General features: G+C 41.6%; 6 protein-coding genes across 11 annotated transcripts; 3 read left to right on the plus strand and 3 right to left on the minus strand.

Moving 5' to 3' along the window:
- Positions 1–5042: 5042 nt before the first annotated feature.
- glo1 (glyoxalase 1) lies at positions 5043–10276 on the minus strand. Its single transcript, XM_084541711.1, has 6 exons — positions 10134–10276; positions 6834–6916; positions 6517–6657; positions 6239–6306; positions 5915–6004; positions 5043–5446 (listed from the first exon to the last, which is right to left on the minus strand). Exons 1-6 carry the CDS (start codon positions 10200–10202, stop codon positions 5355–5357), a joined length of 543 nt encoding a protein of 180 aa, XP_084397837.1. The 5' UTR covers positions 10203–10276; the 3' UTR covers positions 5043–5354.
- A 1074-nt stretch (positions 10277–11350) lies between these two features.
- eprs1 (glutamyl-prolyl-tRNA synthetase 1) lies at positions 11351–32315 on the minus strand. Of its 2 annotated transcripts, XM_084541137.1 has the most exons (35): positions 32101–32315; positions 30586–30670; positions 30376–30475; positions 30130–30286; positions 29917–30053; positions 29654–29748; positions 29430–29556; positions 29115–29307; positions 28862–29033; positions 28538–28771; positions 28367–28451; positions 28129–28188; positions 23701–23811; positions 22489–22625; positions 22187–22394; positions 21988–22100; positions 21764–21881; positions 21267–21446; positions 21023–21190; positions 20465–20728; positions 19843–20136; positions 19506–19736; positions 19166–19434; positions 16944–16995; positions 16633–16842; positions 16393–16465; positions 16152–16231; positions 15914–16015; positions 14863–15018; positions 14546–14743; positions 14065–14238; positions 13446–13606; positions 12940–13018; positions 12777–12841; positions 11351–12538 (listed from the first exon to the last, which is right to left on the minus strand). In XM_084541137.1, the coding sequence occupies exons 1-35, from the start codon at positions 32141–32143 to the stop codon at positions 12388–12390; spliced, it is 5082 nt and encodes a 1693-aa protein (XP_084397263.1). In that variant the 5' UTR covers positions 32144–32315; the 3' UTR covers positions 11351–12387. The 2 variants fall into 2 exon arrangements, with proteins under 2 accessions (XP_084397263.1, XP_084397262.1); XM_084541136.1 differs by lacking the exon at positions 20465–20728 and having other exon boundaries at positions 11353–12538; positions 32101–32313.
- A 182-nt stretch (positions 32316–32497) lies between these two features.
- On the plus strand, positions 32498–41487 carry tdp1 (tyrosyl-DNA phosphodiesterase 1). 2 transcript variants are annotated; one of them, XM_084540990.1, is made up of 16 exons: positions 32498–33584; positions 34029–34628; positions 34735–34778; positions 35174–35229; positions 35355–35451; positions 35580–35614; positions 35959–36051; positions 36223–36393; positions 36493–36571; positions 37171–37347; positions 37715–37763; positions 37982–38048; positions 38883–38990; positions 39640–39742; positions 39913–40018; positions 41247–41487. In XM_084540990.1, exons 2-16 carry the CDS (start codon positions 34031–34033, stop codon positions 41318–41320), a joined length of 1857 nt encoding a protein of 618 aa, XP_084397116.1. In that variant the 5' UTR covers positions 32498–33584; positions 34029–34030; the 3' UTR covers positions 41321–41487. The 2 variants fall into 2 exon arrangements, with proteins under 2 accessions (XP_084397116.1, XP_084397117.1); XM_084540991.1 differs by lacking the exons at positions 39913–40018; positions 41247–41487 and having other exon boundaries at positions 38004–38048.
- A 1293-nt stretch (positions 41488–42780) lies between these two features.
- On the plus strand, positions 42781–60161 carry LOC311485413 (homeobox-containing protein 1-like). Of its 4 annotated transcripts, none has more exons than XM_084540803.1 (10): positions 42781–43158; positions 48844–49338; positions 50769–50854; positions 50957–51067; positions 51545–51701; positions 51786–51868; positions 53959–54054; positions 54254–54348; positions 54587–54670; positions 54771–60161. In XM_084540803.1, the coding sequence occupies exons 2-10, from the start codon at positions 48845–48847 to the stop codon at positions 55104–55106; spliced, it is 1542 nt and encodes a 513-aa protein (XP_084396929.1). In that variant the 5' UTR covers positions 42781–43158; position 48844; the 3' UTR covers positions 55107–60161. The 4 variants fall into 4 exon arrangements, with proteins under 4 accessions (XP_084396929.1, XP_084396928.1, XP_084396930.1 ...); XM_084540802.1 differs by lacking the exon at positions 42781–43158 and adding an exon at positions 46913–46999; XM_084540804.1 differs by lacking the exon at positions 42781–43158 and adding an exon at positions 46913–46999 and having other exon boundaries at positions 54257–54348.
- A 1960-nt stretch (positions 60162–62121) lies between these two features.
- On the minus strand, positions 62122–101702 carry kif13ba (kinesin family member 13Ba). The gene is made up of 39 exons (XM_084541266.1): positions 101400–101702; positions 100791–101160; positions 95735–95828; positions 86501–86513; positions 85903–85963; positions 85215–85307; positions 84506–84686; positions 83439–83526; positions 82500–82634; positions 78439–78551; positions 77934–78045; positions 77553–77765; positions 77361–77471; positions 77094–77228; positions 76574–76704; positions 76338–76424; positions 75893–76083; positions 75509–75788; positions 75229–75391; positions 74975–75130; positions 74612–74761; positions 74383–74508; positions 74086–74259; positions 73774–73931; positions 73503–73635; positions 73236–73391; positions 73020–73119; positions 72402–72528; positions 72214–72269; positions 71999–72123; positions 71641–71916; positions 71403–71543; positions 71195–71272; positions 71041–71091; positions 70723–70879; positions 69816–69913; positions 69526–69585; positions 68274–68856; positions 62122–68145 (listed from the first exon to the last, which is right to left on the minus strand). Exons 2-39 carry the CDS (start codon positions 100858–100860, stop codon positions 67940–67942), a joined length of 5382 nt encoding a protein of 1793 aa, XP_084397392.1. The 5' UTR covers positions 100861–101160; positions 101400–101702; the 3' UTR covers positions 62122–67939.
- Positions 101703–140107: 38405 nt separating this feature from the next.
- Positions 140108–142677, plus strand: pnoca (prepronociceptin a; the record flags this gene model as incomplete). The annotated part of the gene is made up of 2 exons (XM_084541744.1): positions 140108–140227; positions 141977–142677. 2 exons carry the CDS (start codon positions 140108–140110, stop codon positions 142595–142597), a joined length of 741 nt encoding a protein of 246 aa, XP_084397870.1. The 3' UTR covers positions 142598–142677.
- Positions 142678–144179: the final 1502 nt, after the last annotated feature.

Raw genomic sequence — 144179 nt, forward strand, 5'->3', positions numbered from 1 at the left:
ACTTGCAAAATAATATTATTTTTTTTAAGCTGAGATGCTACCGTATTTTCCTTTCCACCATCAGGGACCCTCCAGGGTCCTCCCCTGGATGATTAAATGAACCAACAACAATCTACTGAAGAAAGCGGTCGCTTACAGAAACACTCACCACCCACTGGCTGCAATTATTTACTGCCACAAACACAGTTAGCAATGTTTGAAGTGAAGAAAGCTGCTGCAGGATGACGTCTACGACTGCTCATTGACTGGGGCAATTGTAAACTGAGGGCAAGGGTGGATTTTAGAATATCACACAGGAGAAAATGATAATTGCAATAATCATTTATAGCAAACATTAGAACATTTCATGTTGGCCATGCAGAGCAAGACTCTGTCGTAGTTTTATCAAGCTCCATTTGAATATTTAAAAGTCTTCTCTAGCATTCACTCATCATCAGCTATTGTTGCCGGTTATCTTTCTCGTGTCTCAAGCCCATTTTTTTACACAATAACTAATTAAATTGTCTGAAATGTTACAGTACCTCTATTAATTGCTGGGCCCCTAAATGCTGACATTTATCACCATAATTCTCATAGAGAGCAGAAATCTAATTTTGAGGCCAAGAGACAGTGTGCTGGTTCAATGGTTTCCGTTAGAGTGATCTGACATGCAGCATGAGAGAAACAAACTGGTTGTCTCTTATCAGCTGGGTAATCAAATGACTGGTTACAGAAACTGTAGTTCTGATGGATGAGAACACGGGACCTAAAGCACAAAGAGAGAAAATATAATCCAACATCAAGCAAAACATACCCAAACCATGGGTCATAGTTCAAGATTGGTCTCTTTTTTTTTGCCATGCAGTGTGGGTCCAGTGCAGATCAGAGAGACAAGGTCAGGTTGCAGTTTGCCCTTAACGCTGTGCAAAAGGTTTTTGAAACTAAGCTAGAGAGATTATTTAAAAGCAAATGGGCGAAGTCTAGAGTCAGATCTGTATAGGAAAGTATAGTGATATTCAGACAGCCATGTTTGCAGATTTAACAGCTCTCAGCATTCCCAGGGAACAAATGTCATGTATTCAGAAGTAGGATATGAATGCAAATAAACAATAAAATCATAAAAATTAATATTAATGAATGTCCTAAAATTAATTATGTTTTGTGGTATGGGCAAATAAACTAATCCTGCACCAGTTTTGCTCTTTTGCAGGTGACAGTTCTCGAAGTGGCTGGGGTTTATGAATAAAAAACAAAAACCTTTCAAAATATTTTTAGTCTTGTCTCACTCCTTCCAGAGTGCCAAAGCTTGTCCATTCCTGTCTTCCCTCTGTGGAAATACGAAGGGATAACTCAGTCAGCGAGAGTCATCCCAGGTTCACAGAGACAGAGGACAAAAAGCTGAGCTGGAGATGAGTCAGTGCACTTGGAGCACCGGTCCTATTCATCATTTAGTCACACAACGCGAAAGTTCGAGACAACCTCGACACGACTGGGGAATGTTGTGGGTTCTCGTCCTGACAAGGTTTGATTTCAATGGACCAGATGAAGCAGGTTATGGAATAATAAAATTGTGGCTGTTTGTGTATCCTCAGTGGGCACGCAACATTTTTTCTTTTTATTGACGTAATGTCAGTTAAATTAGACTCAAGCACGTTTATTTCGAGCTCGTATGCATGGTTGCTTATTTGCCTGTCTGAATCTTACCTGTCTTCAGTTTTCACCTGTCTGAAACCATGAACACATCCCATAGCAAGAGAGATGAGCTGGCAACTGAAGGCAGCCAGAAAGAAATGACTGTCACCTGCTTGATCCAAGTATTTTGGGATCATCTGGGGAGCTTTTTTTTTTTTTTTTTTGATTATGGAGTTAAAAAGAAGTGAAAATGACTGGTACCAGTTTCTCAAATGTTAATATTTTCTGTATTTCTTAGCTTTCTAATATAGAAATTTCACAATTTTTGCAGTGTTGAGTCTGTTACTGTCAGTTTTCTTCCAAAAATGCAGTTAATCAACATATGTTAACAGAAGCAGAAGCAGTCCAAAGCAGTCACCTACTTTGCCCAACTGGCAATCCAGCCTTAAACAAAGCAAGTCTACTGTATAGTCGTGTGACAATGCTAACATTTGCTAAATAGCAGCACGATATAAAGGGCAGCTGAGGCTGATGGGAATGTTGTCAGTTTGTCAAGTAATTGGTCATTAATAATAAAACATAAAGTATTAGACAAGCTGGAAATTTGACCTGACTCTGGCACAAAGAGGGAGTTACGGTATAACCAAAGTTATCTAAAAGGAGACAGGCATGCACGGACCAACGTTAAACTTCATGGTGGCCTATTTCCCTGGATACGTGACAGCTTTGATTTAATGGGGACATGAACATCAAGACACTGGAAACTTTACAAGAAAGTACCTATCTGGGAAACATGACTGATTGTCCCAAACTTCATGGCGATCCATCTAATAGTTATGACCAAGGCAGTGTTTGTTCCTTCACATAGTCCAGACATGTTTCTGTCACGACGCTGCAAATCTACACACATGAAGAACAGCTAGTTAAAACAATATTAAGGTCTAATCCAGTCCAGGTCACCACCCTCACCTCTAAAAAGGTAATCTCATGTTTACATTTAAGCCACCACTGCAGTCAAACAACATTTTTCAACATTGTGAACAGTTTAAATCACTTACGACGGGATGTGTGGATTAGTAGCTGACTTCAGAACTGATGAAGTGTCTCAGATGAGATGATGCTTTGAGTTTAAAGTGTGCCGCGAGGCCCTTGTCTTGTGAAATCTGACTCTCCGCGCCCTTTCATCTCACCCTGTGCCTACAACTTTGACCACAGTCAGCCCAGTTTAGATGAAACAGGGCCTACGTTTTAAGAGCATTTACACTTAAATGCACACTACAGATTTAGGTAAATGACAAAAGAGATTCAACAATACAATGTCAAGCCACCAATCAAAGGTGATGAAGTACTTTAGATGACACAGAGACTGTAGGGCTGAAGGTTTGCACTGTAGTATGTTGGTACTGCATGCGGAAATAAGGATAAATTCACAATAAGTGCTGGTACCTAATCTGAGTCACTGTACTGGAGTACCCTCTAGTGGCAAACAGAATTATGCAAGGACTAGTTGAATGCAAGCTGCTGGCAGTTCTTCAACCACAAGTATCTACATACCGCACAGGACCTCTCTAGGGGTTTCATACCGTAACTGTATTTATTATTAACATGTTATGGTGGGTTCTTTTCTTAAGATACACTGAAGATGTATGACCATGTACACAAAACCTGAACTTCACAACTGTTAAAGTGTGCCTTAAATTGCCTTAAATTGCCCCCCGGACAAATACATTTTTCTGAATCTGAATCTGTACTAAAAAAGGTATATATAGGGCATGTTGGCGTGTGGAGAAATAAGTTCTCCATTAGTTTTGGAAAAAGTACAGACTTTGTGCTTGGACCTCACACGTTTAAAAGATCTCTGCTTCCCCTGCAAATAGATTCAGCTCAGCCCCATTGTTTGCCCTCCTGTCTAGTCTGTTGTTCTGGTGGACGTACAAGTATTTGTAGTGCTCAACATATTGTAGGTTGAGTTCAGTACACACTATTTGTGGTAAATCAGAAATAATATATTCACACTATACATTATAAGAAGCTTGTTGGAAATAAACCACAACAATCATGTAATCTCATTTATAGCTTTGATAAGTAAGATGAGCCATCGGTACAAGTAGTAGCCTATGTCTTCTTCAACACTTTCACTGAGGGTACTTAGTGAACTTTACTTTTAGCTTTTTAGCATCTGTGGGGTCCAGGTATCACCTCATGCTACCAGTAGTGACACTGACCCTAGCGAAATGCAAAACTAGTGAAAAAATGTCAGTTGCCTCCACATGAAAAACCATTACTGCTTTGAGGGTCATCTCATTGTTGCCCCTCTAGTGCACCTGTTGTTAATTAATCCAGAAAAAAAAAAAAAAAAGACTTGATGCTATACTCTGATTAAAAAGTTTTCCTTGAATTTTTTGAGCAGTGTTTGTATGCCCGCATTGTGAATAGAGTATATTATAATATATAATACGCTTCCGATCATCTTTGTCCCAGTCGGGGTTCGAACCCCGACTGGGACACTGACCTCCGGGTCCCCACGAAATACTCTAGAACAGGTAACGTGTTTTTGGAGGCTGAGCGGTCAAGGGTTCTGTATCACGTGACGAGATGTGAGTTTAAAAAAAAACCCCCAAAAAAACAGAAAAACACAATAATGTAAAAATAGTCTGATGGCTCACCTTTCCACTTAACACTGGAACTAAACAGTGCTGCAGTGACATCTGTGGCTACGAGAAATGTGATTTAGCACATTTAACACATTTAATGCATCGGACATAAGAATTCTAAAAACACCTATATGTGCAGCCTTATTGGCAGTTACCCATAATTCAAAGCTCCAGCCGATGCAAATTTCCACCTATTATCTGGTCAAATCTAAAAATTCACCTGGTGAAAACAGTGTCTGGAAAGTTAACCAAGCTGAGTGTGTCAGATATGGAGATGACCAGAGGAAAAAAAAAAATGTGCACCATAAGACAGGCGACGTAAATACTGCACAATTTCAACATTCTGTTAACTTTGTTCTGTCACTGCAATAATTTCCCAGTCTGTCGGTACACCCACCTAGTTGTTGCATGATCTCACAGTGAGTTGGCTCATTGTAATAATTGGATGTCATAGCTTGAGGATGGTGTAGTCAGTGCACAGTCTAGTACCTGGGAGAAGCAACTGAGGTAAGCTGTTAATTTTAATCACGAAGCGTGAGCCATGACATCAAATATTGACCGTCTCCTCCTTGATGACTAAGAGTGTGTCTCTATTCATCTTGTCTAAACAGTTGTGTCAGAGACTGCAACTACAGGGCGACAGGTTGTCAGCCAAGGATATTTGTGAGGACATGAATGTAGAAGCCGTTCTGCAACAAAGAACGGCTGATGTCTACCAAACGCTGTAAATGCTAATCTTCGGTACTTGATTATTTATCAAAAAAAAAAACACATAAATCTGTTTAACTGTGGCTTTCACATTTATTACACAGTAATACGGCTTTGTTTCAGGATGACTTTTTGGAAACAAATACAAACCGATGATGGCAGACAAACTCAAAAGTAGCTGCTACTCATCTAATCTATTTGCTCATCTACTGTTACATTAGTCCAGCCCATAGCAGGGCACATTGATTGCCACTGTGCAAGTGATTCAGCTCCATTTGCCTTCAGCTCTTCAGCACATGCTGTTTAATCCCCAACGTTCTGATCTCCCAATGAAGCCACAGCGGGACAGGCCTTCACCAACTGCAGCAGGTAGCACGTTTTTTAGGAGGTGATGGACACCATATTGTTAGGACTAAGGATCTCAATCCAGTATCCATCGGGGTCCTGAATGAAAGCCAAGCCTTTCATCTTACCTGAGGGGGAAAAAAAAAATAAAAGGGATGGGTTGGAAAATCAGCTGTAAAAACTGAATCAATAAATATTTTTTTGTTTTTAATAAAAAGCATGCAACCTAACCATAGGGGAGTAAAGAAATGAAAAGACATCGAAATCATTTCAAATGTGAGTACAGGTGGTGAGCAGGTTATGGAGTCAGTATGTGAAAACAATCATGTGTAATAATTCTAATCTGCATAGTGGCTTTAACAGCTTCAGCCTATTTTAAGTGCATTAAGGAACCAAAGAACGGTTCCCAAAATATAATCAGTTTGATGTGTTCCCAGAGTCAGTAGGAAAATAATAAAAGGACAATAATTCAATCACTGTCAGGAAGGTACACTTGAGTAGAAGCTGAGAATCTGTAGGTTTGTCTAAAACCTTTGACTGGTACTGTGTAAAAAAATACTCTCACCCATCTGTGAGCTTCCTATTCACAATCTTACCATCATCTGGCTTCTTGACAAACGTGACTCCTTGCTCTTCAAACAATTTGCATGCAGCATTCACGTCAGGGACTGCGATTCCAATGTGACCTGTCACGTGACATTAAAAGTCTTGAGACATTTTAGTTTGAATAAAAAAGCTCAACATGTATGACACAGATCAGGACAATCGAGTGTTTAATAATATTATGGCCTTACTGTATCTTCTACACCTTTTGCAATTATATAATGTATCCCTTTATGCAAGACAACTTTTACATTTGGCACAAGGATGTCATTAACTTATAACTTGTCCACTTTTGTGCAGCATGAAAAGAGTCTTACCGAACCCGCGTGGATCAGAGTTTCCATTGTGATAGGACTGGCTCTCATCAGACTCAGAGCCCCAGTTACTGCAAGGTAGGAGGAGGGAAGAGGGATACACTTAGGAGGTTATTTTCGACATATTCGACTACCCCTGCATGGTACAACAAAGGCAGAATAGGAAAAAACACAGAGGATTATTTAGACCAAACTAGAGCAGGAAAGTATCGTTGTTCCCCATGTGACTGAGCTCATAGCTAAAACTGCAAAATCACTTCAAGCACAACATCCACCCTTACTGTGTCAGCTCCAGGGTGGCTCTTCTGGAAAAGGTCCACGATGTCTTCTCCTTAGCATCGGTGGGGATCTCCTTCTTGTCCTCGTAGCCCAAAAAGAAGAGGGAGAAATGCATGGAGGGGAAGTCAAACTTTTGCAGGAGCCTGCAACATATTGCACACCAGAGAGAAAAAGGTTCACAAAGTCAGCTTTATGTATAGGAAACAGGAACACACACACACACACGGTCAAAACTGTTCAGAATAATATTTAGGATTTGTTATGTCACAGCTGAGATCCCGTTAAATCTGAATGAGCTGAAGCCAACGCTGATACTCACGTCATGCCGAGGATTCTGGTGTAGAAATCCAGGGATTTGACAGGATCTTTGATCCTCAGCATAGTCTGCTGCATCATGAAGTCCTAAGACACAGAAATACAGGAACAGATCTTTATACAGACTTAAGCCACATCCACATATAAAGCATGTCACCCATAGCTCTGTAGCTGCTAGTTGGTCGCTAGTGGACGAACAAAATCAATAACGCTGCTGCTCCATCTGGGTTCTCTGAAAGCTCCAAGTCTGCTCTCACCACGATGAATTCGGCACTTCCTCATGCTTAAACATGCAGGAAACTCTGAGTTTGTGTCATAGTTGAGATTAGTTTGACTTGGTACCCACCCATTTAGCATCAAGGAAAGTTTTTACACCAACCATCACATAAGATTCTACAGTCTCTTGTTGCTACGTTGCTGCTAGTCTCTTTCTGTGTTTGTTTACGCCTTTAAAAGGTCAAGTGTTCCCCAACATAGTTAATCAATCACAAAGGTTATGAGACGGCATTTCCCAAAATCACAGAATGGTGACGATTCAAACTTTTAACAATACAATTTGGTACTGTAAAAAGTCTGAGTTGATTACCAAGAGACGGACAACAGACAGATGGGACCACAGAGAGAGGGAGGGAGAGAAATAAAAAAATCACTGGCGCCAACCGGCGCTCAAATACTGGCCCAGAGTCAAGAAAGGGCCGCGTTACGTCCCAAGCTGTTCCATTTTCTCCATTCTGGTTTGTGCTGATGCCCAAACAACCAGACACAAGATAAAGTTTCCAATTGAGCCAATAACTACAATGAGCAGTTAAGATAGTTTCTATTTCTACAGTTTAAGTGTGCTGCTTTTGCTTTTAACATATACTGTACACGGTGTCATTCACTGTCACTGTTAACATATATCCTGCACACTGTACGTAATCATGTTTGTTATCCTCGTGAGTGCTGACTGAGTGTGCCTGTGAGTCCAAGCACTGGGACAACGAAATCACCTTGCTGCGAGTAAATATCCAATCACTATGCCCTAAAGTTGCGGGAAGCCGACGATACTGGTGTCAGAGTTAACGTTACCTCAGCATGCCAAGTGGTGGAATGTAAGTGGTTAAGTTTCTGAGTAGAAGAGAAAACTGTAAACCAAGAATGGACTGTCTACAAACAAGTCTTGCCCACTCAAACAAAAACACCTCCTACACGGCTGCATATCTGCGTCGCCATCACCCAGCCACATCTCTGTGTGGAAGCAGGACCGCCGAGCTGGTAACAGGTAACAGGCCTCCCTAAGGCCTTCCATCATACGAACCCTACTGGTTCAGAGAGACACTAAAATATAAGCAGGGCAGAGGGGAGGTCTATTGCAAGCGAGGCGCAGCCGTTTCAGTTGTTGGAGACGTGGGCTTCTGTCGCTTTATGAAAACATATGAGCCGTGTATTGGTTAGAAATTGGTTAATGTGCAGAGCCTTCCTCTCACTACAGGTAGCTGAAAGAAGAAAAAACTGATTGGGAGAACCACAGTAGTCCAAAAGGCTTGCAATCTGCAGCCACCTCTGCAAGAAAGTCAAGAAAGCAGTTTTGACAAGGTAATACCAAAAAAAATCTCAGATGGCCAGGCCTCGATGTACGTAATGAACTGTGGACTAACTTGTGTAATAGTATCCTTAATTGACAGCAATAAAAAGAAATAATCAGAGCAAAGTTCCTTACATGTGGGCCAATAAAGCACATTATGATTGCGATAATACTCTCGAGCAAAAATGCCTCGTCATGCAGAAGGAGAAGATCTATTTTTAGCCATTTGAAAATATGTGCCCTGTCACTCAGTTGTGGAAAGTAGATTTCAAATGAAACGCATCTGTGTGTAAGCGAAACGCACGCACGGTCAGCGTTACACTCCTCCACTTTGATAACCTGACAGCAGAGTGCTTATTACTGTGCGGGCCGTGGATCCCTGGTTCGTCTCTGGACCATGCGCTGCCTCACGCCCCTGTGATCTCTCTCCCAGTTTCCTGTCTTTCTTCACGGACACCATCACATAAAAGCTCAAATAAAAAGGCTGAGCACATCAGGTCCGTTTAAATGTACTTCCTCGTTTTCTATGCAAAAACATATAGAGGGGAAATAAATGCATCCCGTTATCAACAGGCTCCTGTTTTTGCACCACTTGAATATTTCCTCGTGTGATATGAAATGTCTTCAAACTCCTACCATGCATGTGCGTTTCACAGCAGAGTGTTATCTCTGCGGCTGCCGACCGTTCCCCCCCTTTCCTGCACCCTTCCTCCTACAGTGTTAAGTTTTCACAGTGGGGGAAAAATATCAACACATCCATAGAAACTCCTCAAATACTGGTGCCGCTAAGCGCGCTTCTCCACACAAAACGTTGTCCGTGGGTGCCAAGCGTCACACGTTTGCCAAGTACATGCATTACTCTTGACGAGAGCTTGAAAGCACCATGAAGCATTGTTGTGGTGGTGGTTGTGGTTAGTTGGTGGGGGTTTCAGGAGGGAAGTTTGTCTGTTGTGCTGCACATACTGAGCAACATAAATATGGCGTTTATCCAGCATTACAGAGTCTCTTTCACTTCCCAGGTCAAAGCTCACTCTTCATACTAGTGTGCTCATAATACTACATACTGGTGTTAACACATTCTTGAAAGTCTTCAGCTCGGGTCAAAGGGAGTGACTGACAGCCAGGGCAAATAGGTGAAGCTTTCTTTATGAATGTAAAAGCAGAGAGAGCCGCCTGTCTTTACGCACATACTTGTCTTGTGTCCATGTGACCATATGCTTGACGCATACAACACCGTGCAACATTGTGTTCTCATGAATGTGTGTCTTAAATACGTAGAGCCATTTGTCATCCTATGCTAGAAGCAACACTTCCCAACATATCAGCCCGTCTCGCCTGCGTTTCTCCGCCAGCGTGAGTCTGGGCTGGCCGCGCCTAAATACCAGCTCTCCCGAGAGCGGCTCTCCGGTTACGCACAGACTTGTTGGACGTACGCAAAGATGAATGACGTCTAAGTTAGTTTGTAGTAAATTTATGTCCACACGACAGCAGCCATGGCAAAAAGTTAGGCTAGCTGCTAGCTAGCAGCAGCCTGCCATGAAAGCAGACGTTTTTTGTCGCCGGAAGAAATGCGACTAGATTAACTGAATTACTCTGCATGGAGGGGAATAAACTTTGTCCCGTGGAGAAGTCTGTCCGATAATGGACGCTACGTGAAAAGCAGGTTTACCTCTCTGGGAGTAGGTGGCTTGTTGGGTTTGAAGGTTTGACAACATCTGGTAAAAGTTTAGTTCAGCTTACCTTAGTTACTGGGTCTCCATCTTTGCAAGCTGCTGCAGCCGCGTCGTCTGTCAGACCTTTGTCGCTCATTTTTGCCGACTGACGATTCAAAGCTGGACACAGCAGCTCACTCACTGGACAGAGATATGGCTTCACCTGAGGGAGTATTCAGAGGAAGCGCTTCCGGTGCACGCTTTCAAAATAAGACGTACTAGTTACTGTCAGGACCTTCGGCTGTTCTTGCACATATGGTAATATATATATATATATATATATATATATATATATATATATATAAAAGAATATATTTTACTATATGTGGAAGAACAGCCAAAGGTCCTGACAGTAACTAGTTTTACTACTATTTGTATAATATATATATATCTTGAAGTCAGGAATATGTAAAACTAAATATAACGTGAATACAGTAGCCTATCACAGTAAACACCAAACATAGAACAAGATGAAAAACAGAGACTAAAGAAAACCATAAGATAACCAAGGTAAAACATGCTGACAATAATAACATAAAAATAATAATTAAATTTAATTAGGCAGCCTCAGACTGAACTAAAATCAAGAGTAAAAATATAATAATGGTGTAAATTTTGCTGTGGTTCTGAGCTGATTAATAGGAGTATGTGCTTATTCTGATTTAACTAGGTTTCTTAGGTAGGAGCAGGTGAATCATGTTAACACTAGATGTCTGCGGACCAACGTCAACTTCCAGGCTGTCGATTAACACACCTGTTAATTCCTGGATTACGATTTCATGGCATTTTTAAAAGGCCGTTTGTAAATAAGATGTGTGTTTAAGTAAATACACAGAGGTGGATCATAATGACCCAGAAAGCCCATCCAGAAGCACCAGAGCAGATGTGTTGAAACACAATTTTCAGCTGCAATGGACCAGAATTCAAATGCACTGCAGGAAGACTTTTTAAATTTCACTAAAATAATTATTAAGACGAGATGCTAACTTGACGACAACGGATCTGTGACCTTATCATAAAGGTCCTCAATTTTCTTTGCAGCCTCGTGCACAATGATTTTATTTTGAAAATAGACAGGAAGTGTCTGGTTATGTAACCAGGAAAGCTTCCTATGGAACACATGATGCACTGTAATCACTTTGTAATAAATCATATCATTGTGAAGCTTTTGCTATTTAAGTGTCAGTGTGTCACTATGTCAGTGTAAAGTCAGATTAAATTATAGTTTGGTGATTGACTATTTATAAGCACATTACAATATGCCATAACTAGATATGCATAATACTCATATTGATGCAACACATTTTTCTTTTTTTTCTGTTTTCCAGTACAGCAACCCAACACAATCAGTAACCAACTGTTCAGGGTGGGGGTTAGTCGTCTCCACTCATCTTAAGCCAGGATCACACAGGAAAGTTTACCGTGGAAATGACTTTATTATAGACAAGTTGCAGAGTTCTTTCATTGAGAGAAGAGACAGAAGGCTACATTACTGGCTATTAACCATATATATAGTTCATCACAGTTATGCATAACTTGGCTCTGGTGGAGCTGAGAGATTTGCATTCAGCTGTGGACCACGAGCTGTGTACTGCAACCGTACAGATGGAGCAGGGCTGAAAAAGCTGCGACAGCGACACCCTGACTACAAGCCTGAGTACGAGCCTGCGAAGTTCCTGAGACAGCGTGGCTGTGAGTAAGATGGGACCGTTGGCAGGCTGAGATTACTTTTCCACAGATAGTAATGGATAGTAAGTTCCTCAGGATTATTTATTTATTTATTTATTTTTTAAACTGCTAGTTTCTTTTTTGTTGAGTTTTGCTGATTTCAAAAGGCCCCAACCCACCAAATCAATAGATCCTCATCAAAACATGTTAAAAGAATACAAAATGTGATTTTTTTTAAGTCAGGATTTATAAAGAAATATAGATAAATAGGTTTCAAATCCACCAACTACTGTCATTAACCATATTTGGGACTCCAGAAGACGACATATTAGATGTTGTAGTTATTTCCATCCTTCCATCCGGGACATAATAACAGATAATAACGGAATTAGAAGAGTAAACAAGTTGTTTTTCCTTCACCTTCTTTCCGATGCTTTATGACAATGTTAATGTATGTTGAAACATAACTTCCTGCACTGAAGACCCACAGTTTATTCACCTACAAGACACCTACAAGAGATCTGAAATGAAAAAACAGTAACAAAAACGGGGAACAGAAGGTGGGGAAGCCCTTTTCTACTGAGTTCTTGGTCTTGCTTCAGAAGAGCAGGTCTTTAGTAGCTGCGTCCAAACAGCGTGTAGTACTGAGCCGGCTCCTTGCCACTGACGCACATCTGGCCAGGTTGCAGGGACTTCAGGGGAGAGAAGGGGATACAGAGACTCTTGGCTCCCATGGATGGGGCACCAGGCTCCAGGTCTTGGTCCCTACACAAGAACAAAGCACAAAAAAAAAAAGATTTTAGTGGCTCAAATAGAAGTACTAGAAGCAAAATGAGGCGCAATCAACCATCAAAAACCTGATGTGAATGGGCCAAATTATACAAGTGCTTTACAAATCACCAAACATCCTCCATATAGTGCAGTGAAAGCTGATTTTCTGTGATTTGTTTGGGGCGACTAGGTTGCCTTCAGCAGAAAATCACGTCAGAAATGTTGGACGTACTTGGCAGTGGTTTTCTTGATCCAGTCCTCGCATTCAATGCCTCCACAGAATGGGATCTGGACAATCTATAAAGCAGGACAAATATATAATGTATTAATCACTGTGATGAAGGCAGACAGTAAAAAGTGCACATGTGTTGTGGGTTGTGGGTTGTGTTACTCACTTTGCCCTGGTCCAGCTCTTTCTGGAACAGTTCCATTGTGTCCACAGCCACCATGTGAGTCTTCAGGTCATTTGAAGCTCTGACACAGCAAACATTTTTATCAACATGTTAATGGTTACCATGTGTTCTGCTGCCAGAAACTGTGTTTGTTTCCCCACTTACAATCCATGCAAATCATTTCTAATGCAACAGTGTCAACAGTTCATGCTTTTATGGGAGCTAGTGCTGACCAGCGGTGGAGCCGTCTTTCATCTTGACCCAGATACACATTTTATTAAATTAAAACAGCTTCTAAAGGTCAGTTGCATGTGTTTATGTAATCCATATATATGTATAATGCAGCGTGACAAATGTTTTTTTATGTGCCGTCCAGAGTTTTAAATATCTGATTGAAAATTATATTTACTAATCTATTTTTTTTTAAAGTTAATTTTATTTTATGTTACGTTTCTGAAAGGTTTTGTGTGCCAAGTATAAATGTGACCCTGGTGTATTATACGGCTTACTTGTTGAACAGGCTGTTCTGGATGTCCTCCAACATGGCGGCTAGCTTCTTCTCCACCTCCGCCTCTGGAATCGTCACCTTTGCGCCCGAGTCCCTCCTCACTGCGACACACTGGTGCTGCTGCATGTCTTTAGGGCCCACTTCCACGCGGATTGGAACTCCCTGGAGAGAACACGCACCACAGTCAGTACGCTAACATGGGCATTTATTGGACATAACGACAGATTTTTGGAGACGTGCGGGAGAATATACAGTAGCAAGGGTTTGCAGGATGAAGCTAGACAAAAATAAATCTACTGCTATAAAAGTCATTTGTTCTGACGTGACCACTGACTTTACAATTATTCACCATTTATCATTTTAAGTTAAAACTAGTACTAGTAAGTCTAAACAGCACATAGGAAAGGGTTAGTGTAATGAACTGTTTCGGATGATAATTATTTAGTGTGTCGTTCATATTTCAGTGAATACACATTTTACAATGATTATTGCTTATTTAAAGAAGCACCATTGTTCTGAGTTATTATATCTAAAGTAAAAATGTTTTTAATGCAGCAAGTATCATTATATACCTTTGAGTACAGTAGAAACATTTGTACTGTTAAAATAGTCTTAATAACCTTGAGCTCCCAGTGGTTGAACTTCCAGCCTGGGGAGTAGTTGTCTCGGAAGTCAGTCCTCACTCTGATGCCAGCATCCTGCAGCCTGGTCAGGTATTTGGAGCACTGGGCTAACAGCGCCTCCTTATCCTGCTCTGGCAGGGATGCAGTGAGACCGCATGGGATGATGACAACCTGGGGAAGGGAAGTGTGATGTTAGCCCGGTTCTTTAAGTCAGCAGTGGTTTGTTTATTTATAATAATTACAAAAAGTTTGAAAAAGATGTGCCTAAAGGAAGAGTCATTCTAATCCAGTATACTTTTAGTCAAATTCACATTGTGTGCATGTACAAAGCTTCGGCTTAGTTTAAGTGGAAAAGGTCAGGCTGATATAAACTAGAGCAAGGCTTTTCTGACAGTGGGGAGCTCAGAGTTGAAAAGCCTGATAATGGAAGCAGAAGTTGCTCAGAAGTTCACGTGTGAGACTGTAATATATTGTCTACCTGCAGACAGGCCACTTTGGGTGGCAGCACGAGTCCCATGTTGTCTCCGTGGACCATGGTGAGAACTCCAATGGTCCTGGTTGTGATTCCCCATGAGTTCTGGAAAGCCAGCTGCTTCTCGCCGGGCCTCTTGGGATCCTCAAACACAATCTCAAACATCCTGGAGAAATTCTGACCCAGATGGTGGGACGTAGCTCCCTGTGGAGGCAGAAGGACATCATCACAGTTTAGTACATTCACTTACTTCTTTATACTTAAATTCTGCTTGCCTCAGAATGACAGGATCAAGTGAATACATGTAAACAAACATGTATTACCTGGATGGCTCGGCCGCTGGCAGAGATGAAGGCCTCCACAGTAGTTGTATAATCTCCTCCGGCAAACTTCTCCTTCTCCGTCTTCCTCCCCTTCACCACAGGGATCGCCATCAGCTCTTCGTACACCCTGGCGTACAGATCCAGGATCTGCAACACCTAAACGCACATAATGCAACAAAAAAAGACTCCTTTTAGCAAATAAAAACTGCTGCAGTTTGGTCCAGTGTTCACACTTAGACGACATTAATAATTTTGGCTAACCGAACACAGCAGCTTTATTTCAAGGAGCTGAGGAAAAATCCCATAAAACGTTTAGGAACTGCAACCATTTCTGTTTAGTCTAATAATTTTTAGAGGCTCAGCTGTAACCTGGGAAATTAAAATAACAATTGACAAATATAATTTTTTCAATATTTTGCAGGCAATGACTGCCTGAGGTCTGGAACCCATGGACATTTACTGCAGCCGTCTACAGCTGATGCTGTCTATGTTTTTTTTTTGTCAGTCTCCATTTAGCTTTGTCTTTAGGGAGTGAAATGCATGAGATCAGGTTACTAACTGAGCCACAGCAGAATATTCCTCTTCTATACCTTTAAAAACTCCTGGGTTGCTTTCCAAATAGGTTTGAGTCTTGTATTGTGTACACTTTATCTCTACATTCATGAGCTGTTCCAAGCCATTTTTCTTCCTATCATGTTGGTACAGGCCGATCTGAGTTTCATATTTATACAGAAAGCTGTTCCACAATGGTGTTTTGGAAAAGCCAAACACTCTACCTACCTCCCGGAGAGTGTTCTTCACTTGTCTGGATGTTGTGATTGGGATTCTGAAGCTGTTAAAACTGCACTTCAAGCTCATATTTACTTTATAACTATAACATGAATTTTGTTTCAGTAAACAGCCTAAATAGAGAAAACTTTTTGGGTCGGTTTCAAAACTCTATATATCTCTATATATCTTTGTCTCAGCACATGTCAGTTACGGATTTACATGTGTTTGAATATCGTAGATGAACATATGAGATGTCAGGCAGCGTTGTCAGATTCATTACCTCCTCGGCTGCCTCCTCTTTTGTGGCGAACGCCGTGTGTCCCTCCTGCCACAGGAACTCTCTTGTCCTCAGGAAGGGCTGGGGGTGTTTGAACTCCCATCTCTGAAGGAAGAGTGAAAGAATTAAATAGTTAATAAAGGACTGAAGGCCTGAGAGAGTTTGAGAGGACACCAGTCCACTGTCAAGAGTTTGATTGTAAAGTGAAAATGATAGAGGAAGCAGTTGTTTTAACACTGACCACAACGTTACACCACTGGTTGAGTTTGATTGGCAGGTCTCTGTGGGACTGAACCCATTTAGCGTAGGCTGGATACATCACTGAGGTAAATGAAGACAGAAGTCAGGAAATTAGCAAAACAAATTATTTAAATTAAAATGTACCTCGGCTCCATTAAAAATAAGGTTAAATGTTTTAAAGGCTACATGTTGAGTGTGTGTCTGCATAGCTGTGGTCCTAAACTCCACTAAAGAGCTCTTACCCGTCTCACTGGTGGGTCTGACAGCAATGGGCTCTGCCAACTCAGTCTTTCCTGACCGTGTTACCCAGGCAACCTGAAGAAGGGACACCGCCACCATTAAAGCAGACTATATGCACATTTTAAGCTCTGTATTTTTATTCTGGAGCTCTAAGCAAGGCGGCTGTTTTAGTGCTTGTAGTTTTTGAGTTCCTTGCAATCCATGATCATATGTTCTACGTTCTTTTAAGTAGTAATATTTACCTCGGGAGCAAAGTCTTCAATGTGGGACTTTTCCTTCTCAAGGGCAGCCTGAGAGACGAACATGGGGAAGTAGCAGTTCTCCACGCCCATTTTCTTAATTTCTCGGTCAAAGAACTCTTTGATGGTCTCCCAGATGGAGAAGGCCCATGGACGCAGCACATAGCAGCCGCTAACGTCATAGTACTCAATCATCTCCGATTTAGTGATGACCTGAAGAGGAATTTTGCGAACACATTTGAGAGAATTTTTATAAAAGGGTGGACATTTGAGTGGATTTGGAGGAAAGTGTCAATGGTGAGAAGAGGCTTCACCTGAGAGTACCAGTCAGACAGGTTCTCTTCTTTCTTAGCCTCCAAGCCCAACCTGAGACATGAGACACAGAAATTAGTTAGTGTGAAACAAACCTCGACATAAAGAGCTACAACATTCAAACCACTGTGAGGTGAATCCAACCCAATGTGCTCCGCAACGCCGCAAAACTGATCACGAATGGCTTCATGAAAGGGTTGAACTGTACTGACAGATTACCCAAGCCTAAGCCTGAGGACCGACCCTGCAACCCACAAGACCCAAAGGATCCACAGTCCAGTGTCAGGTTGCACAGGAGGTTGCACCCCCAGACGTCCCCTATCAAGACCCTAAATAGTCAGACGTTCTTTGGCAGCACAAGTGGATATGAGACACGTGGTTTAAATGCTGCGGTTGATCTAAAAGCATTAGTGCTGTATGCAAAAAACAAATAGATTTAAACAAAGTTGGGATCTTATTTGTAATATCTTATGACTAGTTGTGAGACAAGTGGTGATGATGTACTCCCCCAGATGCGATGACAGAGCAACACAAATACCAATATGTCAGGTCATGCCGGCTTAGTTAGTCCACACAGCGTTAATAAGATCATTATGCTTCAGTGCACCAACACAAAGGAGTAATAACAGCAAAATTCATTCCAATCAATCGTGTAACTCACAGCAACCAGTTTTCAGACAAAACACAAAGGTGCACCATGGTAGGGGGAGGGGGGTGGCATGACAATCCCTTTTACTGGCACAATATGATCATATTTACTACATATCTGAGGAACAAAAGTTATTTGTGTACTTTTTTGCATCTTATATCAAAATGTTTGTCTAAAACACTTGTCAAATGAAAGGTTCAAGAGTGCTAATGTGCCAAAAAAAAGACTCATGGTCAGGGTGTTAGCATGTCAGTATTAGCTAATTAGGACTAAACACAAAGTTCAAAGTTCAGCTGAGCTGATGGGAATGTCAGTTTTGAAGGGATTTAGTCACATATGGAGGTTTTTATTTGCTGATTGCGCTAGGACGACTCAGCAAACCATCAGTCATCAGGAAACAGCCCCTCCACACTATGGGTGTGTCTATACCACACCCTCCCTCCCTACAATTGAGGTGTCCACATTACTAACAAAATAAATTTCAGGCACATTACATTGCCGCTATGTAAGCTCCTGAGTGCTGCACCTATAGTAGCTTTAACGCTAAGGAAGGCCTTTGACGAAGTCAGGGTTTAGCATGTTTGCACCAACCGTGAAAATCTTTCCAACAATTGTAAAGATACTTCACTAAAAGCCAAACTGTCAACCTCATGGTGCATGGTGATTTAAAAAAACAAAAGACTACAGGGTTGATCCTCTGGGGATTATGAATGCCCGTACAAAATTACATCTTCACTCATTCGAGAGCCGTTGAGATATTTCAGTCTGGGCCAACAAGACCGACATTGCCATCCCTTGAGCCATGAAAGCCAAACACTGAGACAATTAATTGTGCTGCACTATCTCAAGGTTGACAGCAGACAACAATCACATATTAAGCAGGTCTAAACGACATAAAACATTCAGACTTACCAAATCTGATTCAAAAACCCTCTCCGTCGTACAGCTGTGCCTCCATCTTCCAAATCAACGCAAGCACCAACGTCTTTGTGTTTCAGCACTGCACTAAAGGCTGGAATCGTGTTCACTCCAGCACTAGCCCTCCGATAACGTACAACTCAGCTGCCAGTGACTTGAACTGACCATTCAACACCTCATACTAAACAATGCAGCTCACTTAATGTATTACAATGTGATCAAAACACAAGTCTGAGATTGCAACTCACTCTTATTTATTGGCTGTAACATGCTAACATTCCCAGTCAGTTTAATCAAACTCATAGTAAAATGTAATTAAACTGATCCACATATCTGTTTATCTGTAGCGCATTTATTTCTCATCAGCTGTAAATATTTCCACCAGTGACTGAAGTCTGAGATTTTAAAATACAAATGTAAACAGGTAATTTTTTAGAAGACAAAGATAAATTTGGATTTGTAGATGCAATTAGTAAAATAACATTTTGTTCCTCAATATCCTTAAACTGATGTTCATGTTATTTATTGTTTGTACATTTTAACCAAATTCAGATAAGAACTTGTCATTTACAGTAAACACCGTGTTAGTTGACTAGCAGATTATTATTTCTGGATACTCCTTTGTTTATTCCCTTTCACCCATTTCCAGTCTCTCACCGTGTCTGTTTCTTGGGTCCTTGACCCTCTCCTGAGCCTCCCGCTCCTCCTGAGGACTCCTTGCCCTGTCCGGCCTTGTCTCCTTTACCCTTCTTCCCGCCTCCTCCTCCTCCCCCTTGTTTCTCAGACTTGTTCTCCCTCTCCTTGCGGTTCTTGTCCTCTCCTCCAGTGGCTCCAGCAGCAGCCACCGGTTTGTAGTCCTCTCCGGTGAGAGTCTTGTACTTATTCTTCATGTCCAGTAGAGTCTTCACAGCTTCGTCCACCTTGTCCTGAAATGGACCGCTTGTTTGGCTATTGCTGCAATAACATATTCAGTTTCACAATGTGAGCGGCTGCTTACCTTAGGGGCCTTCTCAGACTTCAGCTTTCTCACAAGCTCTCCCTGTTGGGCAACCTGTGAGAACAGTTCCTGGGCCTGTGGGGAAGAGCTGGACTGGTTGGATGTAGAGATGGTCTGTGTCTGAGGTTGGCTTGCTGGGGCTTGCACACCTGGTTTGTAATCCTGTCCGGTCTGCTGTTTGTACTCTGCCTTCAGAGCCAAGAGTTGTTTCACTGCAGCATCGACCTGATCCTGGTGAACAGTAAGAATACAAACATCAGTCAAATCCAAGAGTAGAAGGACTGCTGAAAGCTATACAAACTCTGAAAATAAGGGGCGGTGGGAAGTAAAATCTCACTTTAGGTGCTTTTTCAGTCTTCAGTTTCCTGACCACTTCTCCCTGTTCAGAAACTTTCCCATAGAGGCCGGTGTCAGCAGGGGCAGGGCTGGGGCTGCTCTGGACTGGAGCTGGGGCCTTCTGAGCCGGGGCCTTCTGAGCCGGGGCCTTCTGGGCCGGGGCCTTCTGAGCCGGGGCCTTCTGAGCCGGGGCCTTCTGAGCCGGGGCCGCTCCAGGTTTGTACTCCTGGCCTGTCATCTGTTTGTACTCTGCCTTCAGGGCAAGCAGCTGTTTCACTGCTGCATCAACCTGGTCCTGGAGAAACATGGTAGGAAAATGTAACTCGGCTCAAAGGCATTTTTATAATCCACAACGGATACCACATTAGTGTAGTGTTGAAAACAAAGAAATGTGGGGCTAATTTGGAGCCATTTAACGTTCAAGTGGCAACGCAACACCCGTGACAAATTAAGAGATAATCAACTGTCCCACAAGTTGGGACCTGTACCGTGTCTGTTTTGTAACCTAGATTACTGTGTTGATGTGAGAAGCTGTGTGCCATGGCGTTAACTGGACGGTCGATAATAACTTTGCTATTAGTCAGCTCAGAATTTATTTTGTGCACCTTTCCTTTCTCGAATACCTTGGGAGCTTTTTCAGACTTCAGTTTTCTCACGACTTCCCCCTGTTGTGCGACACGTTCATACAGGACCGGGGAAGAAGAAGAAGAAGAAGAAGCAGAAGGCGAGGAAGAAGGGGGAGGGGAAGTGTTGGAGGAGGTCGTAGAAGAAGGTGCAGAAGAGGAGGAGGAGGGCGCGACCACTCTTGGTTTGTAATCCTGACCGGTCAGCTTTTTGAACTCTGCCTTGAGAGCGAGGAGCTGCTTCACTGCAGCGTCAATCTGGTCCTAATATCATTGACAAATAATCTTACAGTTTTTGGCATTGGCAAGAGCAAACTTGGCTGTCATGCAAATGGCATGGGGGTATTAACGGTGACTGGACAAATGAGATGGGACACGTGAAGGGAGCGAACAGACAAATGATTTCTGACGCAAGAAAACGAAGCACAAAGAATGAGAACACGCAAAATTAATTGACAAAACGGTACGATATAAACAACAAACAAATGACTCGGGACTCGAGCGGAGATTAAACAAGCAGACGAGAACATGATTATGGATCAGTAAAATGTTCCATACCTTAGGTGCCTTCTCTGCTTTCAGTTTCCTGACCAGCTCACCCTGCTCAGAAACACGGGTGTAAGGACAGGAGGTAGAGTCTGGTGAAGAGGTAGGTGGGGCCGGGTCAGACGTGGGAGGAGTCATGCCTGGCTTGTAGTCCATACCTGTTTTCTGCTTAAACTGTGCCTGCAGACAAATAATCAAATCAGTGAAATGTTTAACTAAATGTCTTTGACACATGTTTTCACTGATGCTGACATACCTTTAGAGAGAGAAGCTGCTGAACTGCCTTGTCCACGTCATCCTTAGAAGCTTTGGCAGTCTTTAGCTGGCGGACAGCCTCGCCTTGCGCAACAATGCTTGAGAAGAGGTCAGATCCTGAGCCTGAGGTTGGGGCAGGGGCTGGAGCAGAGGGTGAAGGAGCTTTGGTAGCGGTGGCAGGCTAAGACAAACGAGGAGAAGAACAAGAAAATTACTGGTACCAGTTTACCCCAGATGTCTAAAAGGTATTTTTTAACCCATCTAATACTTAGCCCAAGTATAACTTCTGTTTTGCTGGTTAGACAAGTTAGCAATCACCATTTAATGCTCACACTACTTCCCACTGATGTCCCAAAAGATGGTTGTGCTGTGCTTTCTGTTTTGGTTCAGTTTAAATGGCACAGTTCCAGCTCAGATGAACACTGATAATGGTTCGTTCTAAGATCTTATACACTGATAAGGTAGTCAGTGCATAATAACAAAATATAAAGCGCTCACTGTGTTGCTGGAGGCCTGGCTCTTGCTCTTGTCCTTGGACCCAGCAGTTGGCATCTCCTTTGTGTGACCGTCGGGAATGTAGAGCAGGACGCAGGGACTCTCCTTACAGCTGTTAGGACTGAACACACAACACACAGTTAGACACAAACAAAAGGGCAATCAATCATGCCGCTAGAGCAGAAAAAAAAAGCTTGACAGTGCTGAACAAATCCAAATCTTCTCACCTGACTGGCTCGTAGGGTTGGTCACAGATGTAGAAGCCCCGCCTCTGAAGCTGGATGATGTCCCCTTTCTTCAGGTTCTTCAGACAGGGGTCGCCAAGCATCTTCTCCTCTAACTGAGATCAACGAAGTCAACAGATGAGACAGGAGTAACGCTGTAAATGTCACACACATGCTGCACACACAAGAGCATAGAGCCGACCTTGCTGTTTTTGTTGATGTATTCTTTGAAGTCGTCGTCTTTGGTGATGACGGCTTTAGAGATGAGAGGCTGGTAGTTGATGCAGATGGTGGGCAGCAGCGGGGCCCTGGTTGTGTCAGTCAGCCAGGTGATCTTGGTCGTCTTCTTGTAGTCTTTGTTTTCCAAGTTCAGACGAGCTTCCATGGACACAACCTTACCGTCAGGCCCCCTGAGCGACGAGAGAAGGTTGAGAAGGCTCTTTAGTGCCTTAACACGACACTACTCTCAAAAACATAGAATCTCTGAGCAATGATTGCACATACTTGTTGATTTTGGTGATGATGAGGTTTCCCCAGTTGATGAAGGTGACCACTTCGCCCTCTGTGAAGGTCTCGGCGTCGGCTCCCTCAACCATAACTCTAGGTCCATACCAGACGTCCTTCATCCCCACCTCTGCGTTCTGGATGGGCACAGAAATGTCTTCAATTCAATGCGTCTAATTTTTGATAGTTTTGTAAATTGCTCAAGTGGTTTAAGAGATTTATGCAGAAAAAAGCGGAAAAACCTTTAATCAGTTAAGGTTTTATAGCAGTTTTTTTGGAAGTGGATATTTTTAGTCCTTAACCACTCAAGAGGGAAGTAAATTAAACTGATGTTTGAGGGTTAATAACAAATTTCCACTGAACACACTGGATCACGATACACAGCACTATGCTCAACTGCAAGGACTCCACACAGAGTTAAAGACCACAACAATGGTTTTGCAACATCAGCCAATTACATCCTGTGTGATGTCATTTCTTCTGTTCTTTTCCCAAAGAGACAACTTTACCCTTGTCCATGTCACGCCAATGTTTGAAGCTGTGATCGGCAGATATCCTGCTTCTTTCTGTTTAAATAATAAACAGTGATTTCCCTCCAGACATATTGTTCTATCGTCCTTCACATCATCCTGTCCCTTCAGGATACTTTCCCTGTTCGTACAATGTAGCTGACGTAGCTCATTCACGTATCTTATGTGTGAAATCGTCTTCAGCCTGAGGTAGCAGTCTATAGCTCCAGAGAGTAAAAGCACACACCCTGCATTCCTCATCTGGAAAGTCCTAAGGGAAAAGATGCCAGCAACTCTGGGCTTCACACCAGCTCCAACACAAACCAATGGATGACGTCACACCTCAACAATTATTCATCTATACGTCTTCTATATATACAGTCTATGAACCGTAACACATGCCAGACCACAACACAGGTTTGGCTGCCAAGAGTAGAACATGGCATTGCTACAGTTGACGAGGAACACTGTTCAAAACCTTCTAGCCACAATATTCGAGTTAGAAACACAGTGTGCTTCTCACAAAATACATTTCTGCCACACAAATTACTCAGCGAATGAACGACGGTTTTACGAATAAAATCACAACAACTGGTTGTCATGAAACGTTAATGTTTTGACGGTTAAAGCACTTTAATTGTAAAGGTAGATCAATCACCTAAACAATCAGCACAGCTACAGTCAGGCTGCAAAAATTGCTAACCTTAGGATGTTTGGCCACTTCTTTCATCTCTTCAGCAGCCTCTGGGACGGACACCGGAACCACGTAGGAGCTGGACAGAGCTGTGTACCTGGGAGCTACCGGGTCAATGACCTAAAACATCAACACAGGAAAAGACGCATACACACACACACACAAACACAGTCAGATCAGTAAAAGAACCAGTGCAATATATTACTTTATAAAAACCTCCATATATAAAAAATGCTGCGTAATGATAAGACAAAGCAGAAAACAATGCTTGAGTGAAAGGTATGACGTAAGCGACAAATGAAGAAAGTAGGCCACATGAGGAAGATTGTGAACGGAATTTGACCGCATGATTGACTCATGACTGTATGCAGGCTAGGGACACAAGCTTATGCTCAGCTGCTTATTCAGACACCATTGACGTGCACTATTTTACCAGCCAGGTTGAGCCAATGATAGCAAAGTTATGTGAAAAGTAGTACTTAACGTGGGGTAAACATAAACCCAGGAGAGAAGTGGTGGATGTTACTCTTTAAACGTCTTCATGTAACACTGAAAACATGTCAAAGGCAGCAACTACACATGGATCTACTAGAATGATACAGGAACAGTTCTTCTGCTCAAAGATTTCTTACCGCGAAACAAGCTCTCTTTAGACATTAATACATTTACTTTTATGTCACAGTGTCAAGTTTGACCACATTGAGTATATATATATATTAATTTTTATTTTTTTTGAAGATACTACTATATTACACTCGTCTTTCCTTTTCTCCCTGATAAAATCTTTATTTCATTTTTAATTTATATTATTTGACCCAGTTTAGGCTGCAGCGTTCTGCTGTGAATTTCTAAAGTGGAGCCCTTTGACACAGCTCTATTGTTCCTCCTTAGAATTAGTTGCATGTAATGTTGGTGACTTAGAAACTGAAAGCGTTGCTATTACGATGAACGCTAGAGACGTGCCAGTGTATGAAAGGACAACTTCTCTAAAGCCAATAACAAAATCTGTAGCTGAGTGACTGATGAAGGGAGGGAGTAGTAAAGGAGACAAGAGATGCTGAATCTCCTGCAGGTGTGGACATGTTATTTAAATGGTTTAGTTAATATGGTAAAAATTAAGACCAATAATACTAAAGCAGAAAACGATAAACCCACAAACAACCGCTCAACCACAAATGATGCATTTACCTCTGGAGCTAGTCCCCACAATGACTAATTCAGAACATTACAGAATCTACAACACACGCTTTACCTAGAAATTCTGTTTTAATTACAGTTTAGAAACGCTTATCCTCTCTGAGCATCTGTTTGGCTGATAAAATAGCGAAGGTCGTGGATGGGCGCATTGTGAGAGCAGGGAGGGTGAAAATGAGGAAGAGCAGGGGGGAGCAGGAGGTGGAGGAGTACCTTCAGACAGCTAACTGGCAGCTTGGAAACAGAAGAGTGAGATGCCGTTTAATGTCAGATACAAGGAAGGAGGGAGGGAGAGATAGAGAGAGAGAAAGAGAGAGAAAGAGAGAGAGAGGAAAGAGGTAGAGACACATTTACACAGAATGGGTTGTTCACATAATTTCTCCTTGACATCTGCTAAACCTTCCTGAGTTTCATCTCAGCCTCTAACCAAGACACACTTTGGAGTAAAATGCACCACAAATAAATAAAGATTGAAGTAACTAAGATTTCTGAGCAGTATATACAGGGATCAGCCATAACATTATGACTGATATAGGTACAGTATAGGTAGAAAACAGCTCTGAACAAAGACGTTAGCAGCAGATCCTTTAAGTCCTGCAAGTTGCGAGGTGGGGCCACCACAGATCTTATTTATTTGTGTAGCACATCCCACAGATGCTAGACTCCCTCAGCTGCCCCTGCCGACTTTCCTTCCTCCAACAGTAAATAAAATCTCCATGTGATGTAATAGACAATGTTAGATATCAGAACAGCCCCACCACCCCCAACCCTCTTCTTTCACCTTCACCATTATAGGAGCTTTCAGGAGAGGAGAGGGGTCAGCATTAACACCCTGACTGACCTATGGAGCCCCATACGTAACAAAACTCAGATTCACCGTTTGCTCCGACACCTTACTATCAGAACCAGCATCAACATTTTAGGGCAATTTAAGCTACAGCAGCTCATCCGGATCCGGCCACATGGCCCAGGCTTCCCTTGCCTATTACCAGATCACCACTTTTCCTTCCATAGGCCACTTTTGATAGATACTGAGCACTACCGACCAGGAACCACCCACAAGAGTTGCAGTTTTGGAGATGCTGACCATCACATATTGCCCACTTTTCCTGCTTCTAGCAACTTACAAAACAAAATGTTAACTTAATGCCTAATATATCCCACCCACAGACAGGCGCCATGATAACAAGACAATCTGTTTTATTCCCTCTATCTCATCTCAGGTCATAATGTTACGGCTGATCTGCATACATTCAGTTAATGTGAATTATTGCACAATGTGAAAAAAATCAACAGTAGATCCCTGGAGACAACACAGTAATAAAATGTGTACATAAGTGAGCTTTACCAGCCAAACACGCTGAAGAAGGGCGGCTATATTACTTCAGTGATATTGAAGTGTTTGACTCTTGAACTAGTCTGACATCAAACAGACAATGGTGCAGTAAAACATTTGTGAAACCTCTACAGTGGACGCCTGACAAACCTGTTCCCTCTCCTATCCAAAGTCTAAAACGCACCTGCTTTCCAGTATAACAAATATGACAATTTACACTGCAAGCAGAAAAAAAACCAATCCCAAATTTCGACTTTCAGCTGCAAAAATAGTTTTTCCCTCAAAACAGTGTAAATCTGTACAAAGATAATATCCTTTCTGGAAGGGATCTTTGGCTACAATTGACACCTACTTCATTATTGTTTCAGGTGTAGCTTAAAACTAACTCAGTGAATCAAATGCTTTCACTTTCTGCAAATATCCTAAACTGTCAGCAACAACCTGTAAAAGACTCTAGAGAGAAAAGTGTCCACAACAGTAGACATTTTACAGCAGGATACTGACAGTTAACGCAATTAGGAAATATATAAAAATATATAAAACTTTGCAGTTACATAGTGTAGTGACTAAGTGAATGAGGCATGTAGGATTAGAACATTTAAAACAAACACCTGTGAAAAATGCACGTAACCATGTTTAAACATACATAAACTTTAAATAACCCCAACTTAACGTGCAGGAAGTTTAGGGGCATGAAACTGTCCGAAGAAGGCCAGGTGGAGAGGGTTAGTTGAACATGCATATGAAGCCCTTTGGAACAGATATAGTTGTCAAACTGACTTTAACTGTGGTCACGTTTGGTGATTGTTAAATATTTCTGAGTCATCCTTCCTGTCCTGTCCACCACTGTATCCGCCTCCAGCTGTCAGAAACCTCACAAGACTAACCTCTCATTTTTTATTATTTTTTTTTTGAAATGGAAACTGAGTTCACTGTCTGGTAGGGTCACACCATCTACCAGACTCTGAGATGAAGCAGCAAGTGCCAGCAAGGTAAAACACGCAGAAGAAGCCACACTGATGTTCAGACAAATACATGGTGACAACAAATCATAAAATACAAAGAAATGTGGGACATAAAAAACAAAGCGGCTGGTTTGTTTTTTTTGGAAGCTACGGGGGTTAATAAGAAGGGTGAAGTGTGGGGCAATGAGGCAGAGGAGAGGGGAGGTGGTAAATGAAAGCGTGAAAACAGAATGACGACAGCAAAGCAGATAGAAGCCATGCCAGCAGTGAAGGCAATTCTCTGAACCTGTGCCGATTACCGGCTTCAGCCCGGAAGGATTGTGTTTCATTCATTAAACATGTCTCATTCTGGTCTATTTACAGTATGCGATTGTAAGTGAGTGATTTCAACTTGTATACATACACCAGGCTTCATCACGCGTCCTTACTCTACAGTATATACAGATTAATTAAAGCTATCAGTCTTGTACGCTAACAAGCCCTGCAAAGTTGTGCAATATTGATTTCAGTCAAATGCCCATCATGTCAACATCAGCATGCTAATATGCTAACCTTGCTAACAATGGTAACGTTATGATGCTTAGCAGGTCTAATGTTTACTATAGTCATTAACTTAATTTAGTGTGTTAACGTGACAACATTTGCAAAACAGCATTAAATACAAGTAGAGCAAGTGTCTCAGTCTGGGTCAGACCAGTTGTAAAGAGAAAAAGAAAGTATTTTAGAAAATGAAAACAAAAAACTGTGTGATGCTCAATTGTGTCCACCAATGTCTGATGTAAAACTAATAAAACCATTTTTAAAACTGTATTTGTGCTGCTGCAGCAAAGCTTTATGGCCTAACAACGGAGCAAAACTCATGATCAGAATATTATTTGTCGCTAGGTTCAGAAAATCAATCCTAGGTGAGAAATGACAGTATTAAAAAAAATAATAATTTACCTTCTTATTGAAGGCCCAGATCTTGTCCCACTCCATGTTCACCACTGATCTTGATCCACCCTAGAAAGAGGAAGATACAAGAAGCTTTTTATTATTTTTGTAAGTAACTGCAGCGACATTATGACTGAACATTTTAGCACATGTGAAAATATAAACAAACTTGAAAGATTACGTTTTAATATAATATAGGTTTTCACCCCATTTCTCTTTTTAACTAATGACCGGCAAACAGATGTACCTGGGCTGCTATGAACTGCTTCAGACCCTCCACAGTCATTCCTCTCCTCAGGACTCCTCTGACAGTGGGGAAGCGAGGGTCGTCCCTGAAAGACAGGATGAAATAACAGTCAAAAAAAATAATATAGGAAAAGAGAAAAAAACAAAACAAGAGAAACCAAACTAAACTTACCATCCGTCGACGTATCCCTGGTCGACGAACCAGGTGAGCTTCCTCTTGGACAGCACTGTGTTGTTGAGGTTAAGCCTGGCGTACTCCCAGATGTAGGGCTTCCTGAGGCGCAGAGCGTCGATTATCCAGTAGAACTGGTCGTCACGATCGTGGTACTCTGTGGTCCTAAGAGCATGGGTAACACCCTCCAAACTGTCCACGATGGGGCAGGCGAAGTCATACGTTGGGTAGACTCTATAGAAAAAGGGACGGGGTGTTATGTTTTTACACATCAGCTGAAATTACTGCTACCAGGCGATTACGTATTAACTGTGGCAGGCGTACTTGTAGGTGCTTCCGGTGCGAGGGTGGGGAGTGTTCTTGCAGCGGTAGAGGGTGGGGTCTCTCATGCAGCCGTTGTTGGAGCTCATGTCCATCTTGGCCCTCATGCAGCAGGTCTGACCAAACTCCGTCCCTGCTTTCATCTCCGCCCACATTTTCATGTTCTGCTCCACAGCTACCGAAGAAAAAGAGGAGGTCGCATAAATATGTGCATGTTGTAGTGTGTCAGCATTCTCTATGAGTTTCTCAGGCGTACTGTTGCTTCTGCATTTGGACTCGACGCGCTGCTCCCTCTCCTGCTTCATCTGCTCAGGAGGGGTGTCGTCGATGTAGGCCTTGCCCTCAGAAAGGAGCTGCTCCGCAAATTTCATTATGATGGGGAAATGGTCACTGGTGTAGGTGAACTGGTCTGGATGAATCTGGAGCATGGCAACATCTTCCAGGATCACCTGAGGCGGAGAAAAGATGAGGAGAAATAAGAAACTCTTTTTTCCTTTCTTGTGGGTTGGTTTGGTGACACCATGATTAATTCACAATATATTCATGGTCTCTGGGACCATGGATATCTCACCTTCTCAAAGTCCTCCTTCTCCTTCTCAGGGTTGGTGTCATCAAAACGCATGATCAGCTTCCCTTTAAATGAGACCTGGTAGTGCTGGTTGAGGAGGGCAGCTTTGGCGTGACCGATGTGCAGGTATCTGTTCACAGAGACGCAAAGAAATGGTCCAGGTTAAGAAACATATTGATTGAAATTTATAAAAAGGAGCTTCTTCTGAACTCCAGATCGCTCCTTACCCGCTGGCCTCAGGAGGGAATCGAACCACTACCTTGCCCATCTCAGCTCCTGGCAATTCCACAAACTTCCCGACATCCTTCTTCTTGTCGTCCGACTGTCGAAAACAAACGCAGTTGGGTATGCGACCAATACACAGCCTTATTATTATTCAGTTTAATACTTAAAGTAAACCTCACCCAGCTTGACATTCATAGTTAAAGACATTTCACTTCAATTCTCTAAATTGTAAAAATCACTAGTGTACAGCTGGAAAAACACTTACATTGGATTTGTTGAGTGGAGTTCTCTTGCTGGCATACTTGTTACACACAGCAGTGAAGGGAACCTGTGAGCTCAGGAAGAAGAACCAGCGGCTGATGTGGGAGAAGGATTTGCTCTGGCTTGGCCATTCCCCATGACCTGCAGAGAATCAACCTCAACTTGACATGATGTATTTTACATTAAAAAAAAAAGAAAAGAAGATTGTGTTACTGACCTTTGAGGGCAGCCCAGACAGACAGGTCAGCCAGGGTGACGGCATGTCCAACAAGGAAGGTGCGTAGAGACAAGACTTTGTCCAGTTCACCCAGTGCCGCAGTCAGACCAGGCTGATCACACAGCCGCCGGGCACTAAACTCCAGCCAGTGGTCAACCTGAGGAGGACACCAAACGGAATCTCAAATGAGGATCACAAATCCCAAGTGGTTATGACATATTTAAGGTTGCACACAAATGTACACACCTCAGTCTGCTCCATTGTGTTGGCTCCATAGAGGCCAAGAGCGGGAGCCACCCGGGCCAGATAGCGACTGATGGAGTTGGCATCGTTGAACTGGATGGAACTGGACGGAGGAAAGACAACAAAGAAACATCCTGTATTTTCACATACACATTCTATACAGTATGCGTTTTAACGTGACCAGCAGCTTTTTAAGTTCACTGTGTCACCTACTCTGAGATGTGAAGTCGGTTGTCTTTAGCTTCCTCCACCGACACCTGCACAGTGCTCTTCACATGCTCTGCAGCCAGGAGGGCTCCTGCAGGACGGAGGACAAAATACAGCATTTGTGAATGTTAGGTAACTGGAAACCCCACAGATCTGACAACCAGTTGAGCTGGTTCTTAAAAAGAGACTTGAAAACACCTGTTTTGAAGACTGGGTACAAAGCACTCCTGCACTAAATCTAGTGCAGGGGCCTTCAGCATGTCAACAGCGGAAAAGTGCTTGGCTAAAATCTGTGGATATAAATACGTGTAACAGGATTGGGGCTATATTGCTTTTAAATGGGATCCCAGTTCATTCTGCACCAACAATCCCACAGGAGCCTTTAGCTAAACAAGGCGAATTAAGAACTGTATGTATCTGGTTTTACTTTTGGTGGAATCTGCTCTAAAGAGCAAATCCGAGCTAAAGCTCAGCAAACAAACACAGAGCAAGATATTCCACTATCCAGAAACAGTGCTGCATCTGCTGATAAACAAACGAAACAAAAAACAATGCGCAAAAACACATGAACTTGAGTCCACGTTTCACAGTCTTGCATCAGCCTCTGTTCAAAAATATCCCAACAAGGGCGGCGCTGTTCAGCCACAAGGCTATTTGTTTGAATTAGCTCAAACTGAAATATTAAATACAATTAAAACCATGTCGTTGGAATAATTTAATTTAAGGTTTACAGCTTACTGACATATAACATGTAAAAACCTACAGCCACTCGGTTGAGCTAACTCGGGCTAGCTAACACCTGTCACTGATGTGTTTCCCATTGAATGATGAGATTTATCAATGCTTCTTTTCAGAAAGCACACAGTTTTATTTTTCATATAATGACCCGTTAGTTGACCTAACAACGAAAGTGAATGTGTAATGTGTCACATGCTAAGGTCTTTATTTTTTATTAACAACTGTCCACATGTTGTGGTTCTTTGAGTGCCACGAATACAAGGCAGCTAGCTCGCTAGCATTAGCATTAGCATACACACTGTGGCTCTCATGTGCCGGGTGGCTAGTAGAGCTACGGCTACATGAACACACAACCACTTGAACTTATATGGACACACCAGTTCACGTTCATACACAGCTCAGGTTACAGAGTATGCTGCTGTGGAAACGAAATAGTTTTTTTTCTAATTCGGCTGGTTTAAACGATCTTACAGGAAAAGAGGAACTTTAGTTGTTATTAATTGTCTTTGCGTCAGCAGCGTGACCAACATAAGCGCAATAGCTGCTACAATGACTTTAACTTGGGAGGCAACTATCCACTGCTGAATATACGCAATGACATATTTAGCTGGAGAGCAACCCTCTTTCAGTGTGTTAGGGTGACACGTAGAGAGGCTAGCAGCTAAACTAGCCCAGCAGCTGCTGTCATTGGGCGCATGCATGCAAGCTCACGGTTCATTGAAGAAGTCATCTTTTTTGTTTTTGTTTTTTTTTATTCAGGCATTTCCCGCAGCCGCAACTCACCTAGAGGCGGGTTGCTTGAGTTGATGGTGAGGTTTAACGCCATACTGCGAGATCCTTCTTCCACAGAGGTGGTGAAGCTTTAACACTGGTGAAGAGACACACTCCACTAAGCAGACATGCAAATCCACACTGCATTCAGCATGAAGACATAGGAGGGGTAAAAGACAATAAAGAGGCGCAACACTGCCACCAACTGCACAGGAGTACAAACACATGCACACCAGGATAGAGATGGAGATTTATTCATTTTCAAAACATCAAAATCAGGTGATAAATCAGAAGCCTTATCATGTCAGATAATGTGATTTATTTTACTGAAACATGTCCCAAACATAATTATAAGTCACACACACAAAAAAAATAAATTAGATTAGATTAGAGATTAGATTCAACTTTATTGTCATTACACATGTACAGGTACAGAGCAACGAAATGAAGTTTAGCATCTAACCAGAAGTGCAATAAGCAGTAAGTGCACGTGGCATAAATAGTGTGGTAAATAAGAAGTATGGTACAGGTTGTTTTTACAGCATATGCACAATATTTACAGATCAAAATGTACAGGTGAGACCATATATACAGGTTAATGAGCAGGATATACATAATGATTGAATGAGGTACTATGAATATATTATACGGATGGAATTGTTCGTTAAATGTGAGTAGACTATAAACAGGAACTATAACATAACGTAATTTACAATAGAGGAGATGGGCAGATGATAAATTAGGCGTTACAAAAACAGATAAAGTGAGCAATTTACAGTGCAAAAATAAACAATAAGCAGTAGCTACCTAAAGTTACTAAACTAGTGCAATTAACAGTGAGCCCCTGGATTTCGGGGCCCTCACAACTTGTCATCGTCCCCATAAATTTCTCTTGGTCCTGAATGGTTCGTATGAATAAAATAAAATAATTATGCCTTGAAATGCAAAATATACGTTTTGACATGATCCAACACTAAAATTCATAAAGACATCAGTACGATTTCTACATGGGTATCACTCTCTGACAGTAAAATCTTTACTTTTCTAATGTTTCTTTTCCTTCTTCTCTTATATAAGAGACTTTTTGTTTTATCCAACAAACAGTCCAAACCTTAAAATGATTTAATTTTGAATAACGTAATAATGTGTCTATCCAGTAAAGACAAGATACAGCAACACATATTAATTTTCTCTTTCGCCAATAGTTTCTTTCTCACCTTAGAACAAACAGTTTAACATAATCACTCTAGAAAAATAAACTAAAATATATGAAACTCAGTGTGCAGCATCCTGACAGCCTGGTGGATGATAAAGTCGCTGATGGTTTGAGCGGAACTACAAGACGAGGTGAGAGTTTCCACCCGGAATCGTTATCTTTGTGCGTCTCGCATGCGCTGTGTTTTTTTCCCCCATGGATGTGTTGCACTAAGTTTGATAACGGTGGATTGATCAGAGTCTCTCCAATCACTGCAGAATAAACCAGTGCCGCTGACTTGGTAAAACAAATACCACACAATACCTGCACTGCATTTACGCTTCCCTCAGTTCATTTTGTTGTTCTTTAATATATCTTTAATATTTTTGTACTGCTAATTCATCAGTCGTGGTTTACGTCTAAGCATTCGTGCATTTCATGTTTCGACTTTGGACCGAATTCATGTCTTACATACTTGTTCAAATGCAATGCATCTCCACCGCTGTTATTTACGCGCGAGTTTTATTTAGATACGCCCACATTTCTGTCACTCAGTCTGCAGCTTAACACCATCCTCATAGCAATTCAAAAACAGCTGCAAAGACTTTCTTAACAACAACTTTTATATGAGTTTAAATATTAAAATGGCGAAAAGGAAAGAAAGCAGATTAAATCAAGGTACAACTTGTTCCAGTGTTCCCCCTTTTAAGTACTTTACTCTCTGTTACTCTCTGTCTCTGGTCAGCCATGTCTCAGGACAGTAAACATGGAAAGTGGACCATCTCCAGCAGTGATGACGACGATGAATACCCTCCTCCTTCAAGAACCACGACGTCTGAATCCCGTCGACCTCCTGATTCCAATCACAGCTCCCGTAGGTCTGCCTCTCCACTACCACAAACAGTCCCTGTGGAGGTGAAAGCAGAACCAGCTAAACAGCCCGTGTCCTCGCTTGTCGTCGGCTCCGAGGCCAGACAGTCAGCTGCGCAGAACCAGCTAAATCCAGTCAAGTATGAAACTAGTCCTTCACTGGCTGGAAAGCGGAAGAAAGACGCGTCCGATGGGTCAGGCTGGGCTCTCTCAGATAGCGATGAAGATGATGGAGGTGCGAAGAAGAAGAGTTTAAGCAACCCCCCAAAGAAGACGCCTCCCAGCCCTAAAACAAAGAAACTGAAGGTAGAGAATGAGCGTCCCCCGAGCCCTCACGGCAGGCTCTACTACATCGACGAGCCAGAGGACTTCTTTGAATCGTGCATTCCTTGTCTAAACGACATCTACAGGTTTTACCTCAACAAAGTCACAGGCTTGGACAAGAAGTACAACAGAGGAGCTCTGCACATTAAAGGTGAGAAATTTGGTTTGTTTCAAGAAAACAAAACTTGAGGCCTTGCTAAAGGGAGTGAACAACCCTCTTTTTAACTTAACTTTTTTAACTTTTTACTTCCATCCAGACATCCTGTCTCCATTATTTGGGACTCTGAAAGAATCTGTCCAGGTGAGTAACCAGAGTTATATCATACTTTCTATTCATGGCAGTGTTGCGGCTTCTGTTTGACAGTCAGCTAGCTTCTTCAGTCCAGACTCAATAACTACTGGACAGATCGCTGAGGACAATTGTGGTGACATTCCTTGTCCCCGGAGGATGAATCTCAAAGACTTTACTGATTCGCAGTCTTATCATGTAGGGCCATTACCATATGAAAAGTGTGGTGATATAGCTCCACAACTATTGCAGTGACATATGGTAGACACCCCTCAGGATTCACCTAATGATTCACTTTTCATCTAGTACCATCAAGTCAAAAAGTCAACATGCCTGCGTACAAATAGATTAAAGCAGGGTTGCAAGGAAACCCCCCATTAATACTGATCCACTCTCTTTCTTCATAGTTTAATTACTGCTTTGATATCGCCTGGATGGTTAAGCAGTACCCATCAGAATTTAGGTAAGTCCGAGCAACAAACTAAATTATGAAATTATCTACTATAAGCAGTAGTGAAAAATTGTAAAGTATGTGGAGGAAGGTAGTCATACACTGCATATAGTTCAATGCTCAGTTTGTGTTTTCAGGGATCGCCCAGTTCTGATCGTCCATGGAGATAAGCGGGAGGCCAAGGCCCGGCTGCTCCAGCAGGCTCAGCCCTTCCCACATGTCCGTTTCTGCCAGGTACAGATTCACCGTCACAGAGAACGTTTGTTCTAAGAAGGGCCAATGGCTGATAGTATTTGAAATCTGATGGAGGACAGTCATGATGACGGGACTTCCGTGTTACAGAGACTCTTTTATTTTGACAGGCCAAGCTTGACATTGCTTTTGGAACTCACCACACGTAAGCACATTTATTTCTCACTGGTATTACTACTCACTATTATCGGTCTGAATGCTGGTTTAAATTAAAGCGATTTTGTTCCCTTTTGTCAGTAGCTTGCGTAGGTGGTGGACAAATGGTTGTGTAGGGCCTTAAAATGTGGACTGTTAAAGTACATCTCCATTCATCTACTGCAGTATAGGTATTTTTTACAACAGACATTTTGACTCATAGGAGGAGCATGTGTTTTCATGGAGCTTTAAACACTGTAGAAACATTTGTGACTTACACTGCTCACATTACAGCCTTTGACTCTATTATTATATCTCATATGAAGCTGAACACCGTTGTGTGTCTTTGTGCAGGAAGATGATGTTGCTGTGGTATGAAGAAGGCTTCAGAGTCATCATTCTGACCTCCAACCTCATCAGAGCTGACTGGTACCAGAAAACACAAGGGTGGGTCTTCACTGCTTATTTATTCAAAAAAGGTTGAGGGGCTGCGGGTTAGACTGTATGTCCTACTTAAAATGAGCCTCATTAGAAGTAGAGCTAAGTAACTATGTTAATAATTGGTGTCAAGTTTGGTTGTGGAAATGCCTTTAAATACATTTTCTTTTTCCAAACTAGCATGTGGATGAGTCCTCTGTTTCCACGGTTACCAAAGGGAAGTAGTGCGAGTGAAGGTGAGTCACCCACCTTCTTTAAGAGGGATCTACTGGAGTACCTGGCATCGTACCGCGCGCCCGAACTCGAAGAGTGGATCCAACGGATCAAAGAGCACGACCTGTCAGAGACGAGGTAGACACGTGTTATTATTCAGACTTCAGTGTGAACATTTCTGGAGATTTAAGAAGATGTTACAGTTGTTATTGACGTCATTGTAATATCTCTTATCAGGGTGTATTTGGTCGGCTCAACCCCAGGCAGATATGTAGGAGCAGATATGGAGCGCTGGGGCCACCTGAGGCTGAGGAAGGTAACAATTTCTCTGTTTCTCTGCTTCCCTTACATTCAACTTTTTTCTTGCTAATTTAAAAGTTGCTCACAAGTGGCCAATCCTCAGTATGTCACGCCAAATAGATGCCATTAAATATTTTGTGGGACAGTTTTGCTGCTGACAAGCTTTGAGTACATGGCCAGTTTTGGAAAATAAAAATGAAAAAGATTAATGTGAATTTCATTGTTTCCTGTAGTCCAGAATTTATCACCTAGCTGCTGACTTTAAGAAACCCAGAATCCTATGTTGCATTACCTACCAATATGAACCAAGTGTTATACTCATCCTGATTGAAAATTCAGAAATTTTTAGGAAGTTTTATATTGTACTTTTTCAGGATGTCATTTAAAAAGTTCTGGTATACTGTGGACACACCTGCAAACAGAAGTAATGCACAATTCTTGGCTTTTAGTTAGCACATCAACAACACAGAGTACTTTCAAAAGAGATGTTGAATTAGACTTAAAAATCTTCACTTCACTGTCACTTAATGTTTTAGAAGTATTCAAGACTGAGGCAGCACTTAAAACTTGGCACCTAAATGCATTTTCTCATCCTCCTATTATTATTATGTTTAGCTGCTGTACAGCCACACTGACCCTATTCCCGGTGAGGAAAGGTGGCCTGTGATTGGTCAGTTTTCCAGCATCGGCTCAATGGGACTGGATAAGACTAAATGGTTGACGGGGGAATTTCAGCGCACGCTGACGACGCTGGGGAAATCCTCTCTTCGCCCAGATCCCTCCTTGCACTTGGTACGTATCTGCAACACAGCGGCAGCTCATTGAAATGCTATGGTAAAGTTAGTACAGGTGAAGCTTCCACTACAATAACTAATTACTACTTTTGTTTCTGTCCTCACTAAAAAGGAAATTTTCTGACTCAGACCATCTGCTTCACAGGCCCTGTTGGCTGATCTTACAATTGTATAAATGTACTTTATATATGTAATTAAAGTGAGACGATATAACTTGGACGGCATGTATCCCAACTAACCCTCAGCACTAAGTAATAAAACACATTTCTGCTCAGTTCCATACACTCAAGGTTATGTTGCTATGAATTAGCTGGCATCACCAGTAGCTTTCTAATAAAAAGAGCTAATGCGACATTCTTTTGCAGGTTTATCCATCAGTAGAGGATGTGAGGACGAGTTTAGAAGGCTACCCAGGTCGGTATTCTTTATTTATGTTTGAAACGTTGATTTAATAATGGATTTCATATTACCCTGGAGGATGCAAATGAAATTAAGTTTTCCAGAAGAACTTCATATTAGCATCAGGGGCCATGACCTCTATGAAAACTTAATTTTCGTGCTACGCCATCTTTGAGAGTCTTTGATAGCCCTGTCTCGTACTCTGTTGTGATGCTAATCTTTTTGCCCTCCAGCTGGAGGCTCTCTTCCCTACAGCATCCAGACAGCTCAGAAACAGCTCTGGCTGCACGCCTACTTCCAGTGAGTTCATTGTACTAATGAAAATTCAGTCCTGCTGTAAAGATGTGCCAGTATTTAGTCACTTCCTGTGGGCTGCTATTATTGCAGCCCTTTTTACTCACTTAGTTTAAATTAGCTGTCAGTTTTTATTTTTCAACACATAAACTTGTAGCTTGGTTGCAAGTCAGCACAAATCCGTGACTAAATATTACTAATAAAGACACTGTATATAGTAGTTTAAATAAACAGATGGTCAATGACTTAGATTAACGATATGATTATTTAATCTAACATCGATGTGCACGTCTGCTGTGACAAGCTCGTCTCTCATAACCACATATTTCCTAACCAGCTTTTATTCCCAGATAGCAAAACACCTCTGGCCCACATACAGCATCGCATGACATGACGGCTTATTTGGATAACTTGTGGCTGACATTTACTAAGCTGTCGACCTCATGTGGCTGACAGTGAGCAGCCAGGCGTGGTTTGCTCATAGGTCATTATTCCAGCAGTATCTGGTTCAGAGTAATTTTTGCAGTCCAGGCATTTTTGTTTTACATTTATAATACCTCAGCACTAGAATAGAGGGTGACACATGAGTGTTTTTTTACTCGTGTCACATCCCGAAGCAAAACAACTCCATAAAAATCGTCCTATTCCAATGTTGAGTGTTTTTTCTCCTTCAGGGGTTAAGACAAGTCAGTGATTTGACAACTACTTTATACATCTGAATAACAACTTACTGAGTTACTCTTCTTTAAAAGTTTAGACTTGTTTAGAGTGACTTTAGTTTACTGCGTACCTTCAAGGACAACCGAACACCTCAGTGAAATACTCTGTGTTTGTGTTTAGCCGCTGGAAGGCAAATACGACAGGGAGGAGTCATGCCATGCCACACATCAAGACATACATGAGGGCGTCGCCGGATTTCACTCAGCTCGCCTGGTTCCTCGTCACCAGGTGTGTGTGTGCACTAGCTTCTTAAGTGTGATTTATACTACCACAGCACGTTGACAGCGTAGCAACGGCGTAGGGGGTTACGGCGTCTAAGGCATTTATACCTGTGCGCTGGTGTGTCCGTGTTGTTGTAATTACGCCACTGAAACACGAGGCGGCGACTGGCCAGCTGTGTTTAGTTTCACTTTGCACTTCACACAATGGGAACTGAGCAGCTCATGTTGTAGCGTAAGTTAATTAATGTAGATCAACAGTAACTTTCAGGCACCCAGAGCTACGGCGTAGCTACACTGTCAGCGTGCCAGAGTATTATAAATTACGCTTTATTCATTCACATATTATGTAGAATTATTTATTTTGTTATTATGTGTTTTTCTGACATGTAGCCTTCTCTCATTAAACATAAAAAGTCTTTAACTTTGGCACAAATGTTCACGTACAGACGTACAGATTTCCAGACCTTTGCCTTTTTCTTTATAAAGACAAACAATAGAACTGTACGTCCAGTTCTGATATAATTAGAAGTCTTGATAACAGAATATACTTTCACAATGTTTGCACTGTGGTCGTATCTCCAGGTTTCTTATCAATCAGACCCACTCCTTACAGCGTCCTCCTAACTAAGCGTGTGTGTGTGTGCTGTGTGTTTCAGTGCCAACCTGTCCAAGGCAGCGTGGGGTGCACTGGAGAAGAACAACACCCAGGTGATGGTCCGTTCTTATGAGCTGGGGGTCCTCTACGTGCCGTCCGCCTTCGTAAGAGCACAACACACAACAGCAGCTCTGTTACAGCATGATGTAGTGCGGAAAAGAAAATATTACATGTGCCTGATAACCAGCTGTTGGTCTGTTGGTTTTAATTGAGGTGCAATATTATACAGAGCTTTTGTGTGGTAATTTGTGATGTGATCGTTGTCTCCTTACAGAACATGAAGACCTTTCCCGTTGACAAAAGTCCATTTCCTGTCTCCTCTTCCTCCTCTGGTTTCCCGGTGCCTTTTGACCTCCCCCCTACATGCTACTCTCCTAAAGGTGCACAAGTTTTTTTTACCTGTGTGTATGGAGCCATGTACTGTATACAACCCATACAAACACCATTTATATCCTTACATGTGGTCATTCTACACTACACAAAACAAGGACACTTCTCTAAGTGGATGTGAGCCTGTGAAATTATATAACACTCTCTCTGCTCTCTTAGGGGTTGAAATTTAGATTAATTCATTAAAAAATTTTAATTCAACAGGGCCTCCAGCCTCTTTATATCTCAGTCCCAGTTTTTCAAAAACCAACCTCGACTTGGATTAAAGTCTCCCAAGTATTTGTGTCTTGAACGCTGAGCTTAATGTTCTATAAACGCCTTTACGATATGTAATCAGTTTAGGGAAAATCTGAAAAACATGACAATGATTTGCATCCATTAAGCCACATTGTCTCCATCATGCCGCGGATTCTGATATTTTCCTGGTGTGGGGTTTTAAATTCTAATCTTATATCTTATTGTTCAAGCTGTGTTCACTTCAGAGTAGAGATCTGATTGAGGACACACAAAAGCTGAATATTTCTCCCCCACAAAAGCACCATTCTTGGTTCTTTCCCCTCCATTTTTCTTTAATTTACCAAGTGTGTTCATTGCTATAAATGGCAGGATTATGCAGTCTACACATGGACAAGACTTATAAAAAGAATCCATTCATCATTAAACTCCACTGGGAAGCTTTGCGTGTCAGTAGCGACATCTAGTGACGGACGCAAACATAGAACAACTGATTAAAAAGTTAAACTTCAACACAGCAATAAAGTTTGGAAGGACTGCAAGCAGAACTTGAACTCATCTTCAGCTCATATCTAAGCACACAGTGGCAGCCCATGAGTGTTTTGTGTTGTAGTTTGCGCCCTGATGCAAAACTGAAACCGTCTCTTAGAAATAACAGCATATCGTTAACTCATTTTGACACTTGTAATTAACCATGAAGATGGCTGGATGTATAGTTTTAATTAATTCCAATAAAGAAACAGATTCCCAAGTGTCACTTAACCATATTTTAGTAATATATTCTTAAAGGAATTTATAATTATTCAAATAAAATTCATATAAATTCATGACAATTGCACTTTCATTTGGTATTTAAAACCAATATGCTTTGTCAGACACTACATATTAAAAACTGCACAGGTTCTCACTTAGTGTGTCCCGCTTATTTAGTTACTCAGAGTTTTCATTTTATTTCACTGACCTCTTTCCTTTCTCTGTTTTCAGATCAGCCTTGGATCTGGAACATTCCTTACAGCCAAGCTCCTGACACGCACGGCAACATCTGGGTTCCCTCCTGAACACACACACACACACACATCTCTCACTTCATAGTCTGCTGTTTGTACCTGTCAACACTGTGTCTTGATTTTAGTTGTCAGTAGCGTTACTTTAGATACTTTATACTGTACCATAGACAAACATGTTTTCTACCAATAAATAAAACAGTGTTTTCATTGTCCAGCTATGATGATGTTTCTGTGAATGTTGCTGAATGTTGATTTAAATTTAATAAGAAGTGGCCATTTAGTTTGGGTTATATATACTGTATTAATTTAATTACATTACTTAAGATTTAAATTCAGTTCAATTTTATTTATACAGCATCAATAACAATACAAATTGTCTCAAGACGCTTTACAAAACCCGGACTAAAACCCCCAGAGCAAGCCTGGAGGCGACGGTGGCAAGGAAAACTCCCTTTTAACTGGAAGAAACCTTGAGCAGAACCCAGCTCATATGGAGGCACCCATCTACCCAAGGCCAGCCGGGTAGAGACGGAAAAGAGAAAAGAACAGCAGGAGGAACGAGATAAACATACATTTGTCATAAATACATACATCTGACTAAAGTGTACATGTGGAATCTACCCAACAAAGGTCTGGTGGGACCATATTTTGGCTTAAAGTTGTTGTTTCTGCATCGTTCTTGAATTTAGATCATGGAAGAGATTTTGTTAAGTGACAGCTCAGCATAGATCACCTCTTTCAAATTGAAATTCTAGTTCAAGATCTGTAGATTTAGCAAGAAGTGTTTGCTCCTGAAGTCACATTTCATTCAATCTATTAAATGGAGAACACAGTATCAGAAAATGTCAAAAATGAGGATTGGGCCCATGTGTTAAGCACACATTAAAGTCTAGGACTTCTGAAGCACACATCTCCCTGCATGCAGAGGAGGTTGCTATTGTTAATGACATGTTTCTCAACTAACATGTTGATGATTGTATCTTCATGGTCTACCATGTGTAAATTAGTAACTGATAACTCAGCTTGAAAGCAAACCATAATATGAGAAGGGGCCACACAGACTTCTTCTGTTCCTGACACATGAACAACATTCTGCATAAAAGAGCTTGAAGACCCAGTTGTCAGCTGCAGGAGACTTCCAGGAGAGATGATAAAAAAAACATTTACTGTATTTAACCAGGATGGGGTACATGAGACAAACCTTCACCGGGTGGTTCTTATCTCATGACAAAGGATCAATGTGCACTTCTCTTCGTCCAGCTGTTTTGCAGCTGGATGTGCAACAAGGCACTGAGCTGAGTTTATGTAAGAAGTTCACTTTTTTATTTGTAATTTCTGGTCAGACTGGAGTATTTCCTGTGTTTTCCCTAAATGATTACACTGTGAAAAAATAAAATAGATAAATGAAATAATGAAAATAAACTATTTTAGCCATTGTGAAAAAAGCAGGAACTAGTTGAGAAATTGCTTCTGCTTGTTGCGGTATGCATATAAACAATATAAAGCTATATGGAAGACAAAGTATTTTAAAAATCCTGCTGCACCCATTAAAAGTAGTCCTCAGAGTTGAGTCGACACCTCTTTCCCACGATCAGTAAAGGACAATTAATATATCCGTGTATGATTCCCTCTGGTGTACCTAATAATCTGGCAGTGTTTACAGTAAATTCTGTAAACTGCGACTCCCGTCGTTCCTTGCGTCACTGTGTCAACATGGCGCCTGTCTGCCGGACAAAAGGCGAATCTGTCTGACGGCGGATTGAAGCCCAATTAGAAGCAGGGGAGACATTTTGGGAAAACTGTCAGTGTCCGTGTGTCCCTGTGCCCCGAGGCGACAGATATATGGTAAAAACCGACATCTGTGGAGGCTCTTAGACTGGAATAATAAGGTAAGAGAAGTCCTGCAGCTCCAACTACTGCTGTCTTCAAACGGTCCTGCTAGCCCGCTGCATTTCCTTTTTTTTTTCCTACGCTGTTTAATGCAAACTCCTTAAAAAAAAAAAATCGCCTGCCGCTGTTTCTCTGTCGGTGAAGTTTCACACCGCCTTAACTGGCATTAACGATCTCGTCTGAATGATAAAGAGTCGGGCTGTCATTCGGCGTGTTTGTAGTTCACCAAGAAACACTTAATCAAACACAATGTCAACTTTTCCAGTTGCACTACAATGCTCGCTAATGCCATGCACTGTGTTCTAGTAGAGGGTGATAATTACGCTCATCAGGCACCCGGTCATAAAACGTACTATTTTGTTGTGCTGACGATGGGTTAGTTTATAAGATGTGTGCCGAATTGATGTGTTGTTTTCTATTATGTGTAAAACGTCTTAAGACACCTTCTGTCGAGCGGACTAAGGTCGCTGGAAGGAGGGCAAAATTAAAAACCTATTTTTTTTAACGTGCTTCGGAGTGACAGTCGAAAGTCTCACACTGTTCTCAGATTTGCCTCTGACAGCGGGGGGACTACCACAGCGTACCCCCCTCCGGTGAAAACCAGCTGTTTTTGTTGTTTTTGTTGTTGTTGTTGTTTCCGAGTCCAGCGACAGAGTTGCATACTGTAATTTAATGTCTTAGCCTATATGTGCTCAGCTGGCACATGTCTGCAGGCAGGATGCAGTAGTTCATGCCACGTCTGGTTAGACGCTCAAGGCAGGTCACTGGGTTGAGGAGCTGTAATAAAGTTTATCTTTGCAGTGTTAGACTTTTCTTAGAACTAAGCCCTCAAGCAAACATGGAGCTATTTTGGACAAACAGCCCACACACAAAACCAGATCAAGTGACAGTCCAGTCTTGCGCGGCGTGTAGTTAGCCTCAACATGGAGACAGTTGGAGAGTTTGTTGATTATAATGTAATCTGCTGTTGGAAACTCTGTTGGGAAGTTCGCTACTGCTACTCCACGGGGACGTCAGGGAGCTGGTCGAGCTTCGGTGTCCTTTTGAAGGACACTTTGGGGTGGGGTCATTTGTAAGGGCACACTATTTTGGGGTCAATCTGTTAAATGAGTGCGTGACTTTAATCTTTATGAGTTTTATATCTTAATCGTGTTCTTAAGACGTGAAGGAAGAACCTTAGGTTGGCGTGTGAATTCTTACATTAGTGGCACCTTTAAATCCTGATGTAGGTGTCAAGTAGTGATTCATTTAGAAGATCAAATCAGCCACAACTGTCACTTTTTGGCGTTTGTACTGAACACCAGATTGTCCCTATGTGGGTTAAAAACGTGACTCACTGTTCTTGTAGTGAGTGACTGCACTTTTGTTCAAAGTCAAACTCGGTCAACTCTGCCACTCCGTGTGCATACAGTACAAGCGCTTTAAATATGATCAATGTACTTCCACTCAATCTTTGTTTAGAACTGGATTAAATATAATGCCCCGGTTGTGAAAGCCACATGCCTGTGGACGTGACTTTCAGGTAACAGTCAAAGAAGAACTCATACTAGCATTTGTTGGTCCGTTATTGCTTATCTTAATGCTACGTTAGGAACTAGGAGAAATGAGAATCCATATTGCTTAGATTAGAGGTACCTTGTTGTTTTAGGTCTTGTTTAATGTCAGCCAGTGACATTAACAGACCTGTACACAGCCGTCGGATTTGGAGAGGGAAAAAATATTTCATTCATTCGAGTCAAATACTGCGTTTCATTACAAATCAACAATCTTTCCCTTTTTTACAGATGGAAAAATCAATTATCACGAGTCTTAGTGGTATCATGACCACATAGTCGTAGTCCTCGTGGAACATACTTCGGAGCATCTAGAAAAGATGGATGCAGTATTTGAATTGCTAATGGATTTACTGGGAACTCTTCTATTAATAAGCATGAAAACGTCATAACCATGAACAGCTCCCACCCAGCTGGGTTTTGAACTTATGGTTTTAAAAAAAAGTGCTATTGAATGATAAACAAATTCTTGCATTTCATATTTTTTTTTCTCCAGGGATGCCAGATGAAATCTGAGATGCAGCAATACTTTAGATTTCTTTGGAGTCATGGCTGGCAGCTTTTATCAGCAGTTAACTGCCAGTATGCCAACTACCCTTTCTAAATGAATCTAAATGTATTTATGATTCCTCATTTTAATGTGCTTCATGTGTATTTTGTAAGCTTCGATCAGTTTTATCCTTTTATCATAATGCACACTGATCAAAAAAAATCCACTGAGACTGAGGGATCTCTGACACCTTCCCTAGAAATCGTGCATATTATTGCATTTTGATTATTCTAAATAGACGTTTTTAGACATCTAAATTCTTGATAGACTCATCTCTACAGGCAAACTCAAAGAGGGTCGATAATGGACCACGTAATGCGAGGCAAAAGTTGTCAGAGTGGGTAGGGTTAATTAAAAGTTACACGAATGTGGTGGAGTACCCCGGTGGCCTTGGGTTTAATCTGCCACCTATGAACCAATTCATTGTGGGTTTGCGTCCTGCAGAGGAGCTTTGTTGCATGTCATTCCGCATCTCTTTCTTCATTCTTCATTTCCTGTCATCTCTCTGCTCGCAGCTATCTAAAGCGCTGTTCTCATGGGATCAGCATTACCTGGGGAAGTCATGTGATAAAGAAATTACTCGCCTATGTCTGTGTTGCGTGTGTGTGTGTGTGTGTAGGTTGTTTGAACGGGATAAGCAAACTCTGTGTTTCACTTGGATTAGATTAGAATATATATGGAATATTGTCATTGTGCAGAGTACAGGTACAGAGACAATGAAATGCAATTAGTATCTTAGCAGAAGTGCACTATTTACAGTGCAAATGTGACAGTATTACTGATTTATTATTCTCAGATATGATGTCAAGACTCTTCAGTTTTCTGTCGGAGGCAAACATTGGCCATGTAACACCACCACACTTATTTAACAACTTATTTAAGTTACCTTGCATATTATTGTGGGTTAATATAATCAAAAATATATTTTGTGTGATAAGACAGTGTTGATCCTGGGTGAGAATTTAAATCATTTAACTTCACTTCACATGAACACTTGAGGAAATGCGAAATCCGTCTTGAGCAAAAAAAGAGAACAAAACTCCTTGAGCAAATAAAAACAAATCACTGTGTTGCCGACTTGGGACTAGTATTATCACAGGACCTCTGTGTTTAGAGAGATATGTTAGGTCATTATTACTTTACAAATTACGGACATGGTTGATTGGCACGGGGTTAAGATCGGAGAAGTCCAGTGCAAACAGGGCTGTTAAGATGCAGATCTCAAAATAAATAAAGTATATAAGCATGTAGAATATCTGAAACAAGTTTGCACAAGGAATATAAAAAAAAAGTCCCAGTTTGTTTTTACAGTAATTGTGGTTAGTTTTTTTTACTTCAAGTTTCCTTGCATGCCCCATTACAAGGACTACAGATACTGTACAATGATTGCCTTTGTGTTGAGGCTGTGCTAGAAGTCAGAGTAATCGTTTTGTGTTTCAGTATTAATTAATCACAAAAATGCAGTGCCGACAAGGCTAAGAAATATTACACTGAAGTGAAAGTGAAAATATACGATTGGTGTGTTTATTTGTTAATGTGTGACAAAATATTGCAAAATACCATCTGTATTGCAAAACATATATTTTTAATCATTTGTCACAAAGTGGAATGTAGCATTTAGTTAAAAGACTCAGTTTTAGCTGTCCTTTATTGATCCTTTGTATCTGTCTAACTTCTTACAGCATGAGTCATCCTCTGCAGCAGGGAGAAAACGCATGAAGCTTGGCTGCCTGAGATGTAAATTTTTCTTGGCATTCTTCCCAAGACGCACACACACACACACACGCACACACACTCACTCACCCTCCACTCCCTCCCTCCCCTCTTACATCTATAAGCGTTGATATGTCTGCTGACTTTGATTTTCTGCCGTGGCCTGTTTTTCTTCTCTGCGTCAGAAAGAAAAGCACCGAGACAGATGTGTTATCTCTGATTTCTCTGCTTATGTTCCTCTTCTCTCTCCGTTCAGCTTCGTGCCACTTGAAGTGACACATTTAAAAATATGCGGCGTCTGAAAATAGTACGATAGATGTGCTAAAGCGGTGCTGGCTTGGTTTAAATCATACCGTGCAGTTTTACATTATGTACTGGGTCTATAGCATATTTGCACAACATTAAATGATTGCTGGGGTTGAAACTATGTCCACGATAATAAACACTTTATTCAGTCTGGAGGAATGCACTTTAAATCTGGATAGCAGCTGCTGAGCACTGATGTCTTAAAGTGTATGCATATGTGTGCATTGTATATCTGCAGGCAGGAAGCTAACTGGTGTGACTCTTCTGCCATTTCTGTTCACTGGTGGAGATTTTCAGAGACGTGAGGCTCGGTGTGCAGAGGGAGGTCACTAATGAGCTAAAAATGTTTCAGCTAATCTGAATTTGATGATTTTCATTATGGCACTCTTAAGGGCTGTCTTTTGTTTTTGCAAAAGTAATCTAATATGTTTCCTCTCTGCTGTTTATAATAGATAGAATAGATAGCATTCACAGGTTTAGTGCCACTTTGGTGGACAATACTGATGACTGTCTTTTTTTAGTCTGGTCAGGACATAATAATCTTTTTTATGTCCTGTCCCCACTAGTGGACATGTGCTTTTTCAAATAAACTCGGGCAGCTGTTTAAATAAAAAAAAAAAAAATAAATAAACATTTACCGGTACCACCCGTTCCAGGATTATGACTGGAGTTTTGTTGTTATCAAATTATTGTGTTATTGAGTCTAAGTGATGTGTTGAATGCATTCAGAAGCTGCTCATATATTCTTGGTTTCGACCATAATAGCGTTAAACCGCTGCCAGTATGTGATTTGCTCCATACGATGCCTTGAGTTTTAGTTGATCGACAGTAAAAATGTAAGTTTTTGTAAAGAATGGTTAGAAGCGCTGTTGTGTAGTAAACCAATCAGGCATAACTTTAAAACCACCTTCCTAATATTGTGCCTCAAACAGTTGGGACTCATCAGAGAATGGACATAGGTCTTCTGAGGGTGTCCTGTGGTGTCTGGCAACAGAATGCTGTTAGTGGGGGCCTTTGGGTCTTATGGGTTAAGGGGAGGTTCCTCTGTGGATCAGGCTTGTTCCAGTGCATCCCACAGATACATGATCAGTTTGGGATCTGGTGAATTTGGAGGTCAGGTCAACACCTTTTGCTGTTTTTCATGTTTTTTCAGTTGTTCCTAAACTGTTTTTGTGTGTGTGTCTGTGTCAGGCTGCATCCTGCTGGGGATGGCTGCTGCCATCAAGGAGTGTCATTGCTATGGGGTGGGGGGTGTCTGGTCTGGTCTAGATGGGTGTCTAAGGTCCAAAAGTTTCCCAGCAGAACACTGAATTGTCACAAGATGGTCAATGTCATTTACTTTTCCTGTCAGTGGTTTTAATGTTATGGCTGATCAGTGTATGTAGTACTCCTTACAGAACCTTTGCACCTTTTCATATAAAATTACGCTTTGATCATCTACAAGAACTATTTTAATTTAGTGTCTTCTTGATAGATCCTTCTCTGTGATGATTAACTACAGGCATCAAACTGTAATGGTGTAAGTCCTCCGCCATTAACGGTAAAATAATGACCTCTTCCAGGATGTTCCAGCAGTGTGAGGAGCCTCGCTTCACCATTGAGCAGATTGACCTCCTCCAGAGGCTACGGAGGACGGGGATCACCCAGGCCGAGGTCCTCCACGCGCTGGACACCCTGGACCACCTGGACCGCCAGCATGGACACAAGTTGGCCCACAAACCCTCCTACATGCCACCCTTGTCTTCCAGCACCGCCGCGGCAGCCTCCTCCTCCATGACTTCCACCGCCACTCAGACAACTTTCCCCGACAACCGGCTCTCACTGTCGCCTAATAACAATTTCGACACCACCTCCCCGCCTCTGCCGGTGGCAGTAGCCTCACCTGTTGCCATGGCAGCGGTGGCCCAGAACGGCCTAGTTGCCGTAACCAATGGAAAGCTTTCACCGCCTCGGTTTCCTCTCGCCGTGGTTACTGGCAGCGTGACCGCACCGGGCTATGGATTTGAGGCCAGCGAAGAGGACATGGATGTTGATGACAAGGTGGAGGACTTGATGAGGTATGATAAGTCTTGACTTAACTTAGACTAGACTAGAACAGGACCAGGCCAGCTCAGACCAGATTAGGTTTTATAAACTCATTTGGATGGTTGTTTGTGAATTGTGCTGTTTGAACCACTGCTAATAATTAGAAACCGTAATATAACGTGCCTGGAGAAGCTGAGTTTGGACTTTTTTGTCATCCACTATGTTGGATCTTAGTGCAAATCAAACACTTAGTCTGAGAACAGTTCACACTGAGCACCAAGTTCAACTTTATACGTTCATGTCTGAGTAAGCTTTTGTAAGAGGGGTCTTCTTCAACTCACTCTGGTCAGAACCAATACGGTGGGTGTTATAGTTTTTCCTCATCGGCCACGAAGGGCATTACACAATCAAAGACTCTAGCCTCACAAAAGTGGGATTTATGCCGCACTGTTTTTGTCTAAGGCAAGAACTTACAATGAATAACTCGCTTGTTTGGCCAAATGTTCATCTAGTTAACTTCTCCAACTCCAGTCAAGAGCAAAATGGTAATTTCTGTGGGCCATGCCATAAATGAGGATGGACCAGCACTCCAGTTGTTGGACAGATACCTTTCTTCAGCAGACAAACTGTCACTGATAGTGTCACAGCCAAAATGTTATAGTTACTCCGGTTATTACTCGGAATGTGAAGATTTGATTTGAGTGAGTTGACCAGCACCAATGTAATTAAAGCTCCACAATTCTCAATAACAGATTTTACAGCAGATACAGCTGATGCTACTAGTAGTTAAAATGTCAGGAACTAACTTGACGACATGCTGTTTATACAGTAACGACTCATTCATCTTCTATGTGCAGGACATAAGCTTGACGTGTCTCCTTTTGTTTTGAGAGATTATTTTGGTCATCTGAAACTCCCTTATCGTCTGACTCAAAATATCTCCATGCTCAGTTCTCGGTGCGTGTATTATTGTTTGTTTGAGCTGTGATCAAAACCAAAGTCAGTTCAGTTTCCTACAGCCATCACAATAAATAGTAATTGAATTAACACTCATGTGGTGTTTGAGCTCCGTGGCAACAGATGTCCCGCTGGTTGACAAGCCTGCCTGTAGCTGACGCTGCATCGAACACACACACGTACAAATGCACAAATGCACACATGCACTCCAGTGCCTCTCATCTGTAGTCTGCAGCCAGCCAGACAGCATCAATCAGAGCAGTATTGATTTGCAGATATGTGAAGAAGATGAAATCAAGCCACAAGGACGGCAGAGAATATTCCAGCAGGATCAGGCCTCTGATTCTTGTCCACATTCAGCTGCAGCAACCACTGGTACACAGTAGTTAGACCTGCTAAGTGCAGTGACTGCTGTGTTGTGTGTTTTAGCTAAGGTTTAATTTCTAATGTTGGAGATTTAGTTATGCTTTGCACCTTGTGTTAACAGTAGACTCTCTGCTTGTAGGCGGGACAGTGCTGTGATCAAAGAGGAGATCAAGTCCTTTCTGGCAAACAGGCGGATCTCCCAGGCTGTGGTCGCTCAGGTAACAGGTTAGTATCCGCCTCTTTGGTACTCTTGGGTCGAGTCCACTAAGAAACTAGAAGAGCGTGGGCATGTCATCAAAGGGTCTGACTTGTGTCTTCTTCCTCCAGGGATCAGTCAGAGTCGGATCTCCCACTGGCTCCTACAACAGGGATCAGACCTCAGCGAACAGAAGAAACGAGCCTTCTTCCGCTGGTACCAGCTGGAGAAGACCAACCCCGGTAACGCCACCCTCCTCCATCAGGCCCTCATCTCCTATATTAACATCCACTTTAGATTTATTTTTGGGCTCCACTGAACAGGGGCAATGAAGAGAGACAGGAAACTATGAGAGAGATTGTTCTACAGCAAATTGTCAAGCCATGTGCCTGCATAATTTTTACGTGCATCTTGAGATGGTCATAATTATAGAAATCCAGACTGTGAAGTGTTTATTGAACAGTGACTACATTGTGTTACGTTGAGATCAGCTTAGTGGAATGCACAGTGTAGGGAAATCAGTACATTCTGGTTCAAGTTAGCCTTTGTTCTCACTAGGGGGAAAACCAGCAATAATGACTTTCATAAGAGTTTCTAGGATGGTTGGGGACAGTGTTCTCTGTTCCTTCACACGAAATCATGATGTTCACAATGAACAGATGGAGAAACACCACATAGAATCATTAACATCATTAATACTGTGACGTCCGTGACTCAAGGTGCCACACTGGCCATGCGAGCTGCCCCACTGGCATTAGAGGACATGATGGACTGGCACCAAGCCCCGCCCACATTCGGCACGGCCCCCGGGGGCTTCCGCCTGCGACGAGGGAGCAGGTTCACCTGGAGGAAGGAGTGTCTGACCGTCATGGAGAGGTGAGGAAGAGTGTTCAGCGGTCCCAATGAGAACTTGATTAAGAAAGGGTTGAAAGTAATGAAGTATGTATGTTTTATGTGCAGCTACTTCAGTGATAACCAGTATCCTGACGAAGCCAAGAGAGAGGAGATTGCCACTGCCTGCAACGCCGTCATTCAGAAACCAGGTACAGTATTTAACTGGTTGAAATATTACTTCCAAAATATTTTTATGAAAGCATACAGAGGTGTGAAATACAGTTTCTCCTTGTCCCACTGTGCTACATTTACAGTATGTAGACTATTTTTCCTGTAAAACCTATGTCTACTCAACCTGGTGTAGCCAGACTCGATTCTTATCAACATATGAGTCTGGTAACACCATTTGGATTTGGAAGAGGAAGAAGTACCATATCACACAAGTGGATTATCTTACAACTAATCCGAGCCATTTTGTTGTAAATTAATTCAATTCAGTGCTAAATTGACATTTATGACTTCTGCTTCCTTCAGTACAGAGATACATTCTAGTGGGAAACACATACTGGATGCATTCAGTATATTTTATGGATTTATTGCAGGAAGAGAGACGGTGAGAGACTCAGAGCCTGTTGTTCCTCTGCTTATACAGAGCGTCAGATGTTCTTATATAGGTTCATCTAAACAAGAGGAAGGGCAAGGTTCAACAGTGCCATATAAGGAGTTGTTTTTTTCACTGGGGATACACTGCCTGGCCAAAAAAAAAAAAAGTTGCCACCAAAAAAAAAGGATAAGACTCTAATATTTAATTGGATCGCCTTTGGCTTTGATTGCAGCACGCATTCTCTGTGGCATTGTTTCAGTAGGCTTCTTCAGTGTCACAAGACTTACTTCCATCCAGTGTTGCATTATTTTTATTATTCCCAAAGATTCTCAATGGGGTTAAGGTCTGGACTCTGTGGTGGCCAATCCATGTGTGAAGATGATGTCTCATGCTCCCTGAACCACTCTTTCACAATTTGAGCCCCATGAATCCTGACATTGTCATCTTGGAATATGCCCGTGCCATCATGGAAGAAAAAACTCCATTGATGGAATAACCTGGTCATTCAGTATATTCAGGTAGTCAGCTGATTCTTTGGACACATAATGTTGCTGAACCTAGACCTGAGCAACTGCAGCAACCCCAGATCATAGCACTGCCCCCACAGGCTTGTACAGTAGGAACTAGGCATGATGGGTGCATCGCTTCATCTGCCTCTCTTCTTACAATCATAGAAATCAAACAATTTCCTTGAAGGATTAATGAAGTATTCTGATTCTGATTACCCTGATGCGCTGGTTCAACCACTATCCTTCCAGTTTTTAATAATGTGTTGGACAGTTCTTAACCCAATTTCAGTAGTTTCTACAATCTCCTTAGATGTTTTCTCTGCTTGATGTATGCCAGTGATTTGACCCTTCTCAAACAGACTAACATCTTTTCCACGACCACAGGATGTGTCTTTCGACATGCTTGTTTAAGAAATGAGAAGCTACTCATTGCATCAGTTGGGGTTAAATAACTTGTGGCCAGCTGAAAGATAATCACGCCTGCAGTAATTTTCCAGTAGGAGGCTCGTACCTATTTGCTTAGTTAAATCCAGGTGGCGACTCTTATTTTTGGCCAGGCAGTGTAGTTACTAGCAATTGATCATGTCCTGTCTGTCCTGACAGTTATGGTATGTGCACAGTAACCATCCCAATGCCAGGGGTACCATATCTCTGTAGGTTCCCACAACGCTAAACTCATCAAAAAGAAAATACAAAGGATAGATGAGATTATATAGATTATTAGTAAAGTTCCATTACACTGCGTCGCTGTTACACTGTCTTCCAGGCTTCCAACATCTACCACGTCTACTGTATATATACAGTATACTACAGGATGATTACTAAAGTAGAAAACAAACTGCGTAGAGCTTGTGCTGCATTCGAGTTTGTGTGAGTGTACCTATGCACGGTCTATGCTCAGTGCGTTGCGAGGGTTAGTGGGTCTTTGAAGTGGGGAGAGTGTTATCATGGCCCGAATCAGTTGCACAACCTGATTGTTCCGTCCCAGATGCGTCATGTCTATAGATGTCTACATTTATCTGTTGGGCAAGATGTTTATCCCGTGACTATCTTGTGTTAGGCTGTGAATTCTGGGTAAATTCCGATTGTTTTCCTGCCCGAAAGTTCAGTGCAAACTTATAAATTGAAGAACAGAACACTTGTATGGATATTTTACTCAAAGATGAACCAAAAACGTGTGTTACAGGAAAGAAGCTGTCTGATTTAGAGCGGGTAACATCTCTGAAGGTCTACAACTGGTTTGCCAACCGCCGCAAAGACATCAAGAGGCGCGCCAACATTGGTAATGTCTATCTCTATGTTTGTTTGTGTGCGTGCATGATTGGTATTAAATATTACTGTAGTTATAGCAATATGGTATAAGTCAAACATGAAGCCAAAAGTCAGTGTATGTCTATTTTCCTGGAAGAGCACCGTTGCTTGCATCTGAGTGTCTTGCTGTGAGGAGCTGATATGCTATGATGAAGTTTGTGTTTTTGAAGAAGCAGCCATCTTGGAGAGCCATGGCATCGAGGTTCAGAGTCCTGGGTGTCAGTCCAACAGCGATGAGGTGGATGGCAACGACTTCCCAGACCAGGTGAGCTACACGCAGACAGCAACTGAGCGTGAACTCCTTCTTTAATCCACTATGTACAACACAGAGACACGCACGGCTGCATTTGTACTCGGCAGAGAATAACACCACTGAATTCACTGAACCGAGTATAAAGCCACACGAACTGGGTTTTATTTGGTTTCCAGTTTGATCAGTTTTTTACTTGTGCTTGTCTGACATTAATAAACAGTAGATTAACCTTTGTGCTGGTCTGTTACAGGGCTGTGAGGTGTCCTTATTTGACAAGAGAGCTTCAGCCAGGCAGTTTGGTTTCAGTCGAGCTGACCTGTCCTCTCCAACCCAGGTAAATACGACTACTTCCACACCACAAGTACATTCATTAATAAATTCAGTTAGAGCTATAGATCCATGTTCCCCCCTCCACTTCTCTCCTCCTCACTTAGGTCCCCACTCTGCTTCCCAGCTGGTTCTCCGCCTTGGGAAGAGGAGCTGTGTCCGGACAGAGAGGCGCTTCTCTGATCGGCCGCTCCCTAATGCCAGGGGCGGGCCATCAGGCGGAAGGCGCCAGGATAACAGGTGTGTCCTGGTCCCCTCCTTCCCCCTCCCTCCAGGATGAACCCGCAATTCACAGCGCGCTGTCCGAGCCCCAGGACCCGGTCGCTTTGGAGAAAGCGGCGGCAGCAGTGAGCGACAGCAACCAGGCCATAGCCGGTCACGTGGTCGCAGCGGCGAGCAGCCTGGGGAATGACATCAAGACGGAAACGCTGGAGGATGACTGAAAGCGACGGGGGATACTGGAGCTATCAGAGTGATGAACAGGTGTCATTATATGCAAGCAGATTTTATAGGAATGTAACAAGTTGAAAAACAAACAAAAAAAAAAAAAATGACCAAAAGTCGTGTAAACTCCAACCCTGAGATACCTCCCAACCCTACCTCCAACCACCAACCTGCTCCGCTACGCTCTTATAAGCATTATTAATGTACTATAATATAATGATAATAATAATAATAATAATAACAATAATGATAAACCTATAGATAAACTTTTATTTGTTGACGTGTTCAGCGATCTATGGAAGATTTAAAATGTACGTAAAACAAACCCAACAAAGAAATCACTTAACAAATATGAGGAAACTCAACTGTATAAGCCTGATTTTAGTTTTTTTTTTGTTTGTTCTCTAAATTTCTTCGTTGACTTGTTTTCTATTGAGGCATTTTAAATCTTCCATGTAAAGCTGGTGAACAGGACATGGGGCTTTTATGCAGCTTGTCCTGGAAAAACTGCGTTTCTCACAGCAGGACAACACTGTATTTGACACGGGGTTCAAATAGTTTCAGGGTCTTGCACTGTGATCACAACACAACTGAATTGCCTCAAAAGAGAGAACACATTAATTGGAAAGTTCATTTTCACTGATGGTTTTAGGACCGTGTAGCGCATTTCATCTCAGTTCTTTACATTTCAAATTTCCGCTGGTTTTTGTCCGAGACGACAAGTCTGAGCTTGTTGAGAATATTTCTGTGAGTCTACGATGATGTGCAAAAGAGAAAAAAGAAAAACAAACAGAGTCAACCTTCCCTGTCTGATAAAATAAGCTCGATAATATATGGAAGATCTGCCATAATTTGACTATCACAGTAACTGAATACCTAGTTATGACATTTAATCACTACTGAATACTTAATGTCAGCGTTTAAATATTACTGTATTTATTCTACATATTTAACAGTTTCCACTTTGAAATAATAGAAGATTTTAAGTGTCTGAGGTTTTCATCAACATAACTTACATATTTTATTTTTATTTTTATAGTGTTTTTAGAAGATATTTCAAACTACCAGACTTTAAACCTCATAAATAGGTGATTTTCTAAATGAAATTAAATATTTCAGCACTTATGAATTCAATAATATTTAAACTTAAAAAAATAAAAATTTAAAAAAACAGTATTCAGTGGAGAACAAAAATCACAATTAGGTCTTCACTGTTTCCAATAAGCCTCGAGCTTTGCTTCCATATCAGTAAGATGTAATTTAAGAAAGTTACTAGATACATAAGAAGAGCCAAAACTGTTGACAGAGTTGTATAGAAAACAAGAGACGTGCACGTCCATGTGAGCGGGTGTTGTTTATTCATTCTTGCCTGAATGAGGCGGAATGATTGATCACTGTGATAATCTGTATCAGTACAATAGATCAGTTCGGTGGGAGGGATCCAACAGTGTCATAAAGCTGTTTAGATGCTACAGATTAAAGTGTGACGTGAATACACACATATACGACGCGCGTGTGTGTGTGTGTGTGTGAAAGCACACGCATACTTATATACAGTATATGTACCCTAATCCATTTCTATATACAGTATGTAGACCTATTAGCTTCAAATGAGAGAAACTATCAGTATGAGTCTTTCTTGTTGGTGAAAGCTGAGTGAAACATTAGCCAAAGTATTGTTTTATAATTTGTGTATTTTTCTGAGTGTATGATGGATCTATGTGTTTTAGAGATATGCTAATCAAGGGCACATCAGATGTGTCAAATTTATTGCAAGCAAGACGCATCCTTTCTCCTTTGTAGGTATACCTGTGTCTGTGCTCGATATGCCATGTGTTCTAAACACACACCGCCACGTTTGACTTGTACGTGAATCGACACTTTATCGGATCAGCACCGCGGTGCTCAGAGTCCCTGTTTAAACATTTAATAGATCACTGTGAGTGACTGACCGATCAGATCAGAGCGACGTGAGGAAACGGATGTTTTCCTCAGAAAAGTAATTTTGCGTTTTAATGAAGTCTCCCCAAACAAAAGATTAATTTACATCAAATTGAAAATATTTCTGTTGGTACAGCCACTGTAGAAGTCCATAAGCTGAATTCTCTATAAGCAATTACTAAAAATCTGCCTTTTTTTTTTAACCTTGAGGTCATGTCTAAGCATAGTCAACACATTCAAATGTTAGAAGTTTAATTTTAAAGAATAAATACACAAACATTATACCAAGTGCTCATTCACTGGTTTGATGTTGTTAGTTCATTGTACAGTTACGGTGCGGTTGGTTGTGCAGTAAAGCTGCCTTCATCGTTCAGGTGTAATAGAGGTCAGAAAGTCTCTGGTGTAGACCAGCTGATTAGAATCACTCAGGAGAGGCCGTCTCTGTACAACGGTTTGTAGCTCTGCCAGCCAACAGCAGCTCTTCTAGTTCCTGCTTTTAAACTATGAGTATTGACTACTGCCACCTGCTGGTGTGGAGAGTTATTTCCTTTCACATATGAATTAGCTGCTGTTGGCTGTAGTCTTCGCGGTTTGTTCAACTTTTTGATCCAGACAAGGCTGACGTAACAGTTGACACTCGATACTGGTGTCTGTATCAGCGCGGCCTTAGATGAGCGAGAGGTTTTGGGCCGGAAATCCAAAACACTGAGCTAAAAGAGGCTAAAAAACAAACATGAGAGGACTGTACAGACTGTAATTCTTATGCATTACTATAGTTTTCTTTCTGACACTTTTTACTGGTTAAAAAGTAAATACTGCTACAGGTAAATATAGCATTAGACCCAACCCTAAATCTTTATCAGCATCCAGACGGCCGGTTGACTTCTGCTCAGACGTTTTTATGTTGAAGTGCCTTATTTGTTGCAGTGTAGTAACACGGGCTCAGTGCAGACTTCTCCAGTGGCTGTCCATGCATCACTGTACCACTACTAAAGCAAACAAAGCTAAACTCATGATGTTCTGTTACAGCTAACACTAAAGTGGCTCCATTCAAACCGGTTCATCATAGTCCATCACCAGGTGCTCTCCAGGCTAAGCTACTAGTTCAGAGTTTAAAAACTCAACACAAATACCTCACTCCCCCCTCTCTCCTCCCCCCTTCAGCTATAAGCTACACCCCACTGGTTCCTCCACAGCTGCTTCAATGTGAATCAGAGTTTAGACTGTTGAGAGAAAATCTAACTGTAGAGCAGATTAATTCAGAGGAGACTGACGGTTAACTGTGACGAGGCTGTAAAGACGACTCACGCTCAGTGTTTTCTAAAAGGGAAATTCCTCCTCGAACTTGAGCCAATAAATATTAAGTTTGAACTTAAAGGGAAATTCCACTCAAAAAATAAAAAATAAGTCATTCATAAGCTCTTGCGAACACGTGAAATACTAAAATAGCTCCCCCCTGATTCTGGTGGAATACGTCTTCAGTTCCAGTTAAAATGGACGTTTTGTGGAATGTCTCTTTAATCGTGCGGCAGCATAGCTGTCCTAGGTGTCTTTGCTTCAAGCATTTCAGACATTACTACCAATCACTGGTCATCTCTGTGAGTGATTTACACAAAAGTATGACAATGTAGTGTCCCACAAAGGGTTAAATAATGTGTCTTTTTTTTTTTTCTTTCTCTTTATAATCTGCTAAGCAGAAGCCTTTCTGAAATGAATCTGTGGATTCATTTGAGACAACATGCTGTTCTGAGATTATTTCCAGGATTTTAAATCATTTCCCCCGCTGCAGTCACGGCATTAAGAGGTCTGAGGCGGCAAATCAGCTTTAGTTTAGGAAAAGTGAATTTAAACCAAATCCATGACAGAAATAATAAGACGGGGGGGGGGGGGAAATGGTGAATGAATCATAGATTTAGAATTAGGAATAAAAAAGAAAGTTAAATGAAGCAAAACTTCAAACCATAAACAAAGTTTGTTCTTAGTTATTTCATGAAATATTTGTATTATCCTCTGGAAGGGTCCGAGGTGAATCTCGTCACGTGTCAAACATTTGTGAAGGGTCACCAGGACACGCTGCAGTGTTCAAAACACTCATGAGAGGGAACACTCTGATTTAATTAACAGTATTTGAAATATGCTAATGATTTTTGCATATTAAAACCAAAAGGACAGATTTCCGAACAGCAACCTCACAATCTTTTCTGTGGTTTCTTTCATTGCTTTGGTTTGTTTAGATGTTGATTTTTATTGCCTCTTTCTGTTTTCGTGCCACAAAGTGTGTTTTTAATTAACTGCCTAACGAGTCAAAGTTCTGATGACGTGTCAGGACTGCGTCAGGCCAGCCATCGTCGTGTCTTTTCATCAGTTCGAGTGCAGTGTTTTGCCATCTGCCTTCAGTCCTCAGTTGCCTTGTTGTACTGTTCTCGCTCTCTCGCTAGCCTGCACACGCGCCCGTGGCACTGACTATAGCTTGGTCATGTTGTTGTTGTTGTTGTTTGCCTCTTCTGGCAAATGGTCGTGTCCCTCAACAGACAGCACAGCAAACCCTTGTCTTAAGAGAACAGGATTTGAGATGCTACTGTAGCGTCACATAGGTCAGTGTTGGATCTGATCTGAGACCAGCTGTCTGAACGTGTGTCTGTGTGCGTTCAGACGGTGGACGTCGAGGCCCTCCTACGTTAGTCAGTGTCGTGCGATGCAGTCTTGACATTTGATGAGTAGAAAGTCTTTTTTTTTTTTTTTTTGTTTATCATCCAAGCAGTTGACATTAAACGCAGCATTAAAAAATAAAAATAAATAAACGGTGGTTGCCATTCCACTCCGGCAATAAGCTCTCCAATAAATCTGTGTAAAATGAAAAATATCAAACCTCAGCAGGATGTTTGTTGTATCAGTTTCAATTGATTCTTTCTTTTTTTTTATCCTCCTGTTCTTTTCTATTTCAAGATTTAGTGCCTTTTTTGGACGGTAGACTGTTGTGTAATCGCTATGTAGAAAATCTACATATGCCTTTTGTTACTTTTTCATCTGTTGGATAAACCTTATTTGTTATTTTTAAGGTGTGTTTTTATTGATATTCTATTTACAAGGGAATAAAAACTGATCAGACTCCACGCGGCGTGTCTCCATGTGTCTCGTTTGTGCCACAATCATTCCTGCGCAGCGTGGCGTGGTTGAACCGTCGTCGTCGTCGTCTGGAGCCGTGCCTCTGCCATCTGAGACCTGAGTCAGCTCTGTTAGCGTGGCGGTGAGAGCTCATTTCCTGACATAAATGGAACGGATATTTATGTCTTGTTGGTATTCTACTTTGGTGACTTTAAAGTTTTAGAAAAGCTGACACATTAAATGTATCTGTAAAAATATACATATATATTTTGATGCTCAGAATCGGATAATTAATTAGGGTCATGAAGGGCAACTAAAAAAAAACATAGGTACATTTGTAAAACAGGACACCTCCAAACAGGTTTGGGTTTCACATCTGTTTCCTAACATAGAAAAACCTTTTTTATTTCTGTCATTTATAATGGAAAATCCAAGCTGGGACCCAAGGGTGGGGCCCAACACTACTGAGCATGTGCAGTAGGTCACCTAAAGAGAAAGCAAACCCAGAAACTAGAAGACATTTAAGGATTTTCATTCCAGTGAGTGGAAGTGATGTTCCCATTATCACCTTTTTGTAATGCACATTTACTAATAATCTGTATAATCCTATATATGCTTTGTATTCTTGTATAGATGAGTATAGCACTGTGGGAACCTACAGAGACAGGGTACGCCTGAAGTCGTGTGATGACTTCCATGCACATGCCATAAGTGTCAGGACAGATTAGATAAGAGGACTTGATTAACAGCTACTAACTATCTCTAGTGGAAAAACAACTCCTTATATGGCATATCAAACCTTGCCTTCCCCCTCAGATGATATATAGGTTAGATGAACCTATATAAATACTGTACATCTGATGCGCTGTATCAGCAGAGACACAACAGGCCCTGAATCTTTCACCATCTCTCTTCCTGCAATAAATCCATAAAGGACACTGAATGCATCCAGCCTCTGTGTTTCTCACTATGAATCTGTCTCTGTGCTGAAGGAAGATGAAGACTTTAGTTTCCACAACACCTTAAAGGTCACCTTCGCTGCTGCCATTTAAATATTTTAATCCTTAACTGGAGCAAATCTGTGCCATCGCCATCTGAGCCGAGCCCATTTCAAATCAGTGAGGCGTTAGGAGGTAATAAGAGAATGTGCTTTCTGGGCTTTAAATGTTTCAAACCACTCAAAAGGGTTCAGAAATGTCCATGATCATAAAGGATAATTCAAGTTCATTTCAACCTATTACTGTGGCTGTTGAGGCTCTCTGGGTTCGGTCCACAGGAAGCACAGGCTCCCTGCAGCTTTATAAATCATTTTCCAAAAGCTGCAGAGAAACATCAGTCACATTAATGGGAAGGTTAAGAAGAAATTTATTCTTTAAATGAGCCATGAGTCAGGTGAATCTTAATGTTGCCTTGGTTTTAACACATATTTTCCCCTTTATTTTTTAGTTTTGGGGATGACACGCAGACACACCCATGTCCCTTAGTTAGTGGGGGGGCCTTTGGGTCCCGTGGGTTGAGGGGAGGGGCCTCTGTGGATCATCCCACAGATACTTGATCAGTTTGGGATATAGTGAATTTGGAGGCCAGGTCAACACCTTGTGCAGTTTTTCATGTTTTTTGAGTAACTGTTTTTGTGTGCGTGTCCTGCTGGGGACGGCTGCTGTCATCAAGGAGTGTCATCACTATGGGGTGGGGGAGCCTGGTCTGGTCTAGGTGGGTGCTACATGTCTAAGTAACATCCACACCAATCAATGCCAGGTCCAAAAGTTTCCCAGCAGAACATTGAATTGTCACAAGATGGTCAACGTTATTTACTTCTCTTATCGGTGGTTTTAATATTGTGGCTGATCGGTGCATCTCCTTTAAACACAGACTCTGGCTCAAATAAAAGAACAAGGTTAATATCCCTCTTTCCTTTTCTTCTTACCCCGATGACTGTTCAGATGATAAAAAAAAAAGAAAATGATCAACGTATTATAATACACGTTTATTCTTTGGATTGCAGCATAGAATTACATAAAACAATTAAATTAATCAAAAACCCAAACTTGTGCTCAGATTTTTTTTTTTCTTTTCTTTTCCTCTTTTCTTTTTTATAAGTCTTAATATGCCACGTATATATGTACACATACACAGAACAGCCACTCTGATGGTGCGCACAGACGCGTCGAGGCAAACCTGCTCCGCGGAGTCAACAGTAGCGGTGATTGATAATGATTAGTCAGGGCGATATAGTAACACTGTCGACCGGGGGGGGGGGGCCTAGGCCTCGTCAAACACACACACACACACACACACTGTCGCAGCCACTCAAAAAGTTTTCCTTCGGCCTAACGCGTGAAAAGTTACAGGAGGAGCCGTTATATGTTCAGGAGTTTACTCCCTGATGTAGCAAGCACCAAACCCTTAAGCTCCTCTTAGCCTTTATCGTCATTAAATATGGCTGCTGAGGAGTTGTAAAATCACACCTAGCCATTGCCAAGAACTGTAGGGGGGAGGGAAGGAAGGGGGGGGGGAGGAGAGCACCTGCAACAAGGCTGCGTTGCGTCACCTGACGGCCGCGTATTGCTTTGCTTGTGTCGTTTATTCTTGTATTTGAGAACACGCTGGAGAGAACTGATGCAGCCAGATCAGTGTTGAAGCAGGCGTCACTCTGTCAGCTTTAAAGAAAGGCCACGGGAGCGGGGAGGTGGAGGAGGAGGAGGTGGCAGAGCCGTCCGGGATGGGCCGAGAGCTGGGACAGAGGTAGTTACAAGGTGAACGCTCACTACCAACAAAAAAAAAAAACGTTTAGAAGACGTGGTTTGATCCCAGGTTGGCTGTGAGGCATGCTGCAGCAGCAGGGCAGTGGTGGGTTGTCGTCGTCGTCAGCAGGATTTTTTTTTTCTGGTTGCATATAAAACTCCTGAGGAGGAAGACAGGAGGAGGAGGGAGTTTTGTTTTTTTTTCTGGTTGAAGTTAGCCAGCGCTCCACTAGGGGGCGACACAGCCTTCCTTGCAACTGGATCAGGCAGTAATAATAATAATAATAATAACGAACCTGACATGACTCACAACCATTTTAGAGGAAGTCTATTTTTAAATACTAGACAAAAATCTATGCTTTCAGAATGAGCCTCTTTAATATCACAGCACAGCGAGGGGTTCAGCGTGTTTAGGTAGAGAGCTGCTAAAAAACAAAACAAAAAACAAAAGAACCGGTCTGGCTCCAGGTTGAAGGCCACGTTAAGGCAGGGGTTGCGCCAGACCGGTCCGTCCCACACTTATAGCAACAGACAGCGCGCAGATATGGGATCCATTCTGAGCTAAATAAAAGCACTTAAGACAAAACAAAAAGAAAACTCAAAACAGATCAGTACAGACCCAATATGCTCATATCCAAATCACATAAATACAAACGGATCGCAACGTGGTTCTGAAGGTCGAGTCGGTCACATAAATAACACTGCTAGCTTTGCTCTCGTCCCTAGACGTTAAATCGGAGCAGCTGCTACTACTGCTTTGTTTCCTTTGTGAAGTTCGTTGTTGAAAATGCCGTAGATCGCGTGTCTTTAACTTGATCTGATGCAGCAAACTGTGTGGAGTAGTAGAGGAGGGTGTGCGTTGTGTTTTTGTTGCCTGATCGAACACCTAGCTTGTGTTATGTTCTACTTTAAAGGTCGGAGTGGTGAGTGAAGGAATATAAATGGAGAATATTGCTTCAAAACCTCAAAGTCTTTAACTGAAAGAAGAGGAACATGTAACCTAAGAACACTCAATCATAAAAAAAGGTTGTATTTTACTTGTTTTTTTTTTTTTTACATATACATAAGTGTTCCAGAAATGAACTCCCCAGTTCCCCTCTGGAGACTTTTGTGCAAATGAGTCAAAGCACTGATATGAAAACAGTGTGCGGAAGATACATGGTCACGTGGTTTCTGAGGCACAATAACATAAAGGAACATCCAGAAGCCTGAAGTGATCTCAAACCCCCCCCCCAAAACCCGTGTCAGAGCGGAGACCAGGATGGGGAAGTCCGCACCGGCCACAGAGACCGAAACTCAACGCGTGGTCATTTCCCATCTTGGTGAAGACTCAAGAGACACAACTGAATCAGAGCCTGGTCCACCCCCCACCCTCCCAAACACACACACACATACACAGACACAGACACAAACACACATAAGAACTCTTCTCCCTTCCTTCATTACTAACTAACTGTTACGAACCACAATATTATTATTTTTTTTAAAAAACATGACCAAACTAACCCAACAAGAGCCCAGCCTACGAATCACTTCACAGCCCGCCGACCTACAACAGCCAATCAGAGGCCTCCAGGGTTCGGGGGCCAGAAAATAAATACGCTGATAACAAACTAGACTATGATATATATTGCTGCCTGGTCTCATATTTCCATTTCCAACATTATAGTTTCCTCATTTCTCTTCAGAAATCAACCCAGAGGTGATTTTTTTTTTTTTTTTTTTTTGTCTCCCAGAAAATAGACGACCCTCTCTCCTTCCAAGGCCCACGTGACAAAGTGCCTCATTTGTAGGAATTTAACTGCTTCATAAAAACATTTATTGGCCGCGGAAACAGAAGGCTTTACTTCGTCCGCTTGGGAATCAAAAAACGAACGACTGAAATCTAAATCTAACACACAAGAAGAGATAAGAGAGAGAGAGCGGAAGATAAATCAACTGATCCATTTACAGGTAAATTTACAATGCTAATAGCAGCAGTTTTCATAAAATCATCTGTGCAATATTATTTAAAATAAAAAAAAAAAGGCTTTAACAATTTCCACGCGATAAAGGCATGTGTACAAGCATTTAAATATAAATAGTAAATTCAACGGCCTCAAATCAAAGAGACGCGTGATAAGGTGAATGGAAAGCGTTACGTATCCATAGAGATGGTAGTGTTTGGATATACTGGGTGCACCCGCGTAGTGAATGTACAGGCGTGATTATATCATCGACATCGGAGCACACGTCAACGTGACAGTGTATTTAGGGCGGCCATGATCAGGATATGAACTCTGAAATGCTCGTCATAAAATCAGTCCACTGACTCACTTGGTGAGACGGCATGGCTGCGACGCACAAACACTGTCCTCTGTCCGGCTGATTAAAAGGGATTCTCCAGAGATTTAAGCCTCGTTCAGACCTTGCATTAGGATCCGACCTGGACAATACGAGCGCAGGTGACCAGCTTTAAGTACCTGCATCCTCAACCACAGCACTTCAGATCCAATCTAAAGTTTTGCGCTCTGTATTCAAAGAAACACAGACATCATTTAGGATGTAGTAGAATATTATAACATCTGCGGTCTCCAATTGATTACGTCCTACCTCTAAAAAGGAACTGACTGTTGGGTGTGCGTTGTTAATTTATTGATCTCCCTGACTTTATTTCAGAGAGCAGACGATAATTTATGACAGTGGTTGTGTTATTTTCCTGAATGAATGAGGCAAAGCTCCGCCTACACAAGAGGGGGTCATTAATGTGACCCAGGATGCATTGTGTGTTCACACTACCAAAGGAGTGAGGTCAAATGTGTGATCAGATCATTTCCAATTGTAGTCAAGAGATCAGATCTCTCAAATGCAGCCTCAATGCGGCCCAGGTGGGTTCATACCTGTACTTTAAGCCGGACACTTGATATTACTGGGATATTACTAGAAAGTCTGAATGGGGCCTTAGTGTTGCAGTTCCAACATGAATGAAAACACAATCCATGATAGCCAAGACGATACTTTGATACTTTCCCACACTGTGTCAAACTACATCTCCAACGATGCAACTGTTGCAAATGATGCAAGTGTTTCTCCTCATCTGATGAACACCACCATGGCATTTGTTACAGATCAGTACAGTAGCAACCCTGATCACATCCTTAGGGTGACAGGGTTACGCTGTCACACTCCCTCCTGCGCTACAAGAGGCTTCCACAGAGATCTCAACTTCATGTTGTTCACACACGGTGAAATGGCCCTTTAACTTATGGAAAAAAAAAAAAACTACTGCGAGCACATGTGGATACCATCTGAACTCCTTATGAATGTATGTAGGCCGTAACCAAAAATGCTGCGGTGTACTGAGAATTCCTTTCCTTTCCATAAATTAATAATGCACAAGGTCACGATAAAACGTTACAGTCCATGTGGAATGTTTAATAAAAAATAACTTAGAGAAGAAAGCAAAGTCTGCCACGCCATCCTGTGTTTTTCAGGAATGTTCAGACCGAATTGCTTCTGTTTCTACGACCGATACTGAACTCATTCTCCCAGTTGTGTCAGTATTTAAAAACACAGATTTAAAACCAGGTTCATTTTAAAAAGCTCAAATGCATAGAGGCAAATTAATTCTCTTCTCAAGCTTGAAATATCCAGTCACTTTCTTTTCCCCCGACACATACTCATGCCCGTTTCCACCAACACTTACAGAGGAATTTGCTAAAAAGACAGAAAACGACACCTTCACTAGAGGCCATCTAATACGTTCACATTACCACAGATGGTTTTTAGTAACAGCCCTCTGTCTCACTGCATCGTCACCGCAGACACGTTCCGTTCACATGCAGAAGCTTCTTACCCAACATCTCCAGTGCAAAAATCGACTTTTAAAGCCTCCCAGCGTGAGCAGCTCGCTCCCATAGTGGCTTCGTCCGACGAGGACACGGCCCTTCCCGTTCTGCGCATCTAATCTTTAACACCGGCACGAACACGACAACGTGAACTTACTTGTGCACGACACTGTACAACATTTACAAACGCACACATACACAGGCACGCACACCCCGGCCTCGCCATTCCCCCCTCTGCAGTCCCTGAGATCACCTCACACTTAGCACAAGGCATTCTCTTCAACACAAACACAGCTGAGAGAAATTAAATTACACAGAAAAAAATAAAACACACAAATGCAAACCAAGCCATAGTGAAGGCACATTCTGGGAGGATCCATCTTCGAAAGAAAAGGGAGTCCAGGAGGGGAGAGACGTGTCTCGAAACAATGAGTCCAGGTTTAAGTCTGCAAACTGGACTTGCAGAGTACAGGAGAGTGGCAGCTGTAGCAGGGAATTCTGGGACACAGAGTCTTAGGTCTACCAGGTAGAGACATCGTACGCAGGGATGCAAACACGCCACATGTGAAGCTGCGTTCACAGTGGTGAGGTTTATGTTAGTTCACTTTTTAAAGTGTTTCAGAATCGGTTTCTATTGCCTCGTTCAGAAATGAATGTGTATAGCCACATATTTGTCTACATTTTTAGTGGCTAAGACGGGCTAACTAGAATTTATCAAGAAAGGTGAATGATAATGAAAAGTGCCCCTCCTCAATTAAATTATGAGCAGTGACCTAAAAAAAGAGACAGTTTGCATCCCTGTATATGATCTCCGAGGCAAACCATCCAGCCTGCAGCGTCTAATCCTCACGCCCAGGTCCAAATATGTTCCCAAGTCGGCTTCCATTTCAGCAGTCTTCCCACTGACTGCTATTTATTTAGTATCGTCTTCCCACGTAAGCACTCCTTCCAAGGACTTCCACATGCTCTGCATAGTCTTACATCAACTTACTTGCATTCTTTCTGAAAGGTCTCTCCACTGTGTTCGTTCTATTTCCATCCGTTTCCTGTGAACGGTCATAGTGAGTGTAGTTTCCAACTATATGAAGTTAGGCAGTAGGTCCGTTCTGATGCGTGAGCCTGTTGCATAGCTGGGAGAAGAGGAAGAGAGGAGGAGGAGGAGGAGGAGGACTGTGGGGAGTTCATCTCTCCCATCCAGCTCCTAGTTTTCCTGTCTCAGCTGCTCCAGGACTTGCGGTTTTCCCCCCGGCGCGCAACAATAGCTTCTCCTCGCAGGACAGGGACGTGGGCGGGCGGGACAGAATCTCCAGTCCGACGACTGGTCCGGTCGCGGCAGGACAGCCGGTCTGGCCGGACCAGCACCCCATAACCTGGTTTACAGTGGAAATACCGTTGCCCTCCGACTGAGCCGTCATTCTTACCTGTATGGAGAAAATTGTAAAGGTCAACATCTTTCACAAGCGATATTTTTTTTTTTTACATAGTAATGCATACATTATTCAGCCACAGTCTGATGCTTAACAAAGTTGTTTCTCAAACGTGTACCTACCTACAGGAGTGTCCAGCTCCACCCCCACCCACACTCCTTCAGCAAACTGCGTCACTCCCACGTAACGCACCGTCCCCGCCTTATTGCTTCCCACTGTAACATACACCCCTTCAGTCAGCCACTCAGGCAGCGCGCCATCGTGACTACGCTCTTCATCGTCCACAAAGATCTCCAGCCTCTCAAAGCCTTCACCTCCCCTTCCTGAGTTCACCAGCTTCTGTTCAGAGGAGGTTTCCGCGGTGATGCTGTTGTGATTGGCTGAGCTGTGGGAAGCAGGAGGAGCGACGACGGCCATCTTGGCGACACACTGAGAAGGAGAGGTCACAACATCGTTCCTGTCAGCACCCTGCTGCTGGGGGTTTGCGGGTAACGTGGTCTCGGCAGCCAGGAGGGAGGAAGACGAGGAGGAGGGTTGGAGAACGTCAGACAGGGTAACTGTTGAAACACTAGTGGAGAAGTAGCCGCTTGACGACTGGCTGAGGGGGCTGAGAGGGGTGGTGTCATGCGGGTCATGCACAGGAAGAGGAGGGACCTCTGGGAACTCTGCCCGTCTGTCTTTGGACGCGGGCCGCAGCATAGAGGTCTACATGAAACCAACGGTTGCCACAGGAACGGAGGGACAGACGAGAGCATGCAGATAAGGCAAAACAACAAAACAATAATTAACAATAATAAATCAACTTTCACAAAACTCTTTCACCATTTAGGGGCAAAAGGAAAGAGTCTAAGGGCTATGATGATGTTGTTGTTTTAGAATATTTGCCAGTCTTTTCTTTTGAAAAAAAAAAGAAACCCATCTGATTGGCCTTAAAAGGAGGAGGGCTGTAGATTTTAATTAATATAACTTACACTGAAAATCTTTAAAGGGATAATAATTTAAATTAAAAACACATGTATGAAGTCAGAAAATGAATCTATCAGTGCTTATGACCCAGTAGTCTTTATCAGCAGATACCATAGCCTCTGCCTGTATTTGCTTGTATTATTATCTCTAATACAGATGTATTTAGGACCTTTTTGGTCCAGGATACATCTTAGAACATCTTGAAAGATGAAGAGAATAATGACTCCTGTAATACTGATAAATACTGAAGCAGCTATCTGCAGAAATAACTGAATCATCTTAACTACAATAAATAAATATTTCAGTTTTTTTTTTGGCATAGAGCAAAAGCCTGATCATCAACAAAAACAGAAGCAATATAAACTGAGGTCAGCATGTAAGGGGAAGGAGGACAGGTCACAATCTCACCGTCTCAGTCTTGGCTTTGTTGTCGTCCCCGCCTGATGACGTCAAGATGCGTGGCACATGCTGCCAAATAACAAACAAGGTAACGACAAGGAAATAAAATCACGTGTGCACACACATAAGCTCACCGCACTGTAAAACGGCAGGTCGTATCAGTCTTGCACAATTAAATACACAATATATATTGCATTTTGAGGAAAAAACATCCAAAGCAGGACTGAGAGTTGATGTTTGCGTCTTTCTCTGAATGAAGACGACGTTAGAATTGAATGGGCTATTCCATCTGTGCTCACCTGTTGGTTATGCGGCGAAGGTCTCAACTCCTTCTTGTCATCCCGAGCCGGGAACAGAGACTTGAGCAGTTTCGGCATCTGAGGAACCAGCGCCTTAACTGAAAGATAAGAGGCAGCAAGTCCTGAACGACCTGGGGGGGAGGAGGGGAGGAGGGGAGGGAGGCGTGGCGAGAGAGAAGGAAGAGAAGGAGGAGGTGGAAGAGGGGAAAGAAGCGAGGAAACAAGAGGAGGTCCGGGAGGCAGGAAAGGTGTGAAAGATTAAGACAGAAAATTGAAAGCGAGTCCAGAAAATGGCAAATACCCCAAACACAGTGATAGGCTGACAGAAGAAGCTGGCCATAAAACACACCAACACACAAATGGTTGATTTAGCCATTACAACATGATTTATAAACACTCTAACTAGACACACATTTGTCAAAAACTATTAATTCTGCTCATTTTTAAAACAGAATTAATATAAAGGACGTCTCAGTGACATGGAAAATAAATCACTACGAATTAACTAGCAGACAGTCAAATATTCAGAATGATCACACCAGACATTACAAAGCTTTTTCATGAAGATAAGAATAGATGAGAAAGATGTTAACACTGCATGAAACAAATGGATGGAAAAAAGCAGGAAAGCTAGATACTGCAGAACACTTCTGCTGGAACAGAAACATGAGATAGTGTGGTAAAATGTAATGTTTTAGAAACTTTCAACAGAAGATGAGTGGATAAGAGTGGAGATAAAGCAGAGAGGAGAGGGTCTCAGTTTCACAAACTGAAAAAACCCAGAGGAATAAGAAGAGGAGAAAAGAGGGATGGCTAGGAGAGTAAAACAGCAGAGAACTGCAGGAGTATATGTCGAGTCAAATGTCATTTATAGGGGAGATATAGAGTGTAATGGGAGCAGGCTTACCTTGTTCTGGTTCCTGGTTCTGTGGGGGAGTCATGGCAAAGGGAGTCGGGGATGAAGAGGGGGAGGTGGAGTAGGTGGAAGGGGAAGAAGCTGGGCGTGGAAGGGTGCGGTGGAATTGAGATGGCATGAAGATATCTTGCTGACTCTCCCATCGACCCTAAGAATCAGACAAAAAAATGACAGGACACTGGTTTGAAATTCCGTAAATATAAGTTATACTGCAACGCGCGAAACAAAATAAGTGGCTGGTACATAAAGTCAGATGTTTAACTAATTAACTGAATCTGTCAAACAGCAAAAAAAAAATGTGTGTATTACCTTATCATCCAGCAGGCAGGTTGTGGACAGATCTTGTCTACTTCCAGAAAGCTGAAGGACGAGACAGTCAGACATACAGAATAATTGTATCATACTGCAATATCACATGGCATCATCTCATGGTATCATATATTAGGACTGTAATCATGTTTACCCTGTGGACAGAAGGAGAGCTTATACTCCGTCTGTTGCTCTTCCCTCTGCCAGTCAGCTGCTCCTTCACTGCCACCTCCTAAAATACACAGATTAGAAGACACAAAATTTAAGAAGGATAAATTAAAAAGGACTAAAGCTTGACTCACAATGTTCTAAACATTTATATATCCGAAAATGTCTACAGTTCTACGGGTTACTCCATCTACCTGTCTGAGTCTATCCAGGGTCAAGATGTTCTCCAGACTCAGGACACTGCGGAGGTATTTCTCAATGGCAGCCTCATCTTCAGCTGACTGACTAGCAGCAAGCCGGGCAAGCATCTCCCTGTCCTCTGAACCGGGAGCGTCCTGATGATCACAGCATCAAAAATCAAAAGATTTATGTTTAATAATCCACCCCACAAAACAAGACTCTAAAATTCAATTTTTTTTGGTGTAACCTTACCCCAGGAATATTTGAGACCACCTCAAAGGTGAGTCCACAGCCCGGTATTGTGCTGCGGGTTGACATTCTTCTGAGAAAGTTATGGGCAAAACCCTGGCGGCCCGGGTTAACGTTGACGCAGATTCTCTTTCTCAACACCAGCTGCATGTCAGCGGGGTGGCTGAGCTGAACCACCACTCGAACGGTCAGATAGACTCGGTGCTCCGGCCACGCTCCCCCGCGACTGAGCTGAGGACACTCATGGACAGTAGAGTCCCATGATGCCTCTGCTTTGACCTATGAGGCAACAGGCACAGTTACGACTAGGCTAGCTAATGAAAAAGTCCCCTCAGTGGGCCCCATGCAGGCTCATCCTCACCTCTCCGTCATAGTGTTTCACAATCTGCAGGTCAAAGAAGTCGTCCTCATCCTCTCCACACAGGGTGGCATCCCAGCCTCCAGCCTCTGGAACCTCAAACTGGTCTTGAGAGCTGAGGTCATCGGCTAGGGAATCAAGAAAATATTTGAAATGAACATGTGAGTAGATAAAACCACACGAGTAAGAATAAATTGTGCAAAAAAGAACTTGCGTACGTTTGAGGTTTAGGAAGAGGACAGGAATGTGCGTCTCCATGCCTGGCAGAGGAACCCTGATAACAAACACACAACGTATCTGAATATGTTTGACTGTACCTTTGTGTCTCCAATTGGTTCAGTTTGGACACAAACACAAGAAAATAATAAAAAAAAATCAGAAAGACATGCACTGCAACGTGTCGTACCATTCAGCAGGTGCTCCAGGAATGCCGCTGCCAGCAGAGGGCACCATGACAGCATTTCTCTCCTCTGTCAGAGTCAGGCGCCACTCAAGCAGCTGGGCCTCCCTCTCCATGTCATCCTCTGTCTTTTCTGTAAGCAACACTTGAACATTAAGCCTCAGGCAACGGTTTAATTTACTGCCCTCTTAAGTCATTAATGGCAAAAATGTCCACATCCAAAAAACTGCTATAAAAACTTAACTGATTAATACTTCTCTCAGCATAATCTCTTAAACCACTTCCACACTTTACAAAACTACCAAAAAATGCCATCATTTTGAGGATTTTAACCCTTTAAATGACAGTTTGATTACTTAAAGTCACTGTTGTTTATTACGATAAAAAATACAGCTAAAAATCAGCTGTGAATATACACACACAGACACAGACAGACCTTACAATAGTCTGTTAAGCTCAATAACACAAGCACAAAAACTAATGAAATAACAAACACTGAAATGACCTTTTGTGAAAACACCTGACAATGGTATTCATCTAAAGCAAAGTTACAGGACACAAAGTGGCGTTACACACCTTGAATGTGTACAGAATCTCTATATGTGATGAGCGCTTGTGCGTTACCTGCTTTGCTAACCAGACTTTGCAAGTGCTGGTCGAGGTATTCCTGTCTCTTGGTGAGAGCAGCTAACCACTGTCGCCGCAAACGCTCCAGATCTCTTTCCTGTCCAACAAACCACTCAGTTAATTACACTATTTTATTCTTCACTTCAGCAGTGACTTGATTTAAGGCCTAATGAAATGGGGGTAAACAGACAGTGTTGTATTAAACTGGTGTACCTGATAGCTGTCCATCTCATCTCCTTCCTGATTTGCTGTTGTGTTTCTGATCTCCACACAGCCCACTGATACTGCAAGCACGATCTCTGCTATGAGAGGCATAGTTCCCGAGTCCTGAACTGAACGCACATCTACCTGGATTCGCCTCGACTGACCCTGGAAATGAGGAGGGGGAGAAGGTGGAACAGACAGAGTGCACTAGTAAGAATATTTAGATGCTGGCTTTCCGGTTCAAGTTGTTCAAGCTTATTTTAGGGTTATCCCTACCTGTCGAAGCTGGAAGATTCCCCCGGTCCGCACATCTCTAGCAGGAACAACCTCCACTGGGACGAAGTCTCCATTCTCATTTATCTCCAGGATTTGAATCCATAGCTCCAGGCGACGTGTGACCTCACTCCACCTGCAAAAACAAACGCTCTTAGCAAATCTGAGCACCTCTCAGATTAAGATAGATAGATAGATAGATAGATAGATAGATGGATAGACAACTTTATTGATCCCTTTGGGAGGTTCAATGATTGTTTCTGTGCGCGATTACCTATCTCGTAGTGTGCGTGTCTTGGCTTGGATGATGCTGAGGTCCCACAGGGCAGGGTTTCTTCCAGCATCAGCCTGTCTGTGTCCATAAACCTCAATGGCAACTGCTCCTTCTGTGAGGTACTCAATGAAATCCTCTGTTACCGACACCGCCATCTCCTACAGAACCCCAAGACATCAGTGTCATACCAACAACTTATAAGTGTCAAATCATCAACTACTGTTACATGCATATTTGCACACAACTGTGGTTCAACAATACAAAAATCAGGATAGCTTTTATAGGAATCTTTTCCATCTCTCCCGTGCTCACCTTGCAGCTGTCAAACACCACCATGCAGTGTGGGTCCTTGGTGCTGGGTGACGAGGATGATGGGTCAACTTCAGGAGCCACGATGGTGGGCTCAGGCTGGTCCCAGAAAGAGTACTGACAGAAGACGAAGTTGGACAAGTACTGAGGAAGACCAGTGGCCTGCAGGATCTTAAGCTGGAGAGATCACACAAGTCATTAAACATCTCTCCAATTTAATTTACACAGGATTAAAATGTTAAATCTGATCGTTTGTGATGCAGTAAACTGTACAACTTTTAGAGGAGCTACGCCTCTTACCATGCAGACCAGTTTGCGATCCTGCACTTCAGCTTCTTGGTTGTTATCAGGTTCATCTCCCCCAGCCATGTTGTCCTCTAAGCCCCCTCCAACCCTCACCACCTCCACATGCAGACGCCCCGCAACCTGAGCGCAAAAAAGGATAGGGAAATACAGAGAAATTGGAATGTAAACTAACCAAACCTATAAAATATTAGTCAACATGCTGAACTAAATGGTGTGATTCTACCTCTCCCTTCTGGTTGATAATGGGCACAGCGTACTGCAGCTTGACATCGTAGAAGAGGCAGGAAAGGAAGACGTTTGCAACACCTATCAAACTGTGGTTTTCCTGCTCGTCAAAGAATGGGTCTGCTCGACGGAAATACGAGCGCATTACCTGGACAAGGAAGAAAGGAGAATATTAACAACAATTAGAAGCGGTGCCAAAGGTGTTTATGATTTACGGGTGTGTGAGCTGACAAAGGAGTGTGCCCTCATTTCTCATTATGTATAGTTATACGATGCAGTATAACTTTATGACAAAACCGTAAATGTGACTGGGCAGGTTCATTTTTAAGACCTGTCTGGCAGATATGTTCGGCCTACTCACCGGGTTGTCTTGATGATGGAGGTGGTATTCCTGCCACTCCTGGTACAGCTCTCTCATGTCGACCAGACGGTTCTCCATCTTCTCCAAACTCCAGATCTGTTTTCCTCGACACCGTCGTCGAACCTGGATCGCTGGTTCACTGAGCACTGCATCCCTCTAAACATAAACACACACGCATATAGTCAGGTCATCAGCTGAGAAACTGAAGGCACTACACTCATACATGAATTATTCATTATAGTTGTGTGTGAGACCTTGCGGTTTGCGTTGAGGTTGTCTGATGGGATCTGAAGGGTGACTCTGTACTCTGTGTGTCGTTCCAGCTCCTCAGAGATGAAACATGCTTCTTGCACCAGGAGGTTTGCTCTCACTATTTGTTCCCTCAACCTCCGCAGACTCCTCACCAACACCGCCTCCCTGCAAGAAGACACGAAGAAAATGCCCATAAGAAAATGGAAACAGAGTAAAATATGGTTGAGGAAGTTAATTAGCAACACAATACACACACACACAAACACACAGCCGAACACTCACCGGTCCTCATTCCACTGTCTCAGTCTGCTCTGAGCACTGGTTGAATGGCTCATCCCTCCCACGCTGAGTCTCTCCAGGCTGCGGTAGTGTGACTGCTGTCCTGAAACTTGCTGGCCAGACGTCGGTCCTCCAGATTGGCCGGTGGACAAACGGTCTGGGTTGAGCTTCTTGCGGAGCTGCTGGAGCTCCTGCTCGTACATCTGCCTCTGTCGCTCCAGAGCAGAACGTTTCTCCTCTTCATGCTGCCTCTCCAGAGACTGAAGGACGGCCTGCATTGGGTCTGACAGGACACAACACAGACAGTCCTTTAGTTTCCCGTCCGTTCTTTCTGACAGAGTTCTGCCTAACAGGCAAGTAAAGGAATTCGAACCTAACACATCCTACCATTGTTGCCCAGGGCCTTCATCATGACTTCTGTCTGGGCAAACTCATAAGAGAAGCTGACTTCACTGGACACTTCACTGGCTGTGTCACCGTCTGCGTCCAGCTGCTCACTGCTACCACTGTTCTTCATCACACCGCTTTCACCCTCCTCATCATCGGCTCCACGAGAGCGCCGCTTAGGCAGGTTGATCCTTTAAGTTGGTAAAATGTACGTGTTAGGTTTAGTAATGTACTATACATAATATAAACAGCACAATGACGAGTTGAAAGGCCATACAAGCATAGGAGATAAACAGGAGGAGGTGGGTGTATTAAATCCAGAGATACAAAAATATGAAACTAATGTTGACAACATTATTTCCATTTCATTTATGGAATCTAAGAATGCTGTTTTATTATCTGAAATATGTTGGTGTTTAAACTATTTAAAGACTATGGAGGTTACCTAAAAAAGTGGTTGTTTCCCCAGAGGATTCGGTCACCATGGTGAAGCTGGAGAGCGTTGGCTATTGGAGAACCATTAACACATGTCCTATAACAGCAAACAAAGTAGGAGCATTAGCAGACAGTGACATTTACCTTTTGAAACCTGTAAAAGAAACAGGCCAGAGAGGCTGTAAGCCAGAAACACATTTCCCTTAGCCTCAATCAATTTGGCTCTATTATGCTGGCATTCCTTACCGAGCATTGCGGTAGGGGGTGAGGATGACGGCAGACTCCGCTGTAATGTCAATGACACAGTGTTCTGCCTGGATACCCATCCCACACAGCTGGATGTCTTGGGAATCTGCTGAGCCCACTTTTGTGTGTTCCTAAGAGACAATGTTCAAGATGTTAATTATTAGTTGAGTCTGTGAAATACATGCTACAGAGTCAGGTCTAGTAGGGCACAGATTACACATTGCGTAACTTACCTTTCCCCTGCAACCTGATTGTTTATTTATCATGAAAGCCGTTTTGTTTTTATAACCTGGTATGACTGAATTCATTTCCCCTTAACAACTTCATAAGCACCGCTGTCAGTCACGTGACAACTGACTCCTACTCAGCCGGTTGTACAAGTGAAACTTGAATGATCCCAAGTGTGTTTGCTCAGTTCAAGAGGGCAGAGGGATTGGAATTTGTGTCAAACACAGAAGGTTAATTATTTTACACAATACTACACAATAAAATGTGATGGGGTATGTGTATATAGGCATACCTTCAGGTAGTACACAAGCAGTTCATTGAGGGCAGGATCGGCGTTAAGGTTGACAAGAAAACTCTTATCATCTCCAACTTTAATCCCTGAAGACTGGAGAGAAATACCCAGACTCTCCAACTGCTTCTGACGCTCCTACATACACAAAGAAAAGCATCACATGCACACGGTGTATAATCACTGCAGCAATGTCGCAATTCCTACAATGACTTGCCATAATCAAAGAGGGTCTGCTCAATCTACTTTCGCATTCGTTGTGTTTCTTACCTGTGCAATTTCCTCAGTTTTGCGAAGCTTCTCCTCCCAGGTGATGGTCATCTCTTGAATCAACTTTTCAGACTCCTCCAGACGATCTTTCAGGTCTGGTGCTTTCAAAGACTGAACAACAGACAGCAAATGAGAATAGTGGCGTGCATATATTCCTACACCGTGATTTCTAAGATGGTGAGGACATCACACCTCTGCCTGATTCAACTGCACTCGTAGTTTCTCCACCTCCTCCCGGAGCTCCCTGATTATGCGAGCATTGGGGTCTTCATTAACAACAGCGTGGTTAACAATGTTCTTTGCTCGGTCAGCATAGCGCAGCGTTGATAGCGTCTCTTCATAGTTGTCTGCTGAAGGACTCACAGTTGCAACCATAGCTGTGCGACTGTTGCCCCCCAGGCAGTCCTAGAGACAAACAGGAAAACCAAAGGGGAAAGACAAAGTGAAATGAAGAGGCACCAATTCAGAGAAATGTGTATTGTATAAGAAAACAGAACATGCAGTGAAGAGTGAAACTGTTCACTGGGTTTCCCCCCCTTCTCTGGTGGATGTTAATTTTTATTGTCTATGTACCTTAAGTAGCCATGTCAGAACAGAGTCTCTGTAAGGAACAAACTTGGTTTTGTTCTTGGCAGTTCCCTGTTCAGCCAGTGCCGAGATCACCAGACCCAGGGTAGTGAGAGATCTGAACAAACAAACACACACAGTCAGATACACTGAATACTGGAGTTGGGTGCTTTTCATTTCCTTTCATGTCCTGGTTTACGGGTTGTCACTCTATTTATGTGTTGAGGTGCTGTAAGATTAGATAAGGATAAGGTTATGGTAAGTGTGTGGTGATTGTATTTTTGTCATGATGGTATATTTGTCATGCAGGCCAACTAAACAAAGTGTAGACTATTAAAAGAACTGTTTCATCTAATGAGAGCGATGACAATGTTTCGTGGCATAAAAACAAAACATTGTGAAAGAAAGTTACAAGGTGAAAACATCTGTGGTTCTGCCTCAAACAACTGATGGATTCGGTAAAACACGTGTACGTGTCAAGGGTGTCTGGGTTTTAATTGCTTCTGCTTACTTGTTGATGTTGCTTCCTTCTTTCAGTCTCTCTCCTGCTGCTCCAGTTTTTGCTGCTCGCTCACTTCCAGCTAAGTCTACCAGACTCAACCGACTGACTTTCTCCCCGCTCGTCTACAGAATAAATGACAGAGGCACAAAAAGTCTAATTATAGATATGTTAAAATGTGCTGTACTGTATATCAGAAAAAAATGTTTTTCATGATGCAGTTTGGAAGGAAATGGAGCTCCAGCAGGGGCTTTGCAGCCTACATTATTTCTGGCTACTGACAGTTGACCAGTAGTCTTATTCAGAGATGGTAGCCATTTGACAGTGAGAAATTTCCTAGCCTGACATACATGTTTAAATATCCAGCTGCTCCAGTATAGGATGTTTATGCAGAACACGCTCAGCAACACTGAAACAGGAACACACACCCACATGGGGTCTGATAAACTTCCTATGACCCATTAATCACAGAGACACATCATCAAGGCAATCACCTGCTGGCTTCTGAGCAGGGCTTTAATTGTGCACTCCTCTGTGTAGGCACTGAGAGAAATAAATAATGAAGTGTTTAACTTTTTCATGAAACGTTATCATTTTGCTGCGTATGTGTGTATCTGGGCCAGATTCTTTGGTACGATCTTGTTCAAAGTGGCATTTTTATGCTTTTCACAAATTCTACAAACAAGATGACTTCATCACCAACTTCAGTCTCTTCAATCTTGGTGGCTGCTAAAGAGGTGCATATCACATCGCTATCTGTACTGTGCCAGATCCTCTTCTGGTCATATCTGACAGGTCAGTAGCTGACAAGGCTGAATGTAATACCCGATCAACCCCTGCTGTGCAGCCAAAGCACATCAGCTAAACATGAGCAGATGCAGTCCTCTGCCTGTGTTTACAGAGGATCTGTCCAGCCACCCCTCTGTGCACTCTGAAGTATTTTGACATAGCCCAATACAATACAAAGCGCTTGCTGAGACTACTAGGCGATTTTGTGCCAAGACTACTAATTTAAACAGTTTTCCAAAGAGGGGATTGAAAATGCATACTGATCCAGTGATGACAACATTCTTGTAGAAAAAGATAACCAGTAACTCCATGAATCAGTCAGTCCAGAGTCCACATTTCTCCTGCTTTTTTCTTCAGTGACATGACCTTTGACTGTTACCCCTCAGAACAGCAAAAACAAAGTGCAACTGATAAATTTTTTTGACAAATGCCCCTCAACACCTTCTTTCCTCTTCTCTGATGACTTCACTCCTTTTACATAACATATCTCTTCTTATCTCCTTATCCTTAGCCCACATTCTGCATTTTTCTTCTGGATCCTGGCTTTCCTCATTTGGCTCCACGTGGAAACCTTTTGGTCTCTATTCAAATGACAGATTACTGCAGTAGTGTGGCGGTTGTGGAGTTGTAAAATTACTGTGTGTATGTGTGTGTGTGTGTGTGCAACGAGGGTAAGTTTAATCGTAAACATTTGGATGGACTTATTCAGCGCTTAATTCTGGGAGAGCAAACTCAGAACCTGAATCCTGAAAAGACTCAGTGTGGAAACATGAGATCAACCTCAGGGAGAACCGATACAGATCAACCTCAGCCAAGTACAGCCTCTAATCCCCGAGAGAACAGCCAATCATTAAAACAAACAATAGATGTGTATCTGGAACAGAGCAAATAAGATCTAAAAATAGACACTTTCAGAGCAGGGCCCTTATCTGTCAGACTTGGAGAGAAACCAAATCTGGTTTCTTTTTAAATGAAAATGTGAATGCACCTGATATTTTATTAACATTGTACAGTATATAGAGACCCTTCCCTTTCAAAATAAATGGTAATGGATAAGTCTTAACACACAACTAGCTAGTGAAATTGTGATTATGAATATATACCAGCCACTGCAGCATTTTTCTTGGTTAATAAGGGACTTTGTAACCAGGACAGTTGACACCTGGGCCAGTAACCAGATCAGCGGGCAGGGCATGCAGCTTGTCAGCCAACTTGGCAGCGCAGAAAAGCGTCAGGGCATCAACACACAGCTACACACGGCGAGTTATGTAGTATATACCACTTTTTCTTTTCTAATAAAAAACAAAAAACTAAAATCTACAATGCACCAATTAGTGCTATCAAAAGTATGTTTACATGCATGGAAAAAATAGGGGATTTAATATTGTTGACAAATACGCGCAAAGTCACTGGCCTTTCATTGGATTCTAAGCAGAGCATGTTACTGAAAGGACGTCCTGTGATGAGTTTCTGGGAGTCGGAAATGACTCATCCAGCAATGGGTGACTTTCTAGCCGTCTATGGTTGTTTTCTTCCATCATGTGCCTTCATTACAGGTTCTGTACACTGGCTGCACCATTGGGGGGCAGAGATGAGCTGACTGCGATGATTAAGAGTCACTATCCCTCTAGAGCAGGGGCGTCAAACTCATTTTAGTTTGGGGGCCACATACACCCCAATTTGATCTCAAGCCTGCCGGATCAGTAACCTAACATAATAGTAACCTGTAAGTAACAACAACTCCAGACTTGTTTTAGTGCAAAGAAGAACAAGTAAATTAGGAGAAAGTTTGCATTTAATAAACTATCCTTTAAAAAAGAAATGACATATTAAAATAAGTGCAATTTGGGCACATTGCTGTCTGCTGTTTAGCCCTAGGTCCCATGGTTGTATTCTGTTCACTTCTCTTTCTAAAACAGTGGAGAAAGTAGGAATAGCAGCTATTTTCATTGAAAGATTGCCGTCTTCTTTGTCATTTTCGCACTTTGCTCGTCTGCTTTTGGCCTGCGGGCCGTATGTTTGACACCTGTGATCTAGGAATGGCGGCAATCCTTAGACTGGTGGAGTTATGAATCTTGAATAGTAAAAGTGAAGTGAAGTACTTGTCCGTCTATTGTTTTTTTGTTGTTCAAAAAGACTGTGTATGCAAGTACTTTCGCATAAATAAAACACAGCAAACCTTCGGTATTTGTCCAACATCCCAGGTCAGGGCGCCACAAAAATAAAGCAAGTACAACATAAGAACAAGCAACAACCATCAGTGGATTAAGTAACAGAAAGTTGCTCAAATTGCTCAGTTGGTTGGCTTCGAGAGTTAGCTTGCCAACTAAGTGATTCACCCAATGACTATATGTGTTGGGTATTAGCTGTTTGTTAGACTGCTTGTTTAGTTTGATAATGACTGACTATCCGACCGACTTAGTGACTGATTCTGGGTGTGTCTTGAAAGCAGAGCAGACTGTATCAGCTGACAAACTCAGTCATGCCTGTGAATTATTAACGGGATTCACTGCAAGTAAGTTTGTCAGGAAATAAGAGCAAGGAGCAGGAGTGGCTAAGTGGGTCAGTGAGGATGGAGAGTTAGTCATCTAGGTCTTTTCTTAGAGTGTATGGTCAGACAGCTAAGCTGACATCATCCCATTTGGTGAGTACCTTTTCACTTGCTGACTGCCGCTGTTGACTGATCAAAGACTTGCCAAATACTGTTTGCCCACTCAAAGTGCACACATTTACACATACAATACACGGATGGGATTCTGTTGACACTGCGAGCATAGTACTATTAAATATTACTAGCTAATTCTGGCAGTATCACAGCCGTCCATCAAAAGTGGGTTTACCAATTATAATGATTAGAAAGTAAGTCATTTCTAACCCAAATGATGTGTGCTTAATGGGGCTTGACAGCGTGATGCATATAAGGTATTTTAGAAGTGGGTGGATGATGCATCATTAATAGTGTATTGGGTAAGATTATGGTATGACGGCTGAGTGAACATGATTCAGAATCCAAGGTAGAGTGAACTTTGGACTTCCCAACCTGCCTTTTGTCGTGGAAGAAGGTCCTAGAGATACTACATAAGTGACATTGGCTAAATCCCCAGTGGCCATTTAAGCCCTACACTGTGCAACAACACTAGCTGCCATGGCCTGACACTGGTGCTGTCTGCAGGCTCCAGCCACACCCAGTGCTTTAAAGGTTTCCTCAGCATAAGACATTTAGTGTTGAAATCAAAAGTCTTACTGCAGCTGTGTGTGTGTGTGTTTGTGTGGTTATACCTTACCCCAGATTTCAAGTCTTTCAGTGTGTGTGTGAGGATGATGTTAAAGACAGCGTGCGATCGACTGCTTTCCTCATTCATGTTGGTAGCAGCGACAGTGCGAGACTTATTCCCCTCTGACATCAGAGACTCAATATCCTGACGAAACAACAGACAACAAATGATTAAAAAAGAATTCATATTCTCAATATTATAAACTAACAAAGACTGATAATTATATTGACTGTGGAGGAAAGAATCTAATGTGTTTCAAGTATAATCCGTTATCTGTGTTGTGGGTCAATTTCTAAAAACAGGTGAAGTACGGACACCATTTAACAGAGAGAACAGGTCACACAGGTCAATTTACTTACTCTGATATACAATGTATACCCCATATAGACAAATCCCGGTGTTGACATTTGTCTATTTAAGGGATGACTTTAATAAGCAGTGATGAAACTATCTCTCCTATGACTATATATGCATCATTAAATATTTTTTCATACCATTTCTGCTTCTTTGTTTGCTACTATAAGTGAGATTTTGTCATTTTGGTCCCACCTGCACTGTCACCTTCAGAAAACATATTTTTAGGATTATTATACTGCATCTTCGGGGTTTATTTTCTTCTGAAAAGTGCAATAAAGCTACAAAGTAATTTTATAACTAGCCTCTTTCTATTATGATTAAACGACTATTAAACAGACTGCCGTGTCATGTCATGCTATGTGAAAGACACGGTTACAAATCCTTAAAATGTAAAGATCAATGTAAGAGGGAATGTAAGATAGTGAGCTCAGGTGTCTCACAGACACTGATACACTGGACAGAGTGACTGAGTAGGCAGAATGTGACACAGAGCTGTTCAATGGATGTCAGGGTTGGAGTGGGTGTGTCAATCCATGATATAAAAAAAGATGGTGAAACCTGAATATCACTTTTCAAGATAAGTATGCATACCTTGTAGCTGGCCACGGCTAGACGGGAAAGGCCATCCACATACGGACCCAAAACTTTATGTTCCCTCACTTTCAGAGGCTGTTTTCCACTGGAGAAGAAAGTAAAACAAATTTAAAACAAAAGATTGCTCTGTATCCACCATCTTGACATATGCGCTCAGCTCATTCTTGTGACTACTAGAACTCTCTGCAATTCATAGAGACTTTGTTAGAACTTGGCTCTCTGACCCTGATTCCAACTGGCTCCAGGCTTGAGAACTTCATCATTCTCTGAACCACAGCAAAGCGCATATGGCTGTCAGATGGTCGGCTTCTCTTTGGCCCATTTTACTGAGGTTAGAGGTCGTGTAGTGAGTCGAGGTCAGAGGTTATATTGTCTGGGCCAGCAGACACAGCCATGTGCCCCTGATTTACTGCTGACCTGCTGGACATGAACTGGCCTCGAGCAGTGACTGCAGGGCAGCCGGCTCATCTTTTTATCGACTGACCACAGCAGCTGGTGGTACCAAAATCCATCACGGACTTTCCTTGATTTATCAGCCAACTCAAGTTTTATGTTAGAACTACAAGTATGTGAAATGTGGATAGATAACAAGTAAGTTAAATACTATAAATACAATAAAACAGGTATAAGTACATTACTATTTGAGGCATTTTGAGGGTTTGAAGCATGACCTAAATGATTATTTTATTGTCAAAATGGCTGCCGAATATTTTTAGGACAATTACTATGACATCATCCATTTCCAAATGGATTTGCATTTGGAAATGGGCATTACATGACTATAACTCAATACTTCCTGCTGCTTCCTGATATCTTATTTGGTTAGCGATTTTCACAGTGACTCAGCTGCATTTGCATTAACAGGATACTGTTACGAAGACAAAAGCTGCATTAAAAGGATATTAACATCATAAAGGAAACAACATATTCTGTAAACTGAATATTACAACTACAAAGTATTCACTTTTTTAGCTTTGGGATTTACCAGGGTTACTATTCCATACAGACTGAAAACATCATCCTATTATTTGTAAACGGGCTGGAAGACTAAGGTGAACTCATACCCTTTGGGGTCGAGCAGATCTCGGACCTTCTCGTTGTAGATCTCCATGTAAGAAACCTCAACAGTGAAGCTTTCCTCCTCCCGCTGCTCCTTCTGGGTTCGGTCAAACAAAGCACTGCACAGGCGGGGAATCAACCCTGGCTGGTCTCCTGAACCCATCATGGTGTACGACTTTCCTGAACCTGCAAACACAGACAAACGTTCTCTGAAGGGGACTAACGGAAACGGGAAACATTAGCATTGAAAAAAAAAAAACAGTGGTATTCAAAACTCCTTTTAAATTTAGTATTTTGTAAAAATTTGTGCAATTATCATTACATGAAAAAAATATATATATCAATTGCACTACTCATTTTGACTTTTGTTTAGACACTGTACATTGATTTATTAACAATTACTTGGTTGTTGAGAGATTTCTAACAGAATATGTTTTTACTTCCCACACTGGATGAGTTTCCCTGTTTTTCAGTCTTCAGTCTGATACTTGCCTCAACAAACAGAAGGTGGCATTTTAAACCTTGTTTGCACAGGAGAAAGGCTTCTTGTCAAAACACATCTATACTGACACGCCTCTAAAGTCAAGACGTTATAAAAGTCAAGACAGAAATGTTTCACATATCGTGTGAAGCCAGGTTATAAAATATATTATGCTCTGTAAATATATTCACCACATTGGCCACAGAATACTTTAGTGTGTTGTTGTGAATTACCAGTTTGTCCATAGGCAAAGATACAGGCATTGTAGCCCTGAAAGGCGTTGTGGAGGAGACTTTCCCCAAGGCACTGGAACACCACCTCCTGACCTAGAGGGAAGAGACACACACAGAATAGCTCTGTATAATTTTGTACTGCATTGTTACTCAAATAAAAACAGAGAGAAAATTAAAAGCAATGTCCAGATTAAAGCCAGTCGCTTAGTTGACAAGAACAAATGAAGTTCCATCCCCCTAAACACTGGCACTGGGAAAAATGGGTTGATACACTCCTGGTACAAATTCTTCAAAATAATTTTGCTCTTTTAAATTTCCATTTTGAATTACCCACGTGAAATCATCCAATTTCAGTGTGTGTATTAATCTCTCATCATGCTGCTGTTACATATAGCCTGCAGGCAAATGTTTCACAATAAAAAGATTGTTAAGAAATGAGGAATTCCTGTAGTTAGAGGGCCCTTAATGAGAAACGGTTAGAAGAAATGTTAAATTAAAACTGACAGAAGTGGATCAAAAACAAAGCTGTGCTAAAACATGAACAAATGGACTTGCCAAACAGAGGGAAACAGAAATAAAGGCCTGTCTCTAATGCAGCTGAGGTAGACAAAGGTATATTTATAGGTAAATGTCACTCTTTAGGATAAAATAAAATAATAATAGTAAAAGTAAATCTTCAAAAACTCACCTGCAAATCTTTCCTTATCTGTCTCATCCATGGACCAGAAACAATAATCATATGCAAAGACCTGAGGAAACAGTGAAAATGGCAGCAGAGTGAGACAGACAGAAAATAAGTCTGGATGCTCACACTTGCACTTTCAATTGACATATTTAATATAGGTAAAGAAAGCAATACTGGACTTTATGTTCCCACCTTCATAGCTTCAGCTTAAAGGTAATATCTTGTTTGTTAATGACATGTAATCTAGATGTTATATTTCTTACCAGTTAATACGTTTGGCTCAATAAGCTTTAAACTGAGGACCAAAGTTGCATATAAATGACTGAGAGACCCAGGGAAAAACAGTAAAAGTGAGCCGGCCAAAATCATACTCAAAGTTTTCCTAAAGGGTTTAGAGTTAATACATTAAAAAAAAGACTATTAATAATAGTTTCATAAACCATTACTTTGTATTGCTGCCTGTACGGCTGCAGTGTTCACACACACACACACACACACACAGAGTGGAAGAAATACAGCGGTGTCTTTGTTTAACACAGAGATGATTCACAACCATGGAATTACCTCAGTGTTGAAAATATCTGTGTGTGTGTGCAGTTACCTTGGACTGACTCCTGATGATGTTGGGAGGATCAAGGTCCACAGGAACATGTCATGTGGAGAGATAGATAGACAGATGACGTTTAGTGCACATTATAAGGGATGCAATGTGTTAGCATTTATTTTTTTACAATTTCTAAGCAGAAATGAGAAAGTCGAAGTCAGAGAGAAATATGTGCACGGATGGACTGAAGGAAACTCGGATAAAGGTCACTGGCTTTTCAAAAGTCACTAAGACTAACTGAATATCATCCTTGAGTGTGTATGTAACTTGTTTACATACAGTGAGTCAAAAACGGTCTGTGTGTGTCTGTGTGCGGATATAAATGTGTGTGTGTGTGTGTGTGTGTGTGTGTGTGACAGGGCGGTGGAGCTGATCGGTAACTGAAAGAGAGCAGAGGGCAGAGGTAGAGTGAGGGGGAATCGGTCGCAGGAAGGTTACCGTGTCAAATACACACACACAGAATTTAATAGTGAGGTGAAAATGCCTCTAATTGGAAAACACACACACAAAAAAGACATTTGAAAAGATATCCTTTGAAGATACCAACATCTGTTTAATCTTTTACAGACTATCAACAGAAATAACCATGGAAGCAGGCACATAAACCAAACCTGCTCACCCACATACAAACATATCACTATTATGAGCATTTAGCCAAAAGCGATGTCCTTTAAAAGTGATCTCCTCAGCACACAGACGGTCAACGCCATCTGGTATTCTCTGCATATGAGGAAATGTCAGAGCGGCCAGATCAAGCTAATCTAATTTTAAAGAGCGTGTTATGGAAATTAAGTACAAGCAATATAAATAAGAACCCTAATAACATTACGTAAGGGAAACAGAAAACTCTGACGGTTCCTTCTGCACATTACAGAGAATTAGGCCAGGTATGCTTTTTAGAAAGATTTGCAGATAGGATTGTACTATCTTCAAATGGGACTATTACAAAATAATTACACCAGTTTCACATTTATGTGGCATTAGGACATTGTTAACTGCAACCTTTTGTGATAAGCAGCACAGCATGGTTTTATATTCTGCACATACTCATTATAACTTATGGGTGTATTTGTGTTAAAGTAGTATATACAAATCTGCATGCATGTCCACTGTAAATACAGTATCTATGTCAGCCTGGATGGACGTATGCACACACCAAACTGAAATCAAAGAACTACCAGCAATGGAGGCTGAATCTGTCGCTTCATGTTGGCGGTGTCTGGGCCAAAAAGCTGCTCTTGAACACACCGCAAACACTACTGCCAACGTCTAGCTGGCACATACTTTATGCACCGCACTATGAAAGACTCGGGGAAACTGGAAGAGCTACTATTAGCTGGGAGGTCAGGAAACTAGAAACAGCTACAGACAATTGTACACAACTGGCTCACGCGTAATCAAGCAAAACTGAAAGTGCTAAATGTAATTAGGGTATAAAGGTCAATCACTTGGACGACAGGTGGTCCCTGACGGAAAATGTGCCTGTGTCTATAACCAAAAACAAATATGTGTAAAATGTTTTCTCTAAAGGTTAAAAGGTTCTGCACTTTTCTCCTGTATTCCTGTATTTTGTTGCCGTCTTCTTCCTACACTGCACCCACCCATAGTCAGGGGGGGCACGTGTCAGTCAGGCAGCTGTATCGAGTCAGACGATGTGGCCAGAGGTAAGAGACCACCACATCAAACGCTTTTAAAGTTTTTAAATCCATTTGAGGACAATCTTAAATCTAAAACATATTACAACTGATCTTAAGAGTCAGTGCTGAATGTCTGACCTGATATTATATTTTAACCATGCCCTCGTTTTATTTTGCAAAAATGTCTTCGATATAAATGTCTAAAACACACACACCGGCCCTCGTAAAGATAGCAGTACGAGAACACATACACGCACAAAGACGCTCACACACCTGTTTCCTTTTACCCATGCACATTCTTTATAAACCACCAAAGCTGCAGTTCTCGCGCAACCAGCCAGCCATCTGTAACACTTCATATTTCACCGACGTTCCACTGTTGACGTGATGCGCTCAGAGAGCAGATGCATGCAGAGTGAGTCTGATCTGCAGTGTAATTAATAACAGTAGCTATTCAAATCAGGACGCAATAAGGACTTCTACTATACTGCACTATTTTTGACTCCACAGATGCCCCAGCAGGCAGGCAGTGCTTGTGAGGGTTTTCAATGTTTAATAGTGAGTTAAAAAGTTAAACCCCTAACCCTCTAAAAGAACAAAGACAGGAAGTGGGACAACTCTCTAATGACATTTCTGTCAACAGAAATCTTCACAGATGGGGTCACCTGAAGTACAGACAAACATTAGCCTCTTAACCACATATTTAAAGGGCTGTTAATTTGAAATTGTTAGCGACACCCAGATACTTTTGTTTCTTTACATACTCTTCACAGGGGCTTTTGAGCTTCCTACATGCCAACTATCTCCCTACAGCACTATCTCCCCTTTGGGGACAAAACAAGCATGGCAGGTTTTGACATACGTAGTGATGACAGCTGTCACGACTGCTTGAAAGGCTGCATGCGAGAAGGGGTCACCCATGTATTGCACTCAAACGTCCATTAACAAAGCTTAGGGCTCCCCTGGCCAATAACAGCAGAGAACGGGGTGGTCAGGAGAGCTGTGAACCCGCCTCCCATGGTCCTCAGACACTTCCATTCGTCCATCCTCTCTTCGGCCCGCTCCTCCGCTCTGATCGCCATCATTTAAAAAATAACTTAATGCATGATTGCTTCCCCCTCCTCTCTCTTTCTCTGCTGTTCTTGCATTCTGTTTTCCACTCTCGCTTGGACTGTACCATTCGCGGTTGTGTAGGGAGGAACGAGGGTGGAGGATGGAAAGAAGGTTGAAGGTAGCCAGGGGCTTTAGGGAAGAGAGAGGCTGGGCCTGAGACTGGAATGTTAAGCTGAAGCACAAAGGGCAACTGAGTAACATAGTACATAGTACATACTGATGGCACATGAAAAACAGGACATGTAAGAGGCTAATGGTTGAGCACAGAACACACAGACTGTGACTATGCTATGGAACAACAGGTCCTCACGTATTGTAAAAAAATATGTATTCAGAAAAACTATGTTCCACGCTACATGAACTGGGTTATGCATCCACAGATGCTATGTCAAAGCAGGGTGATGCTAGCCTGGATACCAGACTCTCTGACTTCGCAGAGAGTCTGGCCTGGATCCATTGGCAAACGTTTATTTCCTGGTGGGAGGGCACAGTTTGAGGTTTAAAATCATCGGAGTTCCTTTAACCAATCACTAACGTTTGGTAATGACGTATGTTATGCGCCGGAGCCTTCAGGCTCTGCTGCCTCGTACTTCCGCTTTCAAGAACGCAACAAGTAAACAAATCGCTACTCTACCATCCCCCATTGCAATTCAGGACGCGAAATTGAAATAAAAGTGCTGTAATGCCAGGAAGCATATCCACAACGGAGCGAATGGCTTCGAGTATATCCGTCTCCGTTCGTGTAAACATTTCAAACTCGGCGCGCAACTGAAACGTAATCGCTCTCAGACCCGCCCTCTGTTCGCTGATTGGTTCGCCAACCAGTTGGCCGGAGTAAACGTTAGCGGATCAAGCTATTCCAGACGGAGTACTGTAGGGAATGCAAATGAGCGGAAGTACGTAGGCAGGCGGAGCCAGGCTAGGGTGATGCACAAATTTCTGATATGTTGCAATGATGTAATACAGTTTGCAAGAGTCTATCCTTTTCATTGTTTCGATCAGGCTCTTTGCATAAACTTCAATAAAAACTTGACCTTTTTTTATGTTAACCATCTTGCCATCATCAGTCAATTGAGTAATGGAACCATCTGTACACAAATAAGGTACTCCCACTTCCCTTCTGGTGTAATGCATACAGCCAAACATGAATTCAATGCTAATTTCCTAGACTCCAGCTTCCACCCTCTCACACAGTCAGCACTGCTTTAACAACTGTTCTGCCAATTCACAATTTACAGACTATTTGCACTACTGCTAAAACACTACAAATGACTTTATTTGCTGAATTTGTTCTTTTGTTTTTTTATGCAATACTATGTATGTTATACTGTACCCTGCATGCTGCTCTCAACATACACACTTCTATACATATTTAGCCTATTGTGGTATATTCTAATTCTAATAATGTGCTGAACCAACGCAGTAGAATTTTGTTCTGTGTACACTTGCTGTATACCTGAAATGAGAATAGACTATGTCTAAGTCTAAGTCAATGGGGGATTTTACATACAGCGGTCCCTCGTTTATCGCGGGAGTTACGTTCTAAAAATAACCCGCGATAGGCGAAATCCGCGAAGTAGTCAGCTTTATTTTTTTACAATGATTATAAATGTTTTAAGGTTGCAAAACCCCTCACTACACACTTTATACACTTTTCTCAATAACTTGCAAACATACCGCGCTTCAGTCACACTGCCAGCGATCAAAGATACTGTATATGTAAATTTGGCAAGCTGAACGCATTCTGTACTGTACAAGAGACACCGTACAGAGGAGATTGATTGACAATGGTCTTCAGTCCCTTAGCCAATCAGGACGCAGAAAACAATGCGCTGTAAAAAACAAACAAAAAAAAAAGCATGCAAAATTGCACAAAAAAAAATCCACGAAACAGCGAGGCCGCGAAAGGTGAACCACGTTATAGCGAGGGACAACTGTATTTGTATAGTGTGTTACTATGCAACTACCATGGACTAAACGCCATGGTTAGAAAATATACTACACGAGTGACTGTTGGCCGAGTATACCCATGCTGCTGAACAGCAATCATTTTATCAGACATCAACAACCATGATTTTCCACTTATGACTCAGCTGTCTGAGCTACAACCACCAAATGAATGCCTCACACAACGTTACCAGCTTATGATTCAAAGGGTCCACAATGCTCTACATTTTTTTTTTACTCTCTTATTTGCTACATTGATGTTGTTAACTCAGTGGTGAAGTCCCATGGGACAAAGTGAATGAAAAAACTGGTATAAACCTGGACATTACTATGACCAGTTCAAGCTGCCAACCTTCACACTGGTTCAGACAACCTTCAGAGCAGGAAAATTAAGGAGAAAATAAATAAGCACGGTCTGTCAACGGATGACATTCTCTTTCCTACATTTCTAACCCTGTCATTATGTTAATGGTCTGTTACAAACTCCCATAACATTGTTGGTTCAGACTGAACAGTTTAAGCATTCACTTTACATTCAAATAGCACATTTCTATACTGAAAAAAACTAAACAAACCAGAAAAAAAACCCCACTATAATCCTTCACTTCAAAAACAAATCTTAGCAAGCACTATAAAACCGCACACAAAACATCCAACATCAGTTCAAGATACAGGGCCACACAGCCTCTTTTGTATATCGTCTTGGAAACCAAGCTGCCTGTATTTGCCTTGCTGACATCTGACAGGAGACCGATCTTTGTCAGAGTGTGTCAACATCCAGCTTCACTAGCCCAATGCAAACAGCCTCAGGTCATCATGCAAACCACAGTGTCTGGCCAAATGGCAGTGGGGATGTTCGCTGTCTGCTTATCAGACCGACTGGTACAAAGCGCCCTGGCCCTGCAACTCAGACTCTGGAGGTAAGCACATTTCTTGTTGTTTCAGAGAGTCCGGGTACAAAAGCACATTATTCAAACAATTTTATTTTGAGAGCAAAGCATGGTGCAAATGCACTGAGAAAAGACACATGTAGGAGCAGCAGTATACCTAATGTTTGTAATAAGTGAGACCTTGTGTGTGTAAACCTTTGCTGTAAAGTCCACGAAGAAGTAGATCATTTTATGTGTGTCGTCGTTGATAGTCATTCATGAGTCTTACGCTTAAAGAAAGCGAGTACTTTATCAAAGAAGATTAAAATCACGCCTGCAGTGAGTTACACAAGGTAGTAATGTGAGCAAATGAAGTGTCGTCTGTCTGGTGTATTCTGCTGGTGGAAAAACTGAATCAGACCCACCAGCAGAGCACACGACTGACAAGTTAAAAAAAAAAAATAAGGAAATGACCTTCAAGTAAGGTCCTTTCAAATGGCATAATGGGAAGTTACGCTACAAAACTAGCATGTGCAAGTTTTGATCAAAGAAGCCTATGCTGAGTTGACAAGATTTTTTATATACATACAGTATGCACAAAATATATGTACGCCCAACATAAAAGACAAAGTCTCAGAATTTCTTTTTCTAATAAACAACAACATAAAGCTCAACACCTAATTAACCATTATACACCCTCTAAGAATAAGTCCTCCACTTGTTCTCAGTAGAATAACAAAAAGTAGAAGATTAAAATGAATGGGAACTATAAATCTAAAACTGAAACAACAGGTGCTAACGTTTTAGCTGCAGGGCATTCAGCCAGCCTTCTAATCTAGCTATAATTCTGTCTGGCTGAAAGCATTTACAAACCAGGAGTAAACTCGACAACCGAGATAATGAACATTTTCAAATGGAAGTTCTTCTTCTCAGCTACCATTAGACATCAGATCAATAGTAATGGCTTTCCACTCTGCCTGCACAGAAAAGTGTTTCTGACAGGCCAAGAGAAAGAGAATATTCTTCATTTGTATGTAAACAGAACTAATCCTGAGCAACCCCACACAAAAAAAAAAAAAAACTAGTGCAGACTTTCTGAAAGCTCTGCCTGAACTCAGAGATTAGGAGTTAGCCTAGCAGAAGGTGATTATGCACGCCATAGCAGACGATGAACCGATAAGTTTCACTGAATAACACCACATTTAGTGGGCACTGGCAACAGCCCTTCATTAAAACAACGCACGGGGCATGAGGTTGTGGCGGTCATGTTGCCTGAGGTATGATTTTCCAACTATGGAGAGTTATCTCAGTGGCCATTACTTTAAATAAATTAATATGAGTGTACTGCAAAAGGTTTTTGCCAGGCAACCCTGCACTGACAGACCTATATCAATGATGGACTGGGCTCGTTTTAATAAATCACAAGGATATGTTTCGTCACACGCGACTACAGTTAGTCAGAAAATGACAAGGGAAGCCATCAGTCCTCAGTCACTTCATCTATGCTGTGCTACATTGTACCATCTTGTCCCCTCTCTGCACAAGTTACATGTACAGGAATATTTGCTCCATCTACTTCTTAGGGCCACATGTCAATGACTTCTGACACAGGACATGCTACCATGACATGAACGAAGTTAAATAAAATCAAATGACATCAGTAATGAAGTATGGAATAGAGGCTAGTGGATAAGAGGGTTAGAGGAAGTGGGGCAGGATGTACCTCCCTGTAGCGAGTAATCTAGGAAATGAAGGTCATTTGAAGAGACAATGGAGTCAATTAGATACCAAAACTTAAGTGAGTCATTTAGCGTGTTTAAAATAGCACGTGCACTAGTCCTAATAGAATAATATGGAAATAAGTCGTGCACTTTTAAACAAAGAGAGTCTGTTAGCTTAAGCAAACAACATGCACCTGCAACATCCCAACTTTATTGCCTACTTCCTCTGTGCACCCACACCAGTCGTTCTCAACTTAACAACCCAAGTAAAATACTGAGTAAAAGATAATCCTCTAATGTAAACACTATGTCAATGTAACTTGGACCCAAACAAATAAAACGAAAACAGCATCTGCACGTTGAGAGCAGCAGTCAGTCGGCCCGTCCTCCTGTCACTTCTTGCCCCTTTGTCACTGAGAGACAGAAAGAGAAACTAGGGCTGAGCTCTTGTTCGGTCCTCCATAAAAGTCACCGGAGGAAGTTTATGGTCGACAGATGCTCCACTAAACGAGGCTTTTTCCCCCTCTTCCATCTTCCTCACTCAAGGAAGGGGCTTCACGGTCACCGGCAGCGACCCAGAGTTAACCTCCCCGCTGTGTTGCCACGGAAACGGAAGAGTTGAGAAAAAAAAGGAGGAAGCCAGTCGGTGGGGAGTTACAACCCGATGGAGTAAGGGAAGAGAACAGCAGAGTGGAGTATGGCCTTTCATGTATAATTGTGTCCGTCTGCCTGCGTCTCAGTGCTGCTGTCTTTATTCGAGGCGCCATTCACACACACACACACACACACACACATACACAGAAACACACTGGTGTCTGCTCCTGAACCTCAGCCTCAAGCCAGCATTATTCACTGCTTCTGATCCAGCAGTCTGCAGTCAGCTTCACCAGTCACAAGGACATCTTTCTTCCACACGCAGCTGGTTCGCTCCAAGATGGCGGGTCAGTAGTTTAACATGTCCTAAAGGCACTCCATCACATTAATTAATATACATAAATTTAACCAGAAACAATTATAGTTACAGCAGCTTTTCACTGGAGTTTAGGTGGTTTGATCCCCAACTTGTCTGTCCAGAGTTATCACTACAGCAGCATTCCCTCACTCAGACACAGATCTGACAACTCACACACTTGTCTCATCTGCCCTGATCTGCCCTGAGTAACAAATCCTAACAAACCCTTTGTGCCTCCTCCAACGCAGGGATTGAAAGACGCGACCCCAAGCATAACTTGGGCAGCTAACAGCAGCTGGTTAGCAAGATGAGATGGAGTGAACGCCAAAAACGGGAAACAAGTGACAAGTGATGGGAGTTAAAAATTCTCCTTTCTTCAAGAGGCCCAACAGGTGGTTGGTCCGCTTCCTGCCAAAAACTACACGATGAGGACAAAGAAACATTCCAAACAAATCTGAGAAAATACTTGTTGAGAAACAGCGACTGGGGGGAAGGATACAAGACAATTCCCAAGGCACTGCGTATTACAGGAAGTATGAAAAATACAGCACAGCTGTATATCTACCTAGAAACTGAGTGCATGTATGTGAAACAGAAAGGGGTCATTGGCCGCTCATGAGAAGACACAAAGTTCCACGACTGACTGTGGATGATTGAGGCTGTTCAGAATCAGACATTGTGGATCCTCTCCAAGCACCCAAAACATCCTGCCTTTTACATTTGTTTACTTTGGCCACGAAGCATTAAATATACGCAGCATTATCTATTCTAGTGCTTTCTTTTCGGAGTATACCCATGGATGAACAGATTTCCATCACTGGATATTGAAACTTAATTTTACAAAAACATGCATTTAAACCATTTCATTGAGTGCTGCTCAAGATGGAAGCCCTTGATGAAACAGTGTACACAACTGATGCAAGTTAAACAAAGAAAATAAGTCATTCAGATTATTAAGAACCTTAGATCAGTCACGCTACTAACACACTTACCTGGAGTCTGCTTTTCCAAGGTTAGCTCCCCCGGGATGGAGGATCGTCTGGTTCTTCATCATTTCCACAACACACTTAGTGTTTAATTCCTTTTCTGTGGATCAAACAACACATAGTGTTACTATTAGAGCATCCCAATCACCACTCAGTTTCCAAGCAGTCATGATTATGGTTAAAAAACGTTAAGTGTCCTGTATAGTGGCTTGATTTATGGGCACAGAAACCTCTCCAAACATTTAATCTGATGGTTTCTAGTCTCTGCATTAGGTCAGAAGTTAAATAACAACTATAAGTTCAAATAACTGTGTGAGCAGGCTGGGAAAGACAGACTGTGTAAATGACCTTTTAACTCTGAGTGAGCATTAGGCTAATCAATAAAACAGGACTTGTCCAGGCTCTTTTACACAAGCATACACTACCTCCGTTTTTAACCCTGACCTGTTTGTGACAGGATGCAGCACTTAGCCTTCAAATCACCAACTGGCCATTTCCAACTCAGCATAAAGAGTGATCACAATTCTTTGTCTATTCAGGTATTTGTCTCTATAATCTGTCACCACACAAGCTGCCCACTGACACTACTTAAATAAGCTTGTAGTATAACTGTAGTGTTGCCAAATGCAATCAGGCAAAACTGCATTCTTACTAAAAGAAGAAATGCTCATAAAAGTGTAGCATTACCTATTTTCACTGTGGTAAAAACTACAATAGAATAGCCTGGTTGCTTTTGAATAAACAGTAATACAGTTTGTTTTTAATGCAAATTGTCATAATTCTAATCAACAGTGTATCAGCAGCTCACATAATCCAGACGACTGTCTCACCAGGAAGCTTATTTGTCAGACTGGGTAACAACACTCAAAAAAAAAATCTTGATATTTAACCTAGTTGATAAGATAAAGATGGGGCCGTGATTCTTTGCACCCATTAACCCCCACCCCCTGTAGACCATCTCTATATTGCCATCCTTCACACATGGAGGTCAGAGGTCAATGCCAGGACAGCGTTCCTTCAGCAGCAAATCAGAGTTTGCTCGAGGACACTTACTGATAATAAATACTAACCTTCAACTGTAGGACCTTGTTCAGGGCCCCCCCCCCCATGTAAATAAACGTCCAATCTGCTCAGCTGGCCTTCACAAGGGGCCAGTATTTTTACCACTTTCTTTTTGCATTTCTGAGGAAATCCCGTGAAGAAGACACCAACGCTTAAATTCTCACTCTGCATCTTGTATGGCTGCCCACCGCTCCAAGTGTACTAACTGTGTGTACAAACTGAAGGCTTAATGCAAAGAACAAATTCCTTGTATGTATACTTAGCCACTAAAGCAAATTTACATTCACAAAATACAGTGCATACAGAAACAGAAGTAAGCATGAAGTGTTACGTGTTGTTGGGTGTAAGGCTAGATGTAGCCAGATATTTAATTACAGAATGATTTTTCTTAACAGGCAACTCTTGACATGAAGAAGATGGATGTCAATAACAATTTCTGCTGTTGTGCAGTAGGCTTGCAAGAGCGTGCAAGGATGTCAATCATGAGCAACTGTGTTAGGACAGGAAAACAGTCTGTAGTTTCAATTCCTTTCTCCCTCAACAACTGCCTATATGCGATAATGCAACACAAGTCTCATTTTACAATACGTCAGCCTTCAGTTGCCTTTCTCAGGGCTACTGTAAAACAGTACAGTCCATATACACAATAAGGCAAGAGACACGGTGAAGCACGACAGCTGCTTACCATGTGCCAATTGCTTACAAGCTCAACAACAAACTGAACAACGAATGTGCTATGCAGGGTTGATTACAGTCCAGCAATTTCAAATGCATCACTCAGCGTGCGTTGATTTCATCAGACAACTTATTGCTTTGACGAGGAGTGTAAATGCTCGAAAACGCTACTCGGCCACAGTGTCCCAGCCAAGAGTATTTCCAGCTGCTGTGTAGGTGGACATCAAGGCTTTATTTTCATTTGCATTCCTAATTATAAGCGCTGTCTTTTCCAAACGCACTTAACCTTTACATGTTGACACAAAAGTGGCTACTAACTATTATTTCCCTGACAGAGACACAAAAGAGAATCCCAACCTGGGCTGCTCTGTATCTGATGAGAGGCTAGTGGTGGTGGTGGCTCAAACCAGAAGCACTCTGTATTTCCATCTAAACTGTCTGTGTAGAAAGCAACAGCACTACACGGGGGTAGAGCCATGGAAACTTAGTGGTCAAAGGTCAGAGGGCCTGAATCACCCTCCAATTCTTCCGCTGTCAAGGACACTGCACAGCAAAAAAAAGTGGGGTGAGAGTGAATGACAAAAAGACAGTGAGAGGAAAAGAAGATGAAGGTAAACTGGAGAATGACGGAGATGAAGAGGGGTTTTAGTGAGAAAAGTTTCTGTTCTGCCTTCTCTTCTTCTGCTACTGCCTACATTACCCATGTGCCCCTTGTGCAAATGCTCTGCTTCCTGTTCAGCAGAGGGGAAAGTGTGATGCATTATGGTTGAGAGGATAAATGTACCCATTGTTATCTGCCTCTCGTTTCTCCATAACCAGCTCCCACTTTCCAGCAGCCTTCTCTTGGGTCTTTTCCTGGGCTACCAGTGCTGAGGTTTGGCACAACAGCACAGACATCAGCCAGGAGGCCACTTGGCCGTGGTGTTGCCGTTGCCATGCATGAGGTTGCTCTATTCTTCGAAGGCCTCAGCCATGGGAACATGGAGCATTATGCAACCTTAGCAAATACTCCAGACTCACTCCCTTCCTGTCTTTGTCCGGCTCGGCAGCTACACCACCTCTCCTCCTCAACCTGGGATACATGGAGATGGTGGCCTCAAGGTTATGGAAGCCTGCTTATTATTTTAGAGCCACAGTTTTGGATCGCGACAAAAGCTGGGAAAATGTGAGTGAGGAAACCAGCTATATACTGCCTCCGTGTCCCCAAGCTACAGTCAGACAGCGGGAGAGAGGAAGAGCTGTGGTCGAACTGAACAGCTCGAAGCGGTGAATGTGAGGAGACCTGAATGACAAAAAAATAAAGAGCTGGAAAAGTTCACAGAAAGGAAGTTTTCCAATCATTGATTCGATTTTTTGAGTTTACTTCTTTTAAAGCGACATGAAAGAGACGGCTTTATCCACTCAGAGCCAATTGGGTTTTGGATACTTCTGTGAAATCATAAAAATATTACATTAGCACAGAAGCCCTATTCAGACAGAGAATCTGAGAGAAAGTCATTGGAAACCTGGCACTACTGGTTCCATTCCTACTGCCTTTAGCGATCCAACAATTTGCCGGTTTGCCGTCTTTCACCAGAACTATGACTGGTTTTCTTTGGTGAGTAATGAAAGACACATGCAGACATCTATTTATGTACGATATTGAAACCAAAAACTCCAGATAGCTACTGGTAATGCAGACTGACTTTGACCTGGCTTCACGTCATCTACCTCTGAAAGTTGCTTTTGTTGCTTTTAAAACGGTTAAAAAAAAAAACAGTTTACAGATAGGATTCAAGGATGACATAAAGGTCATTGCTCGCCTGTGTGCGAAGGGTTTGACAGTTTAACAGCTGGAAGAAAATAGAAAAGAAGGTGACTTTGAGTTCTGAATCTGGCTGACAGTTTGCATTCACCTCCACCTGTCAGATCAGAGCGCACGCTAAAAGAGCAGAGGTGGACAAGGACATATGTGGGCAGATGTGGTCAAATACTCAGAAACTGGGGACACGCAAGGGATGGGGCAAGAGAATTGTGTTTACAGTAAATACCTGCCACTATGAGTTCAAATGTACCTGATCTGAGACGGATTTCCGCTAATGCTACTCCATATCCCACAATTCACTATCTACACATCATCAACCTTGTACATCAAATACATGTAGTGTAACCTAACCCAAGGCAAAAACAGAATAAGTCAGATAAGTCTGAAACAAATGTGTGACCTTACAGAGACCCACCACTAAAAACACGCATATCTTTCCGCCTCAGAGTTTCTCTACATTAGAGTTCACGGTGAATCCTGGTGATCTACTGCCTTGATCTTGTGACCGACATCTCCAGCCCAGGGGGGGGGGGGAGAGAGGGGTACACATGATTCATTCTGCCGGTTGTCGGTCAACCATCGCCCTTGCCTTAGCAGCTCCTCCTCCTCCTCCCCTTTTCATGGGACACATGGTATCCCACGGCACAAACACGACTTGGCAATCGACCAAGAAATGTCATCTGCGCCTTCCTATGTGGAGCGCTAAAAAATCTAGCAATATAATTGACCAGGGGATTTGAGCGTGCACTAAGATCTGCGTAACACTGTGCCTTTGTTATCCAGGCTATTCTTATAAAAGAGACACGGAAGTAGCAGACCAGGGAAGACCAGCGTGTATATGCAGCGGGCTAAAGAAAAAGCCACTACTCGGAAAAGACATTGTCACTGTGTGCACTAGCAAATGATGCGCAATGATGCCACACAAACAAAGTTGTTTTCCAACTGTCCTTAAAATATGCCAATGATGCCTTCAACAAGTCACAGATGGAGTAAAGAATGTACTCGCATCTCTGTCTCAGCCAGTAAATGAGACAAAGTGTCTAGACCTTTTTAACAGTGGATCTCTCAGAGCAGCTCGGCTTTAAATCAGGCTGTGTGGCAGACAGCCATCAGGGTAGCCCTATGGCAGCGCTATACAAACACGTGCCATCCAGACTCCAGCTTTTAATAATCTTGCTGCAGCTCATTTCACTAATGGGTGGTGATTTCTGACCGCCAACTCCATTTCTAGGAAATTAAATAGGGAGTGCTTAAACCGGGCCGATCTCCTGTAAATAATATTGTTGTGAGAAGCAGTCTGTTTATGGTCAAACTCTGAGGTAGTCTACGCATCTAGTGCAATCACAATCCACATCTGTTTAAATTTAGTGTTGATTATCCATGTTGATAATCTGACAATCAGTTTAGATGTGATTTGGCCTCAGTGTGTCTATAATGTTTACGTCAATTGTGCAAACAGACGCAGTGTCCCAAAATAAACAACTACCCAAATCTGATCACACTGGAACCCCCCCCCCTCACCTCTCCTGTTCATGGGCCGTACACGAACAGCCACCTTGACATTGGAGTCATCCAGGCTGGGCTCCCCCATGCTGACTCCTTAACCCGGACAGGGGAAAGCAGCGCGGATCCAAAATAAATCAGCTTTTCAGCGGAACAATCATCCAAAAGCCTGGAAATGTTGCGCTAGCCGGACTGTCGGCCAGCTAGCTTCTCGCAGCCTTGCTCCATAGATCAGGCATGTCCACAGGGGGGGGGAAAAACAACAACAACAAAAAAAAAAAAATCTTGGGCAAAATCCCGCAGGAAGCCAGCCGCCGCCGCCGCCGCCGCTTATTTTCTTCTTCTGTTCATAATTCCAGGCTAATTTAGATCCACATGGGCGTGGAGCCTGGAAAGAGAAAGGACAAATGTTAATCAGGCAGTATCTTACAGCAGCTGGGGTTTGTGACTGAGCAAACATATGCTATCTGCGAGGCAAAAAAAAACAAAAAAAAAAAACGGGCTAGCCAGCTAATTTGCCAGGCAAACTGAAGGAGAGCAGCGGCAGGAAAGGAGCACGTTTTCACCATTTCTTACGATTTAACTGCATAACACCCTCGGCCAGTACCCAATCCTCGAGCAACATACCAAGGCGGATTCATCCCTGAGGTGACACCGTTACCCGACGAGTACAACCGAGAGGGATCCACGGAGAACTGCCCTAGCGATGGTGTACACAGCTTCCCAGCGGATTGCGCCGTCCTCCCCGCTGTGTCGAGCTACAAACAGCTAGCAGCATCCGCCCTTCCGCCTCAGGATCCCCCTACAAATTAAAAGCTCAACGGTTACTCTCAACTGTCAAAATAAAAAATAAATTAAAAAAAAGTCTAACTAGATGATACAGACCACATCTGTTTTCCAGCGACAGGTAAGATTACAGCGTTGTCTATTTAAAGATGGGATGACACTTAAGTGAATAAGTGAAATTAAACACCGGCTCAGATTCCGTTACTTCACCAACTTCTTGCTCCCACCGCAAAGTTTACCACCATAACCACGGTTTGATTTTCTGTCGTTGTATCCGCTTACCGAATAGTCATATGCCTTGTTTAACTTAGAACTGATTATCTACCGAAAACGTTCACGACACACTTTTTTATATTTGTCATTTAAATTTTAATCCTCATTCCGAGATTTACTGAAACCACTTCCCCCCCTGCCAGCCGGGAACCGCTAACGGTAAGAAGTCCACCTACTTTTTTAACTTTTAACTTTACACTCTACCCATGAGAAAATATATCTATGACAACTAATGCCACCGTTTTTTTTTTAAAGGTAAATTGTGAGAGAGAAAAAGTTCTGGTTACCAAACGTGTCCAAGATTTGAGACTTGACCCCCTCTTTGCCAGTCACGCGACACTTCCGGTGCCCACCGTCAAATTAAACCCAGTACACTTCCTGTAGTTTTCAAAATAAAGCCGGATAATTTAATCCGGTTCATTCACATTGCACCACATGACCAATACACGTTAATGAACTCTAATAATAACACAAAATATATTTCCAGTATATAATAAATCGACAGCTCTCAGTTTCGTTGAGCATTAAAAGACATTGATTAATTTCTCTCATTGAAATCATTTATATTTACAGTGTGAAACATACAATGCCTTTCACCTTTTACAATAGACGACATGCATCCAGCTACACGTCTACCCTTTATTCTTGAGGACAAACTGAGAGAGATGTCCTAAGTATGTGAAAACACGAGTTGAGGATTAATGAACAGCTCCCTAACTTAATTGTGGAATAATGTAATACCTAATTATTATTAGTGGTGGTCACCCACCACTTCAGTAAATATATGTAAATTTGTACATGAAAGACAAATTTCGATAAGCATGTTATTGTTATGTGGTACTGTGTTTGAAAGTTCCCTTAATTTCATTGTAAATCTGCCTGCTTTTAATATACAATATAATAATTAGCGGTAAACAAAAACCATTAAACATTTATGGTTTTATCAAACTGTTTAGGGTCGGCTAGTAATTTGAAAACAGGTACAGGAAACAAAGGATTGTTGTCAATTTCAATTTCCACTGGCACTGGTCCTGGCAACTGGAAGGTTTCTGACACCTGCTGGACGACAGAGGAATTGCACACAAAGTAATTAAGGCTGACCCCTGAGGCATCTCGAAGTAAATTAATTTGTGCACCATTACAATGAAGGCACCGTTATTGAATGTAAAATGCAACAATAAACCTTAAATAGCTGTTTTAGATCATCATTGAGAGAGTGCTTACATTTTCGAGCTCTGTCTGAGAGACTGAAAACTTAAGAAGCCAAATATTGAATAGGGGTGAAAGGCTTAAAGCTTCTCCAGTTGATCAGTTGCCACAGTGACGGTGAGAACATTTCTGAAACATGGTAGGTTAAGAGAAAAGGACATTGATGAAATACACCTGGAAGGATGTCTTATATTTTGTCTGCTTGAAGCAAAACAGAATAGTTTAAGAACTGATTTTCTTCACTGTCTTAACATAGTGTAAGATTCAGGGATATAGTGTGATGCTCAAAAGCAGTTGCATCCCTCAGAATCTTCTACATTTCTGCATGAAAATGACTCAAAACATCAACAGATTTCCACATAACTCCTGACAGTCGATAGAGTGAACCCAAAAAAAAAACAAGTGAAATTAAAATATTGTGCTTTTGTGTTTGTTTATTCAGGGAAATGAGACAATATTACATATCTGTAAGATGCAAAAGTAAATGCACCTGTAGGATTACAAGTTAATTTCAAGGCCAAATTAGAGTCCATCTGTTCAGAAGTGTTTCCAATCTATGTAATGACACTCAGGTGTTGTTCAGTGCCCCGTTTAGCACAAAGGTGCTTCCTGAGAAATCAGGTGACACTGGAAAAGGTTCCAAAACAATCTCTAAAGAGTTTACAAGTTATATGAACAAATGGAGGAGATTTAAGACAGTCCAAGCATAATAGTCCAAGAGGTCACAAAAGAACGCAGAGTAACTTCTAAGCAACTAAAGGCCACTCTCACATTGACTAATGTTAATGTTCATGAATCCACCTTTGTAAGAACACTGAACAACCATGGTGTGCATGGTACAGTGGCAAGGATGAAGCCTCTGCTCTCCAAGAAGAAAATTTATGCCCTTCTGCTGTTTGCTTAACATCATGTAGACAAGTCAAAAGACTAGTGGGAAAATGTTTTGTGGACAGATGAGACCAAAGTAGAATTATTTGGTTTAAATGGGAGGCGTCATGTCTGGAGACTAAACCATACTGCATTCCTGCATCAGAACCTCATCCGGTCTGTGAAACATGTGGGTGGTAATGTCCTTGTTTGGGTCTGCTTTGCTGCATCTGGTCCAGGACTGTTTGCCATCACGGATGGACCAATGGATTCTGAATTATACCAGCAATTTTCTGAAGGAAAATGTCAGGACATTTGTCGGTGAGGTGAATCTTATGAGAAACTGGGTCATGCAGCAAGACACAAAAGTCGTTCCACTGAAGAATGGTTAAAGAAAAACAAAATGAATGTTCTGTAGTGGCCACGTCAAAGTCCTGACCTTGATGCGTTAGACATGTTGTGGATCGACCTGAAGCAAACAGTTCTTGTGAAGAAAACCCACCAGCACCTAAGAACTCGCGCAGGGTCACACTCGATACTGAAAACAAACAAATGGTCCATTTTCTTGAATAAACAAATACAAAAGCATAATATTTCTGCTTCATTTATTTGGTTCAACAGAATAGACTTCAGTCTGATTATTTTTATGCAGAAATGTAGAAAATCCTGAGGGGTGCAGATACTTTTGAGCGATACTGTATGTATGCAATCAACATAGCAGTGAACACCACTAGAGGACACTCTCCAACAAGATGTGGCACGCTAAGGTGGTGAGATGTAAAAAGCCCTTCTTGCACAGTAGTGTTGAGGACATCTTTAACTTTTGCATATTGCGATTCTTTAGTATAAACAAAACTGTATTTAATCTGAAATCATATTTAATTAATCGTTTCCTGAAATAGGATTATCTTTCTGTTAGTTTGAATGATGATAAATGGACATAGATCATAACGTACAATCTTTCATGATGTATTGTTAAATCACTAAAGCTTAGTTTCTCCCATGTTAGTGGCAGCTATCTGAGATGGTGATCTGAACACGTCACAGTGCAGAGAGCGTGGGTAGAGGGGAGAAAAACGCAGACAGGACTGCCCCCGCCTCTCGCCTCTTCTTCTAAGAACCATGTACACATTTACTGTCACTGCTTACGCCTGAAGGATTATCAGTCACGTCATTCTTCCACTTTCTTTTAACTGGATGACTCCTAGTGTGAATGTACTTAATCATAGTTTTTGAAAAGTAGATTTGAAACTGAAATTAAGAGTAGTTAGACACACTGTGAAATATGTCTAACTAGTTTCCACAAGCTCGAAGCACCAAAAAAAAACTTATGATGATGAATATGTATGGTCACTGAGATCTTCCTGAGCAGTACAATTCAAGTTTATTTTTTAAAGGAATGCTTTAGACACTGGGATTAAACATACTGTACACACCTACTACTGTCAGAGGCGTTTAGAGGCATTAATTATGGTTGAAACAGTAGTCTAATATAACGTGAGATAAATAATAGTTAAACCCATCATGCATCATAGTTATATATAAAAAACCGAGACCATACTGTACATGTGAATGGAGAACATGCATTTGATACTATGCACTGCAATAAAAACGAATTAAAGTCGCAGAAAAACAGGATGTTTTTCACACTTCAGTCTGGTAAGATTTTCCAGCAGCTGGGAACACACAGACCGAAAGCAAACTTTTATTTCAGCTTAGAAGAATTTATATTAAATGAATGAGACGGAGAGGTACTGTGGAGTCAGACTGGTTTGTAACATTTTTGTCAGGTCTGAAACTACCAGGAGCGAGTGCAGAGATCTTACATAGTACTATTAGGCACAATAAAACTCAGACAAGTGGATAGGTAATCTAAAGTAAAATTACAGCTAAAATTATAGCTAATTAAGCAACATAGACAATCAATGCGACAAAACTGGGAGTATGACTGGGTCCTACACAATGTCATACAGGTGAACAGGCAGGTGGTGGGATCAGGTGACTGGCAGAGTGAGGAACTTGCCAAAGGCTACTGGTGTAGAGATGTTGGCAATCCCCATCGCCATCTGATGTTTCATTATCTGAAAAGGCAAGAGAACAATGATATACACCACCAGGCCTGGATAGATGATTATGCTCTGGAGCCCCCAGCCCTCTTGTAAAACAGCCAAAGATTCAAAAGGCAACTTGTTTTTGGTTTGTGTCTCTTTTTTTTTGCATCCTTCTCTTTCTAGTTGTTGTTCTCCTTCTAGTTGTTTCCACTGCCATGGTGTGTTCATTCCATGTCTCTTTGTAGTTGTATCGTGTCTCTTTGCAGTCTTATTGTTTCTTTTGGGAGTTGTATTGTGTGTCTTTGTAAATATTTTGTATGTCTGTGGTTGTTTTGTCTCTTTGTAGTTTGTCTGAGTCTCTTGTATTGTGTCTGTGAATATTTTGTGTCTCTGGTTGTTTTGTCTATTTGTAGTTATTTTGTCAATTTGTAGTTGTGTTGTGTCTCTTTGCAGTGTTATTTTTTCTTTTGGGAGTTGTATTGTGTCTCTTTGTAGTTGTATTGTGTCTCTTTGCAGTCTTATTTTTTCTTTTGGGAGTTGTATTGTGTCTCTTTGTAGATGCACTGTGCTTCTTTGTAGTTGTATTGTGTCTCTTTGTAGTTATTCTGTCAATTTGTAGGTGTTGTGTCTCTTTGTAGTTGTTTTGTGTCTCTTTGTTGTCTAATTGTTTCTTTTGGTAGTTCTATTGTGTCTCTTTATAATTGTTTGGTTGACTTCTTGACAATGGTCACTTCAAACAGAGTCTCCGGCCTGTATGTTCCCGTTTAAATGAATTTATTCCATCATGTATTATTTTCAGTTTACGGCTGGTTAAGGCCAGATGCGTTTCAGTCCTCCGCTCTCCCACCCCGTGCCTCCTCCCTGCAGTGGCCACACATATGACGTAGTTGGCTACGTAAATGCTGAAGAGAAGTGAATGAGCGGATGTCAAATGATTAGTGAGACGCACCACTCAGTTTGTACATAGGAGAACTGGAAATAGAAGATTTAAAAAGAAAAGGTGGGGGTCAGGGTACGGAGGAGAGACAGACGTCGCAGCTGGAATGAATGACTAGATAAAAATAAAAAAAATCAAGTTAATGCCGCACAGGCCTGTTTACTTTCTTTCAAGCTGGTTAATTTAAAGTAAATGTTTGCAACCCACCGCCGAAGGAAACCTGGAGGGCTGAGAGCGATTAAGACTCCCAAGGGGTTTTCCTATGCAAAGGGCAGGGGGCTTTGAAGAATATTAAGAACACTCCTACTGTTATATATTATTCAATTTCAATCAGCGTCTTCTGCTGAAGGTAATGATGTTTTAGCCTCTTGTTATCTCCGTCAAACAGCTACATAAAGCATACATATGTAAAATGAGAGGTCAGAGGTCACCAGGGAGAAGCATCCCCGAAGGGAAGACGTGGAGCAGTTAAAGGATAATTTGAGCTTATGAAAGAGTTAAGATTACCATAGTTACTGGTCATGATGGAATTGCTATAACAAAGGGTAACGTAAGCTGTCGGGTGATTAAACAAGTTATAGACAAGCCAACAGTACAGCCCCATTATTCAAACAACTTAGGAGGTAAAACCAGAAAGTGAGTGTCAAGCCATAGTTGCACATGCTTTTAATTATGGCAGCATATAATTAGTCAGAGGTCAAAGCAGAATTTGTTTTTTTTTTAAATCTTCTATGTACGTTTGAGTAACATGGGGTTTAAAGCCTCCCTGTCTGTTTAAGTTAGCTTAATGCTGATATGCTGATGTTATGTTAGGTAATGCATACCATTTTCACTACCTTAGGTTTCTTAGCAACAGTTTGCTGTTTGATGCACACTGCACTGCTCGTGTTGATGATAAACTTGAAATGCGACCTTATGAACTAGGTGTAAAGAAAAGGGATGAACCAAGTAATATTAACTTTGTGCTGAAACAATTACGAATCTGTACCAAGTTTGACATACATTACACCAATTGTTTTTAACAAAAAATAAGGTCAGTCAGACATTGTGAACGTGTCTCTTCTCGAAAATATCTGTGCAAACATTCATGGCAATCCATCTACAGTAGTAGATGTTGAGATACAGTAGTTCAGTTTGGACCAAATCCGGTGAACTGACACGGGCAAAATTCAGCTACCCAAGAAATGCGCCATGGTAGCTACGTACTTGAGTAACTAGACTAGTTTTTGACAAACTTTATTATCATTTATATTTGTTATAGCTGTAGTCCTCTATGATGAAGCTCCTCGACGTATTTTCTTTTTACGTGTTTTCAAATGTAGTGTGAAAGAGACTGCAGATAACTTAGGAAGTGGTTTTTTTTTTTCCAGCTGTGTGTGTGTGCATGTGTGTGTGTGTGATGTTGATGTGAGTGATAAGGGCGGAGGGGTGGAGGGGAAGGCCTGACTCCTTATTCCTTATCTGTTCCTTTGTTAAGATGACACGATTACAGTAATTGTTCCGGCCACTAATCAGACCAATGCAGGACATGGATTGTGTGTGTGGGTGTGTGTGTGTGTCTGCTTCAGTAGTCAGTCCACAGACGGGTGGACCCCATAGGTAGTTTTTTGAGCAGCCAGATTCGTTAAAGCACTTTTTGTGTATTTGTGAATAAAATCTCACTTGTGGACCTCTTTTTACGGAAACATAGTTTTAATCCACCTCTTCTCACGAGGCAAAACGCTTTATTTAATACATATTTTTTAACATTTCAATTTAAAAAATGATTCTTTTTTTGTGTTGCTCATGGGCATTGTGACAGCTGTGAGAATTAGGACACTTTACATTCTTCTTCCCAGAGCAGGAAGCCACATTGTGATATATTAAATGTTCCTCATATTGTGGACACTAACCAGCTTTTCTTGTTTCCTGATCTGTCTGCAGCAGGCAGCCAGCAGCCGCAACAGGTTACAAGTGCCAGCTGGTGATTGGAGAGCTGTGCGGTCAAATTCCCAAAAGGCCTGGGGGGGATATCCAGGCGAGGTGGAAACATCATTGAGTGATGCTACCCTCCAGCAGTGTACTACGGACACAAACACACACATGAATGATGTATCACTCAGAAAACTGTTTGTACTTTTTAGCCCCCAGGCTGAAACTTCTTCCTCTCTACCCTCAGTCAATCAAGAGCAAAAACTAGACTGTGTGAGACTTGAGCTGTCTCCGAAATCAATCCCTATTTACTATAGAGTGCACTACCTTTAATGTTGGCCGTTTTCTTTTACTGTTATAATTCTGACTGTATAATTTCATCCACTATAAATTGCCTATGAAATCTCCATAATTAAACAAAATGCAGTCCTTCCTTCTGCTTACATGCCCACAATGAAATCCACAAAAGCTGAGGTGCATTTCATAAACTGGTGGTGATGATTATGACAATAATGATGATGATGATGATGATAAGGATGATCAGGACGAGGAAGTGTCCAAAACTGTAATTTATTCACCCATCCGTCCATATCATAGACTGAAAAAAAAGTAGACGTCATGACAGCTCCTGAAAAGTGAAGCCAAAGCATGTGGAGCTCCCCCTGGTGGCTGGCTGCAGTATAGGTGATAAGACATACCCCCTCCATGTTAGTGGAAAGGACCTGGGCCTCACTAAAACACTAAAAAAAAAATTCAAGGATGGTTTCTGTCATTTTAGGTAGTTAATATAAGGCTGATGTTGTTCAAGTGAAGTTTTGCAAGTTCTGTCTTTATGTAAGTTACTTGATGCTATAGAAACATTACGTGATGATTGATAGTTTCCACTGAAAACCAACTTTCTTTGGTTGAAAGTGTGTGAAACCAGAAAGACTTCCTTCTAAATATGCTAGACACATACCGACAACATCATTTTAACGTCTGGATGTGGCCTGGAATTAGTCCACCTGAGGACATAGTCACGACTCAAGAGAGATGTGATCTCACCCTGTCAATTATAAGAGGTAAAGCAATGCATCAAATCTCCCACATCCCAAATCCAAACCAAAAAAAAAAAACCTCCAGCCAACCAAACCTTAATGGGATCTCAAATGGTTGCTAAATGTAATTGTCTTTATTGCCTATTGTCTGAGGAGCGCATGGTTGGGGTTAGGGCTGCGGTTAGTGCTGGGTGTGCATGTGGGGGTGGGTGGAGGTATGAGATATGCTAAAAGCTGAGCCCTGGTCAGGAGACGGTGGAGATTGCTCTTTATGGCCTTGGTGGCGGAGGTCTATGCCAGAATATGGCCCTCCATTACAGCGAGCTCTATTAGGTTAATGACTTTAGCAGCTTTATGGCCATGAGCTCATTACTTAGACAGGCCAATCTAATCACCAGCAGCACCAGCGACCAACGACAAACTGGTTTGTGGGTAAAAAAGGAGCAAAGGGTTTTCCCTGTGCAGCCTGACAGATATCATGTTTTCTGAGTGTTCAGCTCCCTAAAAACTACTAACCAGAGGCCCGACACTGACTCCCATTTACACAGGGGTTTCCTTTGACAACTGCATTGGTTGAGTTTATGTCCCGCTGACTCGCGGGTTGAGATACTTAAAAGATTACGCCCAGTAGATGTCCTATACATATACAACAGTATAAATGTTGGTAAGTAAGTGTGCTCTGTCTTGATGCCTACCAGCCGTCTGGCAGACAGTGATGAAAAACAGCGGCAGCATCAACTCTTCCTGCATCGACTCATCAGCCTGGTGCTTCCTGGGTCTGCAGTGTTCAATAGAGAGCTGCAGGAGTTTGTTTGGTTCATCTCACACATTGGCCACTGACAGGGTTATTTTAAACCCAGGGTTTGATGGTACACAGTGGTCTAGGATTTAGGGAACAGGCTTGTGGTGGTGAGGGTGAAATGCAATTTCACATTTGATTCATTGCACAATAGATATATTTTGTTTCTCTAACACCACCTTTCACTCTGCCACACCTACTACGGCTGCTGATTTTCTTCAGTATGTAACTGTCCGGCGTTCATTATAAGCCCCAGCCCCAGATAACATGTTTCACTGTGTAGTATTCCCCTATGTATACTAGGTGGACAAAATGATGCCCACTAATTTAATTTAAATTCAACACCAGCTAAGAATCTTGTTTTGCGTGACCTCCAGTGTTTTTTCTTCTCCCCAGGCTGCAGTGATATAGAAATGTACCCCAGGGTGATATCAGTGCATCGTGACATCACTGATGTGGTTACCGGGGGAACAGACATGATACCTTCAATTAAAGTAAAGGCAGCTTTTAGCCTGGTGTTACGTTACTGTCTAGTACAGAATAGTTCCATTCAAAATCCATTATTAATGGTTGTATGGCAGAACATGTACAAGAGTGTTTTGAATGAAGTCAGATGCAGTACACCGGTCTGACCTGTCCCCCTGTTTTCCACATTGCTGCGTGAGCAATGTCATGTGCAGGCACTCACTGTTGAAATGTTTGTGTGCTGCAGTATTGTCAAATATGTGCACAATTCCTAATCTGGAAACTAGTTTGGACTTCATTCATTCATACATTTATTCTCCAAACTGCTAGGTTGCTCCCAAGCCAGCTAGGAGGTACATTATAAACCCTCTGGTAAGGCCTGGTTCAGCCTGGTGGCCCCTAAAGAAGGAAGGTGCTAAGCGGGTATCCCTAACTTGCACTTGGTCTAGTCTTAGCCCCTCCCGAACTTCTAAACTTCTCAGGAGCTTGGAGAGTAGCCGAACAACCTACATCAACCACCTTCACAATCAAGTGTTAAGACTTACACACAATGGTTACGTCATGTGGACGTGTTGGTTGCAGATAGACCTACATGTCGTATTCTGGCTTTAGTGTTTCACTGAGGAAGGAGTGACATGTCATCGAACTTTATGTGTGTAAGAACTGGTTGTAAAACAGGTGATCACACCCCAAAATGATATTTGCAGATGCTGGGATGCATCTAGCATTTCGCTGAGGCTAGTTGGAGAACAACTACAGCTGGTAAGCTAACAGTTAATGTTTTAGCTGGGGCAGTCAAACTAGTACTGGTCAATGACTGTAGCTCACACAGTGACGCATTTATCTTCACCTGGCATTTGATCCACAGTTGCAGATCATTAAATTTAAAAAAAAAATTATGTTTGCTGAAGTCAGTTATTAAAACTCATCAACTCATTAGTTTGTTATTTAATCATGATTAAATCGTCCTCATCACTAGTTTCAGACAATAAAGATGCGCTAATGTTCTTTGCACGATGGATGCTCTCCATGTGAGCTTTCCATTTACTCCTGCCTGCCATCCAACTATTTCCATTACACCAGAGGAGGTTAAACAAATATCAGTGGCCCGTCTCAACGAATAAGGTCCTTGTTTTAGGAATTACTAGCTGTCCATCCCTTAAAACGTGAGCATGTGAGACAATGGTGAATAGCACATTTGTGTGTCAGTGTTCACCTACAAAAAGTTCCCATTAGTTAGTTTATTGGTTAGACTTCTTTGTCCCAGAGAAGAAATCATTAAATTAAATTAAAATGCTCCCAAAACTATCATAGTTTAGTATCTTTACCTTGTATAGTTCTTTCTCCCTTTTCTCCGTCAACCTCCATTTTCAGTTCTACATTCTATAAATGTATAAACGGCAACTGTTAAGGCAACGGTACTGTGTAAATGTGACTGTTTGAAGTTGAGCATTTGATTTTCAGATTCTCACTTGAATGACTCTAGACATTTTTTTACAGCCCTTAGATTCAAAAACAGTATGTAAACTGTTTTAGGCTAAATGGTTTTTCGCACATTTCAGGAGGATTTAACTGTAAATTAAGTTCTCCGTGCTGCACAAATTCAGGCTGCTGACGTTGTATCCGAGGGAGTGCGTGCTTGCATCCGTACGTCATTTTAAAGTCAGCGAGTGTTCTGTGTGTGTGTGTGTGTGGGAGACAGAGACACAGGAGGAGTGAAGCGTCCAGGGAACACTGGTAGGCTAGATAACAGAGTGTTTCTGTTCTCCGCTCTACTGAATACCAATCACTTTCTCTTTCAGATAAAGCCTGGAGGAATGAAAGACTAGTGTGTGTGTGTTTAGGTCTACACAGGCATGTGTGGCAAAGACCCATTTACTGTTTTAAAAGTCTTGCGTTAAACATTTCTGCAGTATTGCTGATCCAGCTGTCCTTGAGTCACTTTCCTCATCTTGGTCTGGACTCACCTCCTAGTGGAAAATAAAAACAACTCACAAACACAGCGGGTTGGGAATCTCAGTCCCTGATGCTATGGGCTGCTGTCCACATCCAGATTTCTTGGCTAATGGTTCTGACCTCTATTAGTGCCCCTTTCCGTCACAGACTCACCTCTTCCATCCTCCTCCGCATATCGCTCTCCTCCTGTTCAGCTCCTGGCTCCTTCCACTTCTCAAATGTGGTCTTTCTTTTCAACTATCTGCTCCTCCATGAAATCCAAAAAGGATACCTCTGGAAACCTCAGGATGGGATCATGACACACCAGTGGGGTTAAGCTATAAATGTGACACTTAGAACACCAGGGAGGTAAACATACTCTGGAAAATCACAGTATTCCACAGTCCTTTCACGTCTTGACTCACATGGTGATGTCAGATCATGCTTAAATGGTCTGACTCTGAGGACTCTATGAGAATTAACCCGGCCAAATGAGAGAGGTCAATCAGACCTCAGACATTTACTTTTGTTTTTAATGATCATCATTTTATAGCACAATGTCTCCCTCAATTCAATTATTCAGCTAAATGGAAAAAAAGTACTGCTTGTGCTGTTTGGTATCATTATGTGGACCACACTGAACGCAGAGAGGAAGAAAATAATTGCTAAACACGGTCAAGGTAAAGGCTGCAGGGTTGAATCCTGCAGCAAAACACCAAACAGCAACTGCTGATACTGTAAGTTTAAGTTCTTGGGACTGTAGCCAACCTTCTCTCGGACAGAGGGGTGGTTTGAATGTTGAGTACACCGGAAACTGGAAAGATTATTGAGGGCATGCACTTTGGGAACAGTTCTGTAATAAGAATAAGAAGTCCCTTTATGATGAGCTGGTGAACCAACATGATGGACTTCAGTTCAACACAGGCAAGCTCCTCTCAGTTTTTTGATTTGTGTACCCCAGAAGATGCATATTGGCCAATGAAACGGATGACAGGGTTCTGGGTGGCAGAGACAGGCAGGCTCTGTGTTACTCCCCATTATTCATATGGCAATCACATAATTTCTGACCCTGTATTTTCAATTGCAGGTTTAGCATTTTGACGCGTAAGCACGCAGATTAAAAATGTGCTACCAACTGTAATGAAGATATATCATTACTACAACCACTGTATACACCTTGAATCAAGAATGGAACAATAAAGTGGGGCAGGACAGTGGTGTGGCTGTTATCACTGATGTCTCACACCAACGAGGTTCCGGGTTCTCCCTGTGTATGCGTGGGTTCTCTCCTTGTACTCCTTGACTGGCGACCTGTCCAGGTTGTCCCTGGGACAGCTGGGATAGGCTCCAGCGCCCCCCCCCCCCCCCGCGACCCTTCAGAGGACAAGCAGTTACAGAAACATTAATGAATGAATAATAAAGTGTCACCAAACCGGGGTACCCTAATAGCTCACCTCGTTGAAACTACAGTCCTCACTGCAGAGGTGCAGGCATTATTCCAGGCTGCAGCCCATCCCACTTTCTGCCTCTCTCTCCGAAAATAAATTTATAAAGAAATCACAGAGATCATTTAAAGCAAGTGAGAGAGCTTGACTTTGGTCTAGATGCATTTGTATGTTTGCAGAGTTAAGTTCTAGAGTTAATCTTTATGACCTGCAATGCCTACAATGCTTAAACACAGAGTTTACATTTATGAAAGCTGCATATTATATTGACTTTCCATTGTCATCCCTAGGAGCCATGAAAGAAAGCTGTAGAGGTGATCTCTCCAAATAAATCTTTCTGTCCCCCACATTACTATAAAGCTCTTCTCTTGTGCACAAATGCATTTGGAACGGCATTAACGTTCTCATAACGTTTTAATTGTGAAGTTAACATGTTTTCAGTTTTCTTTTGTTTGCCAGTGCCTGCTGTTTTAAGAATTGCAATTTCCCCTACACCTGATTTGTCAAATATATGTAGCTTGCATGTTGTATACTGTATATAAAACACTTAGTATTATTTCCACCTAAACATTAATTTATCATTAACTCTTTTGTTTCAGAGGATAATTTATCTTGCTGTTCCCTTGCAACTCCCAAATTTATGTGATGGCTCTTGTTTGAGGTTCCCTCTCCTGTCGAGCATGCTCGTCAGCCTGCCACCCCAAAACTTTCACCTCAGCCTGTTAATAGAGACCTTCAGCTCTATCACTGAGCTGCCTCTATCCAGATAAGGAGCTCTTTGTGCTGCAGAGGGAACACATCAAGCCATTTGACGTAAGAATCCCACTTGTATCCCTGTGGCCTGTTTATCTCGGAGCTGAGGTGCGTGTAAAATTCCTTCCCTTTCTTTGCCTGAGCCTCCTCCTGCTTTTATTCATCTTGTTTTCTCCATCTCTGTTCTATTGACCAACTGACGGCTAGATTATCCAACCATTGACCAGCAGATGACTTCCTGCTATGAATTACGGGCACTGCATTGACTTTACAGCGCCATCTCTGCTCTCTGTCATCATTAAACTCCTTAGATGCAACGGGCCATCACAAGACAGTGATGGAGAAATATATTTATTCAATCATTTGCTCACGAGTTCAAGCTGATGTGGCCATCACGGTGTGGCTTTTAGAGGCTGATAAATCAGCCATTGTGGTGGAGGCGGGATTGAAGCCTAATTGGCTCTAGCCTCAATATCTTCTGTTGAATGAAGCCAGTGGTGATGGACAGCGCAACAAAAAGTAGCTGTCGTCACAGTGAGCATCAGTCAAGGCCAGTAGATAAGGCGAACACCTCCTCTTATGTGACGCTGTTTTGATGTCACAGACCAATCAGGAGGATTAATCCCTGCTTTGCAGGAATAAAGATCTTTTGGAAAGGAATACAGGAATAGCTCTGGAGAAAATGGGATTGAATAGTTTAGCAAACTTAACAAAACACAGGTCTGTTAATGTTTGGCCTTCTGTACATGCTGATACTGTGCCCATGGAGATGCAGTAGGAAAGACTGACATTTGGTTAGCTTTTCCAAAACGACACCAAACTCCAGAGTTAATCTGTAACAAATGCATTTAACTTTCGGTTCATCTGCTCCAACATAAACTACAATTTTTTGTATGCTAACTGTCTGACTTCCTGCATCATTTGCCAGGCCAAGGGGCATGCTAACTTCATCAGAATGCAGGGTTACGCTAAAATGCTTTGTTTGCGAGTAGCACATGCACTCAGTAGTATCCAAAAAGCAAGATGCAATTGAAGTAGTTAGTGGTACAGTGATATTCAGAATAAACAGTACAGCTAAGTCACACAGCTTGCAGTGCTGCCGGATATAGCTGAGGGTTTCCGGCCCAAAAGCTGTTCAAACACTCAGTAATGATCAAGCAACACAGTGCAGCAGCCAACAGCCACAACTACGAAGCCATTTGATGGTGTCACGTAGTCCACTTATAGATCTAGATATAGAGCTTCTCTACTCTTTAGAAAGAGGCACAAGCAGTATCCTCACGTGTGCATGACCACACTCGTCACTGTCTTTTAAAGGGTAAATGCACATTGGTTTTGTTTCAAACCATCACAATCAAGCAATAATTTGGGCTGACTTTAACTCCTATTTTTCAGGTGGGATGCTAATAATAACTGTCTGTCAGTGACAGTACTCTTCATGTGGCTGCAGCTCTCTGGGCTGACTGTGTAGTCAGTACTTTGGATTTTGTTTGAGTGAAATTAAAGTTTAATTTAATTTGACTGTTGTGTTCTCAAACTCTTCAGAGTTTGATTTCAATAGTTTTATATCAGTACAGAAGGATCCTTGTGGCAAATAGAACCCTCTAAATTTTAGACCCTCACAATAAAAGTCTGAAGTCTTTGATCTACAGACATTAGCAGACATCTTCACTGCAGACACCATCAGCCCCTGCTTGTTGTGAACTCTCTGTCTTTAGTCTGGTCAGTAGGCGGACTGTAGCTCAGTCAGAATGTGATCAGACTGTCTCGGCCAGCCCAGGATATTCCATCTCTCCACCATGAGAAGCTATGTAGTTGCTTTGATTGTGGACCTGCCGAATGATAAAATGTCATCCAGTGAGTTTTGAAGCCTTACACTGAATCTGGGCACAAAGAATGATCTGTACAACTCTACATTTATCCTGGTGCTTCTATCAGCAGAGAAGTCATCAGTAAAGGCTGTGTGTCAGTTCCATGCCCAAGCCATAACACAAGCACCAACCACTGTTTAACAAGCAAGATAGTGTTCACTCTACTGGGTAATTTTATCATGTTTTGTGTGTGATCTGCATGGGGCCTTCCTGTTTTTTGAGCCTTACGAAATGTTTGCATTTGAATCCTCCGGAGGGTCTGCTTGTGTGGTCTTGATAGCTGACAAGAAAACATGTCCGCCTACATCACAGAGACCATTCTGGACATGCTGTGCAGCCATTAAAGGGTTTTTCTTCACCATGAGTTATCCTCTTCTCATCCATAAGACTAGTCTTCCTCTGACATTCAGCTTTTTTTTTTTTTTTTTTTGCCATTTTCAAGTTTTGATGTCTGTTATTCCAATCTTTTCATTGTCTAGCTTATATCAGACGGGAGTTTGAAAAGCAAAATTGATTTCAGTCACCAATGAAAACCTTTTTTTTTAAATCGTCCATGGGCTTCCATGTTTCTTGTCTTACATATGAAAAGCTGAGATGTTTCATTTTCTAATGATGACAGTATGCTATATATGATGTACAGAGACGATTTAGTGTCTCTCTGCAGCGAACAAACAATTGATCAGACGTGATGGCAGTAGTGGCAGGAGGACCATTAGCCTTAATAGGTGGTGCCTCAATTAGACAGGAAAGAATGGCAGCAGTCTGCAGCAGAGAGGAAGGGGCAGTCACAGTAACCTTTTTGGCATCTTGGAGGGTAGGAAAATGACATGGTCTGAAGCCTTAGCACATGAATCACATCAGTGACATTTGGTCCATAGAGAGGTTTCCACACATGGTCTGGTGGCCAGCAACACCCCCGTACCGGCAACTAAACAACAACACGTCTCGGAACAGGAAAGTTCAAGATTGTCGAGTGTGGAAGAGTTATTCGCCTCCTGAAGCACTCAGAAACAACGGCTCCTTACTTTATATGCTCTCTGATGCTTTATTTGGTTCAGAAAGTTTTGTCTTGTCAAACACGGACGTGCATTTTCTCAAAAGTAAAACTTAATCCCACTTAAGGTAATGCCCCCCTACCCCACAAAAAACAAATGTCCCCCTTCAATCAGCTCCTTCAAAACGTGGGACATGACACACATCCATCAGTTTCCTTTCCACCCCCGAACCTATTTCTTATTGAGGCTTTGGTGTAAAAGTCAATGAATTGTTTTAGCCAGGTCTCGATTGGATCAGGTCTCTCGGCGTCTGGCAGGGAGAAGATAAGACCTGTTATCTCTTTCCGACAAATCTGCAACCTCTCTCCGTCCTCCCCATGACTGGACCAAAGCAAGGGGGAAAGAGAATGAAAAAGTGAAAAGACAAAAATACGTTAGCATATAAATAACAATAGTAGTGAGAATGATACTAAAAAGTGTATTAAAACATGATGAAAATGATGAAGTATTTAAAACGAATCAGCAAAATGGCAAAAACTCTCAGACAAATGTATAGTGAACTTAGTAATTAAATGAGAGAATAACAAAATACATAGCAATTTTTAGGATTTCTTCAGGATGTGTTTGTCTTCTTTGGAAAAGAGCAGCTGCTTTAGGGACCATTCATTGTAGTTTATTGTAAAAAAAGATTCAATTGAATTTAATGAGGGAAATGGGCTGCGGCTAACAGAACAGAGCTGATAACAGAGCCTGGGTGGTGGTGTGCTAAACTATCAACTGCTTTGACTTTCTGGGAAAATTGGTCTATGGGATTTGAAAAACTGCCTCTAACTTAAAGTTTCCTCTTTCTCCTTGTGGCTTCTTTTGCTCCTGATGAGGTTTACTAAAACATGCCTTAACACATTTTTTGTGTCTCTTGGGTACAGCAGAAAATAGAAAAACTGTGGGAGTAGTTTGCGGATTAGCTCAAGCCACCACCGCCGTGGACATACAAAAAGTGGTATATCTCCAAAGCCTTTGTACAGCAGCTAAAGGTCTAATAACTTTAGACAATGAAATTCATCAGCAAATTGTTGATTTGCAGCCTCCTTCTCTCTGTTGCAGCCTCCTTCTCTCTGTTATCGCAAGTTGTTAGGATTTGGACCATTCCTCTGCTAACGTTAGCCTTTTCAGATGAGTGTGCATTGCAGTAGTACATTTGTTGTATTTCAGGACTAGCTTACATATTCTGCATGTCACAGGCTTTATCTTTAGTAAAGTATTTCCACACTCTTGATGTACCACTGCTAGTTTGCTGCAATGACCCACTGGGCTCCTCAACTGTCTTCTCCGAGGTGTCCGTGTTGTTATTGTCACGTGATTGGTGACTAGTCGACTTACTGCTTAAAGCGTCACGGTTCAGCAGTAAAGTCGACTAGTCGACTAGTTGGTACAACCCCTACTAGTCAACAGCTTCCCCTACTAGTTAGGCTCCCTGGTGCTGGTGACGACTGTGGAATTATCTGAGCTGAGCAGCTTCCTGCTGAATCTGGAAAAATACTGATGAGATAAAGGTGAGATGCTGCGGTGAAATTGAACCAAAATGGTTAAGGTCAATTTGTTGTTCCAGTTTATTGTAAATGTCATCATCTGCCCATGTCTCCAAACAAGCGTTCCAGGTAGCTGTGGATCTGATCAGCACTGCATGCAGCAGCACATATGACTCATTAGAGCTGCTTCAGCTTCTGCTTGGGGATCTGACTGGTCCACTAGAAAAGACTGTTTTTTCTGCATTTTTACTTCAATGTCTAGGGTAATTTTTCTCCTCAGCATGAGAGCCACAATGACATTATCCTGTAAGATGTCTTGATAAACTTGGGAATTCATGTTCCCGTTTATGACGGCATGCTGCCCAGGCCCAGAGGCAGTAAAACAGCCCTGAATCACGAAGCTGCCTTCACATTTTCCCAGCAGCACTGTGGTATACTTCATATTTCTCCTTTTCTTCTTCTTCTTCTTCTTTTTATTTGAGAAAAGTGGCTTTCATGGACAATACACTCCATACAGCCAAGCACCTCAAGTTGTTAACCCGACTCAGTAATTCCTTTAAGCTTTTAGCTGTTACTCTGGTCTTCTTTTTCGCTTGATTGAGCAGTCTGCTTTGTGGACTCGTCTTCGCTCTTCATTCACTTCTAGAGTGTGTGCACAGAGCTAAATCCTCTCCTTTTAAAGACAATTTCTGTAACTGTGGACTGATGAATATCTCAACTCTTTGAAATTACTTTCCAGCTTTATGCTAATTAAAATTTCTTGATTGTGAGTCTTCTGAGATCTCTTTCTTGTTAGGCATGAGTCACCTCGGCACATACTCTGTGAGTACCAGACTCAATATGTGTTTTTTAAAGTCTAAGCAGCTTTGACTCCTGGTTCCCTTTAATGGATTCCAGTTTAGCTAACTGCTCCTGGATTCACCTCGCATTTCCCGATATAATTCAAGGTGTTACCTCTTCTAGCCCGAGAATATCAATGTTTAGACCATAAACTAAAGTAGCTTAGCGGATGTTACAAATTATTCTACAATTATTAACTACCTAGATTCTGTAACGCGCACTCTTTGACAGTCCTGTCTTGCAGTATGTGCAGTGGCTAATCAGTGCCACTGACATTATTGATGGAAGCAAAATTAAATTACGTGCAAAAAAAATTAATTCATGCAAGTAACAATGGTTTGTCTTTCCGTAAATGAGGGCCACAATGACACATCTTAGTGGTGATTGGATCTCTGATTAATGTGCATTTTTCTGTCTTCTGTCAATGATCAAATCAAAGCTGTGTCCAAAGGCAAAGGCTCATTAGAGATCAGGGTTTTTGGATTTATTGCTAAAGCATCCAACATAGTAACTGTTTGTTCATTTTAAACTGGTTCAACGTGTTTACCCTGTTGTTGTCAGTGAAGTTAGCAGGATTGTTTTCTCCTAAACATGGGCAAAGTGAGGAAAGCCCATGGATAATGTAATCCTGGTCTGATGTACAGGTTTCTTCTTTGTCGATATAACTGTGTGAGTGGTGGGCAAAACTGCTTTGGTAGACAGCCACAAGATTGTACTGCATTATTTGTCTTGAAAAATAAAAAGCCATTTGAGTTTATTTGCCATCCACTTGAATGACAACTTGTAATATGGTAGCCAAGAGTAGCTGATTTATCCGTATAGTCAAAAGCCCTTTAAATGAAATCTCCCTAATAAGGATGACATTGCACAGAAACCTATCAATTGTAATAAGGACCCGGGTGCAGCACACACACTAGGGAATGGTGCAGGGTGAAATAATAAATCCAGTGTAATGAGAAAACTTATAAGAACAAAAGGAGGATGAGGGAGGATGATACAAAGTCCAAGCAAAAGCGTAATCCAACAGAAGTAAGTCCAATCGAGAAAACACAAAAGAAAACCAACAATCCTATGGAAAGGCAAAAAGGGGCAAAAACACAAGAAAGGAACATCAGATAAGCACAGCAGGCACATTCAGGAAGATTCAACAGACAACTTGACAAAGGACTGGGAAAGACAGGACTATATACACCGATCAGCCACAATATTAAAACCAATGAGAAGTAAATATCATTGACGATTCAATGTTCTGCTGGGAAAACTTTTAGACCTGGCATTTATGTGGATGTTATTTAGACATGTACCACCCACCTAGACCAGACCAGGCCCCCCCCCCACACCATAGCAATGACACTCCTTGATGGCAGCTGCCATCCCCAACAGGATGCAGCCCGACACACACACAAAAACAGTTTAGGAACAACTCAAAAAATAAAAAATGGAAAACATGAAAAACAGCACAAGGTGTTGACCTGGCCTCCAAATTCACTAGATCCCAAACTGATCAAGTATTTGTGGGATGAACTGGAGCAAGCCAGATCTACAGAGGCTCCTCCCCTCAACCCATTGGACCCAAAGGCCCCCACTAACAACATTGTGTTGCCAGACACCACAGGACACCCTCAGAAGACCCATGTCCATTCTCTGACAAGTCACAACTGTTTTGGAGGCACAGTGGAGACCTACACAATATTAGGAAGGTGGTCATAATGTTATGCCTGATTGGTGTATAAACAAGTGGAACTAATATGAAAACAAGAGTGGAGGGCAAAATATGACGCAGGTGGGAAAACACAAGGGAGCAGAAAAGACGCAGGGGCGAGAATTGCAGGAAGAACAAACACTACAACCAAAATTGAATAAAATTTCATGGTAAAATAACAAAAAAAAGTCCAAGCTCAATATACACTTGAAGACTAAAATTCAGCATCATGACATCACCTACGAAAGGTATAAACAAGACCAGTCAAAGACAAGAAAGAGTGCTCCTTCTCAGTAAGATGTGCAACTGGGACATGATTGCAGTTAGAGAGGCAGTGGTGGTCTAAAGATTACCACGCGCCCTAACCATCCCCCTCTGGTAAGCTAAGGAGAAAGAATAATAAATGGCAGTGATCTCACATGTACAGTGATATAGTTTTCTCTCCTCCTGTTGTTTCAAAGCAGGCTAAAATTAACATCTGCTGTGGATCTGTGTAATTTACTGTTTAGCTAACAGCCATTTCCCACAGGAAAGTCTTAACGAGTATTTAATTAATGACATTGATTCATTTGGTGGAGGAAAATGTGCTTCATGGATCAGACACTGAGATCAGATCAACAGCGATGCCTCTCCTTGCCTCGGTCGCACACTGTGTGCTTTACACTCTGCATTTCTTTATCTCTTCGGTTTTTCTAACAGATTTCACATGGGCTTGTGTGTTACCTTTGCGACAGGCAGAGCTCTCGTATGTTGCTCGGCATTGTTTGTCTTAATTAGCGTTCAGCTAGATGCAGTGAGCTCCACAATGCAACCTAATTGCTCATTTAGCATTTTGTGTCTCTTTTCAGATTGCCAAAACATCACAGTGTGCAATCAGGGGTAGGGCATTTGATGAGGCAAGGCAAATAAGTCCGCATTGTGGACCTTCATTACTGTGTGGTTGATCATCTGATGCCACTGAGGTTTATTTACCCCATTTAGTTTGGCTTCTGAAGATGGAAGAGAGTGCAACTTTGAAGTGAAGGAGATATGCATCTGATGACTGTCTCTGCTCTCATTATTACATACTATCTGCTCTCTGTTAATTTGATTTGTGTGTGAGCTGATTCCATACAATTTGATCTAAGCTAAGCTTGGCTGAGCTTAGTCAAGTCAAATTATTGCATTCTTCCTGGCACCGATGACAACCAAGCTACCGCTACTGCTGCTAATTACAATGCTGTTTTTATTTTTAAGGCCAGCAGGGGAAAACGTCTAATTCAGTTCATTTTGAATACTTCAAAAAGTTATTATGTGAGATGTGACACAGTGAAATCATGGCACTAAATCACAGGGAACATTGGTTGATCACAATTCATGCAGCCGCTCTGCACGACTGTTTTTAGATATAAATAAGCCTAGAAAAAATTCAAATTTGATTTTTATTTAAATTTTTTTTACAAATACTACTTTGAAAAAATGTGTGTACCACAGTTGCTGTGTAGTTGGTTGACGCAGTGTGTAAATATTCTTGTCTTTCGTGACGTCTGATTATGGGGCAGTGTTTCGGATTATTCACCGCGGTCTGTCTCCGATGTTTATCTACTAATGAACCACTAAATAGAAGAGACAAACACTATAATGGCCTATTGACCTCCAGGGGTTTGTCTTTACTGCTGCAACAACCTCTATCTGAACTAGAGTTTGCTGGTTTGACGGCAGCTACACTTCTGACTACACTTTCCAGGGACCATGAGACTTCAACAGTGAACTTCTACCTTGTCGTTTATTAGCCACTCTCAGGAAGGTCAAGTGACCTGAAACTAACCTAAAAGAAATTGTTGACTTCTTTTTTTAAACACACACTATTTGCTTTATTACCAAAGTTAGCTGAGAACATTCATATCACTATCATGTTTGTCAAGCCAGCTAGCCAGTTAGCTTAACGCAAAGGCTAAACGCAGGGGGAAACAGCTAGCATGGCTGTGTTCAAAGACATCAAAATCTGAATATCAACAACTCCCTATTTTACAAATAAATATGTTATCTAGCAACTGTTTAATCTGCATATGACCTATGTAAAACCAACAAGATGAGGTTTATGGAGGTTTTGTGGTAGACTTACAAGCATATTGATTAAACTAAATCTTTCTGATATTCTATCACTGTTCGTATGGGATTACTATTTAGGCTACCTGGGGCAGTCACGTGATTTAGAAATGACTCCTTGCATCTAAACGGGATAAATAAACCATGTGTTTTAATTAAATTGTTTGATTTTATCCTTGGTTATGAAGTCTCTGCTACTTTCCCGTTCGTAGTTAATATTACACTCTTTATAAAACTAAACTTTTTGGCAGCTTTAGTTTATTTTGTTTAACTCCATTCAGATTGATAGTTAAAAAAAAAATGGATGAGACTATATTGATCCCAGGGGAGAATTAATAAACAACGTCAGCATATAAGTCATCTCCACCTTTACCTATGTGATAAACACATTAACACATCAATAAATAAAATCCAGCGTATCAAAATATGCTGCCACACATAGCATCCATCTCATCATCCTTCACATTTTCATTCTACTGAGGTTTTTTAAGCATGGGTCTCCATGGTACACAGCGGCATCTTGACTTTACACCCAAACAGCTGTCCAAACTTTGATTTATATCGCAGCCTTCATAAATCTTAAGTGAAAGGAGGCAGACAAAAAGCCCCAAATGAAACAAAACAATTTTAAAAAACATAAAAACACGCCACCAAGTCACTGAAATGCCAATTCGCCTTGGATTAGTATCACCACAAGACCTTGGTGTTAGGAGAAATATAGCATATAGTAATACAGTAGGTAATCAAAGACAACCTCTGCAATTATTACACATGACTATAGGTCCCCAGGTAATACTAGTCCCGTGTGACATTCTTGCATTTTTCTTGCTAATCCTGAAGATTACCACTTCTCGTGCTAAACTAAGCTAACTGCCTCTGGGAAGATGTGAGTTGCGTTGATCCTCTCATATAAAGTGAATCAAGTTAACCAGAGTATCTCATGTCTTTTGGACTACCCATCAGAAAAGCAGAGCTTGTATCTTGAGTATGTATGTGTACATAGACCAAAGAGGCAGACCCTCTGCAGTTTTTATATCCCATCTCACAGAGCCTCTGTTGACTTAAGGAAACCAAACATGATGGACACAACCTGAGGCAGGAAATGCTCCAGAAATAGTGAACTAACCTGCTAGGTTGACGTGAATCCTCAAGACTACTCGACAAAACCTTTTTTTAGGTTACGTCAGCTCTAAAATTGACTGTAGCACCACAAATAATTCAGTTCGCCTGATTTATTGTTCAAAGATTTTCGCTCGGACAGTTCTTCTCAACTGTACACTTCCCCAGAACAGAAGGTGAGCAGACTATGATGTGTACTATTTATTATAAATTGCGGTAGATGAAGATTATTGTTCTCCTCCTCCTCCTTCCTGTATTCATGCTGATCAGGGAGTGTGTTTAATAGTTGTTCAGAGTCCTTTCTGGTTTGCTTGTGGGAAACTGTGTATCCTTTATAAACTTTAACAATTAAAGACATACAAACTTTTTAAACAACATCTGCTTCAGGAAATCACTATCTGGTTAAATTTACATTTAATACCACGTTGTTCTTGTGCAGAGAAGGTACAGCTGAACTTGTTGTCATGAATAATATAATAATCACATAGAATCTATTTCTAATATCAATATATATTGGATATATTGGATATTAGAAATAACTTCTACTTCTCCTTCTGTAACCACTTGTCCAGGTTCTGTAATGTACATTTAGATAACAGCTACCAGTTATTTTGAAATGCTTTTTAATCTAGTTACTCCAAAAAGTACATTAAGACAAGATTTCTTCCACTTAACCTCCTTGACTTTGACTGAAATTTACATCTAACAGTGAAGCTGGCTTTCCTTACATAAACACACCTTACACCTCTGCAAACACCCAGCTAGCATTTACATTCTGTACCTGTACCTGGAAAGGAAATAACTCTCCTTACCCACAGGACTAAGGCTGCAGATTTGCAAATCATTGGGCAGAGCTGGCCCCTCCTGAATCACATAAATCCATTTTAATCATCTTTTGTTTTCTTAACTCCACACATTAGAAGCCATTGTTGTGCAGGGGTCAGACTTGTGCTAACGGTGCGGGACATAACTCAAAAACTACGGCACTCGTCGAGGACCCGACATTGGCTGTCAGCTGGGTACACAGGGCCTGTAACCAGATCATTTTAGTTACCTACATTTAAGAAAAGACAATTTTAAAAAGCTTATTTGTAGGTTTCAACTTTAATAAAGACAAACTGTAGTGCTATGTGCTGAGTTTTTAATTATCTTACAGTTAGAATTTCTGTGTGATGTTTAGATGACACTTGGATCTGATCTACTCATTAGAGGCTTGCTCAAGTAAGTCAACATCCAGCCTTTGTTCTGTCATATACAGCTTTGACTAAAGTTTCCAGTACAACATTGGTGATTGTGATAGTGGGAAACATCAGTGAGAATGTCAGAACTCAGGTTGTTATTCTAAGTAAAGAAGGAGCACATTGTGTCTAGACTTAAATTTCCCTCGGGGACAGTACACGACGCTCTAAAACACTTTGAGAAAACTACATCAGTTGTATGTAAAGCACGCTCAAGGAGATCAAAAGTGACTACTCTGTTAGAAGATCAATACATCAGGCTTTGTTCACAGAGACAGAAAAGCAACTTCATTGCAGATACAGAGTCAGCAAATGTCCAGTGGAAAGAAGGCTGTTTGTTCGTTCTCAGAGGACAGGTAGTGGCATACCAGAATTTCACAGTATTTACCGTTCAATCCGGCTATAAGATACATGTCAGTAGATGAACAGAAGAGGCAATGATGGAGTGCTTCAGTTGTATTTTCACCAATAAGAAGGAACACTTCTTTCTTCAGAGACCTGCTGCACACTCTGGTTTACATTCTTTGTGGAAAGGTTTCAAACTGCACACAAATAGCACAACTCAAAGCTTTTAAAGAATACTTGAAGACCAAAAAATTAACTTTGCTCCTGAGTTGCCTGCCCTCAAACAAGAATCTCTTTGGAACCATTGTCGTCGCAAAGAAGGAGGAAGACAACGGACACTGGACAATGTTCAGCTCTCAGCTCAGCGGCACCTTTGCTTGTGTTATTGATTCATTAAATCTAAATACAGTATATGACAGTCATTGCTTTCAGTACACACTGTATCTTGCGTTTCATTGTGCTTCATCCGCCTCGGGCAGGCAGGCGCATGGCCAAAGTTAAGTAAGCCTAATCAGAGAGAGAAATAGAACGCATCCTCCTGATAATCAAGGCCAGACAGATACATAATGAGGAATTCTCAAACACAAGCTTGTCGTGATTCCTTTGTTTCCAGCACAGTTTTTTGTTTGCAAGCAGAGTGACAGTAATGCAGTCCTGCCACTGCCTGAAGAGAGGTTGGAGGACATCTGACTGTCACTCCCACAACGTTGTGGAGGAGGAGTGACAGCCAGATGTCCTCCAACCTCTCCTTAAAACATCTCCGCACATAAAATTTGAAATTTTTAATGTTTTTATACAGTAAGGAGGTGTGGTCCAATTCACATATTCAGAGAATGGGCTTTTGTGTTAAGCGGCATGCATACAGTACTTTTAAGACAAGTTTTAATTGAACATTTTATGTGGAAAACACATTGTGCAACGCAAATTGTTAATTTGCCAATTTCTTTTAATTGAAAGCCTGTAAATGATGTGGGCTTGACACAAAAGCTATTTCATTTGGATCTGGGTGTTGTTTGGAAACAAAATTTTCTTGCAGATAAGTTAAAACTAATTAAAATATGTCTTTTTCATTATGTTATATAGTTGACTATACACTTCATATATACTTCTGGCATGAAGTTAGCCAAATACCAATGTTTTGTGACCTCACTGAATCAGTTGCATTGACTCAAAAAATACATTTTGAGAATCTCTACGTTACAGACATGGCTAACTGGACAATGGGAAGCGTCTCTAAACCACTGATTCTTACACTGTATGATGTTTATATGACTGACTGGAGCGGTCGGGGCCAGGTTCATAAAAGAGTGTCGATTCAGGACAAAGGTACCCATACGAATTTGGTTTGTCAGATCTGTAAACCTGTGTCTGCTTTGGTTTAATAAATCCCAGTCATTGTGGAGCATGTGATTAAGCTTCATTACCACTCCCACAATTATCCATGTGGTCGGGTGTGGTCATTTACTGTATTTCGCCTGTGCCAGTGATTCATCACAAACAACTATGTACCATCGTCACAATAATATCTCAATCATCATTATTAAATGTCCAAATGATGATCAATGGTTAATCTATGCACCTCATATTCTGTTCAGGATCAAGTGATAAGATCGTTGACCGGTAACAGGGACATAGTAGCTCTGGTGTAAATAAAAAGGATGATTAATAGTCACTTAGTAGATCATGATTCATAGACTGAATCCCTTTTAAGTTGAAATACTTTGGATGATTTAAAATTTTGTTCGTTTCAATTCTGCGTTTGTGAACAAAATGAAAATTAAATTATTGTGAAAGTAAAATTTATTTGTCCAAAGGACAAGTGCCTCAGAAGTTAATAGAGCCCAGTCATATTGGATTATTTTTGGATTATTTTGTCTTTTGTCAGTATGACATTTATTAATGTTGTTCTCATCATGTAACTCAAACGTAGAAATTTTAAATATTTTATGACAGTAAAATAACAGTCTTTCTTCTCTCTGCACCTTTTTCATCTTTTCCAATCTCGTCTACATCTTCTTCTCTCCATTTGTTCCTCCTCTCATCCTGTCTCCTATGCTTCGCTCCTCCTCGCCATCCTCCTTCTCTCCCTCCCACCACCATCACTCCTTGGCCCCCCTACATCTACCCCCCCCCCCCCCCCCCCCCCCCCACCCCCCCTGTTTTCCATCCCTCTCTCCCTCTCTCTAATGAAAAAGGGACTTTTGAAAGAGAGATAGAGAGAGTGAGAGAATCAGAGGAGGGGGCTGAAGTGGAGGGGTGGGTCCCTATAAGAGCAGCTGGCTCCAGCCTCCACGTAGCCAGAAAAACCACGCTGAGACAGAGGGAAGGAAACGTACGCTGACAGACCACAACCTGCATCTAAGGGACTCCCTCTAGGCACCCACAATCTCATCCCTAACACAGGTAAGAGAACCCTGGGGAGGAAGGGCGAGGTTTTAGAAGAGGAAAATAAATTGCTTGACCTCTGACCTTCAATACAAAAACTTTTTGAAAGGAGGATACAATTTTACATCACTTTGCCTTTTACTTACTAGCTGCCTTTAATGGTTTTAATGGTGGTTATGTTTAAGATCTGTGATTTCAGTCAGATTTGGGGACCTCGACAGATAATGAAATTAATTCAACAGATTCAATCATGTGTTTGTGACGTTTACTATCCTAAGTCAGTCTTTGTCCCATGACTTCTCCATCGTCCACAAACGCTGAAATGTTCCGGGGTTTTTGATGCAGTGATTGCTGCATTGTGATGCGATCTTCTGACCCCTTGGGGCCGAGTGCTCGTAGTGATGCTGATCGAAGAATTTAAACTCGACCTATCGCTCACCTCTGTGACAAACTCGTGCCTTAATGAGTTCAGGTGAGGTCTCAGGTTGTTGATAATGCCCATGGTTAACTATTACCTGTCTGAAGGGGTTAGAGAGAGCAGACAGCTTGAGGTGAGGAGGCTGCCTCTGAAGACCACACATGCGGTTTGTTTTGTAAGTGCGCTGGTATTTCACAAAGACGGAGGGAAAGGTCATAAATGGCTGGTCCTGATTAGTCATCGTTAAGGCCTGATTTACTGCTGCGCTCTAGTGACTTCCAGAGGTTTGATGTTTGGATTTACACTCCAGCTCAAGACACTTGTTTGTTTTTGATAATTTGTGTGAGTGCACATTGCTTGATCAGGGTAAGTTTTTGCAGAAACCCCTCATCGGGGGATTCATTTTAGATTTTCTGAGGCATTTGTCTGAAGGTTCATTATTTTAACAATTATTTTTACGTCAAATCAATCAAAAAGAAAAATCCTTAATACTGACATGCGTTTTAATTATTATTATGATGGACTCCTACACATATACTTACAGACTACTTTGAGTTAGATTTTAATTTCCGATGTTGTAATTTGTTTGTAAATGTAGCGGTGATAATTGAAGATTTCACTGGTAATAATTATGAATAAATCCTAGGATGGATTTGTTGTTCAAATTCATAAACCTGCCCACCCGGATTGAAAAATAAATAAATAAATAAATAAATGTCCAGTACATGAAGGCAGGTAATATGAGTAATCTAAAAGGATTTTATTAATAACATATAAAACATCTGGCCACATCTGGCTCTTAGACTTGCTGATTCATAAGCTAGAACTGTTCAAAGGCTGAAGTAATGAACCAGGCTAAATTGGATTTATTTAAGGGTGGGATCTTTGGTCAAATTTAGCAGATAGCACTTTGATGAATCACATGTTATCTATTTTATTCTATAGAAAATATAAACCTTTATGTAAATGATGTAAGTTATATGTATTATGTGAAAACTGAACATGTACTGATGAGAATTTTAGTTTTCCTCAACAAAACAGAATATGAAGATTACTATTATTATTATTAAGATTATTATTATTAGTAGTAGTAATGTTTGTAGAAAGAGGAGCAGGAATAGTAATTTCTGAAGTAGTTTTATTAAAATTATTCACCTTTATGCCTTAAGGCTTTTATGTGGAAAACTCATTATGAAGAGGTGTGTTTTCTTTGCTATGAAGTTGATAACAAACTTTAAAATGAATTTTTACACTAAATAATTAACCAATGCCTTTGTAGCCTGGGGCTCAGCTTTCATTTGACCTTGTAAGACAGTCCATAAACAAAGTTTTCTTTTTTAATTAACTATAACAAAAAGCTTCTTTCAAAATCTGTTGGTGATTCTGAAAGTTACGTATGTTACGTATGTTTGTTGGTCGCGTATCTCCAGATGGTGGCTGTGTAACATTCCCATTGTTAACTGATTCAGAGGAAAACTAAAGTCTGCTTCGTCATACTTTAGAACATATAAAGGTATCAAACTGAATTTACAGGTAGCTGACTAAAATGAGAGAAGTGCTGTCTTCAGTGAGGCTGTGTGGAGGGTACGGAGCAGACAAACCAGTTTAAATCTAAATGTACACGTCATGATATGAAAGTTTGATGTTGCACATTTAAGAGGAATCGTTTGAGTTGGATGTAGCTGGAATTAGTTAATGGCGCTTAAATACAGAGACAGAGATGTTTTCAAAAAGCAATTATTTTCATATACTGGCTGAGTTTCACCATCCTGAAACACATAATCTGATGGAGATGAACCGTCTGTGTTGTTCTTTGTGTTATTTCATTGTGTTCCTGCACGTAGCAGACAAACACTGACAAGGTGACAATGACATAGAAGACTGAGTGGGATGATATTCCAACACCTGCTGTAACATAATCTCAAACTGAAATATCTTACACAACTCTTGTTTGGTGCAGGTACTTTAGGGGGGTAGAGCAAAGTCTTCTTATGCATTATGCAGATGTGAAGAATCTATGACAAGAACCGAACCCATAAAGGAACAAAACAATACAAGGTGTGTTTTGAGACCAGAGTGTAATTCCTCATTTTTTGTGCTTAAGATATTTTAAATTTCATCATTATGAAACCAAAAAATGCCAAACATGGAAAGAGTCAATCAGTGCCCGTAATGTAGATATAATCTAATTCAGTTGAGGTAAATTAAAGAAGAACAGTAACAAAAAACAAGCTAACTAAATAAATAAATATATCCTGAATGGACCAAGCATTTTATTGAGTTGCAGCTCATTTCCACGGTTCATGCCTCATGAGTTCCATGGGCTAAATACTCTTTTTAATCCATCTCCTCCCCTCTTCAGTATAAGTGAATTTGCTTTGGTTCTTGCCACAACTCAGCACACCTCATTAGCTTTATGTATAAACTCCCTTGACCCCCGCTAACCATTCTCTTTCAAGAGCTACACAGGGAAAATGGAGTGAGGACAAGGAGCGGTGGATCACAGGTCACACAGCATAGTGCTGGTGTGCACACCTCTGACAGCTGCAATGAATTGACTGTGAACGTGTGGAGTTAATCCAAGGATACAATGTTCCTAACGCAGCAGGGTCCCCCGTCTATTTCTCTCTTTATGTCTCCTCGTTGCCTCAAGTGCACCTCTTTTCCCATCTGTTTCAGCAACAAAGGAGAACTGACTTAGGTTGCATACAGTTGCTTAAGCAGAAAGGTTTTGACCTTTCTTTTGGCTTTGTAATTTTCTTGCTGGTAATCTTGGTAATCTAGGAACTGAAGAATACATGTATGTATTTGAAAGCCAAACTGGAAATCATAGAGTTATTCAAATAAAATGTTCATACTACTATTACTCTATGCTTTGACACAAGGCTTTATTAAGAGTGCTGGATATATTGTCTGTATTGCAGCAGAAATCGTGATTAAAAAGGCTAAAACTAAATTGGAACCGCAAACCCTTTTTGCAATTTCAAATAGTGAAAGATTGTGCTCCTTTATGATGTAGAACAAGTCTAGTGCTTGAAACTCAATGCTTTTATTCACATTAAAGCCATGATGTTTCCCTTAACCAAGATTCTGATTTGTAAATGTGTCCCATAGCCCAGAAAATAAACTAATAACAGGTTTAATGCCATTGCCATCAGCCTCAACGTTGTAATTTGGTATCAGAGTTGGATATTCCAGAAATTACTGCAGGTGATGATGTGTAGCATTTGGTGAAAAGAACCTCACACCAATGCAGCCAGCTCAGAAATCTATCGATACTGCATCAGTGGCCAAAACTCATGGCAATGCTAACAAAATTGTGATTGTTAATAGCTGGGTCAATAGCTGGGATTTGTTGATTTTACTCTTGACCAGATCCACGAACCTTTAAACCCCCAATCAACATCAGATTCAATGTTAGAAGAACAGCTAACAACTAATGAGGAATTATATCGAGACTAGTGGTATAGGTTTGTTATTTAAATGTTCCTAACCACATCGTATTATTTTTCCTGTCCACGTACATGTGGTTTTATGGAACTGTTGCATTAAAAAAAAATGTCCACTCAGGTGTTTAGTGTGCATGGTTAGCTATACAGTCTCATTGAGGCATAAGTGGACACGGCTTTGGATGGAGTTTTGTGAATTTTTTAATCCTTCAGTGTTTGAGATTATAACAGGAAGTAGCTTCTTGGTTTGTAACTGTTGTGAAGATATGTAGATATTATTTTGAGGAGACATATTGTGCCAAATGCAGTTTCCCCCTTTGGTTAAAATTACATGTCCCCAGAGAGTCCCACAAAATATGACCAGTGCTTTGTTTCTTTCTTTCTTTCTTTTTTCCTCAGTGTTTTTCCAATGTATTCATCGTACCTGAACGAAAGAATCGTGTGTCTTCTTGAAATGGGAGTGGACAGTAGCAGCTAATTAGCATTTAAAGCTGTAGACATTGAAACTGGCTGTTTTGAATGGGGCTTAAACCAGGAGCACACGAGCATGTTAGAATATTGTGAACTGAAACTTGTAAGACACATTCTAGTGACATGTTAGACGTATATTTTCTTAAGCCCCACTCCTTCCCGACAAATAAACTGGCAAGTGACCCTTTGCTAGCCTTCTGATTGGTCTGCTAACCACCAACCAGATGGCTCCTGCCCTTCATCAGGTCATGACTTCCTACTGTTGCTTCGCTGGACAAACAATGTGACTATCATAGAAAAAAACTCCAAAGAGTCAAGAGGTAACATGGAGGTGAAACAGCTTACACTGGCAGACACTAGAAAAATTACTAGTCTTTTTCACAGTTTTCTGTTTTGACAGACGCTTATTTCGTCCGGTGTATCGACACTGCACGTCGACTTATTTTTTTGGTTTAAAGTTTAAAGACCCTCCATTGTTCACACTTTTGTCCCCGATTGCTCTTTGCCGTCTCTCTCTAGATGACATCACACACATTGCAAAAGACAGCAAACTATGATTGTTTGTTATCCAACATGTAGTCTGTCATCTGCCCAGGCCAAATCTGGCACTGTGACCATCTAATCGGACAAAAATCTCTACTCTCTTCCTGGCATTAATGTCATGTCCCACTTATCAGAACCTTATCTCTTGAAGTTTGTCTTGAGAAAGCAGCTTTTAAAAAATAATGAAATAGAAATACATCGGCAAAACTCAATAATTCTTTGAGGCAGGAAAAGCACAGCTTGTAACGAATGTTATTTCTGATGGCTCCTTCCATTTCACTGTTTCAGAGAGCACTCCACACCTGAATGTAATAGAGACATTATTAGTTATGGCTGTGTTCAGCAAAAGCATATAGGCTGTGAAGGTGAAAATGCCTCCCCTTTATGTGCTAATGTTTCCACCAGGTAACAACACGCCACGTCTTCAGCTACATGGTAATAATTCACATTATAGTAATACAAGGGGGTAAACCAGAGGACAAACAAGTAAAGGTCACATCTGTGCAGGTGGTAATAAAAAGTAAAAAAAGAAATTACAGTGCACCACCTTATCTCGAAGCATAAACAAAAAATCAATATGAAATGAGTGTGGCGCGACCCCTGTGGAGGTATGTGTGAGCCGCCTCTTAGCCATCCATCGACCATAGGTGATTAGATACATTGAGAAAGGAAATTGATTTAGCTTAGCGTGTCTGCCTGTAATGGCTTCAGCTGCACGCGTCACACAGTCTGATTGACAGGGAATCTACTTGTAAAAGCACTAAAGGCTTCTTCTGAATTCTCCTCCTGACCTGAGATTTGTCAAAACGCCCACTTTGCAGACACGTCTGTGAGCATATGTGGAGCTGACACGACCTCTGACATGTAGCCAACGATCATGAGTCCATGAGAATTATGAGACTTGTGCAGGTGTACTATTAATGTAACATATATGTTGTATATTACAATACATCTAGATTCTATTAACCTCCAAGAAAAACATGTTTCGATAACAGGTTTCTCATATTTGCAAGAAAGTCATATTATGGAGGATTTAGCCGTTGTTTGTACCAAAGAGGTAAATAAGTATTGTGAAATAGCTTCTTGTCTCTTGTGAAGTACATGTAGAGCCTTTGTAACATGCACAAAAAGAACAAGACTTGAGAAGGTGAGGAGAAGAGAGGTAATGAGTATGTACATGGTGCATGTGGGCAGGGCGGTTTCATTTATAGATTGGATAGTCATATCAGCCTGATTGGTAACATAGCTCTGCCTTCCTGAAACGTGTCAAATCAATGGCCAAACATCAATATAACAACAAAGAGCACAATATATTTTAGGTGGGCCTGAGTCAAGTTGTCAGTCAAAGTGACTTTTCTGGCAGATGAAGTACTCTGTCTGCAAGCAGAAGACTAAATAACGTTTAATTACCTGTCAAACCGACTCATCAACTAACAATAGCAACATCACAAATACGCTAATCCTGCCTCTTTTAAGGGTTTGAAGCCATTGTTCTTTTATTAGGCAGAAGTTAACAAATTTACATCTTCACTTATTAGGAAATTATACATTTATGTACTGCATTAGCACTTAATATAACATTTAACTTGTAAAGGAACCGTATGCTTTCACATTCAGTACAAAAAATAAAATTTTTCATCCGTTGCTGTATACTTTACTGTCCCTGAGGACAAATTAATCTTGGGTACTGTGTACAGTTGCATAAACAATATACAAATATGTAACTGTACTGGTTTGAGGTGTCTTAAATCTTTACAGACCAGAGCATATATTATGTGAGTTCATGGAGAGATTTAGACGGTAGGTTTTTGTATTTACTGTGAGTTAAACTTCCAGAGGTTAACAGTTACAGTTTAAAATATATGAATTATGCTTCATTGGGTTTTCATTGTATTGATAGTGTGCACATCCTTAACCAGGTAGCTGTGATACACGCAGCAGGCCCAAAACAGTTCTATCATCTGAGGATGATTTGTTAGAATTAGTTGGTTGGCTACAATTTAAATTCACATTACCTTGCATTATTTAATGAAACATCGCTTCAGGGGCCTTTTTCTGTTCTTGCAAGGACAAAACTATGGCACGTCCAGTATTACAGAGCAGCCACAAAGTAAGTAAAGATACAGAAGAGCAGAGGTGCTTTTTTTTTTTTTTATACATACATTCTGCAATAATCAGCATTTCAGCTTTTAAAAATAAGAACGCAGCCCGACACCAACGCACACCACTGTCCTGCTAAATCATGCGTGAATAATCCGCGCTTCGGGACAGTAGTGATTTATTTTGAATTTCCTGTTTTTAATGAGAAATTGTAATAAAGGCAAAAAAAAATAATAATAGCGGGAAGAGTTGATAAAACATTTCTGAGGGCTGCGCTAACAGTAATGTTAACAAACAGTTAAACATGGCTTTAAATTTAAAACCTTTTCTTCTTTTTCTTCAACAGCTCGAAGACGTTTAAAAATTCTTCCATTCCTAAAAGCTAAATTTACGTTGCCACACCCACAGTTACCACATATAGTTTGCTAAAACAGACTTAAAGCTGATTTTCCACAAATTGCTTAATTTAATGGCAGCACAGGGGTGTCTATTAGTTGAACTGGTGATTTTAAATTGGCCATACGTGTGGATGTGAGTGTGAATGGTTGTCTTTTCGTGACAGACTGCCCACTTGTTCAGGGTGTACTCCACCTTTTTCTCAAAGACGACCTGGATTGGCTCCTCTCCCCAAGACCCTCTTACTATTTAATCATTATTTGCTGTGTATTGTGCAATAGAACATGGAAGATGATGATACTACATGCGATAACTCTGTGGTGTTCACCTAACAGGTTGAGAGATACTTTCGATGAAGAGACTTCCTTTCATCTGAAAATGGTCCTAATCATCATCTACTGGACTGTAAGACCTTAATGAGCAGTGCCTCAATGCAGCCCCTCACAGTAATGACTTAATTAACTGGTTTATTTGGTGGTTAATCAGCTAATTAAAAGCAGAATAATTGGGGTTTAATGGCTCTCAAGGGAACCTGGCAGGCTTCAGTATAAAACCCCACAGAAGATCAGCTGTTGAGAGGTCCAATTCATTTTACAGCGCTCTTAAGATCGCAGAGGACTTTATAGAGAAGATAACGGTGACATTCACAGTACCTACCTGTGTGAGTGTATGTGTGTGTGTGAGCACTCATATCGGTGATATCCCGAGCGAGGTCTGTGACTGCCGCTTGGCTCTGTTCATTCTGTGTCAGTGTCTTTAGATAGGAAATCAGGCGTTCGTTGATTTCAAAAATAGAGAGAGATATAGCAGGTTAAGAAAAGTCTGCACTCTTTCTCTTTCTCTCTGTTGACTGTCATGTGTAGCATTGAGATTACTCCTTCAACAAACTAAAATCTGTTTATGGCGCTACATCCTGAATTATAATACAGATCCTGAATAAACATACCAGTGCCAGTGTTGTCATTTATAAATATCGATATTTAATGGTTTGACCGATAGTATCTTTATTGTGTAGGTCTTTTATCCCTATGCTATGGCAAAACACTACCTGAAGAGGTATGAAACACGGCATGAAGAGCTGTACTTCTGTCACTGTGGTCTGAATGATTAACACGCACTCAAGATAATAAGATGCTTATGATTAAAAGGAACAGAGCTGAGATTCAAAGACAACAACAGCCTCTCGGTTTTGTCGATCCATTTATCGACCCAAACCTCCTCCCTATCCTTACTACCTGCAATGCCTCTCTTCCGCCTTTGCTCCCTTGATAATACGGCAGCCACTGAAGGGGGCTGTCAATGAAACAAAACAAGCTGCTTGAACAAATGTGCTGTGTTGGGATAGTCTTAAATTTTGCTGCAAACATTGTTCCACTCAAAATGGTTTAATAATAAGTTTGGAGAGCTCTTCATTTTCCATAATTCCATCATCAAATATAGTAATTTCTAAAATGCATGTGTCTTGTGGTTGGTGATGTACAAAGGTTAGCGTGACTTGATGCGTTTAATTGAACAAAACTGTTACTAGCATGGCTGTAAGCCTTCAGTTCATTTGAATTATATTATATGCAATCATACGTAAATTAAGAATGCAAAGCACACTCGTGTTTTGCATTCTCTGGCTACAAAGGTGTGATGGCACCTTCATGCACGATGCTCCTGGTCGTGGAAGCCAAGCCAGGACGGAGTCAATGACAAGAGGCAGGAGAATGACATGCGTTGTGGCCAAACGAACACACCCAAGCTGTTTGTCTAAATCCACTGCCATCTGCCAGTTGCATCCTGTCCTCATATTCCTGCCTGAAACAGCTATGTTGGTCTTTTGTCTTTCACTGACAAACCCATCCCTCCTCCCCTATCAGGCTGAAAAATTAAGAAGACTCGACACACTCACTTATTGTTTGCGCACACAAAGACTGATTAATTTGGATTCATTGTGCAGAGTTGCTGTTTTATAGTTAGTTGGAGATTGGAATGAACTGTGGTCCAATTACACTTTTATCAGTTTTTAATTACTCTGAGTGAATTCCAAATTTCCAGTGCATTATGAAAGGAAATTTTGAAAATTAATTTTGCTTTAATAGATAATAACCTACAGCTGAAGGAGCATGCAGTCGTGTATGTGTTTTAATGTGTTGTACTGCAGAGACGGTGTGGGTAAATGCATTTGTTTAAATTTATCAGAGTAGCATCAGGGCGTGTGTGTGTGTGTGTGCGTGTCGAGCATGTTTCGTGCATGTGAGTTTGAGGGCGTGCGTTTGTCACCAAGAAGCAATGACTCAGCTTGTTGCCAGAGGCATTAATTGAGGCATCAATTAAAGGAGTTAACGAGTTTGTTTAATGAGACGAAAACTCCAGTTGTGTTTCTGACGTCACACTCAGACGACTGTTCCTAACAGAGTAAGGTCAAACCATTTCATGTTCCTCTCTTTGTCACTATTTGTATTTACTTTGCTCACCGTCTCGCTTCCTGCCCCTTTCACTTCCGTCACGTCTTTTTCTACTCTTTAATCGTTGCATGGGTCCTTCATGACCTTCTGAGTAAAAATAGATCACTCACCTGTGAGTAACCTACTGTAAAAGTTCTTCATAGTGGTCATAATTTAATATTAATTAAGTGTTTCAGTCCTTTAGTGTAGGTGATGATAAGTGATTTCCTGATTAACGGTTGACAAGTGGTTGACTGACTTATTGGGAAAGCTGTAGAACAGTTGTTAGAGAAGCAGCTTTGGCAGCCCCCTATGTCCACTGCTGAGGTCCCTTGAGCAAGCACCTCTCAACCCAAAGTGTTCCCCTCAAGCGCCGAACCTGTGGTAGCTCACTGCTTGGGGTTGACACTGAAAGTAAAACAGCTGAGATCCAAAATCTTTTAATAAAAAGGAAAATTATTCCTAAAAAAAAAAGACAAGTGAGCACAGTACACTACCTGCTCAGCGCCAAAAAAACAGTCAGAAACAGCCAGTGTAGGTGGCGGCACATTTAACAGACACATATTTCCCTCAGGGCTCTGGAAAGAACGCACGTCTAAAGTATTAAATGTGAAACTTGAGAAACATGAGTCCAACTACATATGATAATATTTCTCTAACTGCCTCTGCACTGTGATAATGGATCAGTCAAAGCTGTGTAATGTCGGATATATTGGTGACGTCCCTGCTGGGTAATAAGATACAAGATAATATTAAATAAGATGATTGTCTTCCAAAGAAAACATCTTGGAAATCGTCTTGGAACCTTTAACAGACTCTCAGTGTTTGACAGCGAGATACAAAGCCAAATACTGCTGCATTACAGACAGGGAGTTGTCCAGTGAGTTGACTTGTTGGACTGAACATGTGTATCTGCTCTGTCCCGTGCTGTGCAGCAGACGGTGGGACCATGAAGACCGTGGTGGCTCTGCTGCTCCTCTGTCTGTGTGATCCTGGACAGAGTGACTGCCAGACAGACTGCCTGTCCTGCAGCAACGTCCTGCCAAAACAGCTCAGTTTCAACACCATGGTGAGGAGTCCACACGTGCACACACACACACACACACACACACACACATTGTAAAGACTGGAGCTTCGCCCCATGGCCACAGAGGTGGGCTGCAATAGAGATAAAAATGAAATTCAGTTAAAGGCCAGGTAGTGTGTTTTATTTTTTTGCAGGCCAGGTGTAAACAACAAAACTAAGAGCAGAACTGCTGTAAGGTCTCCCGTTACTAATAAATTTGCTGTAAAAATGTCTTCTGTGGAAATGTGTCGTGTACAGTTAAACTCTCAATTTGATTTTTTTTTTGAGAATTTCAATAAAAGGGAAATATTTTCTGAAATACTAGTTAAGAGATATTTCATCCAGACAAAACTGGACTGCACATGAACACACTAAAAAGCACAATCTCTCTCTGCTCTTTGACTCATTTCATTAGGTGTTAAAATAAGTGGAAACCCCCACCACCACCCACCCATCTTGTATTCATGCCGTCCCGTCACTCTCTCTGACTCAACAGATTACCCTTTTGGCATTTCAGTTTTAATTTGTTGTGGCTAATTGATTCCTGGGGATAGATGTGCGTTTCTCCTCTCTGCGCTTATGCCTGGTGGTTGTTTCTCTCTAGTTAATGGCACGACTGCTTCTCAGATGTGTTTTATGCAGAGTGCAGTGGAAGAGAACATTTATTTATTGAAACACAAGGGGCTGTACTACGCAATGAGGTCACAGTGGTATTTAAAGGGGACCTTAAGTGAACCTATACCCTTTGGAATCCCTGCTTATTTTAATTTTCTCCTCTCTTTTGGCTCACACTGTCGTTTTACTTCTAAATCAGTAAGGGACCAGAGCCTACATAATTAGCTTATGTCACGTTCGAGTCACCTGAGGCAATGAAAGCTATGTAGTATTTAATGCACTCCTGTTGTGGGTATGTAAATCTGTCCACACAGTCACACTGCAAGTATGTGCCTCCCTTTTGGGGACTATATTTATATATATAGCTTAAATAGTTAGGACCTTAGGATGAAGGTGTGGTTTAAGGTTAGGGTATGGTTACTTTTATCATTAGATAAGTAGTAGGTACGGTTGGGGTAAGCTCCATAGTAATGAATATGAGTCAATGCAATACCATCTGAAGTGATGGTATTATACACAACTTGCATGCATGCACACGTACGCATGCACACACAATCCCACACAATCCCACACAATCCCACAAAACCACTGAAGCGGAAAATAAAGGTGGTCATCTAGCAATCTAATCAATCCCCTGTCGTATTGATTTTGCTATTTTCCGAGTCAAGAATGGACTTTCCACTCCAACAGCCATTACAAATCAAAGGCTTGGAGTAGCGCCGCACTACGAGTGCTTAGGTAACAGCAGCGTCAGGTATGCAAATACAGTTACGTGACTGGTTTATCCCACACTACACACAACAAATGTTTTCCCTGCCGTTGCATTTGGCACAGTTTAAAAAACAACAACGTTTTGGTGCTGAGCAAACATCATGGTTTTCACCAATCAAAAGTAAAACTAGTAACAACTAGTGCATTAGTAAAGCAGGTATTTGGCCATAATCCAAAGTATTGGATGAAAAGTTAAGTCACAAAAGTCTTTAGAAATCTTCCTGTTGGGAGCATGAATACATCCATCTTCAAAACACCATTCAAAGAGCCACACTGTTAACAAGATTTTATTTTGATGCATAAAAATTCTTCTGAACTGACTTTAGAAAGTAAATGACGATGATATCTTGTCTTTGTCTCTGCCAGGTATGTCTCATTGAGTGTGAAGGCAACATTTCTCCAGCCTTCTCCTGGGAATTCTGTCGTAAAGCGTTGTCATCACCCATTTCCTCTTTTGGCGGCACCATGCGGAAAAGATCTCAAGAGGAGGTAGAGGCCCTGTTTCCTGAGGAAGAAGAACCAATGGAGGGAGGTCTGTTGCTGCCCATTGCATTAGGGAGGTTCGATCACGTGACCAGGGCACTCGATGTGGACAAGAGGGACCTCGGTGGCGGACAGGGCAGTCAGCTGAACGCTGCCTATAAGTCCCAGAATCCCCTGTCCCTTGAGGACGACTATGAGGATGGAGCAGAGCAGGAAGGAGTAGATGCTGACGTAGCGACAAGAGGACAGGGCGATGCAGGGCTGAGCGTCTCCAAGAGGTTCGGCGGGTTCGTCAAAGGGAGGCACGGCTACAGGAAACTGATGTCTCCGGGGAGGTCTTACCAGAAGAGGTATGGTGGCTTCATCGGTATTCGGAAGTCGGCCCGCAAGTGGAACAACCAAAAACGTTTCAGCGAATTCCTGAAGCAGTATCTGGGGATGAGCTCTCGGGCCACTGAGTTCAACAGCGTGTCAGAAGACCTCACCCAACAAAATGAAGTTTAAGCCACTGCTATTAAAACAAATTGTCCCGGATATGTTTTCAATGATCTTGTTTTGTATTCCAGTCACTCACATGTAAAAGTTTAACTGGTGTCCTTAAAAATCGACCCATGGAAACCGAGCAGCTTACCAAATATTAAGCCTGTAATCTGAATCCTTGTTGTCCCAAGTCATAAGAATTGCTGTCTCTGTTTGCATCCCTTTTATTCATGTGAATGATTAAATCCTTTTGTCTACATTCCCATCCAGGTTTATCCTCCGGTTGAAATACTAGAAATCTTTCTCCCCCCCGGCATCACCCAGGTCCTCGGCCCAGCTCTGGACGACCTGAATCGTTCAGGCTTCCCACTCTGTCACACTTGTGAATGCACCAGTTCACTTTGATTAGCTGTCCAAGCCTTATCCTCATGACCTTTGATTAAAGCTCTTACTTTGGGAATTCTGGGTAGTCCTACAGAGATTTGCAGTAAAACACATGATTTATCTAACTGTTTAATACCATCTGCCCGATAAACCAACAATTAAAGTTAGCATAATTGCTTTCCTGATCCCGTGTATTATATAATTTAATTTTATCCATTCATTTCTGTGTTGGGTCGTGTGTAAAAACGCGGACCTCTCTCTTCAGGCTTTGCATTTTACTGCTGAAAGTGTATAATAGTCTGTTCTATTATTACACCTCCATCTTGCGGCGATTTGCGTATCGCACTCTCTGTTAAAGGCTTATACTAGTGTTTTTCCTGTTTTGGCATTATGTTTAGGGTAATATCAGTTGTAATGTAAGGTATGCTGTATGTGATTTGTGGTAGAATAATTGAAAACCTGTAAAAAAAATAAATAAATAAAAAACACAGCTAAAATTTGTTGATTGAGCACTGTGCCAAAACACATCTGAGACAGGGCTACTGAGTGAGAGGTAAATAGGTAGTGAGCTAAAAGACGACACAGCACTCAACACTCATACATGCTAATTATCTGTCTACAGAACCGTGTACAAGTGAGCGTCACGTATGACTGGCCCTTGTGTCTGGACGCCAGATTCCTGTGTGTATTTGCTCTTTAAACTGTATTGGTGTAAATTTTCTTTTTTTGTTGCCCACTATGAGAACTTGTAAATAGCTGAAACTTGTCAATAAATATAGTTTACTATTTCCTTCGTGACTTGTCATCCAGCAACTGATTCTGTGTCATGAAGTGTTTTGTTCTTAGTATTTATGGTACATCCAGAAATGATAACGGGTTAGTTATTTTAGATCTTTTGTAGATTCAAAGCCGTGGATCGTGGCTATGTTAGGGTTGCCAGGTTGTGTTAAAGTCTTTTGGCTTCCATTTATCCTTTCTATGGAGTTAGGAAGTACGTACAAACGTTTGAGATCCATTCATTCATTTCTAATAAGCATCAAGTCTGCACGAGTAGATGTTAATATAGTCTTCATCATGGATTCTTACACAGATCCATTAAATGGGAGAGGGACAGTAATGGAAATTTATGACGTGCCATTCGACGTCTTCATGGCTGAATCAAATACTTTAATGAACAGCAAACAGGTGAGCTGTTGGACACAGATTCAACAGAGAAATTAAT

Source organism: Chelon labrosus (assembly GCF_963514085.1).
Source record: "Chelon labrosus genome assembly, chromosome: 3".
NCBI classification, from domain to species: Eukaryota; Metazoa; Chordata; class Actinopteri; order Mugiliformes; family Mugilidae; genus Chelon; species Chelon labrosus.

What these genes read in the sequence shown, in the direction of transcription:
- glo1 (XM_084541711.1), bottom strand. Translation starts at nt 10,202, where the DNA reads ATGAGCGACAAAGGTCTGACAGACGACGCGGCTGCAGCAGCTTGCAAA. An exon ending in ATGGAGACCCAGTAACTAAG is followed by an intron (nt 6,917 to 10,133) that starts GTAAGCTGAACT and finishes TCTGTGTCTTAG; the next exon opens with GACTTCATGATGCAGCAGAC. An exon ending in CTCTGATCCACGCGGGTTCG is followed by an intron (nt 6,005 to 6,238) that starts GTAAGACTCTTT and finishes GTCACGTGACAG; the next exon opens with GTCACATTGGAATCGCAGTC.
- eprs1 (XM_084541137.1), bottom strand. Translation starts at nt 32,143, where the DNA reads ATGGCGTTAAACCTCACCATCAACTCAAGCAACCCGCCTCTAG. An exon ending in AAGTGGCCAAACATCCTAAG is followed by an intron (nt 22,626 to 23,700) that starts GTTAGCAATTTT and finishes GTGCCCATCCAG; the next exon opens with AACGCAGAGGTGGGGATGAA. An exon ending in ACATCAACAAAAACAGCAAG is followed by an intron (nt 22,101 to 22,186) that starts GTCGGCTCTATG and finishes CGTTGATCTCAG; the next exon opens with TTAGAGGAGAAGATGCTTGG.
- tdp1 (XM_084540990.1), top strand. Translation starts at nt 34,031, where the DNA reads ATGTCTCAGGACAGTAAACATGGAAAGTGGACCATCTCCAGCAGTGAT. An exon ending in CTCTGAAAGAATCTGTCCAG is followed by an intron (nt 34,779 to 35,173) that starts GTGAGTAACCAG and finishes CTTTCTTCATAG; the next exon opens with TTTAATTACTGCTTTGATAT. An exon ending in CACATGTCCGTTTCTGCCAG is followed by an intron (nt 35,452 to 35,579) that starts GTACAGATTCAC and finishes TTATTTTGACAG; the next exon opens with GCCAAGCTTGACATTGCTTT.
- LOC311485413 (XM_084540802.1), top strand. An exon ending in TGTCTGACCGTCATGGAGAG is followed by an intron (nt 51,702 to 51,785) that starts GTGAGGAAGAGT and finishes TTTTATGTGCAG; the next exon opens with CTACTTCAGTGATAACCAGT. An exon ending in GCAACGACTTCCCAGACCAG is followed by an intron (nt 54,349 to 54,586) that starts GTGAGCTACACG and finishes GGTCTGTTACAG; the next exon opens with GGCTGTGAGGTGTCCTTATT.
- kif13ba (XM_084541266.1), bottom strand. Translation starts at nt 100,860, where the DNA reads ATGGGGGAGCCCAGCCTGGATGACTCCAATGTCAAGGTGGCTGTTCGT. An exon ending in ATGAGATGGACAGCTATCAG is followed by an intron (nt 73,120 to 73,235) that starts GTACACCAGTTT and finishes TTTGTTGGACAG; the next exon opens with GAAAGAGATCTGGAGCGTTT. An exon ending in AAGTCTGGTTAGCAAAGCAG is followed by an intron (nt 72,529 to 73,019) that starts GTAACGCACAAG and finishes TGTTGCTTACAG; the next exon opens with AAAAGACAGAGGATGACATG.